The following is a 102,002-nucleotide window of genomic DNA, read 5'->3' as shown; positions in this document are numbered from 1 at the left end:
GGGCCTTAAGTATCTTATTCCAACAGTTACTTTGAGGACCTCTGCTAAGTACCATGATTAATGAGTCTCAGAGACAGGCAGGGGTTACTTCTTTTGGCATTAATGACCTCTTCAAGTCCCAGGCAATCCAGGTCATGGTTCCCACACCTCTACATGGGTCACTTTTGTGTACTTTACAGTTGGGGAGTTGATTGGAAACAGTGGAATGCGAGACAGCCAGATTCTTCCATACTGTAAGCTTGGATCCCCCCACTCTGATACTGCATCAGGATCACTGTTTTGTTGGGAAGGAGGAGGCCAGGGGCTTATTGAAGACTGTTATCTCATTGTGTCCAGCAATGTCTGTTCTATATACAGTCAGGTGCATAAATATTGGGACATTGACAGAATTTTCATATTTTGGCCTCTATTCACCACCACAATGGCTTTGAAATGAAACAAACAAGATGTGCTTTAACTGCAGACTTTCAGATTTAATTTGAGGGTAATTACATCCAAATCAGGTGAACGATGTAGGAATTACAATGGTTTCTATATGTGCCTCCCACTTTTTAAGGGGCCAAAAGTAATGGGACTATCAACTCAAAAGCTATTTCATGGACAGGTGTGGGCTATTCCCTCGTTATTTCATTATCAATTAAGCAGGTAAAAGGTCTGGAGTTGATTCTAGGTGTGACATTTGGAATCAGTTGCTGTCGACTCTCAATATGAGATCCAAAGAGCTGTCACTATCAGTGAAGCAAGCCATCATTAGGCTGAAAAATCAAAACAAACCCATCAGAGAGATAGCAAAAACATTAGGTGTGGCCAAATCAACTGTTTGGAACATTCTTAAAGAGAGAGAACGCACCGGCGAGCTCAGCAACACCAAAAGACCCAGAAGACCACGGAAAACAACTGGTGGATGACAGAAGAATTATGTCCCTGGTGAAGGAAAACCCCTTCACAACAGTTGGCCAAATCAAGAACACTCTCCAGGAGGTAGGTGTATATGTGTCAAAGTCAACAATCAAGAGAAGACTTCACAAGAGTGAATATAGAGGGTTCACCACAACATGTAAACCATTGGTGAGCCTCAAAAACAGGAAGACCAGATTAGAGTTTGCCAAACAACATCTAAAAAAGCCATTACCGTTCTGGAACAGCATCCTATGGACAGATGAGACAAAGATCAACTTGTACCAGAGTGATGGAAAGAGACTGGTATGGAGAAGGAAAGGAACTGCTCATGATCCAAAACATACCACCTCATCAGTGAAGCATGGTGGTGGTAGTGTCATGGCGTGGGCATGTATGGCTGCCAATGGAACTGGTTCCCTTGTATTTATTGATGATGTGACTGCTGACAAAAGCAGCAGAATGAATTCTGAAGTGTTTTGGGCAATATTATATGCTCATATTCAGTCAAATGCTTCAGAACTCATAGAACGGCGCTTCACAGTGCAGATGGACAATGACCCAAAGCATACTGCAAAAGCAATCAAAGAGTTTTTTTAAGGCTAAAAAGTGGAATGTTATGCAATGGCCAAGTCAATCCCCTGACCTGAATCCAATTGAGCATGCATTTCACTTGATGAAGACAAAACCGAAGGGAAAATGCCCCAAGAACAACCAGGAACTGAAGACATTTGCAGTAGATGCCTGGCAGAGCATCACCAGGGATGAAACCCAGCGTCTGGTGAGGTCTATGCGTTCCAGACTTCAGGCTGTAATTGCCTGCAAAGGATTTGCAACAAAGTATTAAAAAGTGAAAGTTAGATTTAGGATTGTTTAGTTTGTCCCATTACTTTTGGCCCCTTTAAAAAGTGGGAGGCACATATAGAAATCGTTGTAATTCCTACACCGTTCACCTGATTTGGATGTAATTACCCTCATATTAAATCTGAAAGTCTGCAGGTAAAGCACATCTTGTTTGTTTCATTTCAAAGCCATTGTGGTGGTGAATAGAGGCCAAAATATGAAAATTCTGTCAATGTCCCAAAATTTATGCACATGACTGTATTTGCTTTGTGAAACTTCTCAACACTCTCTCCGCAAAGCTTGATAACATCGCCCCCTTAAAGTGTAAAAAAAAAATAATAAAAATAAGCGCTCAGTGTGGATGTAGTCGGCAACCCAGTGCACACAATGCTGGTGGTCAGAATTTTGGCACAAGAATCCCAACAGCAGTCAAAATCCCAGCTCTAGAATCCCGATGGCTGTGATCCCAACTATGAGTGTTAGGCGAAGGGTTATAATACCTGCATGCGTCGAGATTACAATGCTGGTATTCTGACCACTCTAGGATTGCGTACTCAACCTGCTCAGTATGTTACAATAGCCTCAGAGAGAGGATATTTCTTCAGGGTCCATAGGGATCCACAGGGATACCATGGGGAAATGTGGTTGGAGTGATCCAGACACCAAACCGTTAAGCTTTCAGCTCTCAGGATGCCTCAGGTCCTCCTCCACATATACCCCGCCCACAGGCACTCAGTTTTGAGTTTGGTGCTGCAGGATTCAGACACACTTTTTATAACGGGGACTGCTCAGGCTGTAGTGGGTCAACCGCTGTATCTGCTCCACCACTAGACTACTGGGACAAGTCAGTCTGGTGCCGGTGGCCAGCGCACCCGGGGGTTGTTACTCTCCCTGGCAGCCCCTCCCCCAGCCAGCTGAGGTTTTCCCGCATCTGGGTTGCTCCTCCTACCCCCGTCTGTTATAAGACGCACAGTTCCCACTATCATTGTGCTGAAGCTGCTGGTTGCAGGAGGTTTGGATCTGGTCTCCCTGTATACCTCTCCCCAGAGGCCAGGTTATACAGTGCTCAAAATGCTACCATGCCTTGTGCTTTGAATAGTTGATTCAGGGCCCATTGCAAGTATATTGTATATGCATTTTATGTGACTTGCTAGCTCTGCTGTGTTGTTACTGCCTTTATTTTTCTGTACGGTCAGGTATAACTATCACTACTATTTCTGCTCAACCCTTTGCTACAGGTGTGGGGAATATTTTATTTTTTTCAAATTGTACTTAACTTTTATTTTATTTGTGAAGGCAGTCACTTTTGCACTTATTATATCTAAGAATAAGGGTAAACAGGACACTGAGGCCCTGCTGCTGGTTTCATGTAAAAGTTATTTGGTGGGCTTGTCCCCTCTGGACTTTATACAGGATGGTTTGTGTGCTGTTTGTTATAAAGAACCACCTCACCATTCCAGTCTACCAGCCCCTGTACCGGAGCCATCTTGGGTGTCCTTGTCTCAGGTTATGATGCAGCTAGTGGACCGTTTGGCTACTACCACGCTGCCTCCCATAATGGGATACCCACAAATGTTGCAGGTGAACAGACTGGTAGTCCACTAAAGCACCTAAGCGGACGATACCATTTTATCAGTCTGCTCAGAATGCAGATTCAGACGCATCATTGGAGGAATCAGATGATGCGCTGGGTTCTTCTCCAGGGTCTATCTCAGAAGAGGAGAACCATCCTTCTACAGTGGATGTCCCTTCTTTGGTAAGGTCGGTCAAATCAATCCTAAATATACAGGATGGTGAGCCAGCCCCTAGACCTAAGGCTCCAGTGTTTTAACACCAGAAGGTGGTAAAAGCTAAGTTTCCTAAGTCTGAGCAGCTCACTGAATTTATGGAAGAAACATGGAGTAACCTGGATAAACTGTTCCATGATCCAAAAAGATTAGCATCTTTGTATCCTTTCCCACCTACTGAATGTACTAAGTGGGAAGTCCCTCCTACTGTGGATGCTCATATGACACATTTAGTCAGGAGTGCTATGTTACCTATACCGTCAGCATCTTCCCTTCAAGATCCTACAGATTAGAAAACTTGAACCATATCTTAAATCAGTGTTTTTTCATTGTCTAGAGTTGTTACTCGACCAGTTATGGCCAGGGCTTGGGTGTCCAAGGCTGTTAAAGAATGGATGGGGGCATTAGAAAATACTCTACCGAATGCTACCAGAGAACAGCTGACATATATCTCCCACATATGGGAAGCGGCCTCTTATTTGGGAGAAGCGGCAAAAGATGCTGGGCTCCTGGCTTCTAAAGCATCGGCAGCTTCGGTTGTTGCTCGTAGACCCCTCTGGTTAAGGTCCTGGGAAGCAGATACTGGATCCAAGAAGGCTCTGGAATCTTTACCTTTTTATGGAAACATACTTTCTTCGTTCCTCCTATCTATACTAGGGGGAACAGGTCCTATCCCCCACACCTTGGGGATAGGACCTGTTCCCCCTAGTATAGATAGGAAGTTTTTTTTTAAGGACCGCCCCCTCACTGTATATAGTCCAGCCCTTTCCTCTGGTCCCTTGTCTCCCCCCCCCCCCCCCTTGCCTATAATTTCTGACCCAGTGCACCCGTAGTGCCGAAGCTGAGGCGGGTGGTTCCCCAGAGGTACAATACAAAGGTGGTGTGCTGCAGGGCCGGCCAGGAGGAATGGTGACACCCGCATAGTTCCCAGGTAAGTCTCCAAAGGTCGGTGGGCTAATACAGACTGTAGAGCCGTGAGGGTGAGCAGGGCTGTCTGTGAGTGGGCGCGAGTCAGAATGACGCACCGGGCCAGGAGTCTGCATGTATGCACAGCACATGACCCTCGCTAAGGATCATGGGATACAAAATGGCACTGCACACATCGAACGCAGATACACTACCTGGTTTTTTTTTTGTTGTTTCTGACAAACTGAGAATCATAGCATGCCACAGTATGGACGCAGAACCATTCGCCACAAACAACCAAATAGTGCCCTAGCCGAAATAAGTCCCTTCAGTGGGCTTTTATATGGCTTATGCTAGTTAGTATATATTGGTGATAGGGTATTTGGTTTTGTTTAGTTAATGTGCCTGTGAAGACTGGCTAAGACGAAGCATTTAGGATGTCTGTGTGCTGCCTGTGATAAACCATTCTCAGGACTCGGGATGGTATTTTGTGAGGATTGTGTTCTGAAAAATCCTGCACCTGTGATTTCATAACGTAACCATTTTCAGGAATTAATGGACTGGATGAAAAAGCTGTTTGTGTCTAAAGAAGAATTTGTGTATGCAAATTTCTAAAAATCTAGGTCTAAAGCAAGTATTGATTATGGCCATGATATTGTCTCTTCGGAACATGGGCTTGTAGAATAGTATGATTTGTCATGTGAAGAGTCTGGAGAGATTCGTGAAGATGTGAGAACTTTTAATATTGGACTGGTTGAAAGCATGTTGGAAAACCTCTAAACCATGAATAATAAGAAAGCTCCGGAACATAAAGATGAGCAGGATTTGTCACTTGAAGATAGAGTAAAAAAGGGCAGAAATGTCCCTGTACATAAAGCTATGAAAGAGATTTTTATCTAAAGAATGGCAGAACCTAGATAAAAGGCAAAGTAATTTTAATCGTGTAGAAAGTAATGTATCCTTTTAAAGATCAGGATTTGCTTAATTGGTGCATGTTGCTTAAATTGGATGCTGCAATTGCAGAATTAATGACAATAACTACCATTCCATTGGAGGATGGGGCAACATTTTAAAATATGGATAAAAGAATGTAAAATTAATTTAAAAATGACATTTCTACTGCGGTTTCCTTGAAGTCTGGTGTAGCAAGGTTTTGGTTGCTAGAGCCTAAAGACTTTGGATATAGATATTGGAGACCATATCTTTTGAGAACCTTAGAAACCATGTAAAAAGTGATTGAATTTTTATGTGAAGCGTCATTGGACACTAACCTACACAGCAAGATCTATGGCTAGAGGTGTACAGTAGTAGCAGCAAGAAAAGCACTATGGTTAAGAGCTTGGATGGCTGATGTGAATTCAAAGAACAGATTGGCTACTCTACCATATGAAGGTTTTTTTTCTGTTTGGCAGTAAATTAGATTCACTGATACAAAAGTTGACTGGAGGTAAATCCTATAGATTACCTCAGGATAAACGGAATAGATACCCATTTACATCATCAAGGCAGCAGTATAGAGAAGCTAAGACATACAGACCCGGTCGTCCGTACAATAAAATATATTTTTCAAGAGTCATCAGACAAGCCTTTCGACAGAATTTCATAAGATTCAACTCTAAACAGCAATGGAGGAAGATTAATATGGTTCACCAATCAATGAATTCAGTATATTCAAGACAGATGGGTATTGGATGTGGTATCCAACGAATATCGATTTAGAGTTCAAAAAGGAACAAAAAACAGACTAATTTGTACTATCAAGAATGCCAATCACAAAAGGGGAAAGGATGGCTATGAAAGACAGTTTAGTGAAACTAATCAATCTTCAAGCAAGAAAAGCAGTGCCAGTTTTAAAAAGGAAAACCGGGTTCTATTCACGCCTATTTCTGGTAAAGAAACCATCAAGGAGAATTTAGAACTATTCTGGATCTAAGAACTGAACAAGTGTATTCAAACAAGTTTAACATGGAAACGTTAAAGTCTATTCTAGCAGGTCTCATGTAAAAAGACTTTCTAGCATTGATAGATTTTAAAGATGCTTACTTTCACATTCCAGTGAACAAAAGTTATCAGAGGTTTCTAAGATTATGTGTAGCAGGAAGACCTTTCCAGTTCACATGTCTTCCCTTTGGTCTATCAACTTCACCAAGGTGTTAGTGACCATGATGGTGTACCTAAGGGGCCAGGGGATTATGATCTGGCCTTCTCTAGATGACATTGATCTCCGGAAGGACAGAAGATATGGTGCGAGACAATGTGGGGCAGGTTCTACAATATCTGCAGATGTTGGGCTGGGTAATAAATTGGGACAACAGTTGTCAAAATCCAGTCCAGATAATCAAATTTCTAGGTGTTGTGATAAATACCCAGAATTACACAGTCTTTCAGAACAAAGATACTGAACATGGTCAGTCTTATACAGAATCACAGCAGGATTCAACTCCGTACAGGACTAAGACTGCTTGGTCAACTATAGATGTGGTTCCACATGAGAAATATACAGTGGGACATTCTAGTTCATTAAAAAAAAAAAATGCCTCTATCATCACATACGATTGAGGCAAGACACAAAGGAATCCCTAGACTAGTGGAAGAGTAAATCTGAAAAACAGATCAACATTATTACTTCAACCACAATACCTAGTTTTGTCAACAGGCAAGTCAGTTTAGGATGGGGAGTACATTTATCACAACAGGTGACACAAGGTTGCTGGACTCCACAGGAAAAACTATTTTCTTCAAATCGAAGAGAAATTTGGGCTGTATGGAAGGTGATACAGTATTTAAGAACAACTGAAAGGAGCTCATGAAAGCGTATTCTCAGACATGACAGTGGTAGCGCACATAAATCGTCATGATGACACCAGAAACAATTAGATTTATAGCTTATCGGTATCCTGACCACTATTTATCCTTGTGCTAGGTGACTGATATAATTCAACATCCACACTCTCTGCTGCTTATCCTAATAAGCCAGTTACCAGCTGGCTGCAATACAGAAATACAAAAAAGAAGATAGCGATTGAGGTCTTGATAAAGCTCCACGGAGGAGCGAAACGCGTTGAAAGGTGGATCTGCAGTGCTCACTTGCCATCTAGACATTCCTGGTACACCTGCCCTGCCGCTCTACAGGATTTTCCTAAAAATTTAAAGTACCGCTCAAACGGAAATTAATCAATGTGCTTCCATTTACCTTTTTCCAGCCAAAGCAACAGCACAAGTGTTTCAATAGGAGAAGACCCGGTGCGACTGATGTCGGCACTCTACGCAGTGAGTACACACCGAGGTTCCCCGTACACAGGAGGACATTACATCCCTCAGCGGTGTTGAGCCGCCAACGTCCATAAACTGGCATAGAGAAGTCTATTTGAATGAGACGCTTATTGCATTTGGATTGTATATGTACAGCACCTAAGGAATCAGTTTGTGGTAAATTCTTTACAAAGGAAACTTCCTGTCATTTAACAAACTAGTGAGAAGGCAGCTTCTTGTTACCATTTGGACAGTTATTACATTTGAATTAGTCTACAGTGCTCCCCCCCCCCCCCCCTGTATTTTTAGGCTGCCGTGGAGGAACCAAGAAGAAAGCATCGGATTATACTTACCAATAATTCCGTTTCTTCGAGAGACTCCATGGCAACCCATAATTTACCCTCCCTAAGTTTTTTTTCTAGGAACCTATTACAGGGAGACACTCAAAAAGACAAGGGACCAGAGGAAGGGGCTGGACTATATATGGTGAGGGGGCATTCCCTGAAAAAACTTCCTGTCTATTCTAGGGGGAACAGGTCCTATTCACAAGGTGTAGGCTGCCATGGAGTCTCTCAAAGAATCTGAATTATCGGTAAGTATAATCCAATGTTTTTTGGAGCAGAATTGGATAAGATAGTGGCTGCTCTAGCAGCCTCAAAAGGACAATCTTCCTCCAGACCGTCTAAATTCTCACAGGACCACTAAGGAGCAAACTAAGAGGTCCTGGCTGGTCAGACATCCAGCATCTAAGCCGGATGACAAGCCCTCTGCCTGATGGGGCGGGCCTCCTCCTGGGGGATCCCAGGGTGGGAGGCCGACTTCTTCAATTTGCAGACTACTGAAATCAAACAACAGATGCCTGGGTCCAAGAAGTGGTCTCTCAGGAGTATGCTCTCGCTTTCGGAGGAATCCTCCCCAGAAGTTTTATTGTACATCTCTCCCATCAGATTCTATCAAGGCCTTAGCCCTCCCGGAGGCTATTTACTCCCTATTGCGGGCAGGGGTGATAATCCCGGTTCCTGTGGTTCAACAAGGAAGGGGTTATTACTCCAATGTATTTTTGGTTCAGAAACCAAATAGGTCTCATCGCCCTATTCTAAACCTGAAAACTCAACAGGTTTATGCGTGTACCCAAGTTCAGTATGGAGACTCTTCGGTCAATTATTTTGGCAATGGTACCTGGGGATTTTATGGCTTCCCTGAACATCCAGGATGCATATCTGCATGTGCCTATCACACCATCCCATGAACAATTTGTAAGGTTTGCTGTCCTACAACAACATTACCAATTTCAGGCACTGCCTTTTGGTCTATCAACGGCCACTCCGGTCTTCACCAAAATAATGGCGGTTATGACGGCCTACCACAGGCGTCGGAGAATCAGAATACTCCCATACCTGGACGACCTTCTGATATTGGCACAGTCTCCAGCTGTTCTATAACACCACCTCCAACTGACCATTGCCTCCCTACAGCCACCGGGCTGGATCATCAATTGGAAGAAATCCTATCTTTAGCCAATACAGTGGATGGTACATCTGGGGGCACTTCTGGATTCTCAGACACAAAGGGTATTTCTGCAAGAGGACATGATTTCGGCCCTAATATTGCAAGTACGCAAGTGAAGGGTATCCATTCTATCAGTGATGTAGATCTTGTGGTCAGTGGTGTCCACCTTCAAAATGGTGGAATATGCTCAATTCCATTCCAGGCCTCTGCAACAATTGATTCTCTCCCGGTGGAATGGGCAGTATCTTCTAATACGGTCCCAAAGGATGTTTCTCACTCCAGAGGTTCGTCTCTCTCTTGTTGTGGCTACAAAACCTCATTTGGACAAGGGTCGCCTATTTTGGATTCCAAATTGGATGCTCCTCACCACGGACGCCAGTCTTCGCGGATAGGAGGCTGTGACAGGTCATCATACCTTTCAGGGAAGATGGACAAATCAGGAAAGTCACCTGCCCATAAACATCCTGGAGCTGCGTGCAGTATACAATGCGCTCATCCTGGCACAGGACCTACTCCAAGGCAAGCCGGTCCAGATCCAGTCCGACAAGGCGACCACAGTAGCTGATCTCAGTCATCAGGAAGACACTCAAAGTCATGCAGCTATGAGGGATATTACAAACATTGTAATCTGGGCAGAACGTCCTCTTCCGGTTATCTCGGCAATATTCATCCTGGGAGTCCTCAACTGGGAAGCGGACTTCCTATGTCATCAGAACATACATGCCGGAGAGTGGGCTCTCCATCCGGGATTTTTTCAACTTCTGGTAAATAAATGGGGCCTACCAGACGTGGACCTCATGGCCTCACATCACAAACACAAGGTTCTAAGGTAAGGGTCCAGGACCAGAGACCCCTCAGAAGCCTTTGTGGATGCGCTGGCAGTGAAGTGGGACTTCAAGCTGGCATGTCTCTCCTCCAAATTCCCTCCTCCCAAGGGTCCTCAGGAAATTCAAGCAGGAAGGCGGCACAATAATACTGGTAGCTCCTGCTTGGCCCTGGCGCCATTGGTGCACCAACATATGGAATCTAGCCATAGACACTCCATTTCCTCTTCCTCTATGGCTGGATCTGTATCCGGACCTACCTAATCTGTCTTTGACGACGTGACTCTTGAGTCTTCCATCTTAAGAGCCAATGGTTTCTCCAGCTCTGTAATTCAAATGATGCTTAGGGCATGAAAACCTTCCTCTACCCACATCTATTACAGAGTTTGGCATTCTTTTGGTCAATGGTGTACCCACAGAAAGTATGACCCTAAAGTTTTTAGGGTTTCCCAGGTACTTGTCTTTCTCCAGGCTGTTTTAGACCTCAGTCTCTGCCTGGCCACTCTGAGAGTAAACGCTGTCAGTTTGATTGCAGTGAAGGATTGCTTCTCTGTCGGATGTTAGAATTTTTTTTCAGGGTGTTCTCTAAGTGCAGCCATCCTTTGTCCCACCAGTAGCACTGTGGGATTTGTCTTTAGTTCTCAAGGGGTTACTAGCTCCCCCATTTGAACCTCTGGACTTGAAGTGGTTGACAGCGAAGACACTTTTTCTCATCGCTATCTCTTCTGCACGCAGATTTGGCAGCACTTTCTTGTTGCTCACCCTTTTTGATTTTTCACCAGGATAGAGCTGTTCACGGTTACCTTCCTAAGGTAGTGTCCTGTTTTTCATGTCAATGAAGAGATTGTGGTTCCAGCTTTTTCAGTCTTCACACCTTACGTAAGGTGAAGCATCCCTGGATGTGGTTCGTGCTCTCCGTATCGATGTGGATCATACAAACTCTCTTAGAAAATCAGACGCTCTTTTTGGGTTATAAGGTTTTCACAAACGAGGCTGGCCAGCTAATAAACTGTCTCGATGGTTGCTTATGACCATCTTGCAGGTTTCCACGCAGGCTGATCTCCCTGTTCCAAACACGGCGACAGCACATTCTACCCGGTCTGTGGGACCATCATGGGCATTTTGTCGTGGTGACTTGGCTGAACAATTGTGCAAGACAGCCACATGGTCTTCTGTTCACACTTTTCTTAGGTTCTATGCCTTTGACACTTTTGCCTCTCAGGATGCTTCCTTTAGGTGGCGGGTTCTCCTTTCTGCTCATGAGTGTGCCCACCCTTAGGGCAATTGCTTTAGGACATCCCCATAGTATCCCTGTGGATCCCTATGGACCATGAAGAAGAAAATAACAAGTCTACCATAACTTTTCTTTCAAAGGCCATAGGGCACCCACCCTGATGCACCTGGCTGCATTGGGAAATATTTATTTCGGTCACGGATTCCCTCATCTTGTGTAAGAGTGTTTCTGGTGTACATTAGCCCTGATTCAGAGCCGGACGCTCTTTGTGAGTGCTCGATCTGAATCAGGGCGGCCTGTTATTTGGGGGGGGCGGCCTCCAGGCTGCTCGCTAAGCTGTGGGTGACCACCCACAGCTTTAGCGGGCGGCCAGGTGATGGTCGCGATGATCGGGCTTTCGACGAGACCCTTGTGGTAGGGCCTCGTACACCGCAAGCCCCAATGAACTCCCTGCTCTAATAGAGCAGGAATTTCACTACTGACATCACGTGTGATGTCAGTAGGGCCGCCCCCAAACGGCAGGCGTTCCTTCAGGAACGCCTCCATTTGGCCAGCCACCCCCCTGACCCTCCTACAAAACGGGGCAAGCTGTCGATGAAAATCGATAGCTGCCCCATTTTGCTGGGAGCCCCGAGCGAGTGAAGTTCTCACTTGCTCCGGGGCACGCGCACTGCCCCGCCATCGGCCCGCTTGCGAGCACTATGTGCTCACGAGCGGATCTGAATCAGGCACATTGTTCTTCCATCTCCTGCCTTGGGCTTGTTTACAAATCTGAGTGTGGGGGGTGGTGTATATGTGGAGGAGGACCTGAGGCATCCTGGGAGCTGAAAGCATAACTGTTTGGTGCCTGGATCACTCCAACCACACTTCCCCATGGTATTCCTGTGGACGTCGAAGAAAAAGAGTTAATAAAGGTAAGTCTATCATAACTCTTATTATTGGTAGTCTAAAAATTCAATTCATCTTTTTGATGACATTGCACCTTTGGGATGTCCCAAAACAGTCTCTCAGTGTATATGCTCAGGGTGGTTGGCCAAAACAACTGCTTAGCCCAGGCTCCATGCTGTGCTGCCCACAAACTGCTCAGTGATCTGGTAGAACGCACCATCGCATTGTACAGAACAGATTTCCCCACCTCAATGGAAACGTTTGAATTACACAATGAATCCATCTTGTTATAGTCTATTTGTCACCATATTTCTGTATCTATAGTTTAGGGTCCTCTTGCCATAGATCACCGGAATTTGTACAATAGCATCTTTTCAAACCAAGGTGGTTCCAAAGAACGGGCCTATGCTTGTGAATTTCTTCTTGCCCATGCTTAGGTTCAACGTGCGACCAATGTTTTCACTTCTGTACGTATGTGTTGGAGGTGGGCGTCTGCGCAGAAGACTGAGTCATTCACATATTTTTGCAAGTCCACTGCATACATGATCGCAGCAGCGGTAGACATTGCGTGCATCTGTCAATCATGCTCTCTGTTGCCTGGCTAATGATCTTATTCAGCTTCAGCCCAATTAAAACAGCACCTGAAAAAAAAAAAACGCAAACCTTCTGTTTAGACTAATTTGGCCACTTCCCAAGCCTGGAACAAGATTTACAGAAAGCAGACACTGCAGTATCCAATAGTTATAGTCCAGTATAGCTAAGTACACACTATAAGATTATTTGTCCAATCTGGCTGGTTGGAACAAAATTCTGGTAATGTATGGGAGCAAATGGCAATCGGCCATTTGCTCACAAACGCTGGAAACCGGTCTTTTTGACAAATTAGTTAAATCAAACTTGCTACGGCAAATTTATTGGTTTTATAATTTGCCCAGTACCAATTTGTATATTAGTTTTGGTTGTTTTCTGGTATGAGCCTACACAAGCTCTTATAGGTATCTGCAGCTGTTGTTACAAGTGCATTTTCTAATTAGATTGTTATGAGCGCCCAAATTGTGAGAGAAAAAGAGGACTTAACCAGGTAAGACATAAGTCCTATTCTTTGAACTCCATTGGGGACACAGGCTTAGACCATGGGTCTAGGTGGACCAGGAGAAGTCTGGGCACCAAACAGTTAAGCTTCTCCCAGCAGCCCTGGCCCCTTCCCCATTGTACCCCAGCCCCAGGCAGGCCAGTTAAGTTAGCAAGCCCAAGCCAGGCGCGAGGAAGAGGAGAAGGAAGACCGATCTACACAGACTGGTCTAAACACCCAGAAACGCTAAAGGAGGACTGGAAGTAGAGGGAAAACACCATAGAGTGAACGGCCTGTGTCTCCTATGGAGTTCGAAGAAAAGGACTTAACCAGGTTAGGCATAATCCTTTTCTTCTACACAATTCATAAGGGGACACAGGCTTAGACCAAGGGACGGGCCAGAGCAGAGCTGAGAACCCCTTCAGCAAAAAAACATGTTCACGGCAACTAAGGCGGAATAAAACATTGGAGGACCATAGGGCATCTCTACAAAGCTGCTCAGCCAAGGCACCTTTGGTGAGCCATCCAAGAAGTACAATCCAGTGAAAAATAATCCAACTGCAAAAACTGAACAGAAAGGACCGCCATCGTGGAAGCATGAGGGAAAATGAAACTCAGCCAATTGGCTAAGTCCTGTGTGGAATCCGACCAGTCCCATTTACGAAATTCGTATAGGACTAAAAGGGGTCTGTCCATGGAGAACCCGAGTCCGAAATACAAAGATCCACAGGGCCGGCACAATCCAAAGAGGCCTCCTTCATACAAAAATAGGTGCCTCAGCACAGGAACCAAACAGTCATAGTGACGAAAAACCGAGGGATTACCAACGGAAGGTAGCTTAAGCAACTTCAAATGACCGCCCGGTCCCAGCGAAAGAACCCCATGGAGAGGGACCGGACAATGCGCCCCAGAGAAACAGTCGCTGGGAGCAGGAAAACGGTAATCCATGTCAGCAGAGCCCAATGATGATGACTTAAAGCTTGAAGCACGAAAGAGAAAGTTCAGGGAGCCGAGGAACAACACCTTGAAGGAAAGTTCGGATGTCAGGCAAACTGCCTCTGAAAAGGACAGAAAGTGTGGACACCTGCAACTTTCAAGAAGAGAGGCAGAAGAACAAACCAGACCCACCGGTGGGACAGGACCCAAGAGAGGGAAACCCTCCTGGGAAAAAAAAATTCCAGTCGGAACACCAAGCGAAGTAAATCCGCCGAAAAACAGTGACAGTGTTGCAGAGGTGAACTTATGGGCATACAGCATACTAGGAATGACCGACCTGGAGAACCCAGAACTGCTCAAGACTGAGTCAAGAACGACGTTACAGGGCAGATTCGGATAGAAGCACAGGCCCTGAGACAGAAGATCCGGCTACAAGGAAGATACAGCAGAGCATTGATAGATCTGCGTACCAAGCTCACCAAGGCCCATAGGAGGCAGCCATGATTACTATGCCTTCCTCCCACTGTAGCCCGCTGAGGACCCACGGATCCATAAAATCGGAGGGAAGATGTACGAGAAAAGTGACCGCTGCCGGATCGGCAAGACGTCCACTCGACATGCTCTGGGAACCCTGGTACAGGAGCAGTACCTTGATAGTCTGTGTTCGTGCCAAGATGTCACCAAGGAGATGTCCGGCCAACACCAGCGAAGAACTAGGGTTCGAAAGGTATATGGACAATGCCCCCATTCACCTGGGTAGATGCCCAGGTGGCCAAGGAAGCTCTCTTCCCCAACCCGGACTCTGGGGAGGAATACTACCGAGAGCCGGAAGTTGACACACTGCCCAGATGGGAACACGATTTACCTTCTTCAATGCGCCATGACTGCGTGTGCCGCTGGTTTATTTAGGCGATGGCAGTCATGTTATTGGATTAACCTGGACCAGAACATGCTGTAGGAGCAGCCGAGCTGAAAGCTCTGAAGATTGTTTGGAGATCCACAAAGTTGATCGGCACCCAGCTCTCGGAAGCTGTACACTGACCCTGTAAGGTTGTTGACATCGGTGGCGAGAAGGTCCCCGTGTGCAATTCCAAAGGGAGCAGCCCATATCTAAGCGGGACGCCTGGACCAAAAGAGGAAGAACCTAACCTCCTAGGAAGGTGTGAGCCATTAGTGGGACCTGTTCCAGAGTGACCATCCTCCATCTGAAGAGGTCAGGAGTGAAACTGGGCATACTCTGCCATGACTAATGTGGAGACAAACGAGCCCAGGATGTAAGAGTACATGGACACTCAGCGATGACTAAAAACCCTGCTGCCGATAGGTCCCAAGCTTTTCTGGTAAGAGGAGGACCAGCTGAACCTTGTAATCCAGGTGAATACATCCCATTGATGAGCTTTCCATGGGAATGGAGTGACTGAGTAATTCTTTGAGAACATTTGGAGATCGGGCAAGGATCAGAAGGTCGTTTAGAGAAGGTAGAAACCTGATGCCCTTGCGGCGTAAATTATTTACCATGACTTTTGTTAAAATTGATGGGCTCTATTAATAAAAACTATTGATGAAAAAAAAAATTGATGGTCTCTGGAAAGACCAAATGCCAATGTCTGAAAATGAAAATGCTCCTCTCGGACCGCAAGCCAGAGGAAACTCTGGTGACAGGGCTGGATAGGAAAATGCAAATGGGCCTCCCAGAACTCAAAGAAGCCGTGAGGTCCCCCAGTGCCAGAATGATGGATAGAGACTCTATGGCTCACCAAAAAAGCCTGTTGAGGAATTCCAGGTGAACAAAGAAGAGACTGGCAAAATGTCCCACTCAGGAGGCCAGCAGGTCGTGAACAGCCCAGTTGGAAAAAATAGGAACGAAGGGCTTTCCTTAAAGGCTACGGCATAGCCCCAGGAGAGAAAACATCACTCTCAGGTATCCTACGTGGTCACCATCCAGGTTCTAGAAACAGCAAAAGTCATCCTCCCACGCTTGGACCCTGTCCTAGGTGGAGGTCTGCCTAGTGAAGCGCAAGTCAGTAGGCCTGGATGTAGGATAACTGGTAGACCTGGGTAACCCAGAGACCTTAGAAAGGTTGGCCCTTGGTCCTTCCCTCCAAGGTAAGGAGTGAAATTAGAAGAGCGCGACCTAAGTCAAAGAAGGGAGGAAGGTTGTCCTGGACGCAGTTATTGTGGCTACCATCCTGTCCAAAACAGGATCCCAGAGAATGACCTGAAAGCGGAAGAGCCCCTATGGCCTTCCTAAATTCTAAGTCAGCGGGCCAGAAATTAAGCCAGAGAGGTCGCCTAACAACCACCAAGGATGCTGACGCCTGAAGTCAGGACACCAGTAGCTATTGTTGCCTCTTCTATATAAGAGGCCACCTTTTAGATGTTCTCACCTGACGCAGCTCGTTCCAATGGGAAACTGAGCTGAGGCTCTCCTAAAGAGCATCCGTCCAACCTCCAAAGGCTATAGCGACATAAGCAGACGTCGGGACTGAATGCACAATAGCGTCTGCAGAATATAAGTCATTTTTAAGGAAAGGTCCATTGTCCTGTCTGATCCCAAGAGATGCCGTATTTGAACTAGGAAGGGCAGCGTTCTTGACTAGGCGGGCCAAGTGACCATCCAATGAGGAGGAAACTCATTATGCCTGGTCCGCAGCAGGTAGAGAACTGAAAGATGCAAGGAGTTTAGAAACCAGGAGGTGCCTATTAGGGCAAGCCCTCCGTAGAAGGTCCACATGCTGCACAAGAGACAGGAATGCAGAACCGTCTACCAAACCGAAGCTCTACCCATAGAGGTCTGTAGTCTACCGTGGAATGGGTATGCAATGCCAGCTGTTGGGATCCCTCCAATACCAACAGCAGCAACCCGATGGTTGGTTTCCCGATGGGTCGGGTAAGTATACTTACCCTCCCCCCTTCTCCCTGTTAGTTCCTAAACCTAAGTCTCCCTTCATGCCTAACCCCCCCTCCCTGCGGTGCCTAACCCTAACTTCCCCCTCAAAATCTATCGCTAACCCCGCTAACTGACCTAACACTACCTCCCCACCACCTCTCTGGTGCCTAACACTACGGGCACCCCGGCTTACCTTCGGTTGGGCATGCGTCTTGGATTCCGGCGTTGGAATTAAGATAGGCGTTGGTATTTTGACGCCTATCAACTCCCTTGTTGGGATTCCAGCCTCGGGATAGAGACTGGCGGCCTCTTAACTACACCCCGTCTACTGCACCTGGTATTCCCAGGCAGTCCAAGTACTAAGGCCTGACCCTGTTTAGCTTCTGAGATCAGACGACATAGGGCATATTCAGGGTGTAGTGGCCGTAGGCCTCTGCAACTTTGAAGCGAAGAACAGCTCTGTTAAACCGGGCGGCTACATTTAGCTGCAGTATGGGATAGATAAATGTCTGAAACATTAGGCATAGTGTGTCCCAGTGAGCTGCGGAACTTCCAAATACCAGATTGGAATGAATCACTATCTAGATTGGTGTGGGAGGAAACCCATGCAAGCACAGAGAGAATATACAAACTCCACACATAGGGCTATAGTGGGAATAAATATGCGACCTCAGTGCTGTAGGCCAGTATGTGTCTGATGTGCGGTTCCTGACCAGCCTCAGCTGGAAAGATGCAGACATCTGTGCTTACAGCGAGAAGGGCTGCATACATGGGCTCCTAAGGCAGAATGCTATAAGGTACCCAACTAGCCCCCGTTAGGGATACTAGAAGGGGGAGTGGGCCCCGGGGTTGCCAGTCTGTGTGGCGGACACACTCTGACACTGCAGAGGATGTGCACTAGCCTTTAGCCAACTGCAACTACCTATAAGAGAGGTATCCAGGCTGGTTCCAGGTGGAAGTCATGGCTCAGTGAAACTGGTTCTGAATCTGCGAAACACCGGAGCAGAGCCCATTGTGGTTTGGAGCCCAAGGAGAAAGTACAGAGGTACAAGACCTGCAGTTACACCACACTGAAACACCCCCATCCCTGGGAGCTTTGCCCTTGGAAAACCTGGTAAGTAATCCAGGGCAGTCCCCACACCCCAGTTAGGTAAACCACTGTGCAATAAAACATGATTTTGGTACTTACCGATAAATCCCTTTCTCCGATTCCACAGGGGACACTGGAGGACTTCAAGACAGTGGGGTATAGACTGTGCTGAGTGGAGCTTAGGCACTTTAAATTTAAATGAAGTGTGACTAGCTCCTCCCCTCTATACCCCCTATAGGCCAGTATTAAAACCGTGCCCGAGGGGAGCTGAGAAAAAAGACTGACAGAAGAGGAGGCGAAAGTACACAAAACAACTGAAAGTTGAAAACAAAGGAAAATAGTATTAAACAAGAGATGACAAACATGTCTCTAACATTCATAACATCACCCTAGACAACAAACATCTCGCCAACAGGCATAACAGGTGTGGCAGGAAGAACAGCGCCGGGTGGGCGTCCAGTGTCCCCTGTGGAATCTGAGAAAGGGATTTATCGGTAAGTACCAAAATCCTGTTTTCTCTTTCATCCACTAGGGGACACTGGAGAACTTCAAGACAGTGGGGACGTCCCAGATCTCTGATCATGGGTGGGAAAGCGCTGAGAACCCTGCAAGACAGACCGACCATATTGCGCTGCAGAGATCGTAAAGATGTCAAATCTGTAAAACCGAACAAAAGTATGCCGGCCCGACCAAGTAGCTGCCCGGCATGGAGATTCCATATAAACGCCTCGAACAGCCATCCACGAGGCACCCACTGAGCGAGTGGAATGTGCGGGAATTAAAAAATGGAGGTTCTCTAGATGAGGCCATATATACGTCTGTCGGGTGGTCAGACGAATCCATCGAGCCAGTGTCTGTTTGGAAGCTGGCCAACCCGGACGAGCAGCATCATACAAAACAAAGAGTATCCGTCTTGCGAATGGCTGCCATCCTCTATACATATATGCGAAGAGCTCTAACCACATCCAAGAATCTAGAAGAAGAATCCTTTGGAAGAACCGGAACTACAATAGGTTGATTGATGTGGAAGGCCGAAACCACCTTAGGCAGAAAATCCATTCTGGTGCGTAGCTCAGCTGTATCCTCATGAAATACCAAATATGGAGGACGACATGATAAAGCTCCCAGCTCTGAAACCCTCCTGGCGGAAGCCAGAGCCAGTAGAAGTGTCACCTTCCACGAAAGATATTTCAATTCCACCGACTCCAAAGGCTCGAACAGAGAAGACTGTAAGAAAGACAGGACGAAGTCCAAGTCCCATGGAGCCGTAGGAGGAACAAAGGGTGGTTACAATCTAACCACACCCTGCAGAAAAGTCTGCACGACCGGTAATAAGGCCAATTCTTTTGGAAGAAAACCGAGAGTGCTGAAATTTGGACCTCCAGAGATCCCAACCGAACGCCAGCTAAGAGACCTGCTTGCAGAAAAAGCAGAAATCTGGGAAGACTGAACTCCGTAGGAGGCAAAACTCTACGTTCGCACCAGGATACATATGCCTTCCAAATATGATGGTAATGCTTAGAAGTAACTTCCTTCCTGGCTCTAAGCATCATAGGAATCACCTTGGAAGGTATCCCTTTACGTCTTAAGATGGTCCTTTCAACAACCACGCCGTCAAACGTAGCTGCTTTAAGTTTGGATAGACTAAAGGACCCTGTAGGAGTAGATCCTGTCTGAGTGGTAAGGGCCATGGATTATCTACCAACAGGAGTTGAATGTTGGAGTACCAAGCTATGCGAGGCCAGTCCAGAGCTAGCAGCAGGACCTTGGCCTGTTCCCTCTTGATGCGTTGAAGGATTCGAGGGAGAAGAGGAAATGGAGGAAACCGATAAATGAAGTGGAACCGCCATGGTGTTGACAGTGCATCCACAGCCACCGCTTGTGGATCCCTTGTACGAGAGGAGTAAAGGGGCAGTTGATGGTTCTGCCTGGATGCCATGAGGTCGACCTGCGGAAGACCCCACCGTTGGACCAGCTGCTGAAACACCTGTGGATGTAGAGCCCATTCTCCTGGATGTACATCCTGACGAATGAGGTAATCTGCCTCTCAATTTTCGACGCCCGGTATGAAGATTGCTGAATTCGACCTTGCGTAGCTTTCCGCCCAGATAAGAATCCGGCTGACTTCCTTCATGGCCGCTTCACTTCTGGTGCCTCCTTACTTGTTTATGTATGCCACTGCCGTGGTGTTGTCGGACTGCACCCTGACTGCTCGGCCCCTCAGAAGGTGACCTGCTGTCTTGTATTACGTAGAAAACTGCTCTTAATTCCAATATGTTGATTGGAAGATTCTATTCCTGTGCTGTCCAATGTCCCTGGAAGTGATGCTCTAGAATTACTGCCCCCCCAGCCTCTTAGAGTCGCATCCATGGTAAGAAGCGTCCAATCCCACTCTCCGAATCTCTTTCCCTCCGTAAGGTGAACTGAGTTTAACCACCACAGTAGGTATATCCGAGTGTTGGATTGTAACCTGACTCGTTGCTGAAAAAACAGGTGGGATCCCGACCATTGTGATAGGAGATCTAGCTGAAAAGGTCTGGAGTGAAAAGGACCGTAAGGAACAGCCTCGAAGGTTGCCACCATCTTCCCCAGAAGTCGGATACAGGTATGAAACCTGCCGACGTCGAAGGACCAACCGCACCATCTCCTGAATGGAAGTTATCCTGTCCTGGGGAAGGAACACACATTGAGACACTGTGTCCATGATCATTCCTAGAAATTGCCAAAATTCAGGATCCATCCATGACGAATGAGGTTGTGCGTCACGGTGATGTTCTGTAATAGTTGATCCTTGGAATTCGCCTTCAGCAGTAGGTCGTCCAGGTATGGAATAATAGTGATCCCTTGCTTCTGAAGGAGACTCATCATCACAGCCATAACCTTTGTGAATACCTATGGGGCTGAAGATAAGCCGAAGGGCAAGGCCTGAAACTGGAAATGTGAATTCCGAACTGCGAATCTCATGAAAGCCTGGTGAGGTGGCCAAATGGGAATATGCAGGTAGCATCCTTGATATCTAGAGATACCATGAACTCGCCCTCCTCCAAGCCTGCAATTACCAACTGAAGAGACTCCATCTTGAACTTGAAAATCCGTAAATATGGATTGAGATCCTTTAAGTTTAGAATGGGTCTGACCGAGCCATCCGGCTTCGGAACGACAAAAAGACTGGAGCAAAAACCTTTTCCCTTCTGATGACTGGGAACTTGGATTACCACTTTCATGGACAGAAGCCTGTCTATTGCTTTCTTTAAGACCACACCTCTGTCGTTGGAAACTGGCAAACCTGTGGTAAAAAAAGATTCAGGGGTTGAAGTTGGAAATCGAGCTTGTAGCCCCAAATTATTAGATCTCGTACCCAAGCATCCGTACAGGTTTCCGTCCAGACCTCACTGAAGTCCCCAAGACGCGCTCCCACTCTGGGGTCCACCAGGTGAGAGGGAAACCCGTCATGCACTGGCTTTAGAAGTGGACTTAACCTCCTGTAGACTTGAGCCTGTGGTGGCTGTGGTTCTACCCCGACCTCTGGTACCACGTGAATGACCCGGGGCCCGAAAGGACCGAAACTAAGGTCCCGGGTAAGATCGTCTAGGTGGAGGAGCTGCTGGGGTTATAAAAGTGGATTTACCTCCAGTAGCTTCAGATATCCATTTATCTAGTTCTGCCCCGAATAGTACATTTCCAGTGAAAGGAAGTGCTTCCACAGCCTTTTTGGATTCCGCGTTCTGGAGGCAATAGAACAAACATCCTTAGACGCTTCTCCAAGGTAAGCCGCCGCTTCACCTATATGTTCTAATAATGGAATGAGTTCCTCCATTGGCAGCTAATCTTTCATTCCGTCCGCCAATTGCTTAGCCCAAATTTCGATAGCCTTGTTAGTCCAGCAGCTAACAATAGCTGGATGAAGAGTCACCCCTGCAGCGGTGTAAATGGACTTAAGAGTGCTCTCCAGTCTCCGATCGGACATGTCCTTTAAAGACGTGACTCCAGGAACAGGGAGCGTAGTCTTTTTTGACAGTCGCGATGAATCTACTGTAGGGGGAAGTTTCACAAGCTTTTCTATTACCTGCTGGATAATAAACGCTGGGACATCTGAAACTTTTTACCTGGATGTTCCCAGGCTGTCGTTAGAAGGGAATCCAGCTCTTCCGATATTGGGAAAGCCGTAGCTTGTCTTTGTTTCTTAAGAAAGAAAGACTGTTTTGCAGGACCTGAGTCCTCTTCCTGTATGTGCAATACCAAACGTATTGCAGCAATCAAGGCTTCTATTCCCTCTGATACCGGTTCTGGATCAGACCCCAGAGAATCTTTAGGCGAATCTGGGGCATACTCACCCTCTTCTAATTCCAGCATATCCTCTTCCTTTCGGTCATCCCAATGGAGGACTGAGGATAACAATCTCTTTTTAGAGACCTGCGGAGCGGACGCCATTGTCATGGCTTTGGAAATCCCCTCCATAGAAACAGTTAGGGATCTCGCTCAAGCTGGTTCCTCTGTAGCAGCTGACCTGTAGACCTCTCTTTCTCTGCGAGAAGCCTCCAGTTCAGCCGAGAGAGAGGACATAACAGATGTAACCTGCGTCCAAGACAGTGGTTCTGACATCTCTGCAGATTGGTGATCCGTATAACAACTGTCACACAATCTGGAGTTAGCTGACTGTCCCTGTGTAAATCTCACTTGACACTTTTTGCAGGTAATTTTTGTGATGCTTTAGACCTGTCAGTTATGCTACATACAAACCACAAGAGGTTAAGTGACAGGTAAGAAAAAACAGAATATTCTGGGGTACAGAGAGTTTGGAGACAGTCACACTTGCCCAAAACAGCGCTCCTAGCAGTGCCAGAACACCAGGCAAAGGATTAATGTAGTTATGCTCCAAAACGCTCTCTACATCAGCCTAAACCCCTGCTGTGATACATACAGGTCCGTGTAGGCTGTCCAGCGCTGCCTCTCCCCGTAATGGCCACCAGCACACTGCAGTGAAACGCTGGGGCTGATGGGAGGCAGAAGGAAGTCGGTGCTAAGCTCCGCCCTCTGCATTCTAGCGCCGTTTTGTAAACGGGCGCTTATTCCCAGTACATTATATATATACATATATATATATATAAAAATATAAATATTGCCTTTGTGCAGTATCTTGATGAGCCGCCTATGCAGAGGAAACACCGGCTACCCTGCTAGTTAGGGAGCCGGTGTACACAGGAAGCCGCCTAATGTAGCCGTAAGCTAGCTCCCTGCTAATCACGGTGAGTCACGCTGGTGGTGGCTGTTCTGCTGCTGCTGCCGGCGCGGCTCTGATTGTGGAGGGTCCGCGATGCACGCTGCAAGCATCGGCATGTGGCCCCCCTGGAGACTGAGGTCTCAGGTGTCGGGGACCCCAGGCTAAGTGCATGCTCTTGCGAGTGGGTCCCCTCCGGCAGCGTCCCACTTAGCAGACAGGCAGTTGCTGCTACTGCCTGTCTGTCTGTCCTCAGAGTTACTTAGGAAACTATTGTTAACTATCCTAGCCCTTAGAGGAGGAGAGGTTTTTTTCTGTGACCAGCTCCATCTCGGGCACAAACTAATGCTGGCCTATAGGGGGGTATAGAGGGGAGGAGCTAGTCACACTTCATTTAAATTTAAAGTGCCTAAGCTCCACTCAGCACTGTCTATACCCCACTGTCCAGAAGTCCTCCAGTGTCCCCTAGTGGATGAAGGAGAAAAGGGGGAGTGCAATGAATGTGACCTCACCCCACAATAAGCGGGGCTTATGAGGGATTTACAAAATTTTCAGAAGAAACTTTTAGAAATAAAATGTATGAACACAAATACATGCCCACAGAAACATTCAATGCTGTATCAATGGGCTATTAATGCTCAACAAGCCAAACCCAATTCGGTAGGAAGGAGATAAATGTATGACCAGACCTCAGAGGTGGAGGTATACAGGAGCCTTTTACTGCTCTCCAGAGACTAACTGAAGCAGGCCCAGGTTAAAATGGCCGCTCGGTGTCTCACTTGGGAGGGGAGAGAGGAGGGAGAATTCCTGTGGCATGGCTGTCGCAGTAAGGGAGCGGGGGAGGGGCTGAATGGGGAAAGCCTACCTCCCCTTTGCTGAACCAGATCCCCCAGGGCAGCGGATGCTTCTAATGAAGCGCCCCATTGCCTGTGCCCTGATGGACTAGCGGAGGTGCCAGGCGGGCTGGGCGATCACTGTCAGCACCGCCGGTGGTCTCCCACACCAGCGGTAACAGCTGCTGCAGTGTGGCTCCCTGTAAACAGGGAGCTGCTCTTACCACTGCAGGACTTGTACCTCTGTACAAGTCCTCTGTACTTTCTCCTCAGGCTCCGTACCACGATGGGCTCTGTTCCTGTGTTCGCACATTCACAGCCAGTGGCTTACCCCTGAGCACCGTCCGAGCTCCTTCCCCAGCGTCCGACTGCGGGTGCCCGGGGTGTGCTGGGGTCTGGTCAAGGTCACTGACCTGCTTACCAGTTCTGTGGCCGCCGGGGCAGGGGGTCAGTGGGGGCGTCCTATAGGACACCTAGCCCTGGCCCACTCATATAAAAAAAATATAGTAAATTAAAGAAAAAGCATAGACTGCAGAGCAGTCTCTAACATGTGCCTTGCTCCTGCAGGGCACCAAACTGAACTGGCCTGTCTGGGGCTGGGGGCAGGGTATAGGGGGGGGAGGAGCCGGGGCTGCTGGGAGAAGAAGCTTAACTATTTAGTGCCCGGACTCCTCCTGCTCGCCCTATACCCATGGTCTAAGCCTGTGTCCCCAATGGATTGTGCAGAAGAAAGGTCCCAATGGTGAAATGCTGTAAAGCTGTCAACACAGGTTTGAGGAGCAAATAGGGAAGTAATGGAGGCTGCAGACGCATCACTTTCTGAAGAAAGACAGTTTTTTTTTATGAAGGAAAAATGACTCCTCAGACCTGAACCTATAAAGAGTCTTGTTTCAAACACCCTTCCAGATCCTACTGCAAGTACAGCAGATAATGGTGAAAAACAAAAAGAAAAGATAGGCTACCCCTTTGTTTCACACCAGGAGGTGTACGTCTTCCAAACCCGTTGGTAATGCTTGGCTGAAATGGTTTTCTAGCCTTGAGCATGGCTTGAACCACACATTCGATAAAACATATGTAAGAAACATAACTTCAAGAGCCACACCATGAAAGCCAGCTGAAATAAACTGTTGATGAAAGGCGTCCTGTTTTAACATATCTGGTCTTGGAAGCATTCCAAGTGGTCTATGATTGGCCTCATCTAGAACCTGTCCACCTGAATTTGGTCATTCAGGAATTTCAGATTCATAATAAGTTGAAAGGAACCATCTGGTCTCTGGACCAGGATAAATCTTGAGCAATAACCCAATCCTGTTCTGGTACTACTGCTGAGGAAACTGTAGAAATGAATGGCTTCTATTAGGGCAAAAGTTTGGTCTACAAGAAGACCATTAGTAAAAAATCATCTAGGTGGGATGTTTCCTCTCACCCAGGTGTAATCAAACACTGGTCCGGGAAGGGAAGCAAATGGCGTCCCCCTATGGAAGATCCTGCTTGTCAGAAGGCTTGGGAAGTGGAAGTATGGATACCCAAGCCTCCCTCTCTGCTGCCTAGAACAAGGAGTGGAGAACTGTCCTCTAGAAGTTTGACTCCTTGCACGTTTTTTTCTGCTATGTCTACTCTAGATGGCTGCCCTGAAGCTGAAAAAGAAACTGGACTTTGCAAATGTTCTTGGTGTGTTGAGTTTAACCATCTCCTAACACAAATATTAAAAAATAATATTTATTTAACACATAAGGGCGCTGGTACAGGCCATAACTTATCACAAGTACATGTTTACATCAGATCTCTGCAGAATTAGCTGGTGCGTTTGAAAACATTTCCCCATCCTGTGTCCGCCAGCTTCCACAGTCCTCCCAGCATCCTGCACTGAGGAACGGTCACTCCGCAGGATTCTGGCATTCCATTGGCTGTGGCTGAACGTCTGTCCCATCCCTGTGCCGGAAGAGGAGCTCGCCGGACTGAATCACCTGCTCTGTGTGCCACGTGGTCTGTGCATTGTACTGCTGGTAAATGTCAGTGTCTGATTGGAACATGACCAGGGCCTGGGCTGTGTGCATCCGGACGTGTTCAGCCAGGCTGCTGGCGTCCAGGAACTTGTCTCCACAGGAGTCGCAGGCGTATAGGATCTGAGTGTTTGGGTCTGTAATAAAAGGAGACATGGAACAGTACTCAAAACTCATGTAACATGCCCATATATACAGCAATGCGGTTTAATGTGTGTTAGAGTTGCATTATAGCAGTGTGTGCATGACAGTGACTGCGTCTGGTAGCAGTATAACGCCGGGCACACACAGTGCTCTGTGGTCGCACTCACAGCTAGAAACTCCCAACTGCAGCTGATAATTACCTGCTTCCTGCACCTGTTTCACAGCCTTGGTGATCTCAGCTTTAAGTGCTTCTGTCTCATCTGCTGTGACCGAGGCTGAGATTGGGACCACTAGAAAAAAAAGGGTTAATTATTAGAATGGTTAATCGTCTCAGGTCTATAGATGCTACCACATTACACCCCACTCGTCTCAGGTCTATAGATGCTCCCGCATTACACCCCACTCGTCTCAGGTCTATAGATGCTCCCGCATTACACCACACTCGTCTCAGGTCTATAGATGCTCCCGCATTACACCACACTCGTCTCAGGTCTATGGATGCTACCACATTACACCCCACTCGTCTAAGGTCTATAGATGCTCCCGCATTACACCACACTCGCCTCAGGCCTACGGATGCACCCGCATTACACCCCACTCGTCTCAGGCCTACGGATGCTACCACATTACACCCCACTCGTCTAAGGTCTATAGATGCTCCCGCATTACACCACACTCGCCTCAGGTCTATGGATGCTACCACATTACACCACACTCGTCTCAGGTCTATGGATGCTACCACATTACACCACACTCGTCTCAGGTCTATGGATGCTACCACATTACACCCCACTCGTCTAAGGTCTATAGATGCTCCCGCATTACACCACACTCGCCTCAGGCCTACGGATGCACCCGCATTACACCCCACTCGTCTCAGGCCTACGGATGCTACCACATTACACCCCACTCGTCTAAGGTCTATAGATGCTCCCGCATTACACCACACTCGCCTCAGGTCTATGGATGCTACCACATTACACCACACTCGTCTCAGGTCTATGGATGCTACCACATTACACCACACTCGTCTCAGGTCTATGGATGCTACCACATTACACCACACTCGTCTCAGGTCTATGGATGCTACCACATTACACCCCACTCGTCTAAGGTCTATAGATGCTCCCGCATTACACCACACTCGCCTCAGGCCTACGGATGCACCCGCATTACACCCCACTCGTCTCAGGCCTACGGATGCTACCACATTACACCCCACTCGTCTAAGGTCTATAGATGCTCCCGCATTACACCACACTCGCCTCAGGTCTATGGATGCTACCACATTACACCACACTCGTCTCAGGTCTATGGATGCTACCACATTACACCACACTCGTCTCAGGTCTATGGATGCTCCCGCATTACACCACACTCGTCTCAGGTCTATAGATGCTCCCGCATTACACCCCACTCGTCTCAGGCCTACGGATGCACCCGCATTACACCCCACTCGTCTCAGGTCTATAGATGCTCCCGCATTACACCCCACTCGTCTCAGGCCTACGGATGCTCCCGCATTACACCCCACTCGTCTCAGGTCTATAGATGCTCCCGCATTACACCACACTCGTCTCAGGTCTATAGATGCTCCCGCATTACACCACACTCGTCTCAGGTCTATGGATGCTACCACATTACACCCCACTCGTCTAAGGTCTATAGATGCTCCCGCATTACACCACACTCGCCTCAGGCCTACGGATGCACCCGCATTACACCCCACTCGTCTCAGGCCTACGGATGCTACCACATTACACCCCACTCGTCTAAGGTCTATAGATGCTCCCGCATTACACCACACTCGCCTCAGGTCTATGGATGCTACCACATTACACCACACTCGTCTCAGGTCTATGGATGCTACCACATTACACCACACTCGTCTCAGGTCTATGGATGCTACCACATTACACCCCACTCGTCTAAGGTCTATAGATGCTCCCGCATTACACCACACTCGCCTCAGGCCTACGGATGCACCCGCATTACACCCCACTCGTCTCAGGCCTACGGATGCTACCACATTACACCCCACTCGTCTAAGGTCTATAGATGCTCCCGCATTACACCACACTCGCCTCAGGTCTATGGATGCTACCACATTACACCACACTCGTCTCAGGTCTATGGATGCTACCACATTACACCACACTCGTCTCAGGTCTATGGATGCTACCACATTACACCACACTCGTCTCAGGTCTATGGATGCTACCACATTACACCCCACTCGTCTAAGGTCTATAGATGCTCCCGCATTACACCACACTCGCCTCAGGCCTACGGATGCACCCGCATTACACCCCACTCGTCTCAGGCCTACGGATGCTACCACATTACACCCCACTCGTCTAAGGTCTATAGATGCTCCCGCATTACACCACACTCGCCTCAGGTCTATGGATGCTACCACATTACACCACACTCGTCTCAGGTCTATGGATGCTACCACATTACACCACACTCGTCTCAGGTCTATGGATGCTCCCGCATTACACCACACTCGTCTCAGGTCTATAGATGCTCCCGCATTACACCCCACTCGTCTCAGGCCTACGGATGCACCCGCATTACACCCCACTCGTCTCAGGTCTATAGATGCTCCCGCATTACACCCCACTCGTCTCAGGCCTACGGATGCACCCGCATTACACCCCACTCGTCTCAGGCCTACGGATGCACCCGCATTACACCACACTCGTCTCAGGCCTACGGATGCACCCGCATTACACCACACTCGTCTCAGGTCTATAGATGCACCCGCATTACACCACACTCGTCTCAGGACTACGGATGTTCCCGCATTACACCACACTCGTCTCAGGCCTACGGATGCACCCGCATTACACCACACTCGCCTCAGGTCTATGGATGCTACCACATTACACCACACTCGTCTCAGGTCTATGGATGCTACCACATTACACCCCACTCGTCTAAGGTCTATAGATGCTCCCGCATTACACCACACTCGCCTCAGGCCTACGGATGCACCCGCATTACACCCCACTCGTCTCAGGCCTACGGATGCTACCACATTACACCCCACTCGTCTAAGGTCTATAGATGCTCCCGCATTACACCACACTCGCCTCAGGTCTATGGATGCTACCACATTACACCACACTCGTCTCAGGTCTATGGATGCTACCACATTACACCACACTCGTCTCAGGTCTATGGATGCTCCCGCATTACACCACACTCGTCTCAGGTCTATAGATGCTCCCGCATTACACCCCACTCGTCTCAGGCCTACGGATGCACCCGCATTACACCCCACTCGTCTCAGGTCTATAGATGCTCCCGCATTACACCCCACTCGTCTCAGGCCTACGGATGCACCCGCATTACACCCCACTCGTCTCAGGCCTACGGATGCACCCGCATTACACCACACTCGTCTCAGGCCTACGGATGCACCCGCATTACACCACACTCGTCTCAGGTCTATAGATGCACCCGCATTACACCACACTCGTCTCAGGTCTACGGATGTTCCCGCATTACACCACACTCGTCTCAGGGCTACGGATGCTCCCGCATTACACCCCACTCGTCTCAGGCCTACGGATGCACCCGCATTACACCACACTCGTCTCAGGTCTATAGATGCTCCCGCATTACACCACACTCGTCTCAGGTCTACGGATGCACCCGCATTACACCCCACTCGCCTCAGGCCTACGGATGCACCCGCATTACACCCCACTCGTCTCAGGTCTATAGATGCTCCCGCATTACACCCCACTCGTCTCAGGTCTACGGATGTTCCCGCATTACACCACACTCGTCTCAGGGCTACGGATGCTCCCGCATTACACCACACTCGTCTCAGGCCTACGGATGCACCCGCATTACACCACACTCGTCTCAGGTCTATAGATGCTCCCGCATTACACCACACTCGTCTCAGGTCTACGGATGCACCCGCATTACACCCCACTCGCCTCAGGCCTACGGATGCACCCGCATTACACCCCACTCGTCTCAGGTCTATAGATGCTCCCGCATTACACCACACTCGTCTCAGGCCTACGGATGCACCCGCATTACACCCCACTCGTCTCAGGCCTACGGATGCACCCGCATTACACCACACTCGTCTCAGGTCTACGGATGCACCCGCATTACACCCCACTCGTCTCAGGTCTACGGATGCTCCCGCATTACACCCCACTCGTCTCAGGTCTATAGATGCTCCCGCATTACACCACACTCGTCTCAGGCCTACGGATGCTCCCGCATTACACCACACTCGTCTCAGGGCTACGGATGCTACCACATTACACCCCACTCGTCTAAGGTCTATAGATGCTCCCGCATTACACCCCACTCGTCTCAGGTCTACGGATGCTACCACATTACACCCCACTCGTCTAAGGTCTATAGATGCTCCCGCATTACACCACACTCGCCTCAGGTCTATGGATGCTACCACATTACACCACACTCGTCTCAGGTCTATGGATGCTACCACATTACACCACACTCGTCTCAGGTCTATGGATGCTCCCGCATTACACCACACTCGTCTCAGGTCTATAGATGCTCCCGCATTACACCCCACTCGTCTCAGGCCTACGGATGCACCCGCATTACACCCCACTCGTCTCAGGTCTATAGATGCTCCCGCATTACACCCCACTCGTCTCAGGCCTACGGATGCACCCGCATTACACCCCACTCGTCTCAGGCCTACGGATGCACCCGCATTACACCACACTCGTCTCAGGCCTACGGATGCACCCGCATTACACCACACTCGTCTCAGGTCTATAGATGCACCCGCATTACACCACACTCGTCTCAGGTCTACGGATGTTCCCGCATTACACCACACTCGTCTCAGGGCTACGGATGCTCCCGCATTACACCCCACTCGTCTCAGGCCTACGGATGCACCCGCATTACACCACACTCGTCTCAGGTCTATAGATGCTCCCGCATTACACCACACTCGTCTCAGGTCTACGGATGCACCCGCATTACACCCCACTCGCCTCAGGCCTACGGATGCACCCGCATTACACCCCACTCGTCTCAGGTCTATAGATGCTCCCGCATTACACCCCACTCGTCTCAGGTCTATAGATGCTCCCGCATTACACCCCACTCGTCTCAGGCCTACGGATGCACCCGCATTACACCCCACTCGTCTCAGGTCTATAGATGCTCCCGCATTACACCCCACTCGTCTCAGGCCTACGGATGCACCCGCATTACACCCCACTCGTCTCAGGCCTACGGATGCACCCGCATTACACCACACTCGTCTCAGGCCTACGGATGCACCCGCATTACACCACACTCGTCTCAGGTCTATAGATGCACCCGCATTACACCACACTCGTCTCAGGTCTACGGATGTTCCCGCATTACACCACACTCGTCTCAGGGCTACGGATGCTCCCGCATTACACCCCACTCGTCTCAGGCCTACAGATGCACCCGCATTACACCACACTCGTCTCAGGTCTATAGATGCTCCCGCATTACACCCCACTCGTCTCAGGTCTACGGATGTTCCCGCATTACACCACACTCGTCTCAGGGCTACGGATGCTCCTGCATTACACCACACTCGTCTCAGGCCTACGGATGCACCCGCATTACACCACACTCGTCTCAGGTCTATAGATGCTCCCGCATTACACCACACTCGTCTCAGGTCTACGGATGCACCCGCATTACACCCCACTCGCCTCAGGCCTACGGATGCACCCGCATTACACCCCACTCGTCTCAGGTCTATAGATGCTCCCGCATTACACCACACTCGTCTCAGGCCTACGGATGCACCCGCATTACACCCCACTCGTCTCAGGCCTACGGATGCACCCGCATTACACCACACTCGTCTCAGGTCTACGGATGCACCCGCATTACACCCCACTCGTCTCAGGTCTACGGATGCTCCCGCATTACACCCCACTCGTCTCAGGTCTATAGATGCTCCCGCATTACACCACACTCGTCTCAGGCCTACGGATGCTCCCGCATTACACCACACTCGTCTCAGGGCTACGGATGCTACCACATTACACCCCACTCGTCTAAGGTCTATAGATGCTCCCGCATTACACCCCACTCGTCTCAGGTCTACGGATGCTACCACATTACACCCCACTCGTCTCAGGTCTATAGATGCTCCCGCATTACACCCCACTCGTCTCAGGGCTACGGATGCTCCCGCATTACACCCCACTCGTCTCAGGTCTATAGATGCTCCCGCATTACACCACACTCGTCTCAGGCCTAAGGATGCTCCCGCATTACACCACACTCGTCTCAGGGCTACGGATGCTCCCGCATTACACCACACTCGTCTCAGGGCTACGGATGCTACCACATTACACCCCACTCGTCTCAGGTCTATAGATGCTCCCGCATTACACCCCACTCGTCTCAGGGCTACGGATGCTCCCGCATTACACCCCACTCGTCTCAGGTCTATAGATGCTCCCGCATTACACCACACTCGTCTCAGGCCTACGGATGCTCCCGCATTACACCACACTCGTCTCAGGGCTACGGATGCTCCCGCATTACACCACACTCGTCTCAGGGCTACGGATGCTACCACATTACACCCCACTCGTCTAAGGTCTATAGATGCTCCCGCATTACACCCCACTCGTCTCAGGTCTACGGATGCTACCACATTACACCCCACTCGTCTAAGGTCTATAGATGCTCCCGCATTACACCACACTCGTCTCAGGTCTATAGATGCTCCCGCATTACACCCCACTCGTCTCAGGGCTACGGATGCTCCCGCATTACACCCCACTCGTCTCAGGGCTACGGATGCTACCACATTACACCCCACTCGTCTAAGGTCTATAGATGCTCCCGCATTACACCCCACTCGTCTCAGGTCTACGGATGCTACCACATTACACCCCACTCGTCTAAGGTCTATAGATGCTCCCGCATTACACCACACTCGCCTCAGGTCTATGGATGCACCCGCATTACACCACACTCGCCTCAGGCCTACGGATGCTACCACATTACACCCCACTCGTCTCAGGTCTATAGATGCTCCCGCATTACACCACACTCGTCTCAGGTCTATAGATGCTACCACATTACACCCCACTCGTCTAAGGTCTATAGATGCTCCCGCATTACACCACACTCGTCTCAGGTCTATAGATGCTCCCGCATTACACCCCACTCGTCTCAGGGCTACGGATGCTCCCGCATTACACCCCACTCGTCTCAGGGCTACGGATGCTACCACATTACACCCCACTCGTCTAAGGTCTATAGATGCTCCCGCATTACACCCCACTCGTCTCAGGTCTACGGATGCTACCACATTACACCCCACTCGTCTAAGGTCTATAGATGCTCCCGCATTACACCACACTCGCCTCAGGTCTATGGATGCACCCGCATTACACCACACTCGTCTCAGGTCTATAGATGCTCCCGCATTACACCACACCCGTCTCAGGTCTACGGATGTTCCCGCATTACACCACACTCGTCTCAGGTCTATAGATGCTCCCGCATTACACCACACTCGTCTCAGGTCTACGGATGTTCCCGCATTACACCACACTCGTCTCAGGTCTACGGATGCTCCCGCATTACACCACACTCGTCTCAGGTCTATAGATGCTCCCGCATTACACCCCACTCGTCTCAGGTCTATAGATGCTCCCGCATTACACCACACTCGTCTCAGGTCTATAGATGCTCCCGCATTACACCCCACTCGTCTCAGATCTATAGATGCTCCCGCATTACACCACACTCGTCTCAGGTCTATAGATGCTCCCGCATTACACCACACTCGTCTCAGATCTATAGATGCTCCCGCATTACACCACACTCGTCTCAGGTCTATAGATGCTCCCGCATTACACCACACTCGTCTCAGGCCTAAGGATGCTCCCGCATTACACCACACTCGTCTCAGGTCTATAGATGCTCCCGCATTACACCACACTCGTCTCAGGGCTATGGATGCACCCGCATTACACCACACTCGTCTCAGGGCTATGGATGCACCCGCATTACACCACACTCGTCTCAGGGCTATGGATGCTCCGGCATTACACCACACTCGTCTCAGGGCTATGGATGCTCCCACATTACACCACACTCGTCTCAGGGCTACCGATGTTCCCGCATTACACCACACTCGTCTCAGGGCTATGGATGCACCCGCATTACACCACACTCGCCAATCACATGTTTGCCTCTTTTCTTATTCTTTCCTGGCACTTTCCTTTCTTCCACTAAAGATGGATTCTATGCCGGTTGTGCTAAGATTAACTAGAAAGCATCAGGGTAATGTGGTGCGGTGTTCCTCCACTGTGTACGTGGCACGGGCGAGCAGTAGCAGCACAGAAGAGACCACTGACAGATCGGGTGGATCAGGGAACACTGTGCCCTACGTCATTGATAATATGTAATTCACATGGCAATAACAAACGCTGCCTATCCGGCACTGACCACTCCGGAGGCTCCACTCAGCGCAGAAGAGCAGATGTGGTATTCTTGGTGGGGGTGTGGAAGTCCAAAATGCATGGTCTGTCCATTCCCTATATGCCTGTTACTGCTCCCTGATCTCCCTCAGCCTCCCAGGCGCTCTGTAATCTGGCTGTCACAGAGATCATAGATGGAACTCCAGTTGCAGAGTTACTAAAGGCTGTAACATGACGAACTGAATTGTACTTTTTCAAATTGTAGCTGTGTTGATCCACAAAGGTGAATTCCTAACGTAGAAGGTATCAGTTTAACGTCACAGAAATAAATAAGGGGATACTCCTCCTCCCTCTACCTACCCACAGAGACAAATTCCATGGGTGGGTGGTTATGTGCCCCCTACCGCCTCATAGAAGGGGATTTAGTGATAATTGCAACCATCACCGTTTTGCCCCAACTCAATCCACATTAAGTCGAGAAAGACCATCATAATAGGGGGAGCGCGTCAACTATTAATAATAGATTTTGTTTTACTATTTTTTTTTTTGTAGGTAATTGGGGGACAGTGGAATGGTGGGTACAGACCCTCGTCTATCGGAAGGTGGGCATTAAGGGACTGATTCTGAGTCACAGGCAATCCGCACGCGGTGCCGGTGTTCATGTATTTGCAACTGCGCATGGGCGAAACGTTCTGAATAACCCCCCTACGGTACATGTGTTACACTGCATGTATGTACAAAGGAGCTGTTGCGATCGGGACAAATGGTATCTGAAATGTGGCAGAGAAATGGTCGGTGCTCCTAGGCGGTGAAACGGGGAGGGCTGGTTTAGGGCACGCAAAAATGGTCAGTTCAGTGGGCGTGTCAGTGAAAGAGGCTGCGGTCCCAGACGCACGGCCGCAGGCATAGGTGACCGTGGTCGTACTGAAAAACTGCAGTTGTCATAGGGCTTGCGCAAATTCCCATCGTGCGTCCGATGGCGGCATTTAAGGATGCACTAAACAGTATTACAGCGTGCACGGGCACTAACAGTGGGCGCCTCAGTCCTTGCACATTCGGCCTCATGGATGTATACAGCAGAGGGGGGTTTGTAGGGCATTTGCATAAAATTTCAAAGGGCGACAGCTAATAGACGCTACTGCGTGTGACTCAGAATAGGCCCTTAGTAAGAAAAAGTTGATAACCTATGCCATGGGCCATATATTACAGGTATGTCACTAGAAACCCAATCTGTCCAAAGGACGATGATAGAGAAGGCAACAGTGGCAAACAACCAATGTATAACAGGAGACCGATGTCCAGTGTCCACCAATGAACTATGGGAGGATAGGATTCAATGGAAAATACAGCAATTACAGGTTCCCATGTGTTGCACTAAGTGACACAGGAAGCGATGTTCCAAAGAGGTCCACATAATCAAATGGGTGGGAAGAAGAAGAGAGAAGGTGAACAGGAACCTCTGCAGCCTACAAATACTGATGCCTAGATGTGGTCTTCGGCTTGGATTTTGTAAAGCTTGGTGAAAGTGCGAGAGGAAGACCAAGCTGCTGCCTTGCCCACCAGTACCACAAAAGTCTGATTGGAGGAGGCCCAGGATATACTGTCACCTCTCTACAAGTGAATATGACCTGACAATGGGGAAACTTCTCCTTGATAGTATATGCCCAGAGTATCAGATGACGTATTTACAAAGCCGTAGGGGAAGGACATAAATAAAAATAAAAAAAAAATCAGAATGTGAATGAGGCAACTCCCCATGGGTGTGACAAAAGCGAAAAAGGCTGGAGGACTGGGTCCTAGTTAGGGATGAATGGGGAAACCCATCCTGGGAAGAAATTCAGGGACTAGCTGCAATACCAACTTTTCTTGGTGAAGAAGTGCCACTTTGTAAGAGTGACGTTGCCTCACATATCCTGCCAGACCTGAGAGCAACGATAAGAGCCGCCTATCACACCAGCATCTCAAGAGGGATGTCTGAGACGATCTCCAAGTGGCTGCCCTGCAACACTCCAAGGACCAAGCTCAGGTGTCGGGGCTTTGCTGGACTGGTCACCCGTTGAAGTGAGAGGATGCTGGAAAGGGATTGCAAGAGCTGGTTCCTGTTCTTTATGGCCCCAGGTGGTTATTATAAGCTACAGCTGCGGCTTCATGTGATGCAACTTCTCATCAGTTGACCTCTTAGTGAAGATCGCTGTCAAACATCACCATCAGTTTTTATTATGTTTATGGAAAAGTGTGTATTGTGCAAAGACCGGCAGCCCCCAAACCGTAAGTAAATCTAGGACCAGGCGAACCGGACAGCTTTGCTGCGCCTGTAAACAATCATTGGCTGATAAGGAACTTCAGAGAGTGATTTCACGGCTAGATGAACTTCTCTGGTATGGATCTGGGCCAGCCCCAGAGCCTGAATGTTCTCCTTTACCGGCACCCAGGGACAGTGACAGTTTGCAGACAGTGAAGACTCTCTGAACGAAGGAACCAAAGGATATCGTAGTGGACAAAGTTAGATTCTGATCCGGGACAAAGATGAGCTAGCATCCGACCGGAGAGCCCTCCTCCAAATCCAGTCTCAGAAAGGGGTAATTAGTGTCTTCTCATGCTTGACTGCCTAGCGCATAATCTAGCACTGACTCAGGTGGGTAGCTTTAGATCCACGGACAGCACAATTAGCTGGAACCCAGACAGGTACATTCACGCTCTGTGATCGGAGAACAGGTGTCATCATGCTAAGAGTTGGCAGCAACCAGCGTAGAATTCTGTTGCGCACAAGGGCTAAAAAAAAAAAAAATAGTTGACACTCTAGTTTTCTAACAGCGACAAATAAAATATGTACCCGGGCAAGTAAGGCCTTAGGCCAGGAAGGTTCCTCCACAGGGTCAGACATCTAGAACCTCTGACATTTAGGTTCTTCCAAGGTTTCCCCTTTTTCGGATGAGTCTTGTATGATAGTGGAGTTCCCCTGCATCATATAACTGACTTAAAAATTTAGGGCAACCATGGAATCTGATAGGTGAAACATCTGTCCCTGTTGCAGACATAGGGGGGCCAGTACAAATAACTGGTGTCATGTCGGTGTTATAGGCTGCAGGAAAAGGGGTCCGTCCGCCAGGACGCCACGGTACCCATATCTCCCACTGCAAAGACAATTAGTTTAATGAGCAGAAAAATGTTTATTAGTCCATGGTGTATAAACCTATTCAGATTCTACCACATTTACAAAAGTGTATTTCTAATTTGTCTAATTGCTTATTCTGTTGCTGTATTGTGTAGTCGTCATACACACACACACACATACATACATACATAGCTGTATCAAGCGGTGCCTCTCACCAGTCAGCTCTGTAACACCCGTGTTGTCGATATCCTCTGCTGCCAATGTCACCATTTCATCCGAGGCCACCGTCACAATATTCACCTCTTCCTCGTCCACTTCGCCCTCCTCCCTGTCCACCATTTTCATGCCAGCCTTGCCCTTGTGAACCGTTTTGACATGAGAACGCAGGTTGTCAACCCGGTTGAAGCCTCGGCCACACTTGTCGCATAGGTACGGCTTCTCCCCTGTTGGATCAGACGCTACAGTGTTACCGAGCACAAGGATAATCCCGTACAGCACATACATGGAGGCTGGCTGCTCACCGGTGTGTATGATGATGTGTTTAGTCAGGTCGCCCACGTTGACGAAAGCCTTGCTGCAAAGTTTGCACTTGTGTGGGCGGATGTTGTCGTGGTGTCGGATGTGATTGGCGAGTTGGCTGGACTGAACGAACCTGAGCCGTTAGACATGGGATTAGGAGAAGTGCTACAAAAGACTCGGTCACTACTACACAGGAGATAGAAAACTTATAGTAGCCTGAAAACTTACCTCTTTCCACAGCGTTCACATACATATGGCTTCTCCCCCGTGTGCTGGCGGACATGGGCGATCAGCGAGCTTGCCTGGGTAAACGCTTTTCCACAGATCATGCACACGCACGGCTTTTCCCCTGGAAGCGAAATGGAGAAGGGAAGAAATTATAAGAGCGGTGTGTTAGGTGTGTGGTGCAGGGTAAGATGACATTGGTACTGTACCACCTCATCCCTGCACAGTACACAAGTAGAGATGGCAATTTAGAAAAGGCATGGAGGTAGGACCAGGTAGCCGCACTCAAAACCTCAATACAGTGACTCGGAGGAGGAACCACATGCCTTATTATGGCCCTAGTAAGCCTTAGGAATCAACAAGGAAACTATAGCCCGGAAAGGCTGTTTTTATACAAAATCAAGCGCATTAAAGCTGCCGGAACAGAAACCCACCTGGTGGAAATGACCTTTCTAGTGATAAAACACAAGGAGAGAAAGAAGGGCCTCAAAGAGAACACCCTGCACCTTCCTAATAAGCATCCCTACTTTTCTGACTTTCCACTCAATGTGATGAACCAGTGGAGCCGATAGCAGAGAACAGCCACGGAATTACCGGGGCGTGGATGAGGAACCCCCCCAAGCTATTGGGACCTGACCCAATAGGGAGTCACCACCAGAATTGTCCAGGTGTTTAGGACTAGCTAGAGGCCTCTGAACACCAGAACATCTATTGGTAAGAGGGACTCCTGATGAGACCACATACATGGGGCCTGGTGGTGAGGGAGGACGGCTTCCCATCCCAAGAAACGGCCGTCTATAGTGATTACCTGCTACATGGGACATATGAAGGAGCTAATCACCATCAGGAGGGAGATCTCCATGCAGCCACCTCCTCGGGCAATAGCCACTATGCGAGCTGTCTGGGAATCTCATGCTGGGAAATCTGTTGCACGAACAGAACATGGCATTGAGGATGTAGAGCATTTGGCATGGTGTATGAGCCACCATGTTCTCCTGGTCCCAACCAACCGCAGACAGTGTTAGGTGGTAGTGCACAAGTCAGGCAAAACTGTGGATATCGGCTACCGCAGAGAGACAATTCGTTCAAAGGAATACTTGCTGCTGAAGGACAGTGTCAAATCGGTGGCTGAATGGGTAAAAGGCTGGCTGGAGCTTTATAGAAAGGTACAAGATGGTAGAGCGCAAGCTCCTAAGGATCTACACTAGGATACTCTTAGACCAGAAGTTACTAGAAAGTAGAAAAGCCACAATGACTTGGCCACACACAAGAAGCCTCAGTATCCAGGATGGACATAATGATTAAACCACCTCTGAAATGTTTCTACTTACAAGCAGAGTAGGGCTTCTGTTGTTTACTCTGCACGGACGCCAAGGAACGATTGGGGTCAACAAAGCTCTCACGGGAAACAAACTTCTCTTTTCTCTTTTTGTTTTAGTCTATTCTGAGGAAGGAAGAAACTCTTCCACTATTAGCTTCCATGAAGAAATGAGTAAAAGCCTAATGTCTCCTGGTAGGCAAGCAAGCAAATCATTCCCCTGAGAAGGTGATCTCCTGAGGAAGCCAGGGACAGTACCTCATGGGCCAGGTATCACGGTCTCTCGTGGGAAGGCTGGAGCACAAGGTGGTGGATGCCTGGGCTGAAGGCTATCTGGAGGCTGTAGCAGCATGCTGTATAACAGACACCACCAGGACCGCAGAGAAGCCGCTGCTATAACCAGCGAAGCTCCTGAATTCTCCAGGAGTAACTAGGACAAGAGGAGCAGCAACGCAGCAGAGGTGCAGAGTATGACCAATCCCTCTCACGCCCTGGGTGGCCAAGGGTCGAACTGATCCCCGGCGGAAGTCAGAGGCACTGGCAAGGAATTTTATTACGGCGGGGCTGGAACATCCCTCTGTTATGCTTAAGACAGACAGTTGAGACTGTAAATAAGGTGCACACTGCACATATAGGGGAAACAACGTTGCTGGTGGGTTATAAGGTGGAACAGGCTGTTATTTCTCCAGGGCTCCCCATCTGGTGAGGGAGGGAATAGCAGGGAATGTGGTGCAGTGCATACGGGCAGTGACATTAGAGGGGAGTTACCAGTGTGGGTCCGGACATGCCGCTGTAATGCCCCCGGGTCAGCAAACCTCCTCTTACAGTGGACACATACATAGGGCTTCTCTCCACTATGTATCCGCAGATGTCTCTTCAGATTCCCTATAGGAGAACCACAGACGTGGGGGTCAGGGTCAGACGTTTCAGATTAAAGAGAAGACATTGATAAAATAAGAGCGATCGTCTCACCTGAGGTGGTAAATTGCTTCCCACACTCTCTACACTTCAGCGGCCCGTCGGCAATGTGGATCTTCATATGAGCCTTCAGATTCCCCAGCTGCAGCGATAAGACCAGTCACCCCACACAGTATTGTCCGCAAACATACAATCATCAATGCACACAAAGGGCCGCTACACTGTTTAGGATTCTCCACCTTTGTCCTCTGTATTCTAGAATCGAGGGGCGCTCCACATTATTAATGTAGGAACATATCCTGACAAATACCCCTTGTAATAATGTAGCAGCGCCTCCACTAACTGCCATAGAATAACCCTTGTGTAATAAAGTAGCAGCGCTTCTAATCACTGTCATGGAATGCCCCGTGTAATAATGTAGCAGCACGTTTTCTCACTTTCATAGAATACCCCGTGTAATAATGTAGCTGCACATCTACTAACTGCCATAGAATACCCCCTGTGTAATAATATAGCAGCACCTCCACTAACTGCCATAGAATAATCCTTGTGTAATAAAGTAGCAGCGCTTATAATCACTGTCATAGAATGCCCCGTGTAATAATGTAGCAGCACGTTTTCTCACTTTCATAGAATACCCCGTGTAATAATGTAGCTGCACATCTACTAACTGCCATAGAATACCCCCTGTGTAATAATATAGCAGCACCTCCACTAACTGCCATAGAATAACCCCTGTGTAATAAAGTAGCAGCGCTTCTAATCACTGTCATAGAATGCCCCGTGTAATAATGTAGCAGCACGTTTACTCACTTTCATAGAATACCCCGTGTAATAATGTAGCTGCACCTCTACTAACTGCCATAGAATACCCCGTGTAATAATATAGCAGCACCTCCACTAACTGCCATAGAATAACCCCTGTGTAATAAAGTAGCAGCGCTTCTAATCACTGTCATAGAATGCCCCGTGTAATAATGTAGCAGCACGTTTACTCACTTTCATAGAATACCCCGTGTAATAATGTAGCTGCACCTCTACTAACTGCCATAGAATACCCCCTGTGTAATAATGTAGCAGTGCCCCCACTCACTGTCATAGAATACCCCGTGTAATAATGTAGCAGTGCCTCCACTCACTGTCATAGAATAACCCATATAATAAGGTAGCAGCGCCTCTACTCACTGTTATAAATAACCCGTGTAATAATGTAGCAGTGTCTCCACTCACTGTCATAGAATAACCCGTGTAATAATGTAGCAGTGCCTCCACTCACTATCATAGAATACCCAGTGTAATAATGTAGCAGTGTCTCCACTCACTGTCACAGAATACCTCCTGTGGAATAATGTAGCAGTGCCCCCACTCACTGTCACAGAATAACACCTGTGTAATAAAGTAGCAGTGCCCCCACTGACTGTCACAGAATACCCCCTGTGTAAGAACATGGCAGTGCCTCCACTCACTGCCGTAGAATACCTCTGTGTAATAATTTACCAGAACCTCCACAGACTTTCATAGAATACATCATGTAATAATGTAGCAGTAACTCCACTCACTGTCATAGAATACCCCTGTGTAATAATGTAGCAGGGCCTCCACTCACTGTTATAGAATAACCCCTGTGTAATAATGTAGCAGTGCCTGCACTCACGGTCATAGAATACCTCCTGTGGAATAATGTAGCAGTGCCCCCACTCACTGTCACAGAATACCCCCTGTGTAATAATGTAGCAGTGCCCCCACTCACTGTCATAGAATAGCCCCTCTGTAATAATGTAGCAGTGCCCCCACTCACTGTCACAGAATACCCCCTGTGTAAGGACATGGCAGTACCTCTACTCACTGCCATAGAATACCTCTGTGTAATAATTTACCAGAACCTCCACTCACTTTCATAGAATACCCCCTGTAATAATGTAGCAGTGCCTCCACTCACTGTCATAGAATAACCCATGTAATAAGGTAGCAGCGCCAGCACTCACTGTTATAGAATAACCCCTGTGTAATAATGTAGCAGTGCTTCCATTCACTGTTATAGAATAACCCCTGTGTAGTAATGTAGCAGTGCCTCCACTCACTGTTATAGAATAACCCCTGTGTAATAATGTAGCAGTGCCTCCATTTACTGTTATAGAATAACCCCTGTGTAATAATGTAGCAGTGTCTGCACTCACGGACATAGAATACCCCCTGTATAATAATGTAGCAGTGCCTCCACTCACTATCATAGAATACCGCCTATGTAATAATGTAGCAGCGCCTCCACTTACTGTTATAGAATAACCCCTGTGTAATAATGTAGCAGTGCCTCCACTCACTGTTACAGAATAACCCCCTGTGAATATAATATAGCAGTGCCTTCACTCACTATCATAGAATACCCCGTGTAATAATGTAGCAGTGCCTCCACTCACTGTTATAGAATAACCCCTGTGTAATAATGTAGCAGTGCCTCCACTCAAGGTCATAGAATACTCCCTGTGTAATAATATAGCAGCGCCTTCACTCACGGTCATAGAATAACCACTGTGTAATAATGTAGCAGTGCCTGCACTCACAGTCATAGAATAACCCCTGTGTAGTAATGTAGCAGTGCCTGCACTCACAGTCATAGAATAACCCCTGTGTAATAATGTAGCAGTGCCAGCACTCACGGTCATAGAATACCCAGTGTAATAATGTAGCAGTGCCTTCACTCACTGTTATAGAATAACCCCTGTGTAATAATGTAGCAGTGCCTGCACTCACGGTCATAGAATACCCAGTGTAATAATGTAGCAGTGCCTCCACTCACTATCATAGAATATCTCCTGTGGAATAATGTAGCAGTGCCCCCACTCACTGTCACTGAATACCCCCTGTGTAATAATGTAGCAGTGCCCCCAGTCACTGTCACAGAATACCCCCTGTGTAATAATGTAGCAGTGCCCCCAGTCACTGTCACAGAATACCCCCTGTGTAATAATGTAGCAGTGCCCCCACTCACTGTCATAGAATAACCCCTGTGTAATAATGTAGCAGTGCCCCCACTCACTGTCACAGAATACCCCGTGTAAAGACATGGCAGTGCCTCTACCCACTGCCATAGAATACCTCTGTGTAATAATGTAGCAGTGCCTCCACTCACTGTCATAGAATAACCCATGTAATAAGGTAGCAGCGCCTCCACTCACTGTTATAGAATAACCCCTGTGTAATAATGTAGCAGTGCCTCCACTCACGGTCACAGAATACCCAGTGTAATAATGTAGCAGTGCCTCCACTCACTATCATAGAATATCTCCTGTGGAATAATGTAGCAGTGCCCCCACTCACTGTCACAGAATACCCCCTGTGTAATAATGTAGCAGTGCCCCCACTCACTGTCATAGAATAACCCCTGTGTAATAATGTAGCAGTGCCCCCACTCACTGTCACAGATACCCCCTGTGTAAGGACATGGCAGTGCCTCTACTCACTGCCATAGAATACCTCTGTGTAATAATTTACCAGAACCTCCACTCACTTTCATAGAATACCCCCTGTAATAATGTAGCAGTGCCTCCACTCACTGTCATAGAATAACCCATGTAATAAGGTAGCAGCGCCTCCACTCACTGTTATAGAATAACCCCTGTATAATAATGTAGCAGTGCCTCCACTCACTATCATAGAATACCCCCTATGTAATAATGTAGCAGCGCCTCCACTCACTGTTATAGAATAACCCCTGTGTAATAATGTAGCAGTGCCTCCACTCACTGTTACAGAATACTCCCTGTGTAATAATGTAGCAGTGCCTGCACTCACGGTCATAGAATACCCCCTGTATAATAATGTAGCAGTGCCTCCACTCACTATCATAGAATACCCCCTATGTAATAATGTAGCAGCGCCTCCACTCACTGTTATAGAATAACCCCTGTGTAATAATGTAGCAGTGCCTCCACTCACTGTTACAGAATACTCCCTGTGAATATAATGTAGCAGTGCCTCCACTCACTATCATAGAATACCCCCTGTGTAATAATGTACCAGCGCCTGCACTCACTGTTATAGAATAACCCCTGTGTAATAATGTAGCAGTGCCTGCACTCACTGTTATAGAATAACCCCTGTGTAATAATGTAGCAGTGCCTCCACTCAAGGTCATAGAATACTCCCTGTGTAATAATATAGCAGCGCCTTCACTCAGTCATAGAATAACCCCTGTGTAATAATGTAGCAGTGCCTGCACTCACAGTCATAGAATAACCCCTGTGTAGTAATGTAGCAGTGCCTGCACTCACAGTCATAGAATAACCCCTGTGTAATAATGTAGCAGTGCCAGCACTCACAGTCATAGAATAACCCCTGTGTAATAATATAGAAGAATCTACACACACCTGGTTGAACTTCTTGTCACAGTGGGGGCACTTATGTTCCTTGTTGGTGTCGTGGGTCTCCAGATGCCGCATCTTGGAGGTTGGGTCGGAGAATGGGCGGTTGCAGTACTCACACTGGTAAGGCTTCTCTCCGCTGTGAACCAACTGGTGCCTCTTGAGGTTGCCGGATGTGGTGAAGTGTTTGCCACAGACCTTGCAGTAGTAATTAGGCTCCCCGGTATGCCGCTTCTTGTGCAGGTTCAGCAGACTGACCAGACGATAACTTTTACCACAGTCGTCACAGCCGTGGGGCTTCAATGGGCTGGAGAAAGCAGAGCGATTAATAACTTCTGCACGGGGATTGGGTATGAAATCCTGGCTGTTGGGATGCCGCTGGTCAGAATACAGACAGCGGCATCCAGACAGCCAGAATCCAGACACCCATAGGATCGAACGAAAGTATTTTCATAACCCCTACCCTAACCAACCCTCCACGGTGCCTAAACCTAACCTCCCTCCGTAGTGCCTAAACCTAACCTCCCCCTTCCAGCACCCTAATCTTAACCCTTCCTCTCCGATGCCTAAACCTTCCCCTAGTGCCTAACCCTAAACCTGCAGCCTAACCCCCCCGATACTTACCTTCGGGATGCTGGCGGTCAGGATACTGGTGCCGGGATCCCGACCTGTCGTGATTTCGGCACCGGTATTTCGTCCCGCACGCTGGGATGCCGACTACATCCCCTACACGGCCTTATAATGATCTCATATCTGTTCTCTGAGTTATTGGAGTATATAATATTCCCAGTACACTGACCTGTGCGTCTTCTCGTGGGCTTTGCAGGCAGCGGGGTCAGAGAACGCCTTGTCACACTCCTGGCAGTGATACGGCTTCTCCCCAGTGTGGATACGAATGTGTCTGGTATAGTTACCGGTGTGGGTGAATTCCTTATTACAGTACTGGAAAGGGAAGAGCACATGATGAATGACTGATCTATTGCTGGACACACAATTATTAAGAATAATTGTACATGTATAGAGTGATTCACCCCAAAGACAGTCCAACATAAACACCCTACACCAGGGGTCAGTGTACTTTTTTACCTTTTACCCCAAAATATATTTAGATACTCCGACGTTACCCCCTTGATTTGAAAGGAAGGAAATCCTATAGTAGTGCCCCCATATAATGCCCCTATAGTAGTGCCCCCATAGTTATGAACCTGTAGTAGTGCCCCCATATAATGCCCTTGTAGAAGTGCCCCCATATAATGCCCCTGTAGTGCCACTTACCTTAATCCCCGCTCCTGCATCCGCCGCCATCCTGTCCGCCCCGGCTGCTCCTCAGAACTATGGGAGAGACGTCATGACGTCTCTCCCATAGAGGGCATCTCCAATAGAAGGCATGTCCATTGGATTGCCAGCAGCAATCCAAAGGACATTGCTGTATATAAACATCCCATTCCAATCCCAAAGACATTACTGTATAAACACCCTATTCCGATCCCAAGGACATTACTGTATAAACACCCTATTCCGATCCCAACTAAATTGCTGTATAAACACCCTATTCCGATCCCAAGGACATTGCTGTATAAACACCCCATTCCGATCCCAAGGACATTACTGTATAAACACCCTATTCCGATCCCAAGGACATTACTGTATAAACACCCTATTCCAATCCCAATGAAATTGCTGTATAAACACCCCATTCCGATCCCAAGGACATTACTGTATAAACACCCTATTCCGATCCCAAGGACATTACTGTATAAACACCCCATTCCGATCCCAAGGACATTACTGTATAAACACCCCATTCCGATCCCAAGGACATTACTGTATAAACACCCTATTCCGATCCCAACTAAATTGCTGTATAAACACCCTATTCCGATCCCAAGGACATTGCTGTATAAACACCCCATTCCGATCCCAAGGACATTACTGTATAAACACCCTATTCCGATCCCAAGGACATTACTGTATAAACACCCTGTTCCGATCCCAATGAAATTGCTGTATAAACACCCCATTCAGATCCAAAGGACATTACTGTATAAACACCCTATTCCGATCCCAAGGACATTACTGTATAAACACCCCATTCCGATCCCAAGGACATTACTGTATAAACACCCCATTCCGATCCCAAGGACATTACTGTATAAACACCAAATTCCTATCCCAAGGACATTACTGTTTAAACACCCTATTCCGATCCCAAGGACATTACTGTATAAACACCCTATTCCGATCCCAAGGACATTACTGTATAAACACCCTATTCCGATCCCAAGGACATTACTGTATAAACACCAAATTCCTATCCCAAGGACATTACTGTTTAAACACCCTATTCCGATCCCAAGGACATTACTGTATAAACACCCTATTCCGATCCCAAGGACATTACTGTATAAACACCCTATTCCGATCCCAAGGACATTACTGTATAAACACCCTATTCCGATCCCAAGGACATTACTGTATAAACACCCTATTCCGATCCCAAGGACATTACTGTATAAACACCCCATCCGATCCCAAGGACATTACTGTATAAACACCACATTCCGATCCCAAGGACATTACTTTATAAACACCCTATTCCGATCCTAAGGACATTATTGTATAAACACCCCATCCGATCCCAAGGACATTACTGTATAAACACCCCATTCCGATCCCAAGGACATTACTTTATAAACACCCCCTTTGCGATCCCAAGGACATTACTGTATAAAGACCCTATTCCGATCCCAAGGACATTACTGTATAAACACCCCATTACGATACCAAGGACATTGCTGTATAAACACCCCATTCCGATCACAAGAACATTACTCTATAAACACCCCATTCCAATCCCAAGGACATTACTGTATAAACACCCCATTCCAATCCCAAGGACATTACTGTATAAACACCACATTCCGATCCCAAGGACATTACTGTATAAACAACCCGCACAGATACCAAAAACAGATTATATTGCTCTAGCCATACTCAATCCTGAATCTTGGCCATTTGTCAGAATTAAACAATTTCGGGATTAGATCGTGTTCACAGGTTTAGAAAACGGAACAACATTTTAGACACTTTGGAACGCCAAGCACCTGCTACATTAAACATGGACAGAAGAGAAGAGGGGCAATGTTCCCCCAGTAACTCACCTCACACACATGGGTAGTAGAGCTGTACTGACGCGACTCTGTACGGTCAGCATAATTCATGGTTGAGGAGCGCAGTTGTCGCAGAGCCCCCGATGTGTCCTGAACAGGGTTATCGGTAGAGGACACATTTTCATCCACACAGTCCTCTTTCTCCGTTCTGGTATCATCGATGGCCTCCTCATTTTCCTGGTCATTTTCCTGCTCTGGCGGACACAAACCCTCATCGCCTTGTTCTGTTAGCTGATCAGAGATCTGTTCTGTAGGATTCTCGTCGGCCGCCTCTTGCGCCGGCTCACTGGATATCTCTTGGTCTTTGGCCTGTGGTTCCGTCACTTGTTCTTCCTCATTCTTCTCCTGAGAAGTGGGAGACCAGGGTGCCGAACTCAACAAGTCACCCAGTCTCGCCTGTTTATTTTCAGCATCTGTGATTGGTAGAAGAAGTGTTAGATGGGTGAGGTGTAAAACCAACACGCCCAAAGCTTCCGGATATAACGGATGCAATTCCTTACACACATTCCCTGGATCATCCCACAGCATGGACAACACTGCACCATTACAACCATTCTCGAGACTCATTAACACAACATTTTGACAGGCACCAATTTCGATAAATTAGAGATGTGCGGGTTCGGTTTTACTCGGTTCCTTTCGCCACATCAGCGCAAGTTCAGATTAGTTCGGATTTATCTTATTGGCTATCAAAAACACGTGAGAGCCGGATAGCCAATAAGATAAATCCGAACAAATCCGAACTTGCGCTAATGTGGCGAAAAGAACCGAGAAAAACCAAACCCGCACATCTCTACTTTACATACATACAAACTCCTATTAGGGAGAATGCAGAAAACTTGCAGCATGAGGTTTTGTGCATCACACAAGGTTATCCACAGGACACAATATTGCAGGCACAAAACAGCTTTGTTATACCAAAGAAAATGAAGTTCTCAGATGTAGGCGCTCTAAACTGAAATAAAATGTAATAAATAAAATAAAATAAAAATTATAATATAAAAATTGAAACCAAGTCAATCCTGGGTTTTTTACTTCCGATTAGGTCCCAATCTTGCGTCTTCTCTTTATCGTCGATATTTCAGAGACGTACATAAAAGAGAAAAGAAGAGGGAAGCAATCGGTCGGTCTTTCTTTTACCCAACAATATAATTTCTCAATATCAGCAGACGGGGAAGAATTGTTCCTATCACGCACCCCACTCACATATGTACATGAGAGGTTAGACGTATACAGGGTATCTTTAATCTTCCAACTTCAAACACCGTCTGACCATACTTGTAACATTAGCAATATAGTGTTGGTGAGCGTACCATACTCACGTGAAATTTCAGATGTTCTTTCCCATAAAGGTATCTTTGATCATTCATACAGCTAGATCCGAGGTAAGTTAAAAATAATTTTTAATTCCCAAATGGATGAATAAAAAATATATTTGGAAAATGACTATATAGCCTAACACAATAGGCCCTATATAGTCAAACAAATAAAACAATTAAAGTCTTCCAACGCGTTTCAACCCACAGGTCTTTATCAAGGCATCACACATATGTAACTCTGATCTAGCTTAAATCCCCTCCCCTCCATCTTCATTGGATGGGGCGGGGTCCTAATCAATTATAATACAAAAGAACTTTTAGGAACAATTCTTCCCCATCTGCTGATATTGAGAAATTATATTGTTGGGTAAAAGAAAGACCGACCGATTGCTTCCCTCTTCTTTTCTCTTTTATGTACGTCTCTGAAATATCGAGCGATAAAGAGAAGACGCAAGATTGGGACATAATCGGAAGTAAAAAAACCCAGGATTGACTTGGTTTCAATTTTTATATTATAATTTTTATTTTATTTTATTTATTATATTTTATTTCAGTTTAGAGCGCCTACATCTGAGAACTTCATTTTCTTTGGTATAATATATGGATTTGGTGTTGGGTGTACACTAGAAGTTTTTGTTGATAGTGGCTGCTTGAATTGCGCTTGAGAAGTGGATCTCCCGTTTTGTTTTACAAAACAGCTTTGTGACTATGTATATATCAGTGAACAGTTTTCCCAGCCAAGACATTAGTGACATGAGAGATCTGACATCCTGTATCTGCCAGACTGGGCGTACTCCTTTCTAAATATCACTAACATACACCCTCATGCAAAACATTTGAAGGACAAAACTATTTGTGTGAGAGTAAATATTGGAAAGGTGCATTTACGAGGGAGTTCCCTGCTTTGTGAGGGCCCCAGAGAGTTGTTCTATACTCAATTGGGCCCAGAAATCAGACTGCACTGTATATTCTCAATGGAACGCTATCTGCTCAACTTCCACACTCTTCTGAAAATGGTCTCTGGTCTCCACCTATCTTCAAAATATAAGCCCTGGTCTCCACCACTCTTCAGAATATAAGCTCTGGTCTCCACCACTCTTCAGAATATAAGACCTGGTCTCCACCACTCTTCAGAATATAAGACCTGGTCTCCACCACTCTTCTAAGCCCTGGTCTCCACCACTCTTCAGAATATAAGGCCAGGTCTCCACCACTCTTCAGAATATAAGACCTGGTCTCCACCACTCTTCTAAGCCCTGGTCTCCACCACTCTTCAGAATATAAGGCCTGGTCTCCCCCACTCTTCAGAATATAAGGCCTGGTCTCCCCCACTCTTCAGACCCTGCCTTTCTCACTGATTACAGCCCCATTTCACTCCTTCCCAAGCCTTTAAGATCCTATAGCTGGTTGTCTGATCTACCTCACCTCTTTCCTTCCTCCCCCCTCTTAACTCATTCCGATTTGTCACTTTCAGTCTCTTCATTCAACTGAAGCGGCCCTCACCAAGGTTACAGATGGCGTCCTTATGGCCCCTTATCTATCCTCATTCTACATGACCTCGTGGTGGTATTTGACACCGCTGACCACCCCTCCTCCTACAAATCTGCCACTCCTTAGGCCTCAGAGACACAGCACTATTATGGTTCACCTTCTACTTGACCTACCTCTCCATCTATGTCTCCACACCTGCCTCTTACCATTGATGTCCCTCAATAGTCAGTCCTTGGACCCCCTTTTTCTTCTCCCACTACACCTCTTTCCTCAGTGAGCTTATCCGCTCCTTCAGCCACCTGTGTGCTCATGACAACCAAAATTACCTCTCCATCCTCTCCAGTGTCACCTCCTGTATGTCATCTACTTCCTCTTGGATGACCCAACACTTCCTCAAACTTTACTAAAACCAAAGTCATTGTCATCCCAGTACGGGTGTCAGCTCTGCCTCCACATTCATTACCTCTCCCAATCCTTCAATCTCCACTGTTGCAACATTTCCAGGATCAGGTCCTGTCTCACCATGAAAGCCACTAAAACTCTCTATCCTCCATACCCTAATAACCTCCAGCCTTGTTTACTGTAACCTACTCCTCTCCGGCCTTGTGAACTCCCACCTCTCCCCTCATCAGTCTATCCTTAGCTCCGCTGCCCGCCTATTACTCCTCTCTCGCCACACCACTTCTGCCCTCCCCCCCTTTGGCAATCGCAATCAAATTCAACTTCTCTCACTCACCTACAAAGCCCTCAACCACTCTGCTCCTCCCTGCATCTCCAGCTTAATTTCCGCTCACACTCCTTCCTTTCCACTTTATTCTGCAAGTAACTGCTGCCACCACCCTCATAACCTCTTCCCACTGCCACCTTCTGGAACTCTCCTGCGCTGCGCCCACCCTCTGAAGTGCCAGCCCACACTCAGTCATCCAGCTCCACAGCTATTTAACACGACCTGAAAACCCAACTCTTCACTGAAGTCTACCTCCCATCCGCCTGACTCTCCAGCCTCTGCCCCTCTACCTCTTTGTGCCCTTCCATATGCCCTTTAGGATGTAAGCTCTCACGAGCAGGGCCCTCTCTCTGGTTTGTTTATCTCCACTTAATTATGTGAATTGTTGACAATCTATTTATAATATGTAAATTGTGAACCTGTCTGTGACAGTTTATACACTGTGATGTGATATTTGTTCTTACCGCTATGTATGGCGCTACGGTACCCTGGTGTCGCCATATCAACAAAAGACAATAATAATAATAGACTCTAAAGCAACATTCTTTCTTCCGCCATACACAATCCTAGCTGGATGGGGTTGCGTAGCTATATAGGCTAGGCAGACAATTAGGTGCATTTGTGCAAATCAATATGGAGAATTGCAATTTTGTATATATGACCATTAATGAGTCCCACATATTATAACTCCAGATTGAGGGCAGCTCACCTCCCTCTGAGGCCGTTAGCACTGGCTCCTGTAGGGTACGGGCCTCGAGCTCCTTTCCTTCCGCCTCTTCAGGCCCTTGCTTGCTGACAATGCCGCCTTACACAGAAAGCAGAAGGAGATTAATTATACCGCCGAATGGAGCAACGAACATTAAAATGGAGGTAATTATACAAGGCTTCATCTGATTGGTTGTTATGAGCTACCGTACCAAGAATGTTCCCCAACGTCATTGGTGATGTCGCTACGGAGATCCATACTACCCATGATCGCAGGATTTGGGATCGGTTTTATAATAACCTCCACCCTCACTGAACCACCTAGCCCCATTTATCTATAGTACGGTGGGGTTTACAGTGACCTTTAGACTTCAGAGGGTAAATTAATTCTGTACCCCCAGGATCTTGTACTCACCCTCCTCACATGTCCCATCTCCCGTCTCGTCTTGTGGGTACACAGCTGGCTCTCGGTCACTGGTCTCCAGCTCACTGGCGGCAGCCACAGTGGAGAACTCACCCTCTGCCTGTAGGACGTCTACTGGAGGAAGGTTTCTGTTAGAGAGTTCCCAATGTTTACTATCGCTCGTGATCCGCCGTAGTGCAAGGCATTGGCGGGAACACACCTATACCTCATAGCTGGTTGCACAAACCATACACGAAAGCGCCCCAGCATTCATTACAGCGTCCTGGGAGGGACCAAACTGCAGATATTTCTGGTGCTGCAGTATGGACGTAATGTTCATTATTAATATTTTCCAGACTTTTAGGATACAGGGGGTCATTCAGACCCGCTCGCGAGCGGCAGTATGCTCGCAAGCGGGTCGATGTTCCCCACTGCGCATGCGCACGACGGAGGGAGCTCCGTCGTGCGCATGCGCGAGACCCAGCGAGCAACGGGCTCTCCATCGCTCCGGGTCTCGCACCAAAGGGGGCGTGCTATCGATGTTGATTGACAGCACGCCCCCTTTGGTGGGCGTGCCGGGGGCGTGCCTGCCAGATGGAGGCGTTCCCATGGGAACGCCTACCGTCTCAAGCCGGCCACACTGACATCACTAGTGATGTCAGTGGGAGTGATTTTGGCTCTGATAGAGACAAAATCACTCCTGGGCTTGCGGCAGCGAGACCCTACCGCAGGATCTCCGTCGCAAGCCCGATGGTCGCGATGGTCAAGACCATCGTGACCATCATCATGGACGCTCGCTCTAGCTGTGGGTGGTAACCCACACCTATGCGAGCGTCCATGAGGACGCTCCAAAAAAGGTAGAAGGGCCCTGATTCAGAGCGAGCGCTCTGGTCAGAGCGTTCAGCTCTGAATCAGGCCCATACACCTCAGGTTGTCTCGCAGTACCTCTATATAACACCTCTAACTACATTATACTAGGTTGTCTCGCAATACCTCTATAGAACACCTCTAACTACATTATATCAGGTTGTTTCGCAGTACCTCTATAGAACACCTCTAACTACATTATATCAGGTTGTTTCGCAGTACCTCTATAGAACACCTCTAACTACATTATATCAGGTTGTTTCGCAGTACCTCTATATAACACCTCTAACTACATTATACTAGGTTGTCTCGCAATACCTCTATAGAACACCTCTAACTACATTATATCAGGTTGTCTCGCAGTACCTCTATAGAACACCTCTAACTACATTATATCAGGTTGTTTCGCAGTACCTCTATAGAACACCTCTAACTACATTATATCAGGTTGTTTCGCAGTACCTCTATAGAACACCTCTAACTACATTATATCAGGTTGTTTCGCAGTACCTCTATAGAACACCTCTAACTACATTATATCAGGTTGTTTCGCAGTACCTCTATAGAACACCTCTAACTACATTATATCAGGTTGTTTCGCAGTACCTCTATAGAACACCTCTAACTACATTATATCAGGTTGTTTCGCAGTACCTCTATAGAACACCTCTAACTACATTATATCAGGTTGTTTCGCAGTACCTCTATAGAACACCTCTAACTACATTATATCAGGTTGTTTCGCAGTACCTCTATAGAACACCTCTAACTACATTATATCAGGTTGTTTCGCAGTACCTCTATAGAACACCTCTAACTACATTATATCAGGTTGTTTCGCAGTACCTCTATATAACACCTCTAACTACATTATATCAGGTTGTTTCGCAGTACCTCTATAGAACACCTCTAACTACATTATATCAGGTTGTTTCGCAGTACCTCTATAGAACACCTCTAACTACATTATATCAGGTTGTTTCGCAGTACCTCTATATAACACCTCTAACTACATTATATCAGGTTGTTTCGCAGTACCTCTATATAACACCTCTAACTACATTATATCAGGTTGTTTCGCAGTACCTCTATAGAACACCTCTAACTACATTATATCAGGTTGTTTCGCAGTACCTCTATAGAACACCTCTAACTACATTATATCAGGTTGTTTCGCAGTACCTCTATATAACACCTCTAACTACATTATATCAGGTTGTTTCGCAGTACCTCTATAGAACACCTCTAACTACATTATATCAGGTTGTTTCGCAGTACCTCTATATAACACCTCTAACTACATTATATCAGGTTGTTTCGCAGTACCTCTATAGAACACCTCTAACTACATTATATCAGGTTGTTTCGCAGTACCTCTATAGAACACCTCTAACTACATTATATCAGGTTGTTTCGCAGTACCTCTATATAACACCTCTAACTACATTATATCAGGTTGTTTCGCAGTACCTCTATAGAACACCTCTAACTACATTATATCAGGTTGTTTCGCAGTACCTCTATATAACACCTCTAACTACATTATATCAGGTTGTTTCGCAGTACCTCTATAGAACACCTCTAACTACATTATATCAGGTTGTTTCGCAGTACCTCTATAGAACACCTCTAACTACATTATATCAGGTTGTTTCGCAGTACCTCTATATAACACCTCTAACTACATTATATCAGGTTGTTTCGCAGTACCTCTATATAACACCTCTAACTACATTATATCAGGTTGTTTCGCAGTACCTCTATATAACACCTCTAACTACATTATATCAGGTTGTTTCGCAGTACCTCTATATAACACCTCTAACTACAGTACTAATCTTCTGTACGTTTGCAGCTGCTGTCTGTGTGTGTATGTATCTCTCTATGGGGGGTATTCAATTTGGAGTGAAAAGTCCGTGCTGGACTTTTCGCTCCACATCGGAGGGAGCCAGCGGAAAGTATCGCCAAAAAACGGGAATTTTTGGGAAATATCCCAGGGACCCCCCTAAAGATGTCTAGACACGGGGGATAACTATGGGTTCCCCCATTTTTACCTGCTGAAGGAAGTCGGGGTTTGTAATAGCCGCGGCAGGTGCATATTTGCGGCTATGATGAAGTGTTGAAGAATAGCACTTAGATTTTTTTTTTTTTAAATAACTATTCCTATCAAATTTGGGGTACATGAAAATGGGAGTAAGCTTATTTTTAAGTCCCTAAAATTATATTTTAAAATTCTGCAAAAATGCACCTGCCGATACTCCTGCAATGAAGACGACACCTGCCGCATTTAATGGAACCCCTATGGAATCAATTTTGCTATTTTTGAACTGTGTTCCCTATATTTTTTTTTTTACACCCCAAAATTAAACATAATTCTTGGGGGCGACCCGATTGTTTTTTTTTTTTTTTTACACAGATCTTTTTTATTGGTCATTCCCAGGGGTGCAGGCTATTTTTTTTAAGCCTGCACCCCTAAACCCCAATTCTGCACTTTTTTCACATTGTAAAACATGGTGTAAAGTTATCCCCGTTTTTCAAACCGGCGAAAAGTCTTTGTAATTGAATACGGGGATAATTGACACATGCGAAAATGACGTCATCGGCGATAACGTATCGCCGGTTCCGATTTTTCGCAGCCAAAATTGAATACCCTGTAAGTAGATGTGCGAATGTGTTTGCATAGTGTTTGTATCGTCTGTTGTTGCCTCGCGTGCCTCCTGCCAAAGGGACAATGGGCATTTTACGTGGTGGGGCCTATATTATGAGGGTGGCCTGGCGGAAAAACATAGCAGCTGCATTAATCACTTTTATCTCAGCTCTGACTGGCAGGACCACAGGCAGAGACACATAAGGTTGTACCTCGTCCGGATGAGAGCGCCTCCAAGCCATGCGCAGCCTGCACCGCGGTTATACTGAGCGATTTCAGGGCTGTGCAGGCATTGACAATCTCTTGCATCTGCAGAAAACCGGCCACGGCCAAAACATCCTCCACGTTCTCCCGGGTCAGGTTCAGTCGGGCTGTGTACATGAACTCCAGGACTTGGCCCAGGCCTGATACAGGAAACAGAGAGGCATTACCAGCAGCTCCACAGCCCTTATCCACGGCTACACGCCTGCCAGCAATCTACAGGGGCGGAGCTTGTCACTCACAATAACCAATGGGATCATCACCAGAACTAGTCTAATATATACTATAAATGTATAGAACTGTCTATGGGCCCGATTCAGCAGAGGACGCAAGTGCACTGCTGAACACTGATTTCCGATTATCGGGAATCTGCACGGGCGCAGGACCCATTCTGCTCAATCGCACGCAAGCCCTTGAATGCCTCTGCCTGACTGACAGGCAGAGACATCTAAGGAGCGGTGCGTGTCTTCCGGGAATAGCCAGCCCAAAGACTGCGTGGATGTACGCAGTCTGCTGGGCTCGCAGGCCGGCCAATCTGAGTAAGCTGAGGCTTACTCAGATGCCCAGCCGCCTGGTGCCATTGCTGATCCCAGCCTGCGACCTCCGTTGCCGTGCTGGGATTGCAAATGCAGCAGGGGGTGTCGTACAGGGGGTGTTGTACAGGGGGTGTCGTACACCTCCTGCTGCATCTGCATTGTTGCAAGGATCGCAATTGCGATTCTTGCAAAATCAGGCCCTATGTCTGCACTCGAAGCCTAATAGAAAGAAATTGTTGTGGCAGTGCTCCTCATAAATCCAAGAGGTATTTAGATATATAGAAAAAATTGCAATCACCAGGTAGTTGAAAAATATAAAATCACATCTTTATTTGAAACTCACTAAAATGTCATCATAATGATAGTCGACGTTTCGTCATTATGACAATAGCACCAAGTGCAATGAGGACTGCATATCACCACACATTACATACCCAGTACTTGAGGCATCTTATATAGCAAGAGCAAAACTCAAAATCCCCTTCCATCAATTAGCTCATTGACAAAGGCGCGAATTAAAGCGCTGAAACGTTGCAGTTTAAGTAAGCACAGTTGATTTGTGTCTTCTTTACTATGGAGTGCCGCCTTGTGGATACTATGTACAGACTGTCTCGGTTACGAGGTTGACTGTGGAGGGCACCCGGCCATTTCATTTTCTGCATCTCACTAGTGCCGGATCATGGATATGTGTGTGTGTGTGTGTACACACACACACATATACAGTAGCTTGCAAAGGTATTCAACCCCTTAAAGAGTCACCAGATTTGTAATGACATTTAACACTGATGACTGATTGTTCCAGACAGTATTTTTATTGCGAACCAGTAGGCTCTTAAAAATCACGAGTTATGGTATAACATACCTTAGTTAACTCTTTTTCTTCGAGGTCCATAGGGTCCACAGGATCTACCTTGGGGGTATGTAGTTGGAGTGATCCATTGCACCAAACAGCTTGCAGCTTTGAAGCTCCCAGCATGCACAGGTCCTCCTCCCTATATACCCCGCCCCCAGCCACAGGCATTCAGTTTGTAAACAAGCCTAACGGCAAGAGACGGAAAGTGGGGAAGGAAGTACAATGTACCCAAGAAACACTCTCAAAATACGAAGAGGGAATCAGTGATACAAAAAAGCAAAGAACAGATCCCAACTGAGGCCAGGTGCGTCAGGGTGGGCGCCCTGTGGACCCTATGGACCTCGAAGAAAGAGAGTTAACTGAGGTATGTTATACCATAACTCTGATTCTCTTCTTCAGGGTCCATTGGGTCCATGGGATCTACCTTGGAGACATCCTAAAGCAGTTCCCTTAAGGGTGGGGATGCTCCTGAGTAGAGAGGAGAATCCGCCACCAAAAGGAAGCATCCTGGGAGGCAAAAGTATCAAATGCATAAAATTTGATAAAGGTATGGCCGAGACTCCATGTGTAACCGCCCACAATGGTCCCACAGACAAGTAAAATGAGCTGCACTTTGTTCGGGACAGGGAGATCAGCCTGTGTATAGACCTGAGAAATAGTCATACGCAACCAGCGAGCCAAGTCTGTTTGTTAGCTGGCCAGCCTTGTTTGTGAAACCCATATAACACAAAGAGCGCATCTGATTTCCTGATGGAGCTGGTAACGGGATACCTATCTTGATGAAAAATCAAATATGGAGAGCGACATAATAGTGCTGCCAAAGCAGAAATTCTGCGAGCTGAGGAAATAGCGAGGAGAAAAATTGTATTCACCGTCAACAATCTAAGGTCCACCTTATCCAAGGGCTCAAAAGGAGAAGCTTGTAGTGCCCTGAGAACCAAGATAAATTCCACGGTGCCACCGGAGGGACAAATGGAGGTTGCAGACGGAGAACCCCCTGCAAAAATTTTCTAACATCCGGCAGGGGAGCAATACTGCGCTGGAACCATAATGACAATGCCGAAACCTGAACTCTCAGGGTAGCCAGGCGAAGACCTAAGTCTAAACCCGCCGGAAGATAAACAAACACTCGCGAGACCCTGAAAACTTTAGGGTCATATTTTGTGTGGGAACACCAAAGAAAAAATGAATGCCAAATCCTGTGATAATGTGGGCCGAAGCAGGCTTCCTTGCCCTAAGTATCCTCTGGATCACAGAAATAGAGAAACCTTTGGCCTTTAAGATGGAAGACTCAAGAGCCATGCCATCAAAGCCAGCCGAGGTAAATCCGGATGTAGGCAGGAACCCTGCACTAGCAAATCTGGATGTAGAGGCAGTGGAAGTGGACTGTCTATGGATAGACATGTCAGATTGGGGAACCAATGTCTCCTGGGCCAGGCAGGATCTATTAGTATTATCCTGCTGCCCTCCTGCTTGAACTTTCTGATGACCCTTGGGAGGAGGGAGATTGGAGGAAACAGGTATGCCAACCTGAAGTTCCATCTCACCGCCAGAGAGTCCACGGAGGTGGCTGAGGGATCCCTTGTTCTGGACCGGTACCGGGGGACCTTGTGGTTGTGACGTGACGCCATGAGGTCTACGTCTGGCAGTCCCCACCTGTCCACTAGGAGTTGGAAGACGTCCGGATAAAGAGCCCATTCTCCGGCGTGTATGTCCTGATGACTTAGGAAGTCTGCTTCCCAGTTAAGGACTCCTGAGATAAATATTGTCGAGATTGCTGGAAGATGGCATTCTGCCCACTGCAGAATCTTAGCCACTGACCTCATGGCTGACAGACTTCGTGTGCCTGCTTGATGGTTGATGTAGGCGACCGCAGTCGCGTTGTCGGACTGAATCTGGACAATCCTGCCTGAAATAGGTCCTGTGCCAGAATGAGCGCTCTGTGCAATGCACGAAGCTCCAAAACATTTATCTGTAGGTGACTTTCCTGATCCGTCCACCTTCCCTGAGAGGTGTGATGATCTGTCACCGCTCCCCATCCTCGCAGACTTGCATTCGTGGTGAGGAGTACCCAATAACGGGGGCGGCCATTGTCTAAATGAGTCGTCTGCAGCCACCAAGCGAGGGAGAGCCGAACCTCTGGCGAGATGCGGATCATCTGAGACTTTATCCAATGATACTGACCATCCTAATAAGACAGAATCCATTGCTGCAGGGACCTGGAGTGGAACTGGGCATAAGCCACCATGTCGAATGTGGACACCATGGAGCCCAGCACCTGCATTGCCAAGTGAACCGATACTTCCTGCTTGCAAAGTAGACTGTGCACTCGAGATTGAAGTGATGCAATCTTGTCCTCTGGCAGAAGAATCCTCTGTCCCAGAGAATCCAGCAGCAATCCCTAAGTGCACCATTTGCTGAGTTGGAGAAAGACTTTTTCCGATTGATTATCCAGCCGTGCTCTTGCAGACAGACAATAGTAATCTGGAGATGACATTCCAAATATGGCAGTATCCTGACACCTTGTCGTCTGAGATGAGCCATCATGACTGCCATTATCTTGTTAAATACCGGAGGGGCTTTGGCAAACCCGAAGGGTAGAGCCTGAAATTGGTAATGTTGCTGATCTACCACCATTCTCAGAAATCCTTGGTGAGATCGTGCAATAGGAACATGCAGATAAGCATCCTGTATGTCCAGGGAGACCATGAAATCTCCAGGCTCCATTGCGAGCATAATTGAGAAATAGGGTTTCCATATGAAATTTGGGCACATGGATGAATTTGTTGAGACTTCAGATTCAGGATAGGGCAATGTGACCCTTTTGGTTTTTGAATCAAAAACAAATTTGAATAATAACCCCTTCCCTGTTGCATCACATGAACAGGTATTATGACTCCAATAGCCTCCCGGAAGGCCAAAGACCTGACCGGGTCTACTGGTAGGGTTGTACCAACAAGCCTCTGAGGAGGATGTGATGGCGTAACCATGAGAGACCACCTCTCGAACACAGACATCCGTAGTCGTCTGATGCCAGGCATGAGAAAACTGTAGAAGTTGGCCTCCCACCCTGAGACCTTCCAGTGGGAGGCCCGCCCCATCAGTGAGCTTATTGTCCGGCTTGGAAACAGGACGTCTGGTTGACCAGGATTTCCTTGTCTGCGGTTTCTTGTGGGAATTATCTCGTCTAGAGGAAGACTGTCCCTTTGCCCTACCCTGTGGGCGAAGGACCGAGCTGACGACTGCCTATAATTAGGCAATTATCGTGCTAAGCGAAAAAAATTGTGGGTCCCAGGGACTCCTCACTTTATTAAATTGGGGTCCTAGGGCAAGCAGCAATTGGGGTAGAGCTGGAGGTAAAGGCAGGGAGAAGTTGGGTTAGAGCTGGAGCCAGAGGGAAGTAAGAGCAGACAGAACTGGGGATACGGAGGGGTAAGTGCAGACAGCAGTTGCGACCGTGCTGGGGCCAAGGAAGAGGTTAGGGGTAGGCAATACTAAGGGTAGGGAGGGGGTTAGGGTAGATTGCTGGGGCATTATTGGGGGCAAGGAGGTGGTTAGGGACAGGCAGTGCTGGGGTAAGATGGGCGGGGGGGAGTGCACACAGTTACAAAGTCAGTGTTGGGGGGGGGGGGCCACAGTTCCACAGTCTGGGAAGTTTAGGGGGGATACACATGGTCACACAGTCAGGATTAGGGGGGTGGCTGCACACAGTCAGGGTTAGAGGGTGCTGCACACAATTACACAGTCAGGGTTAGCGGGCTGCACCCAGTTACAGTCAGGGTGGAGGGGGGGAGTGTGCAGTTACAAAGTCAGGGAGGGTTAGAGGGGAAGCACATGGTCACACAATCAGGATGGGGGGGCTGCACAAAGTCAGGGTTAGAGGCGGCTGCACACAATTACACGGTTAGGGGGGCTGCACCCAGTTATACAGTCAGGGTTGGGGGGGGGGAGTGCACACAGTTACAAAGTCAGTATTAGGGGGTGGCCACAGTTACACAGTCAGGGAGGGTTAGAGGGGATGCATATGGTCACACAGTAGGAGTCAGGGGGGCTCTGCACAGTGATGACTGTGGGCTGTAAGTGACTGACCTGTCTGAGTTCAGGGTCTCTGTCACCAGTCGTCAGAGCAGCACATCATCTGTACATGCTGAGAGTCCTCCCAGCAGCTCCGGACCTTAGTCCTCCTGACCGCTGTCCCTGTCTCACAGGTAGATGCAGAGTCAATCCATCTCCTGAAGAATGCGCTGGCGTCGCGGGCACGGAAGGAGGGGGTGGTGTCAGGCAGCAATTAAATCAGATGCTGCCAGCAGCGATTGGTCGAGGAGACGCTGCCGGCAGCTATGGGTTGAGGATAATCCGCCGGCGGTGATTGGTGGAGAAGACGCCATCGGCGGTGATTGGCTGCTGCAGCGCAAATCCGCCGGTGGTGATTGGTGGAGCAAACGCCTCCAGCGGTGACAGGCTTCTGCAGCGCTGCATACACACACACACAGGCAGCACACTCAGCTAGCGCTTCCTGCGGAACGCCTAGATTTAAAAACCGGGTCCCCAACTTGCTGTAGCGCGTAAAAATGCGTTATGGCGTGCATTATGTGATCCCTGCTTAGGGGTAGTCGTAGATGGCAACCCTGCAGATTTAGATGTCGCCAGAGAAGACACTATGTCATCCAGCTCTGGTGCATCAATGATCACTTCCCCTATATACATAGCTGCTTCTTGCATCTGCCTGAGATGAGACAGCAGTTTTCTGGTAGCATTCGGCATGCTATCCTCCAGAGCCTTCGTCCATTCTTCCATAGCTTTGGCTACCCAGGCTACAGCCATAGCTGGTCTGGTAATAGCTCCAGATAATGAAAACACTGATTTTAAATACTTATCAAGTTTTCTACCTGTAACCTCTCCAATGAGGATGACGCAGGAATGGGTAACATAGAGCTCTTGATGGGGGAACCTCCCATTTGTTACACTCACCAAGTACAAATGGGTATTGAGAGGTTCTTGTAACATGAAAATGCTTACTTGGAGTACACCATGCTTCACACATGAGATTCGTCAGTTGTTCAGACTGAGGAAAATAATCTGTAGCCACCTTCTGACGCCTAAAGACCAGAGTCTTAGATTTCGGCGGAACCTCCTCTTCCCCTATACTGAGGACAGAACTAACCGCTCTCACCAGAGAGGGGACATCCACAGAGGATTGATGGTCGCCTTCCACTGAGCAAGACCCCGAACTCTGAGTATCAGAGTGTGATGAGGAGGATGAGTCAGAATCCTGAGGCAATGTCTGAAGAGAACCTCTCTTATGACCCTGCTTTGCTGCCCCTGGTCTATGGACCTGCACCACCCGCTGAGGGGCGATAGATGGCAGCATACTCTGACTAGAGTGAGCAGAAGAATCAAACCAATAGGGATTCGTGGGGGACATATACATAGAAGGATGCAACTGCTGTGGGTATCCCATAGCAGGAGGCAATACCGTGACATGAGCACTCAACGCTGCAGGCCCTGTCCACCAAATACGACAACACCTGAGACCAAGAGGCCACCCAGGGTGGTTCTTGTGCTGGTGCAGGTGTACAAGATAGAAAAGGTGGGTGTTTACAACAGACACTACACAACCCATCTTGTAGAAAAACCCTGCTCAGACAGGCCTGCAAAACAGGATTTACATGATTTTAGCACAGGAGGCTCATCCTTCTCTCCTTTACCTTTAGCCATAACAATGTGTAACAGGCATAAGGTATAGAGTATAAAAGCAATGTGACTTTAAATGAAAAACCCCACACACGTTCAGAGGGATGAGGAGAAACACAGTGATAGATACAGTCAGGTGCATAAATATTGGGACATTGACAGAATTTTCATATGTTGGCCTCTATTCACCACCACAATGGCTTTTAAATGAAACAAACAAGATGTGCTTTAACTGCAGACTTTCAGGTTTAATTTGAGGGTAATTACATCCAAATCAGGTGAACGGTGTAGGAATTACAACGGTTTCTATATGTGCCTCCCACTAATTAAGGGGCCAAAAGTAATGGAACTATCAACTCAAAAGCTATTTCATGGACAGGTGTGGGCTATTCCCTCGTTATTTCATTATCAATTAAGCAGGTAAAAAGGTCTGGAGTTGATTCTATGTGTGACATTTGCATTTGGAATCAGTTGCTGTCGACTCTCAATATGAGATCCAAAGAGCTGTCACTATCAGTGAAGCAAGCCATCATTAGGCTGAAAAATCAAAACAAACCCATCAGAGAGATAGCAAAAACATTAGGTGTGGCCAAATCAACTGTTTGGAACATTCTTAAAAAAAAAGAACGCATCGGAGAGCTCAGCAACACCAAAAGACCCGGAAGACCACAGAAAACAACTGTGGTGGATGACAGAAGAATTATTTCCCTGGTGAAGAAAAACCCCTTCACAACAGTTGGCCAAATCAAGAACACTCTCCAGGAGGTAGGTGTATATGTGTCAAAGTCAACAATCAAGAGAAGACTTCACAAGAGTGAATATAGAGGGTTCACCACAAGATGTAAACCATTGGTGAGCCAGAAAAACAGGAAGACCAGATTAGAGTTTGCCAAACAACATCTAAAAAAGCCATTACCGTTCTGGAACAACATCCTATGGACAGATGATACAAAGATCAAGAGTGATGGGAAGAGAAGGGTATGGAGAAGGAAAGGAACTGCTCATGATCCAAAACATACCACCTCATCAGTGAAGCATGGTGGTGGTAGTGTCATGGCGTGGGCATGTATGGCTGCCAATGGAACTGGTTCCCTTGTATTTATTGATGATGTGACTGCTGACAAAAGCAGCAGAATGAATTCTGAAGTGTTTCGGGCAATATTATATGCTCATATTCAGTCAAATGCTTCAGAACTCATTGGACGGTGCTTCACAGTGCAGATGGACAATGACAAGAAGCATACTGCAAAAGCAACCAAAGAGTTTTTTAAGGCTAAAAAGTGGAATGTTATGCAATGGCCAAGTCAATTCCCTGACCTGAATCCGATTGAGCATGCATTTCACTTGATGAAGAAAAAACTGAAGGGAAAATGCCCCAAGAACAAGCAGTAACTGAAGACATTTGCAGTAGAAGCCTGGCAGAGCATCACCAGGGATGAAACCCAGCGTCTGGTGATGTCTATGCGTTCCAGACTTCAGGCTGTAATTGCCTGCAAAGGATTTGCAACAAAGTATTAAAAAGTGAAAGTTAGATTTTGGATTGTTTAGTTTGTCCCATTACATTTGGCCCCTTAAAAAGTGGGAGGCACATATAGAAACCGTTGTAATTCCTACACCGTTCACCTGATTTGGATGTAATTACCCTCAAATTAAATCTGAAAGTCTGCAGTTAAAGCACATCTTGTTTGTTTCATTTCAAAGCCATTGTGGTGGTGAATAGAGGCCAAACTATGAAAATTCTGTCAATGTCCCAATATTTATGCACCTGACTGTATATCTGACAGTTTTGAAAACAAAAAGGCAGTATGCATACAGCAGCTAGCAGTACAGTCGCATACAATGCAAAATATATTCAAATGCTAATGCAAATGGAATCTGAATCTACTGACCAGCCCCTCAGGGGTATTGGTAGGATATAGAGTGCTATACAGGGAGACAGACCTAACCTCTGAGACCAACAGCTTTCAGCAGCGCACCCAAGGTGGACTCTGAGCGTCTCACACACGAGGTGGTCAGAAGTAGCAAACCAGATGCGGGAATCCACAACCGGAAGTTGCGTCTGGGTTGGGGAAGGAGCGGCCGGGGGAGCACCTATCTCCCCTAAGCTGCGATTTTGACAGCACGGGTATGCTGTCCTCACAGTAGTAGACGCTTCTACTGCGCTCTAGTGCGTCTACTACCCATCCTCGGCAACAGATGATATGGCCCTGGCATCCTTAGGGAGGACACGTTGAACGGGACCTTCACCTGCAGCTGCCTCCGACGCGTCTCCTACACCGGAGGCCTGGACTGCTCCCCGCATGATTCCCCACATGAGAAATCATCTTACCAGCCATCTTCGTGAATCAGATTGCAGTCCGGACCACAGCGATGCCGCTAGCTAAGCCACGCTGAGGTCCGCCGAAATCCCCAGGACATATAGCGGTACTGGCATTTCGGCATCGGTAGAAGGAGTCACAGTATGTGCATCATAAAAAATCAAAAAAGAAAAAAGCCTAGGACTGCCTAGGCAGTCCCGCTGTTAAAATGGTGCGTCTGGATACTTGCCGCGCAACAAACAAAAAAACTGAATGCCTGTGGCTGGGGGCGGGGCGGGGCATATAGGGAGGAGGATCTGTGCATGCTGGGAGCTTCAAAGCTGTAAGCTGTTTGGTGCAATGGACCATTCCAACTACATACCCCCAAGGTAGATCCTGTGGACCCTATGGACTCTGAAAAAGAAAAAAATTTTGAACTCATAATTCATTATCTGTGCTGTGGAAGCTCCAAGTTTACATGGATGAAATTAGTCTCTACCTTTAAATCATTAAATAAAAAATGTTATGGATAAAAGCCGCCCTAATTAAAGCAATATTGGTCATACAAAGAGACCAAGGAGCATCGTAAGGAAAGTAAAGGTAAAGTTATGCCCCTTTTACACCGACATGAAAATCCCGGGTTGTTGCATGTGAATGAGCATCAACCCGGGATTTTTGTCAGTGCATTAATTCACTTGGGTCCAGGGACCCGGGGATCCAACTTGGGTAGCTTGCAGGGTTGACCACGGGCCGTTCCCATGTCACCCTGCAGTGCAAATGGAGCGATATGGGTCACCCGATTGACCGCATGCGCATGGCATCGATTCAACTGAAGGGAGAGCTTGGGGGAAGCCCAGCACCTCCGTAAGTGCTGGGCACTTGCCCAAGTGTGACAACTTGGGGGCATCACAAGGACACACCTCCTCCCTGGTAGGCCATGCTCACAGAGACTCTCTGCCAAAGCCTCAGCGCCCTGCCCGCAGTCTAGCGGGAACACTAGATATACTGTAGATAGGTAGAAGACAGATAGATAGACAGACAGACAGACAGACTCACTAAGAGCTGGATACCTGCTGCGTTGCTAATGTCCAGATGAACAACGTCTTTCTGCTCCACGAACAGCATCCGGAAGTACTGGCTGCACGCCGCTAGCACCGCCTTGTGCGCCTTGAAGTCGATTCCGTCCACCACGAAGGTGCAGTCACAGAGAAGTCCCAGCTGTCTCTGCTGATTGAGCTGCTCCAGAACGAGCTGGCTGTGCTGTGGGAAATCCATGGCTGAGAAGAGCAGAGAAAGCCATGATCACATCCACGCAATACAGTTACCGCACAAGAGACTGTAAGCTCCTATGTACAGGCCCTCTGCCCTGCATGCATCCTGTTGAGCTGTCACTGCACCCTCACACTTCTCATAGACGAAAATGACATTTTACAGTTACCCAGTACCTGGAGAATACAATAAACTATTGAAAAGATATAGGCTATACTGTAATATCCTCATTTTATGGTCTTCAAGTGACCAGGAAAACTAGTATAAAATCCAAGAACAGTCTAAATACCTCTCCCCCTCTCTACTGATTCATATCTCCAACTGTCTCTCTGCTGTCTCTTCCTGGATGTCCCAGCGCTTTCACAATTTCATTATCTATTGATGGTACAACTATCTCATCTAGCCCCCAAGTGCGCTGTCTTGGAGTTATCCTGGACTCCTCCCTCTCCTTCAAACCACACATATCCAGAACCTCTCACAGTCCTGTCGTTTTCATCTCAAAAATATTTCCAGGATTAGACCCTTTCTCACCCTGGATGCTACCAAGACCCTCATACACTCACTGGTCATCAGCAGATTGGACTATTGTAGCCCCTCCTATCTGGCCTCCCAGACTCCCACCTCTCCCCACTCCAATCTGTCCTCACTGCTGCTGCTCGGCTCATCTTCCTCTCCAGACGTTCTACGTCCGCCTCCCCTCTCCTACAAGCCCTACACTGGCTCCCCTTCCCCCTTCAGAACCCAATTCAAGGTTCTTACACTCACAAAGCCCTCACCTAATCCTCTTCTATTTACATCTGTGACCTCATCTCCCAACACACTCCCGCCCGTCCACTTCACTCAACAAATGCACGCCGCCACTCCTTCCAACTGATTACTTCCTTCCACTCCCGCCTCCAAGATTTTGCCCGTGCTGCTCCTTACCTCTGGAACTCTCTCCCTCTCCCCATCAGACTCTCCACCTCTCTACAATCTTTCAAACTGGCTCTCAAGACCCACTACTCCATCAAGGCCTATCTGCTCTCATCCTAACCCACTGCTCCATGCTCTTTCCTCCCTGTCTATCCCATCTGTGTCATGCCCGTCTGTCTGCCTGCCCCTCCCCTTTAGAATGTAAACTCTCACAAGCAGGGCCCTCTACCCTCATGTGCGTCCCTTACTTTTCTTCCTTCTTTCTTCTACTTCTAACTCCCCACAACAGCACCTAACACTTGATTGCTGACTCCCTGATGCTTATTTTAGTGTTATGATCGCTAATGCAGCAATGTATATAAACCATGTCCTTGTCCTGCTCTGTATTGTACTGTAAGTCAATGGTTTCCTGTCACTTATTTGTTTATGTACTATGTAAGGTGCTGCTGAACCCTTGTGGCGCCATATTAATAAAGGATAATAATAATAATAATAATAATAATAATAATAATAATAATAATAATAATAATAATAATAATAATTAAATACATATAAAACTTTACACAAAGTTAAACCAACAAATTGCAATTAGAGACAATGCACATTATGGAGTTTCCATGACAAACTGCAAATGTATAAGAAAATATAATTTTAACATCCCACATATTGTGCGAATTACTAAATCGTCATTGACTGTACAGAATGTGTAACACAAAGTAATGCCACAGCAGGAAATACTGTGGTTGGTTGGGATTACAATGGCCATGTTGGGGGCATCAAGCCGGTGAGATAAGCTGGTCACTGAAGCAGTATAATGCATAATGCGCAGGGAAATTATTAGGCAGGAAAGTGCATTTACATGGACGGACACTTGTTCATTACAAAATCATTGGTATACATATACAGTATTTTATGTGAGTGACATCACTACTCTCCAAATATGTGACATATTCCACAGGAATGACATCACTATTTTCCAAATATGTGACATATTCCACAGGTGTGACATCACTACTCTCCAAATATATGACATATTCCACAGGTGTGACATCACTACTCTCCAAATATAAGACATATTCCACAGGTGTGACATCACTACTCTCCAAATATGTGACATATTCCACAGGAGTGACATCACTGCTCTCCAAATATGTGACATATTCCACAGGAGTGACATCACTGCTCTACAAATATGTGACATATTCCACAGGAGTGACATCACTGCTCTCCAAATATAAGACATATTCCACAGGTGTGACATCACTACTCTCCAAATATGTGACATATTCCACATGTGTGACATCACTACTCTCCAAATGTGACATATTCCACAGGTGTGACATCACTATTCTCCAAATATGTGACATATTCCACAGGAATGACATCACTACTCTCCAAATATGTGACATATTCCACAGGTGTGACATCACTACTCTACAGATATGTGACATATTCCACAGGTGTGACATCACTACTCTCCAAATATGTGACATATTCCACAGGTGTGACATCACTACTCTCCAAATATAAGACTAATCCACAGGAGTGACATCACTGCTCTCCAAATATGTGACATATTCCACAGGAGTGACATCACTACTCTCCAAATATGTGACATACAGTATTCACTCTAGGTCCGGGGACAGGCAGGGCGCCGGACCTAGAGCAAGGGCACTTCTGCGCGAGCCCAAAAGGGGTTGTGACCAATGAAAAGAGGGCGTGTCTTTATGACGTGTCCCTTTTCGTCACTCTTGGAGGGGTGTTCAGCACTTACGGACATGCCGGGCAGCCCCCCAAGCGCCATGGTAACTGTGAATGGATGCCAGGCGCATGCGCTGCTCTGCCGTTTTCCCCACCCATGAGACTCTGCGGCCCGCGGGTGGAGGACAGAACTTGCAGGCTGTTTCAGCGGGGCACCGTGCTGGAGGGCAGGGTTCTTTCTGCACTTCAGAAATAGGGCAGGGTGCGGCACCTGCTGAAACAGCCTAGCGGGAACGCTAACATATTCCACAGGTGTGACATCACTACTTTCCAAATATAAGACATATTCCACAGGTGTGACATCACTACTCTCCAAATATACAATATAATGCACAGGAGTGACCACTACTCTCCAAAGCCAATATAATGCACAGGAGTGACATTACTACTCTCCAAATATACAATATAATACACAGGAGTGACATCACTACTCTCCAAATATACAATATAATGCACAGGAGTGACCACTACTCTCCAAATATGTGAAATATTCCAGGGACATCACTACTCTCCAAATATACAATATAATGCACAGGAGTGACATTACTACTCTCCAAATATACAATATAATACACAGGAGTGACATCACTACTCTCCAAATAGACAATATAATACACAGGAGTGACATCACTACTCTCCATATATACAATATAATGCACAGGAGTGACATTACTACTCTCCAAATATACAATATAATACACAGGAGTGACATCACTACTCTCCAAATATACAATATAATACACAGGAGTGACATCACTACTCTCCAAATATACAATATAATACACAGGAGTGACATCACTACTCTCCAAATATACAATATAATACGCAGGAGTGACATCACTACTCTCCAAATATACAATATAATACGCAGGAGTGACATCACTACTCTCCATATATACAATATAATGCACAGGAGTGACATCACTACTCTCCAAATATACAATATAATGCACAGGAGTGACCTCTACTCTCCAAATATGTGAAATATTCCAGGGACATCATTACTCTCCAAATATACAATATAATGCACAGGAGTGACATTACTACTCTCCAAATATACAATATAATACACAGGAGTGACATCACTACTCTCCAAATATACAATATAATACGCAGGAGTGACATCACTACTCTCCATATATACAATATAATGCACAGGAGTGACATCACTACTCTCCAAATATACAATATAATGCACAGGAGTGACATCACTACTCTCCAAATATACAATATAATGCACAGGAGTGACATCACTACTCTCCAAATATACAATATAATGCACAGGAGTGACATCACTACTCTCCAAATATGTGAAATATTCCAGGGACATCATTACTCTCCAAATATACAATATAATGCACAGGAGTGACATCACTACTCTCCAAATATACAATATAATGCACAGGAGTGACATCACTACTCTCCAAATATACAATATAATGCACAGGAGTGACATCACTACTCTCCAAATATACAATATAATGCACAGGAGTGACATCACTACTCTCCAAATATACAATAAAATGGACAAGAATGACATCACTACTCCCCAAATATACAATATAATGCACAGGAGTGACATTACTACATTCCAAATATACAATATTATACACTGCAGTGACATCACTACTCTCCAATATAAGTATAAATTCTATATGAGTGACATCACTACTCTCCAAATATAAGATATAATACACAGGAGTGACATCACTACTTTCCAATATAAGTATATATTCTAAATGAGTGACATCACTACTCTCCAAATATAAGAATAAATTCTGCATAAGTGACATCACTATGGATAGGGGGCTGTATTGTCTAGCACTCCCGCTAGGCTGTTTCAGTGGGAACGGTGGAGCAGAAGTGCCTTTTCTCTTATATGTAGAAGACAAAGCATTGGTCTGTGTGTTTGACTGTCCGGTTATGTATTCAGACACCCCTGCACAGATTGGGATGAAAGTGGACCGTGGTGGTCCAGTTGGATCCTGGCCAAGTTTTAGGGGTGTTAGGATTCCCAGTCGGACTTCCCGTTGGTGTACGCTGTGCAGAACTTTCACCCAGGGAGTTTGTCCCTCCACTGGATGGACTTGGATGACATCACATAATAAAACTTAATAACTTGAAGATTTAAACCTGGGCAACGCTGGGTACTTCAGCTAGTATACTATGGGCACGATTCTATTCAACGTGAAGTGAATAGCGCCGGGAATAAACACCCTGCTTAAGCCGAGAGAACGAGCCTTCCCTGACCTAACTTCCCGGCGCGATGCTGTTTTCCCGGCGCTAAGGGCAGAAAACAGCATTGTGCCGGGACTTTTGGCGGATTTCTGCTCACATACTCTGAGGGATATGGAAAGAAATCCTAGTCGGGCTTAGCAGCGAATATGAATTGAATAGCTCCGGGAGCTGATTCCCGGCGCTATTCACTTCGCGTTGAATAGAATTGTGCCCAATATATATATATTACATAATCACCCTAGATAAAAACATGTAAGTGCATACAAGGGACAGTACTGTATACAGTATAAAGTATATATATATATAGTGTTCCTGCTAGGCTGTTTTAGCGGGGCGCGGCGCCCTGCCCTCTTGCTTGAAGGCAAAAAGCACCCTGCCCTCCAGAAGGAGTGCAAAAAGCGCCCTGCCCTAACAGCCTGCGTGAACCGTCTTCACCCGTGGGTCGCAGTGTCCCGCGGGTGAAGAAATGTGCGGTGACCCGGTCACCGCCGGAGAATAGACGCCGGGCGCATGCGCCCGGCATCTATTCTCCCTGTCTGCAGGGCTTGGGGGCTGTCCGGCGTGTCCGTCAGTGCCGGGCACGCCCCCAAGAGTGACGAAAAGGGGACGCGTCTTATAGACACGCCCCCTTTTCGATGACCACGCCCCTTCTCAGTCACGGGCATGCCCTCTCTAGCTTCGGCGCCCTGCCTCGCGCCGGAGCTAGAGGGAACACTATATATATATATATATATATATATATATAACTGTATAGAGTGGCTATAGGTAGGGGCTAGGGGTAGGTGTGCAAACAATACAACAGCCCTATACATAGATATACTGTATACAGAGAATATACAGTACATAATAGAACTATACATAGATATATAGGGGAAATTAGTGGGGGCTGTACTGTATACAGTATATATAGTATATAACAGCCCTATTCATGTATATATATATATATATATATATATATATATATATATTGTATATATATTTAGCCACGGCCAAACAGTTTTGTCATCTTGGACTTTGTCAGAGGGTCATATAAAATGTAAATATAAAAGTTGCTTATGTAGTTTTGCTATTGTGCGCCCTGTTCTCTTTATACTTTTCAGATTTACCCTCAGGAGAAAAACGGAGAAAAAGGGAGCAGCAATAATTAAGGATTTTAAAGACATGATGCTCTACGGCGTGATCTAACATATATCAGAACTACAATGCTTTGCACTGGACAATATTGATGGTAAATATAAATAAATATATATACACACAGTGTGTATATGTGTGTGTGTATATTATATATATACAGTGGAGTCACATTATTATGACCACCAGCTAATAGCCAGAGTGACCGCCGTGTGCGGCACGGACAGCAGCTAGACGGGCTGGGAGTGACTCAGTAAGGTGCTGGTAGGTTGGCACAGGTATCTGGAGCCATGCTGACTGCAGTGCATGCCACAGCTGCTGGAGGGTGCGTAGACACACGTCTGGTGGCCCCCAGGTTTATTTTGACGGTGAGCTGCTCCACTGTAGCGTGTCGGACGGCCCTCACGCACCTTCACAGCCGACGTTCGCCTCTAACATCAATGGCAGTTCCACGTCGGTTATTCGCAATGGTGCCATTTGTCCAGTCACTATACACCTTCACCACAGCAGCACGCGGAACAGTTCACAAACTGCGCTGTGTCAGAAATACCGCCACCCTTGGCCCAAAAGCCAATAATCATCCCTTTTTGTAACTCGGATAAATCGCCCCTTTTACCCATGACCACAATGAGTGATATGTGTGCAGACGGCCTATCACACACCTTATATACCCACCAAGCCAGCGCACGGCACGTCACGTACTTCATGGGCTACACGATGCCGACGTCAAATGTAGGAGGTGGTTATAATAATGTGACTTGACGGTGTATATAAAACTGTATACATTAAATATGGGTAGAGGTGTATTGTATACAATATATTATTATTACATTTTATTTATAGGGCGCCACAAGTGGTCCGCAGCGCCGTACATACAGTACAGGGTACATAGAACATTACTGTGCAATACAGTAACCAAAATATAAACAGAACACAAGTAACAATTAGCAACACAATTCTCCATACACAATACAGCTGGGAAGGCTGTCATAAAAGTGCTAGAGAAGAGGGCTGTGGGACAGTGGGGAGGAGGACCCTGGGCCTGACTCAGACTCGGTCGCAAGCGCTGAGCGCTCGCAACCGGGTCGATGGTGGCCCAGAGCGCATGCGCACGACGGAGCCGGCTCCGTCGTGCGCATGCGCGAGACCCGGATAGCAACGGGTAATTTGTCGCTCTGGGTCTCGTACCAAAGGGGGCGTGCTGTCGACGTTGAGTGACAGCATGCCCCCTTTGGTGGGCGGGCCGGGGGAGTGGCTGCCAAAACGGAGGCGTTCCCATGTGAACGCCTCCGTTTGGGGGCGGCCCAACTGACATCACGAATGATGTCAGTGGGAGAGATTTCGGCTGTTAGAGCCGAAATCTCTCTGGGGTTTGCGGCAACGAGACTCTACCACAAGGGTCTCGTCGCAAGCCCGATGGTCGCAATGGTTTTGACCATCGCGACCATCTTCCTGGCCGCTTGCTATAGCTGTGGGTGGTCACCCACAGCTATGCAAGCGGCCAGGAGGCCGTTCTAAAAAAAAAAAAAAAAAGACCGGCCCTGATTCAGAGCGAGCGCTCTGTCAGAGCGTCCGGCTCTGAATCAGGGCCTCTGTTCCTAGGAGCTTACAATCTAGGGGAAAGGGGAGACAGACAAATGACATGAGGCATGAGTGTGTAGAGGGAGACACGGTTATGTGGGGAAGGGTACTCTTTGATGAACAGGTTGGTTTTCGGTGCACGTTTTGAAGCTCTGCAAGGTCGGGGACCTTTAAATACTATATAAAAGACCTATACATAGATATATAACTGTATACAGGGGATATGAGTAGGTGACTGTACAGTATACAGTATATAATAGCCCTATGCATAGATATATAACTGTATACAGTGCATATGGGTAGGGGACTGTACTGTATACAGTGTATATACTATATATTAGCCCTATAAATATATAACTATATACAGGGTACACAAGTTGGGGGGCTGTACTGTATACATTATATAATAGCCCTATACACAGATATAGAACTGTATACAGAGGACATGTGTAGGGAATGTACTGTATACAGTATATATAGTATATAATAGCCTATACATAGATAAATAACTGTATACAGAGGACATGTGTAGGAAATGTACTGTATACAGTATATATAGTATATAATAGCCTATACATAGATATATAACTGTATACAGGGGATATGAGTAGGTGACTGTTTTGTATATAGTATATAATAGCCCTATGCATAGATATATAACTGTATACAGGACATATGGGTTGGTGACTGTACTGTATACAGTTTATATAGTATATAATCGCCCTATACATAGATCTATAATTGTATACAGGATATGGATAGGTGACTGTACAGTATACACTATATATAGTATATAATATACATAAATATATATCTGTATACAGGAGATATGGATAGGTGACTGTACAGTATACATTATAAATAGTATATAATAGCCCTATACATAGATATATAACTGTATACAGGGGCTATGGATAGGTAGCTGTACTGTATACAGTACATACAATAAGCCTATTCATAGGTATATAACTACATACAGTGGATATGGATAGGGGGCTGTACTGTACAGTACATAATAGCACTATACATAGATATATAACTGTATACAGTGGATATGGGTAGGGTGCTGTACTGTATACAGTACATAATAGCACTATACACAGCTATGACTGTATACAGTGGATATGGGTAGTGGATGTACTGTATACAGTACATGATAGCACTATACATAGATATATAACTGCATACCGTGGAAATGGGTAAAGGATGTACTGTATACAGTACATAATAGCACTATACATAGATATAACTGTATACAATAGATATGGGTAGAGGGCTGAACTGAATACAGTACATAGTAATATAACTGAATTCAGTGGATATCGGTAGGGGGCTGAACTGTATACAGTACATAATAGCCCTATGCATAGATATATAACTGTATAAAGGGGATATGGGTAAGTTACTGTATAGTATACACTATATATAGTATATAATAGCCCTATGCAAAGATATATAACTGTATACTGGAGATATGGGTAGGTTACTGTGCTGTATACAGTATATATAGTATATAATATCCCTAGGCATAGATATATAACTGTATACAGGAGATGCGGGTAAGTTACTGTACTGTATACAGTATATATAGTATAGACATAACTATATACAGGAGATATGGGTAACTGTACTGTATACAGTATATAATAGCCCTATGCTTAGAAATATGATTGTATACAGTGGCTAGGGGTATGTTATTGTACTTTATACAGTGTGTATATAGTATATATTAACCCTATGCATAGATATATAACTGTACACAGGGGATATGGGTAGGTTGCTGTACTGTATACAGTATATAATAGCCATTTGCATAGAAATATAACTGTATACAGGGGATATGTATATATTACTGTACTGTATACCGTATATATAGTATATAACAGGCCAATGCATAGACATATAACTATATACAGGAGATATGGGTAGGTTACTGAACTGTATATAGTATATAATAGCCCTATGCATAGAAATATAACTGTATACTGGGGATATGGGTAGGTTACTCTACTGTATACAGTATATATAGTATATAATATCCATATGCATAGAAATATAACTGTATACAGGGGATATGTATATGTTACTGTACTGTATACCGTATATATAGTATATAACAGGCCAATGCATAGACATATAACTATATACAGGAGATATGGGTAGGTTACTGTACTGTATAAAGTAAATAATAGCCCTATGCATAGAAATATAACTGTATACTGGGGATATGGGTAGATTACTGTACTGTATACAGTATATATAGTATATAATATCCATATGCATAGAAATATAACTGTATACAGGGGATATGTATATGTTACTGTACTGTATACCGTATATATAGTATATAACAGGCCAATGCATAGACATATAACTATATACAGGAGATATGGGTAGGTTACTGTACTGTATAAAGTAAATAATAGCCCTATGCATAGAAATATAACTGTATACTGGGGATATGGGTAGATTACTGTACTGTATACAGTATATATAGTATATAATATCCATATGCATAGAAATATAACTGTATACAGGGGATATGTATATGTTACTGTACTGTAAACCATATATATAGTATATAACAGCCCAATGCATAGACATATAACTATATACAGGAGATATGGGTAGGTTACTGTACTGTATATAGTATATAATAGCCCTATGCATAGAAATATAACTGTATACTGGGGATATGGGTAGGTTACTGTACTGTATACAGTATATATAGTATATAATAGCCATATGCATAGAAATATAACTGTATACAGGGGATATGTATATGTTACTATACAGTATACATTATATATAGTATATAACAGGCCAATGCATAGACATATAACTATATACAGGAGATATGGGTAGGTTACTGTACAGTATATAGTATATAATAGCCCTAAGCATAGAAATATAACTGTATACTGGGGATATGGGTAGGTTACTCTACTGTATACAGTATATATAGTATATAATAGCCCTATGCATTGATATATAACTGTATACAGGAGATATGGGTAGGTTACTGTACAGTATATAGTATATAATAGCCCTATGCATAGAAATATAACTGTATACTGGGGATATGGGTAGATTACTGTACTGTATAGTTTATATAGTATATAATAGCCCTATGCATTGATATATAACTGTATACAGGAGATATATGGGTATGGGGCTGTACAGTATACACAGGGGGTGTGACAGGAAGAGGGACCCCTGCCCTCTGACCCCATGCAGATACCGCTCCCGCTCTCCCCTGGTATATACCTGCCATCCCGGTGCCGCCGGGGAATCACATACTACAGCGAACACTACAGCCGGACAAAGGGCGCCGCCATCTTGGAAGAGGTCGGAAGTCGGAGGGTATACGGCGCACTCCTTAGTACGTCATTACATTATCTGAGGAACCAATGCAGCGTAGCCATCTTCCTCCATGGCATCTGCCCTTACTTGTCCCACCAGAGCAGTAATGCGTCATTATTAGTTATCTGTCGTAGCTTTAATCATAATCATATATATAATCAATCATATCCATCCATATAATTATCTATGCTGGGCAGCACAGACGGTGTAATGGTTAGTGTTACTGCCTCACAGCAATGAGGTCGTGGGTTCAATTCCCACCATATGTACCGTCACTCCTATCCATCCATATAGTCACCTGTACCGTCACTCCTATCCATCCATATAGTCACCTGTACCGTCACTCCTATCCCTCCATATAATCACCGGTATCGTTACTCCTATTCATCCATATAATCACCTGTACTGTCACTTCTATTCATCCATATAATCACCTGTACCTACTCCTATCCATCCATATAATCACCGGTACCGTCACTCCTATTCATCCATATAATCACCTGTACCGTCACTTCTATTCATCCATATAGTTACCTGTACCGTCACTCCTATCCATCCATATAATCACCTGTACACCTGTACCGTCACTCCTATCCCTCCATATAGGCACCTGTATCGTTACTCCTATCCATCCATATAATCACCGGTATCGTTACTCCTATTCATCCATATAATCACCTGTACTGTCACTTCTATTCATCCATATAATCACCTGTACCCCTGTACCGTCACTCCTATCCCTCCATATAATCACCTGTACCCCTGTACCGTCACTCCTATGCCTCCATATAGTCACCTGTACCGTCACTCCTATCCATCCATATAATCACCTGTACCCCTGTACCGTCACTCCTATCCCTCCATATAATCACCTGTACCGTCACTCCTATCCCTCCATATAGTCACCTGTACCGTCACTCCTATCCATCCATATAGTCACCTGTACCGTCACTCCTATCCATCCATATAGTCACCTGTATCGTCACTCCTATCCATCCATATAATCACCGGTATCGTCACTCCTATCCATCCATATAGTCACCTGTACCGTCACTCCTATCCATCCATATAATCTCCTGTACAGTCACTCCTATCCCTCCATATAGTCACCTGTACCGTCACTCCTATCCATCCATATAATCTCCTGTACCGTCACTCCTATCACTCCATATAGTCACCTGTACCGTCACTCCTATCCCTACATATAGTCACCTGTACCGTCACTCCTATACCTCCATATAGTCACCTGTACCGTCACTCCTATCCCTCCATATAATCACCTGTACCGTCACTCCTATCCCTCCATATAGTCACCTGTACCCCTGTACCGTCACTCCTATCCCTCCATATAATCACCTATACCGTCACTCCTATCCCTCCATATAGTCACCTGTACCGTCACTCCTATCCCTCCATATAATCACCTGTACCCCTGTACCGTCACTCCTATCCCTCCATATAATCACCTGTACCGTCACTCCTATCCCTCCATGTAGTCACCTGTACCGTCACTCCTATCCATCCATATAGTCACCTGTACCGTCACTCCTATCCATCCATATAGTCACCTGTATCGTCACTCCTATCCATCCATATAATCACCTGTACCGTCACTCCTATCCCTCCATATAATCACCTGTACCGTCACTCCTATCCCTCCATATAATCTCCTGTACAGTCACTCCTATCCCTCCATATAGTCACCTGTACCGTCACTCCTATCCATCCATATAATCTCCTGTACCGTCACTCCTATCCCTCCATATAGTCACCTGTACCGTCACTCCTATCCCTCCATATAGTCACCTGTACCGTCACTCCTATCCCTCCATATAGTCACCTGTACCGTCACTCCTATCCCTCCATATAGTCACCTGTACCGTCACTCCTATCCCTCCATATAGTCACCTGTACCGTCACTCCTATTCATCCATATAGTCACCTGTACCGTCACTCCTATCCATCCATATAGTCACCTGTACCGTCACTCCTATTCATTCAGATAATCACCTGTACCGTCAATCCTATCCATCCACATAATCACCTGTACCGTCACTCCTATCCATCCACATAGTCACCTGTACCGTCCCTCCTATCCATCCTTATAATCACCAGTACCGTCACTCCTATCCATCCATATAATCACCTGTACCGTCACTCCTATTCATTCAGATAATCACCTGTACCGTCACTCCTATTTATTCAGATAATCACCTGTACCGTCACTCCTATCCATCCATATAGTCACCTGTACCGTCACTCCTATCCATCCATATAGTCACCTGTACCGTCACTCCTATCCATCCACATGGTCACCTGTACCGTCACTCCTATTCATCCATATAATCACCTGTACCGTCACTCCTATCCCTCCATATAATCACCTGTACCGTCACTCCTATCCCTCCATATAGTCACCTGTACCGTCACTCCTATCCCTCCATATAATCACCTGTACCGTCACTCCTATCCCTCCATATAATCACCTGTACCGTCACTCCTATCCCTCCATATAGTCACCTGTACCGTCACTCCTATCCCTCCATATAATCACATGTACCGTCACTCCTATCCCTCCATATAGTCACCTGTACCGTCACTCCTATCCCTCCACATAGTCACCTGTACCGTCACTCCTATCCATCCACATAGTCACCTGTACCGTCACTCCTAATCATCCACATAGTCACCTGTACCGTCACTCCTATCCATCCACATAGTCACCTGTACCGTCCCTCCTATCCATCCTTATAATCACCAGTACCGTCACTCCTATCCATCCACATAGTCACCTGTACCGTCACTCCTATTCATTCAGATAATCACCTGTACCGTCACTCCTATACCTCCATATAGTCACCTGTACCGTCACTCCTATCCCTCCATATAGTCACCTGTACCGTCACTCCTATCCCTCCATATAGTCACCTGTACCGTCACTCCTATCCCTCCATATAGTCACCTGTACCGTCACTCCTATCCCTCCATATAGTCACCTGTACCGTCACTCCTATCCCTCCATATAGTCACCTGTACCGTCACTCCTATCCCTCCATATAGTCACCTGTACCGTCACTCCTATCCCTCCATATAGTCACCTGTACCGTCACTCCTATCCCTCCATATAGTCACCTGTACCGTCACTCCTATCCCTCCATATAGTCACCTGTACCGTCACTCCTATCCCTCCATATAGTCACCTGTACCGTCACTCCTATCCCTCCATATAGTCACCTGTACCGTCACTCCTATCCCTCCATATAGTCACCTGTACCGTCACTCTTATTCATTCATATAATCACCTGTACCGGTCACTCATATCCATCCATATAATCACCTGTACCGACACTCCTATTCATTCAGATAGTCACCTGTACCGTCACTCCTATCCATCCATATAATCACCAGTACCGTCACTCCTATCCCTCCATATAGTCACCTGTACCTTCACTCCTATCCATACATATAATCACTAATCACCTGTACCATCACTCCTATCCCTCCATATAATCACCTGTACAGTCACTCCTATCCATCCATATAATCACCTGTACCGTCACTCCTATCCATCCATATAGTCACCTGTACCGTCACTCCTATCCCTCCATATAGTCACCTGTACCGTCACTCCTATCCCTCCATATAGTCACCTGTACCGTCACTCTTATTCATTCATATAATCACCTGTACCGTCACTCCTATCCATCCATATAATCACCTGTACCGTCACTCCTATTCATTCAGATAGTCACCTGTACCGTCTCTCCTATCCCTCCATATAGTCACCTGTACCTTCACTCCTATCCATACATATAATCACTAATCTCCTGTACCATCACTCCTATCCCTCCATATAATCACCTGTACCATCACTCCTATCCATCCATATAGTCACCTGTACCGTCACTCCTATCCCTCCATATAATCACCTGTACCGTCACTCCTATCCCTCCATATAGTCACCTGTACCGTCACTCCTATCCTTCCTTATAATCACCAGTACCGTCACTCCTATCCATCCATATAGTCACCTGTACCATCACTCCTATCCATCCATATAATCACCTCTTCTGTATGGTACAGTAATTCCTATCCATCCATATAGTCACCTGTACCGTCCCTCCTATCCATCCACATAGTCACCTGTACCGTCACTCCTATCCCTCCATATAGTCACCTGTACCGTCACTCCTATCCCTCCTTATAATCACCTGTACCGTCACTCCTATCCCTCCATATAGTCACCTGTACCGTCACTCCTATCCCTCCATATAGTCACCTGTACCGTCACTCCTATCCCTCCATATAATCACCTGTACAGTCACTCTTATTCATTCAGATAGTCACCTGTACCGTCACTCCTATCCCTCCATATAATCACCTGTACCGTCACTCCTATCCCTCCATATAATCACCTGTACCGTCACTCCTATCCATCCATATAATCACCTGTACCGTCACTACTATCCATCCATATAGTCACCTGTACCGTCACTCCTATCCCTCCATATAGTCACCTGTACCGTCACTCCTATCCCTCCATATAGTCACCTGTACCGTCACTCCTATCCCTCCATATAATCACCTGTACCGTCACTCTTATTCATTCATATAATCACCTGTACCGTCACTCCTATCCATCCATATAATCACCTGTACCGTCACTCCTATTCATTCAGATAGTCACCTGTACCGTCTCTCCTATCCCTCCATATAGTCACCTGTACCTTCACTCCTATCCATACATATAATCACTAATCTCCTGTACCATCACTCCTATCCCTCCATATAATCACCTGTACCATCACTCCTATCCATCCATATAGTCACCTGTACCATCACTCCTATCCCTCCATATAGTCACCTGTACCGTCTCTCCTATCCCTCCATATAGTCACCTGTACCGTCACTCCTATCCCTCCATATAATCACCTGTACCGTCACTCCTATCCATCCATATAGTCACCTGTACCGTCACTCCTATCCCTCCATATAGTCACCTGTACCTTCACTCCTATCCATACATATAATCACTAATCACCTGTACCATCACTCCTATCCCTCCATATAATCACCTGTACAGTCACTCCTATCCATCCATATAATCACCTGTACCGTCACTCCTATTCATTCAGATAGTCACCTGTACCGTCACTCCTATCCATCCTTATAATCACCTGTACCTGTACCTTCACTCCTATTCATCCACATAGTCACCTGTACCGTCACTCCTATCCATCCACATAGTCACCTGTACCGTCCCTCCTATCCATCCACATAGTCACCTGTACCGTCCCTCCTATCCCTCCATATAATCACCTGTACCGTCACTCCTATCCCTCCATATGATCACCTGTACCGTCACTCCTATCCATCCATATAGTCACTTGTACCGTCACTCCTATCCATCCATATAATCACCTGTACCGTCACTCCTATCCATCCATATAATCACCTCTTCTGTATGGTACAGTAATTCCTATCCATCCATATAATCACCTGTACCGTCACTCCTATCCCTCCATATAATCACCTGTACCGTCACTCCTATCCCTCCATATAGTCACCTGTACCGTCACTCCTATCCTTCCTTATAATCACCAGTACCGTCACTCCTATCCATCCATATAGTCACCTGTACCATCACTCCTATCCATCCATATAATCACCTCTTCTGTATGGTACAGTAATTCCTATCCATCCATATAGTCACCTGTACCGTCCCTCCTATCCATCCACATAGTCACCTGTACCGTCACTCCTATCCCTCCATATAGTCACCTGTACCGTCACTCCTATCCCTCCTTATAATCACCTGTACCGTCACTCCTATCCATCCATATAATCACCTGTACCGTCACTCCTATTCATCCATATAATCACCAGTACCGTCACTCCTATCCATCCTTATAATCACCAGTACCGTCACTCCTATCCCTCCATATAATCACCTGTACCGTCACTCCTATCCCTCCATATAGTCACCTGTACCGTCACTCCTATCCCTCCATATAATCACTAATCACCTGTACCATCACTCCTATCCCTCCATATAATCACCTGTACAGTCACTCCTATCCATCCATATAATCACCTGTACCGTCACTCCTATCCATCCATATAGTCACCTGTACCGTCACTCCTATCCCTCCATATAGTCACCTGTACCGTCACTCCTATCCCTCCATATAGTCACCTGTACCGTCACTCCTATCCCTCCATATAATCACCTGTACCGTCACTCTTATTCATTCATATAATCACCTGTACCGTCACTCCTATCCATCCATATAATCACCTGTACCGTCACTCCTATTCATTCAGATAGTCACCTGTACCGTCACTCCTACCCCTCCATATAATCACCTGTACCGTCACTCCTATCCCTCCATATAATCACCTGTACAGTCACTCCTATCCATCCATATAATCACCTGTACCGTCACTCCTATCCATCCATATAGTCACCTGTACCGTCACTCCTATCCCTCCATATAGTCACCTGTACCGTCACTCCTATCCCTCCATATAGTCACCTGTACCGTCACTCCTATCCCTCCATATAATCACCTGTACCGTCACTCTTATTCATTCATATAATCACCTGTACCGTCACTCCTATCCATCCATATAATCACCTGTACCGTCACTCCTATTCATTCAGATAGTCACCTGTACCGTCACTCCTATCCCTCCATATAGTCACCTGTACCTTCACTCCTATCCATACATATAATCACTAATCTCCTGTACCATCACTCCTATCCCTCCATATAATCACCTGTACCATCACTCCTATCCATCCATATAGTCACCTGTACCATCACTCCTATCCCTCCATATAGTCACCTGTACCGTCTCTCCTATCCCTCCATATAGTCACCTGTACCGTCACTCCTATCCCTCCATATAATCACCTGTACCGTCACTCCTATCCATCCATATAGTCACCTGTACCGTCACTCCTATCCCTCCATATAGTCACCTGTACCTTCACTCCTATCCATACATATAATCACTAATCACCTGTACCATCACTCCTATCCCTCCATATAATCACCTGTACAGTCACTCCTATCCATCCATATAATCACCTGTACCGTCACTCCTATTCATTCAGATAGTCACCTGTACCGTCACTCCTATCCATCCTTATAATCACCTGTACCTGTACCTTCACTCCTATTCATCCACATAGTCACCTGTACCGTCACTCCTATCCATCCACATAGTCACCTGTACCGTCCCTCCTATCCATCCACATAGTCACCTGTACCGTCCCTCCTATCCCTCCATATAATCACCTGTACCGTCACTCCTATCCCTCCATATGATCACCTGTACCGTCACTCCTATCCATCCATATAGTCACTTGTACCGTCACTCCTATCCATCCATATAATCACCTGTACCGTCACTCCTATCCATCCATATAATCACCTCTTCTGTATGGTACAGTAATTCCTATCCATCCATATAATCACCTGTACCGTCACTCCTATCCCTCCATATAATCACCTGTACCGTCACTCCTATCCCTCCATATAGTCACCTGTACCGTCACTCCTATCCTTCCTTATAATCACCAGTACCGTCACTCCTATCCATCCATATAGTCACCTGTACCATCACTCCTATCCATCCATATAATCACCTCTTCTGTATGGTACAGTAATTCCTATCCATCCATATAGTCACCTGTACCGTCCCTCCTATCCATCCACATAGTCACCTGTACCGTCACTCCTATCCCTCCATATAGTCACCTGTACCGTCACTCCTATCCCTCCTTATAATCACCTGTACCGTCACTCCTATCCATCCATATAATCACCTGTACCGTCACTCCTATTCATCCATATAATCACCAGTACCGTCACTCCTATCCATCCTTATAATCACCAGTACCGTCACTCCTATCCCTCCATATAATCACCTGTACCGTCACTCCTATCCCTCCATATAGTCACCTGTACCGTCACTCCTATCCCTCCATATAGTCACCTGTACCGTCACTCCTATCCCTCCTTATAGTCACCTGTACCGTCACTCCTATCCATCCATATAATCACCTGTACCGTCACTCCTATTCATCCATATAGTCACCTGTACCGTCACTCCTATCCCTCCATGTAGTCACCTGTACCTTCACTCCTATCCATACATATAATCACTAATCACCTGTACCATCACTCCTATCCCTCCATATAATCACCTGTACAGTCACTCCTATCCCTCCATATAATCACCTGTACCGTCACTCCTATCCCTCCATATAGTCACCTGTACCGTCACTCCTATCCTTCCTTATAATCACCAGTACCGTCACTCCTATCCATCCATATAGTCACCTGTACCATCACTCCTATCCATCCATATAATCACCTCTTCTGTATGGTACAGTAATTCCTATCCATCCATATAGTCACCTGTACCGTCCCTCCTATCCATCCACATAGTCACCTGTACCGTCACTCCTATCCCTCCATATAGTCACCTGTACCGTCACTCCTATCCCTCCTTATAATCACCTGTACCGTCACTCCTATCCATCCATATAATCACCTGTACCGTCACTCCTATTCATCCATATAATCACCAGTACCGTCACTCCTATCCATCCTTATAATCACCAGTACCGTCACTCCTATCCCTCCATATAATCACCTGTACCGTCACTCCTATCCCTCCATATAGTCACCTGTACCGTCACTCCTATCCCTCCATATAGTCACCTGTACCGTCACTCCTATCCCTCCTTATAGTCACCTGTACCGTCACTCCTATCCATCCATATAATCACCTGTACCGTCACTCCTATTCATCCATATAGTCACCTGTACCGTCACTCCTATCCCTCCATGTAGTCACCTGTACCTTCACTCCTATCCATACATATAATCACTAATCACCTGTACCATCACTCCTATCCCTCCATATAATCACCTGTACAGTCACTCCTATCCATCCATATAATCACCTGTACCGTCACTCCTATCCATCCATATAGTCACCTGTACCGTCACTCCTATCCCTCCATATAGTCACCTGTACCGTCACTCCTATCCCTCCATATAGTCACCTGTACCGTCACTCCTATCCCTCCATATAATCACCTGTACCGTCACTCTTATTCATTCATATAATCACCTGTACCGTCACTCCTATCCATCCATATAATCACCTGTACCGTCACTCCTATTCATTCAGATAGTCACCTGTACCGTCACTCCTACCCCTCCATATAATCACCTGTACCGTCACTCCTATCCCTCCATATAATCACCTGTACAGTCACTCCTATCCATCCATATAATCACCTGTACCGTCACTCCTATCCATCCATATAGTCACCTGTACCGTCACTCCTATCCCTCCATATAGTCACCTGTACCGTCACTCCTATCCCTCCATATAGTCACCTGTACCGTCACTCCTATCCCTCCATATAATCACCTGTACCGTCACTCTTATTCATTCATATAATCACCTGTACCGTCACTCCTATCCATCCATATAATCACCTGTACCGTCACTCCTATTCATTCAGATAGTCACCTGTACCGTCACTCCTATCCCTCCATATAGTCACCTGTACCTTCACTCCTATCCATACATATAATCACTAATCTCCTGTACCATCACTCCTATCCCTCCATATAATCACCTGTACCGTCACTCCTATCCATCCATATAGTCACCTGTACCGTCACTCCTATCCATCCATATAGTCACCTGTACCGTCTCTCCTATCCCTCCATATAGTCACCTGTACCGTCACTCCTATCCCTCCATATAATCACCTGTACCGTCACTCCTATCCCTCCATATAGTCACCTGTACCGTCACTCCTATCCCTCCATATAGTCACCTGTACCGTCACTCCTATCCATCCATATAATCACCTGTACAGTCACTCCTATCCATCCATTTAATCACCTGTACCGTCACTCCTATTCATTCAGATAGTCACCTGTACCGTCACTCCTATCCATCCTTATAATCACCTGTACCTGTACCTTCACTCCTATTCATCCACATAGTCACCTGTACCGTCACTCCTATCCATCCACATAGTCACCAGTACCGTCCCTCCTATCCATCCACATAGTCATCTGTACCGTCCCTCCTATCCCTCCATATAATCACCTGTACCGTCACTCCTATCCCTCCATATGATCACCTGTACCGTCACTCCTATCCATCCATATAGTCACTTGTACCGTCACTCCTATCCCTCCATATAATCACCTGTACCGTCACTCCTATCCCTCCATATAGTCACCTGTACCATCACTCCTATCCATCCATATAATCACCTCTTCTGTATGGTACAGTAATTCCTATCCATCCATATAGTCACTTGTACCGTCACTCCTATCCCTCCATATAATCACCTGTACCGTCACTCCTATCCCTCCATATAGTCACCTGTACCGTCACTCCTATCCATCCTTATAATCACCAGTACCGTCACTCCTATCCATCCATATAGTCACCTGTACCATCACTCCTATCCATCCATATAATCACCTCTTCTGTATGGTACAGTAATTCCTATCCATCCATATAGTCACCTGTATCGTCACTCCTATCCATCCTTATAATCACCTGTACCGTCACTCCTATCCATCCATATAGTCACCTGTACCATCACTCCTATCCATCCATATAATCACCTCTTCTGTATGGTACAGTAATTCCTATCCATCCATATAGTCACCTGTACCGTCCCTCCTATCCATCCACATAGTCACCTGTACCGTCCCTCCTATCCATCCTTATAATCACCAGTACCGTCACTCCTATCCCTCCATATAATCACCTGTACCGTCACTCCTATCCCTCCATATAGTCACCTGTACCGTCACTCCTATCCCTCCATATAGTCACCTGTACCGTCACTCCTATCCCTCCTTACAATCACCTGTACCGTCACTCCTATCCATCCATATAATCACCTGTACCGTCACTCCTATCCCTCCATATAGTCACCTGTACCGTCACTCCTATCCCTCCATATAATCACCTGTACAGTCACTCCTATCCATCCATATAATCACCTGTACCGTCACTCCTATCCATCCATATAGTCACCTGTACCGTCACTCCTATCCCTCCATATAGTCACCTGTACCGTCACTCCTATCCCTCCATATAATCACCTGTACCGTCACTCTTATTCATTCATATAATCACCTGTACCGTCACTCCTATCCATCCATATAATCACCTGTACCGTCACTCCTATTCATTCAGATAGTCACCTGTACCGTCACTCCTACCCCTCCATATAATCACCTGTACCGTCACTCCTATCCCTCCATATAATCACCTGTACAGTCACTCCTATCCATCCATATAATCACCTGTACCGTCACTCCTATCCATCCATATAGTCACCTGTACCGTCACTCCTATCCCTCCATATAGTCACCTGTACCGTCACTCCTATCCCTCCATATAGTCACCTGTACCGTCACTCCTATCCCTCCATATAATCACCTGTACCGTCACTCTTATTCATTCATATAATCACCTGTACCGTCACTCCTATCCATCCATATAATCACCTGTACCGTCACTCCTATTCATTCAGATAGTCACCTGTACCGTCACTCCTATCCCTCCATATAGTCACCTGTACCTTCACTCCTATCCATATATATAATCACTAATCTCCTGTACCATCACTCCTATCCCTCCATATAATCACCTGTACCGTCACTCCTATCCATCCATATAGTCACCTGTACCGTCACTCCTATCCATCCATATAGTCACCTGTACCGTCTCTCCTATCCCTCCATATAGTCACCTGTACCGTCACTCCTATCCCTCCATATAATCACCTGTACCGTCACTCCTATCCCTCCATATAGTCACCTGTACCGTCACTCCTATCCCTCCATATAGTCACCTGTACCGTCACTCCTATCCATCCATATAATCACCTGTACAGTCACTCCTATCCATCCATTTAATCACCTGTACCGTCACTCCTATTCATTCAGATAGTCACCTGTACCGTCACTCCTATCCATCCTTATAATCACCTGTACCTGTACCTTCACTCCTATTCATCCACATAGTCACCTGTACCGTCACTCCTATCCATCCACATAGTCACCAGTACCGTCCCTCCTATCCATCCACATAGTCACCTGTACCGTCCCTCCTATCCCTCCATATAATCACCTGTACCGTCACTCCTATCCCTCCATATGATCACCTGTACCGTCACTCCTATCCATCCATATAGTCACTTGTACCGTCACTCCTATCCCTCCATATAATCACCTGTACCGTCACTCCTATCCCTCCATATAGTCACCTGTACCATCACTCCTATCCATCCATATAATCACCTCTTCTGTATGGTACAGTAATTCCTATCCATCCATATAGTCACTTGTACCGTCACTCCTATCCCTCCATATAATCACCTGTACCGTCACTCCTATCCATCCATATAGTCACTTGTACCGTCACTCCTATTCATCCATATAATCACCTGTACCGTCACTCCTATCCATCCATATAGTCACCTGTACCGTCACTCCTATCCCTCCATATAGTCACCTGTACCGTCACTCCTATCCCTCCATATAGTCACCTGTACCATCACTCCTATCCATCCATATAATCACCTCTTCTGTATGGTACAGTAATTCCTATCCATCCATATAATCAGCTGTGCCGTCACTCCTATCCAGTCTTATAATCACCTCTACCGTCACTCCTATATATCCATATAATTGCTATAACAAATGCTTATACGCACACAAGCAGCCTATTATATCGCTATGAGGCCTCAGGCTGCGTCTGGAATCGCAGTGGCTAATTTATGCACGCCCACGCAACGGCGTTGAAATGCACTGGCATGCTTGTATTCGCCCGACCCCCCCATCACCACCCACAAATGGCACTTCATCTGTATCCTTTACTCTCTTGGCTATATCTAAGCATGATACATTTCATGGATTTGGGGGTCCAGGTTACATCTTCTTTCTTTGGGGATGTGTACAGACGCAATACGCTCAAAAACTCAGAGATATATTGATATTATTGGTGTTTTGTCCTTCAAAGCAACTGTATGAGCACAGTTTTTTCAGATAGACTTCCCACTATAGTACAATTTGCATGCTCACTTACACCATTCAGTTCTGGTATGTATGCATAGGTCAGTCACATTCTCAGACCTCAAGACCATTGTAACCAGTTTGAGTTTCCACTGATTTCTTGTAGTCTGCAATCTTTCTCGTCACTTCACTCTTCTCTTTTATGAAATACTTGTGTGTCATTGTCATGAAAGCATTGGTCAATGTTATTAAGTATCTGAGCTTGATTCAGTATCATACACAATTGCGATTATGGACGCAGATCGGGTGATTGTTTGGCATCGCACATGCGTATAAGCTACACTCTGCATGCGCACTGATCACATTGTGATTACAGACGCACAGAGGAATCCATCGCAAAGTGAGTGACAGGCTGTTAGCATTTGGGGGTGGAGATGGGGTGTGGTCGGAAAAAAGCAGCTGCGTCTGTCCGTGTGAACGCCATTTCATGGGCATGCATGAATTAGTCACTGCGATTGCATACGCAGCATGAGAGCTGTTTGACTTGTAGTGTCTGCAGATGGTCTGACTTGTTGTAAAATGCTGCGTACCTGCGCGATGTGGTCGATGGTACTGATGTTTACGCAGAAGAGCAACATTAGACCGGTATGAGAAGGCGGCAGTGGGCGTCTTTATGTCGGCTTTGCTTTGGCAAGCATTAGCATATTTAGCAACTGTGTAAGCTACTGAATCAGACCCTATGTATCCACTTATTGATTTGACTTCCATTGGACCACACACATCTGTATGCACCAATTCCAGGGGTACCTCAGCTCTACTTGCTGATTTCGGGAATGGACAATGGCTTTGCTTGCCTATTATACAGTTTTCACACATTGTTTTTTTTTTTGTATCAGTCACGATATTCCTATAACCATCCAGGCAAGAATTTTCTGGACGCTGTCATATTCAAGGAGGCCTAACCTTCCATAGACTGTGAGTCATCATTGCATAACACTCTTCTGTGAAAAGGGCATATAGTGGTCGGCACCAGGTAAATGTTGTTATTACAGTCCCTCTTCTGTTACAAACAACACACTTTCCTTTTCCAAACTGGACTCTTTACCCTCTTTGCTATAGGATACTTATGACTGAGTTTTGCCCCCATATTTGGTACATATAACACATCTTGGATTTCCGTGACTTGGATTTTTAAATTCCTATTCTAATGCTGGGTACACACTTGTCACTATATCATTCGTACGATCAACAAACAATATATTGCAAGTGCATCGGCGGGTGTGTACACTCAATATGTCTGTGAACGACGTCTTTCCCGAAGCATATTGAGTCGGCCCCGCAGTACAGCCCTGCATGTGTGTACAAGTGACCTGCTGACTGCACGTTCACTGGCTGTAGGTGGCAGACACTGACATCTCAACTGGGCGGGCAAATTTAAATGCCCGGGAGTGCAGCAGTAACCAGAGCATCTTCAAGACACTTCAGGCAGCTGTACACCCGGCAGGGTGCCTGCCTGTAGCTTCCAAAGGGCACTAAAGGTGGCACTACCACAGCAATACCGGCTGCAGGGTACTGTTCCAGGCAGCCTGCTAGCTTGAAACAAGGGCTGTGGGGCAGGGATGGCGTGTTGGCATCAGTTGCACACCCCTAGTTACGGCCCAGGCTGTAAGTACTTCATCTCCTATACCCCTGATTGTTACAGGATCACACGTGTTCCATGTAGTGAACCACTGTTGAATACTGAATTGCCTGTAGCACCTGAGTCAATTTACCAGCAATCTTTTCTGCAACTGTCTGTGATGCTCATAGCTGATTCATCTTTGCTGTTGCCCTTTGTGTAGCATTCACATTTTTCAGTTTGCATTCAGACACTTTGTGTCCTGTCTTATCACATATATACTTGTAATTTAATTTTGTGGGCTTTTCACTTTAAAGGCTCTATTTATTAACATTATTTTTTCCACACCCTTTTCACATTATGTTAGTAGCACCTATAGTTATTACAGGGCAATTGGAGTAGAATTCGTAAAATTCTACTCCAAGCCCTAATTATCACTTATTTTTAGTAAGTAGATCGTATTTCCCATAATTGTAATGGGAAATGTGATCTGGCCAAAGCTACTAAAACTAAAATGTGAAAAACTACCGGGGAAAGCCCTGTGATAATAACGCCACCAGGAAGTGGCGTTATCCAGGTTCTCCCCCGGTTACCGGCCTCCTACTCTGCTCTAAAGGGGAGAGCAGAGCCCGGAGCCGGCCCCAGTGATCAGCTGTGTGGTCTAAACAGACCACACGCTGATACCCTGTGAAAGAAAAAAAAAAAAATAGAAAAAAAATAATCATTTACCTGAGTCCAGGGACCGGTGATCGGAGGTCCGGTGATGTCTCCCCTCTGGTCAGCTGGTCTCCCATCTTGCACTGGGGCCCGGTCGTCACCTGACCGAGTCCCAGTGCAGGATGGGATGTCAGCTGACCGGAGCCATGGAGGACATCACCGGAGCACCGATCACTGCAGGTAAGTGTAATTAAGGGAGGGGGGTTGCGGTGGGGTCCGTGATCGTGGGGGCGGGGCTTAGCAGCAGGGGCGGGGCTTAGTGACGGACGGTCGGTGCGGGCACTTCTCACTGTATTTTTTGCAAAAATACCTTGAGAAGGCTGCAGTGGGGATTCGCAGGGACAGAGCTTTATCGCAAGCTCTGTCCCTGCAAGGGATTTTTCATAAATCCCTGTGATATTGCCTGAATTCGCAATGCAAATTCAGTCGGTAATATCACACTACAATCTGCTTTACAAATGCGGATTGTAGTAAATAGAGCCCTAAGTGTGTAATGCAGGATCCTCAGCTTTTATCTCAACTGGCACACATGTTCTTGGAACTGAAGCAGTTTTATTCTGACAATTTCTGTATATAGCTTGGCTGTATTAACTTCTAAAGCTACTACCAGGAAATCAAATTCAGGTGTCAAGTTCTGTAGAATTGCCATGGCGATCTCCTCATCTTCAACCTGGACTCTTACGAATGTTAATTGCTGGGATATGGACATCATTATATCAATGTAGTCACTCATGCTTCATACTTGCCTACTATTGAAATAGCATTTCAGGGAGATTGTGACAGCAGCACCTATGAGCGTGGCGGTAAAGTGGGCGTGTCCTGCTACATCTGAGAGGCGTGTCATACATTTGAGGGGCGTGTACTGCTACATCTGAGAGGCGTGTCATACATCTGAGGGGCGTGTACTGCTACATCTGAGAGGCGTGTCATACTTCTGAGAGGCGTGTCATACATCTGAGAGGCGTGTCATAAACTGACTTACATCCAAATGTATATGAGCCCCAAAACAGTTAGTGAAATCAACGTGTTGATGAAAACACACTAGTACTGCTTTTATACCGAAATTCCTGGTCTGATCCGGAGGTTGGAACAGGTTCCAATCCGGATCAGACCCGGAATTTCCCCGGCGCCGACCCAGGATATTCCCGAGTCGGCGCCGTTCACACCAGAGCCGGTGCTGCAGAGACCCGGCTTTTCCAGCATTGAAGTGGATGCTAGAAGATGACGTCATCTCCAAGCGTCATTGAAGCCGGCCAATCGGCAGGCAAGTAGCACAATCCAGGTCACCCTGATCCGGATCGCGCTGTTTACACTGCAGGGTTTCACATGTTATTCCCGTTTTAAACCCTGCAAGTTACCTGGGTTGGATTGCCGGGTCACTCGACCCAGCAATCCAACCCTTTCCCCTTTTACACCAAGGAGCTGCCCGGGTCATCCCTGCAGTAAACTGGGTTTTAGCTCTGGTGTAAAAGGGGTATAATACTATTCAGAAAATGCCTGTAGCCATAGGGATCATTGTGCCTTATACCCAATGCAGGGAAATTATACTAATTATCCCATTTGCATGTATAGATCTCTATTTTTTCTTTTATCTAACAGCTTTATAATGGGGGTAAGGTGCAATCAGGGAGATTGCTGGACTCTTCAGTGAGAAAGGGAGATTGTTACTATTTCATGGAGTCTCCCTAACAATCAGGGAGAGTTGGCAATTATGACATATGGGCCCTCATTCAGAGCCGCTCGCTATTTGCGGTCGTTCGTTTAATAAAAAGGGGTGGCTATTCAAATGAACCGTTCGCTCTTTGCGGTCTGTTCACGCCTATAAGTCTGAACGAGCGAGCAAAACTTGCTGTCGAAATTTTGAAAAATACACCCCCTGGCCGCTCGCTTCATACGTCATGTCCGCTATTTATTTGATTAATCGAGTACATCGAACAGCGTATGAACTGCTCGCTATTCTTGTGGTTGGTTTTTCCTACCACAGTTTTGCGAGCAGTTCTGACTATAAATCAACCCAGTGACGTGGTCAATGACGCTGCTGTTTTAATTATGCACACCCATAAAACGCCCGCTTTGACCTTTAAGCACGCCTGCGTTCTGATCTCCACTCCCCGTTTTCAAGCACCTTCCCCTGTTACCACCCACATACGCCTCATTCTGTCACCCAAATTTGCAGGTCCTCGCTATATAGCGAACAAACTATTTTCGGCCGCACTGACTGGTTCGCGCATGCGTGCTAAAAACCGTACGCATGCGCAGATGTGCGAACATAGCTCGGAACGAGCGTACTGCCACTTACGAGCGGCTCTGAATGAGGGCCATGGTGCATACATACACGGTCATATATGTCAGAAGAACGACTGAACGATTTTAGACAGTATTAAAATGAATGAAATCGACCAAATCTGACTGCAAACACAGACGATGTCAGATATCGTTATCCGTTATCCGCATCGTTCATCGTTGCAGGCTCACATGTCAGATTTTCTTTCAGATATGATCGATTGAATAATTTTTAAATTATCGTTATCGTTCTGACTGTGTGTATGCACCAATACTTATGCATTCACTTAACTTGGTATTATACAATATATGCCTCACATAAATTCTTCTCATCAGACCCTTATCCTCATATGTTGCATGCAGGGCTGTCCACCAGTGGCGTAACTAGGGCAGGGCCACTGGGGCTTGTGCCCTGGGCGCCGTGGGACTGGCGGTGCGGGGGTGTGTGTGTGTGTCGCCGCTGGCCACGGTACCAGTCTCTCCTAGTTAGCCAGTGTAGTACCTACCGCAGTGAGGGCCTGATTCAGAGGCACTCGCAAAAAGCGAGCGCTCACTCTGAATCAGGGCGGGGCGTGGTATTTTTTGGAGCGGCCTCCTGGCCGCTCGCACAGATGTGGGTGACCACCAACAGCTATAGCGAGCGGCCATGATGATGGTCGCGATGGTCAAATCCATCACGACCATCGGGCTTGCGACGAGACCCTTGTGGTAGGGTCTCGTTCATCGCAAGCCCCAGAAAGCTTTCGTCTCTAACAGAGCCGGAAGCTCTCGACTGACATCACTCGTGATGTCAGTGGGGCCGCCCCCGAACGGCAAGCGTTCCCTCGGGAACGCCTCAGTTTGGGCAGCCACCCCCCCGGCCCGCCTGCCAAACGGGGCGAGCTGTCACTCAACATCGACAGCTCGCCCCCTTTGGTGTGAGACCCTGGAACGACAGATTGCCCATCACTAGCCGGGTCTCGCACATGCACACGACGGAACCGGCTCCGTCGTGCGCATGCGCTGTGGGCCACCATCGACCCGGTTTCGAGCGCTCAGCGCTTGCGACTGGGTCTGAATCAGGCCCTGAGTGCGGTCAGCACTACACATTTACTCAGGACCGGCGCTAGGCTTCCCTGGACCCAGTGCCGGTCCTGTGCTGCACAGCCGAGCCCCTTTACCATATAGCGCTAGGCAGAGGGTGGGAGGCGGGCTCAGGTTGGTGTATTTACACACACATCGCCACCAGCGTGATGTGTGTTAATCAGCAGCCAATGAAAGTCAGACAGACTCTCATTCGCTGCTGCTGCGCCCACTACAAGAGCTGGGCTGGAGATCACTCATGAGGTCCGTCTTCTGGCTCCTGCAATGGGTAATGGGAGAGACATCATGACATCATGAAGTCTCTCCCATAATGCAGAGCGCGCCAGCCCAAGAGGACTGCAATGGTAGGCCGGGAGCAGGAGCCGGAGCGGGGATTCAGATAAGTGGTATTTTTTTTTTCTTTTACTCTTGTGTTTGTCTATTGGGGGCACTGCATTGGGGGGGGGCCTCTACTGGGGACTACTACTGGGGGGCACTACTACTGGGGGCACTGCATCGGGCAGAGGACCCTCTACTGGGGACTACTACTGGGGAGGGGGCTACTACTGGGGCACTGCATCGGGGCGGACCTCTGCTGGGGACTACTACTAGAGGGGGACTACTACTGGGGGTACTGCATCGGGGGGGGACCACTACTGGGGGTACTACTGGGGAGGGGGCTACTACTGGGGCACTGCATCCAGGGGGGACCTCTACTGGGGACTACTACTGGAAGGGGACTACTACTGGGGGCACTGCATTGGGGGGGACCACTACTGGCGGCACTACTGGGGAGGGGGCTACTCCTGGGGCACTGCATTGAGGGACCACTACTGGGGGCACTGCATAGGGGGGGACTACTGGGAGCACTGAATAGGGAGGACCACTACAAGGGGCACTGTATAAGGGGCACTGGATAGGGGGGAAGCACTAAAAGGGGGCCTGCATAAGGAAAACCACTACTGGGGGCACAGTATATTGAGCACTGGATAGGGGGATCACTACTGGGGGCCTGCATAATGGGGACCACTACTGGGGGCACTGTATAAGAGGCACTACTGGGGGCACTGCATAGGGGGACCACTACATGGGGCACTGCATAAGGGGGATCAATACTGGGGGCCTGCATAAGGGGGGGGCACTACTGGGGGCACTGTATAAGGGGCACTACTGGGGGCCTGCATAAGGGGGACCACTACTGGGGGCACTTTATAAGGGGCACTACTGGGGGCACTGCATAGGGGGACCACTACATGGGGCACTGCATAAGGAGGATCACTACTGGTGGCCTGCATAAGGGAGACCACTACTGGAGGCACTGTATAAGGGGCACTACTGGGGGTCTGCATAAGGGGGACCACTACTGGGGGCACTGTATAAGTGGCACTACATAGGGGGACCACTACATGGGGCACTGCATAAGGGGGATCACTACTGGGGGCCTGCATAATGGGGACCACTACTGGGGGCACTGTATAAGAGGCACTACTGGGGGCACTGCATAGGGGGACCACTACATGGGGCACTGCATAAGGGGGATCAATACTGGGGGCCTGCATAAGGGGGGGCACTACTGGGGGCACTGTATAAGGGGCACTACTGGGGGCCTGCATAAGGGGGACCACTACTGGGGGCACTTTATAAGGGGCACTACTGGGGGCACTGCATAGGGGGACCACTACATGGGGCACTGCATAAGGAGGATCACTACTGGTGGCCTGCATAAGGGAGACCACTACTGGAGGCACTGTATAAGGGGCACTACTGGGGGTCTGCATAAGGGGACCACTACTGGGGGCACTGTATAAGTGGCACTGCATAGGGGGACCACTACATGGGGCACTGCATAAGGGGGATCACTACTGGGGGCCTGCATAAGGGATACCACTACTGGGGGACTGCATATGGGGGACCACTACTGGGGGCACCTTATAAGGGGAACTAATGGGAAGCTGCATAAGGGGGACCACTACTGGGGGTACTGTATATGGGGCTCTACTAAGGGCCTGCATAACAGGGATCACCACTGGGGACATTGCATACTGGGGTACTGTATAAGGGGCACTACTGGGGGCCTGTATAAGGGGGACCACGACTGTATAAGGGGCACTGCATTAAGGTGCATATGGAATGGAATGTTCAGAGTGATGAGATAGGGGTGTGTGTCATGTTGACACGCACCATTTTTAAGTGGTCATGTCCCTTGTGACCACACTCATTTTGCGGTGGGGGCTCCTTTTTTTAAATTTGCCTTAGGCTTCATATACCTTAGTTATGCCACTGCTGTCCATATGTCTTTAGCTGACATTTCACATGTATAATAGAATAAACATGCTGTTCAACACCATGGGATATGGACATCATTATATCAATGTAGTCACTCATACTTATGCATTCACTTAACTTGGTACCCAATATATGTATCAGATAAATTCTTCTCATCAGACCCTTACCCTCATATGTTGCATGCAGGGCTGTCCAGATGTCTTTAGCTGACATTTTCTCATGTATGAAAGAATAAACATGCTGATCAACACTTAAGCCTATTGTTCCCATGGCTTTTTCTACATCATCTGGGTACGGACTGTCACCTGGGTTAACTGTAACTTTCCACAAACTCTCACGCTTAAGTTGCATTTGCATTGCAAACTTCCATGTGGCATAATTCTCTGAGCCTTTTAGCTTACTGTAACTCCTGTGTACATTCTGTGCACTGAAACACTTATTCAGCCTCGCTGATTTACTTTTCTGACACGTTTCATTTAATTTGGCATCTGGTGTATCCAAGGTGTTTAGGTGTTTGGCATTTATCTGCCTGGGCCCATAACCTGTTGATATGTGTGTAGTATTTGTAGTGGAACACAGGTTATAAATAGTAGATGCCAGCGGAATCCAGATACAGCAGACAGCTCAGGGCTTAACCAGGAGTTTGCTTTATTGTAGTGTAGCAGTATATTTGTACAGCCATACTCACAGTTATATACACGCAGTATCCTGGATGGAGCAGAACTTGAGCGGAGCATACAGAAGACCAGCCGGCAGTGGCGTAGCTAGGGTAGGTTGGCCGGGGTTCGTGCCCTGGGCGCCGTGGGACAACACAGGGCACACGCCACATTTCAACAAAATCAAGCAGCTGAACCTCGGAAGATGAATGGAGCTGGGATAGATTTTTCCTTTGTGGGGAAAACAAGGCATTACGCAATAAATCATTTATGCCATTGGCCTTTGTCAGGAGCCCCTCCATCAGGTATTGCAGCCCCATTCTCACCAGACGTAAAGGCGGCATCTTTTGCTTCTCAGACTGGGAGTATAGCGCTGGGATCTGCCACCATGGCCCCACACCCCAGATACAGCACATTGCAGGTGGATAGGGCCGTAACTTAGGGTGTGCAAGTGCTGCCACAGCACAGAGCGCAGCGCTCTGTAGGCGGCACCGTCACTGTCCCACAGCCCTTGCTACTGGCTATCAGGGTGTCTGCAACGTCAGCCTACAGCCAGGATCGCTGCTGCAATTGCCTCCCAGAACGTCCAAAGGATGCTCCAGACAGGCAACATGAAGTCTGAACAGCTGATCAGTGGTCAGTGTTGTTTTTACCGGTGTTGGGGCATGGCTGGCACGGGCGCAGTTGAGCCCTGTTACGGCAATGCAGATGGAGGAGCGGCAGCCAGCAGCTTCATAGGAATGCCATTGCAGAGGGAGAATAATAACACTGAATGGTATGTATGCTATAGGCAATCACATAGGTGACCCTAATGGTGGCCCTGATCTTGTGTGTGACGCATTTTATGACATCATTCATCACTTCTCGGCTATATAGCTAAGATCAGGTATAGATGGCTTACAGACACCCCCAGTAGGCAATGGGCCGGTTGCTGGAAGCCTGAGGACAGACCTCTCTGCCTGTCTGTTATTACCCAGGCTTGTCTTATTAAAGTTTTGTTCCCAATTGTAAAGCGCAACAGACTATGCTGGCGATATATAAATAACTGTAAATAACAATAATGTAGTGGGAGCCGCCAGACCCAGAGGCGCCCGTACAGACACCGGTGAGTAGGAACCAGGGCACTCAGACAGGCACTTCGCACAGCAACTTTTGTTTATCGGGAGCACTTTTCTGTCTTTGCCCTGTCCTTATGGCAGGGCAGGTAAAATGTATATATATATATATATATATATATATATATACACCTGCCGTAAGGCTGAGGCCTTCCAGCACAAAGCTGAGGAGAAAGGGGTCCAACTGAGCCTAGCGACGGAGGTAGGCCTCAAAACCATGTCTTATGGCTCCAGGGGGAATTGGTATGAAATACCGTCAGCCGCATGGCCGGCGGTTCGATTCCCGTCAGCGGCAGCCCGACAGAAGCAGAGTGCGACGCAGCGGAAGCCCAACAGCGCTGGAAATCCCGATCGTGGATAGGTAAGTATCCACTAACCTAACCTAACCCCCCTAACCCTCCTTAGGGGTGCCTAACCCTAACTTCCCCCCCAAGTGCCTAACTGTAATCCCCCCTCTAAGTGCCTAACCCTAACCACCCCCTTCCCCGCTGCCTAAACCTAAGTCCCCCCCCGGGGTGCCTAACCCTAACCCTCCCTCCCCCTAGCCTAACCCTAACCCTCCCGGGGGGGTGCCTAACCCTAAGTCCCCCCCGGGAGCCCTAAACCTAACCCTCCCCCCCGCGGCTGTCCGCTCGCGGCGCCCGGCATCAGTACGATCGTGATGCCGGGCGCCGGTCTCCCAGCGTCGGGGAAATGCGGGCGTCTATATCTAGACGCCCGGCATTT

General features: G+C 46.9%; 1 protein-coding gene across 2 annotated transcripts; it reads right to left on the bottom strand.

Annotated features, from left to right (window-relative positions):
* Positions 1–25,913: 25,913 nt before the first annotated feature.
* On the bottom strand, positions 25,914–78,444 carry ZBTB17 (zinc finger and BTB domain containing 17). 2 transcript variants are annotated; one of them, XM_088463259.1, is made up of 15 exons: positions 78,362–78,444; positions 67,273–67,479; positions 56,774–56,965; positions 53,060–53,182; positions 52,649–52,744; positions 48,394–48,815; positions 46,032–46,174; positions 45,239–45,539; positions 40,926–41,013; positions 40,722–40,838; positions 38,639–38,759; positions 38,413–38,543; positions 38,107–38,334; positions 26,527–26,616; positions 25,914–26,319 (listed from the first exon to the last, which is right to left on the bottom strand). In XM_088463259.1, the coding sequence occupies exons 1-15, from the start codon at positions 78,366–78,368 to the stop codon at positions 26,057–26,059; spliced, it is 2,529 nt and encodes an 842-aa protein (XP_088319385.1). In that variant the 5' UTR covers positions 78,369–78,444; the 3' UTR covers positions 25,914–26,056. The 2 variants fall into 2 exon arrangements, with proteins under 2 accessions (XP_088319385.1, XP_088319386.1); XM_088463260.1 differs by having other exon boundaries at positions 53,060–53,179.
* Between the last annotated feature and the right edge of the window lie 23,558 nt (positions 78,445–102,002).

The sequence above is a fragment of the Taudactylus pleione genome, unplaced genomic scaffold (genome assembly GCF_031769625.1).
Source record: "Taudactylus pleione unplaced genomic scaffold, aTauple2 ptg001334l, whole genome shotgun sequence".
NCBI lineage: Eukaryota > Metazoa > Chordata > Amphibia > Anura > Myobatrachidae > Taudactylus > Taudactylus pleione.
The sequence above is the reverse complement of the archived record's forward strand: the minus strand, read 5'-3'. Positions and strand labels throughout refer to the sequence as shown.

What these genes read in the sequence shown, in the direction of transcription:
- ZBTB17 (XM_088463259.1), bottom strand. An exon ending in GCATGTCCGGACCCACACTG is followed by an intron (nt 38,760 to 40,721) that starts GTAACTCCCCTC and finishes TTTCGCTTCCAG; the next exon opens with GGGAAAAGCCGTGCGTGTGC. An exon ending in ACACATCATCATACACACCG is followed by an intron (nt 38,335 to 38,412) that starts GTGAGCAGCCAG and finishes CTGATCCAACAG; the next exon opens with GGGAGAAGCCGTACCTATGC.